The following is a 144,179-nucleotide window of genomic DNA, read 5'->3' on the forward strand; positions in this document are numbered from 1 at the left end:
TGACATCACTAATTAACATTCATGCTCCTATTGGCTAGCGCTCCAACACATTGTTAGTGATAGGGTTAACGTCTGGTCACTCCGGACGCGAAGCGAATATTTGCATCCCTCTAGCGTCACTCAAACTAGACGCGCTGACGAGGAGGCGTGGCTTATCTCCATTTAATTGTAATACATGATAGCAAAAAAATACAGCAAAATTATAAGTTTAGTAAAAACCATGAATTAATGTTTTGACGAGTGTGTTTACAAGAGGGCTAGCAAAACACTTAAAAAAAACAATTAGCAATAGTGGTTTTGTCAATTTCTGCCTCTCCATCCCTCCCCTTGTCCACATTCCCACTTACCCCAACCCGCTCATTGTTATTCTCTACCTGTCCACCAGATGTCCCCAGATATTTCAATCTGCTGTGGTCACCTGGCTCCCTCATCCATATGCTCACCTGTTTCCACTCTCCCTTCTCAGCACTGCAGTAGATAACAGGCGCATTTCCACTCTTACCCTGTCAGTTGTTTTAAATAAAAATATGCTTTGTACATTTTTCTATCCTCAGAAATCTGTTTTTTGTTACCTGAATACTTTTTTAAAAGCCTGTTTTGAACCTGCCGGCTCTTCTGGACCTTGGATTTCTTGCCTGCCCCTTTGGAATTGTTAACCAGTTTTGACCCTTGCCTCCCTCCTGGTTCCTGTACCTGCCTGCTTGTAAGCCTATATAAATAGAGCTTCAGTTTTGGCTATAAACCTCTGAACTTTACAAGTCTGACTGCCTTGTCTGCATATGGGTCCAATCCACTGTTTCCTGAGTTGTGTGAAGTGTATGAAATGGACTGACTATGCAGAAGGATAATATGTACAGTATATAATTTAAGGTGGCAGTGATGTTTATAGTGTACTGTAATAATCAGATGTGATCCTGAGTTATTGATTCATAGAAAAGTTATTGCAGTTTTATGCTTTTTAAGTACAGAGCTGGTCGCAATTTGTTGCAAAGTAAAAGCAGCCCCTCATTTTGGCAGCATTGTATCTCCCGATCCCCGGTACCTTCGTGCATGCCTCCACATGCAGCCTTTGTTGCCACTGTGCAGAAGAGATGCCAAATGCACTTTCAACAGCCATCCTTGCCCAGGGAATGCAATAGCTGTAGATCCTACAGCTTGCCTCATCAGCTGTAAGCACATGGGTCTGTTTTCACCCAGCTGCATTGTTGGGTGTCAATAGGCATGCTGAGACATCCATCAATGATTCCCTGGACAAATACATGATTGGACCAGAATCCCACATAATTTGACCTGCTATAGGTACCCAGATATTTAACCTGAAGCAGTCATTTGTATCAATAACAACTAAGAGCACAATAGAGAAATACCCTTATAGTTGTATAAATCTGGAGTTTGGTCGTTCCTGTATGACCATGACATCGAGCAGTTGTTGGAGCAATTGCCTCCCAGTACTCTGTTTGGGAGCTTATATTTACTCTGTAACAACAGCATCCCATCTCTTCGTTGAAACATCTGCCTTGATGCCAACCAGTGTAGACAGACCCACTTTGTATCTGTGGTGGGGTACAAATCCTTAGTGGCAAAAAGTGTGTAGAGAGAGGTCAGCATGTGAGACAGGCACAATGTTTAGTTATTTTTTCCTGTATGCTAGACTTGGGTTGGGTTCCCACTGAACAAAATAGTTTTAACATTGCTATTGCTTTGTATGTCGGAGCGGGAGATTCATGTGATTGGTTGTTGGTCGCGTTGCTCGCAAAAAATCGCCAAGCTTCAGACACGCCCAGCATCAAGATTTTTAAAGTTATTTTTCATGCCTGTGTGTGGACGGGCCGTAAGGTCATCATCATTGGTGGTCATAGTGAGTTATACTGTCCTTTGTCTTGTAGGTCTTATGGTATGTTGTCAGTAGAGGCCCTGCAGTGGTCTGGGGTTGATTTTGGCTGTTCCCTTTCCCGCCTCTCAGTGCGGTGCTGATCCTTGTAGTCCATAGTAAGAATAGTTGGCGGAATTTCTCTGGGTTTTCATGTGCTTACTAGTGTAGGTGGTCCTCGATTTTGCTCCATAAATCAGGAAGGGGAGGTCAATATAAAAGGTAAGGGAAAATGTCCGCTTTTTCAATGATGCCAGATCTTTAGGGCTAGCTGTAAAGCTTTTATACCTAGGTGTGCACTAGCTTTAACAATATAAATGGACTGCAATGCCTAATGCATCTCCTCCAAAAATAACTCTTTAAAGAGATAGCTCTCTCCACCCACAGTATCCCTCCCTGAACATTTTATAAGATCTATTTTCTAACACCTTTATGCTTTCAGGCTAAGCACGGGTTCCCTTTTGACTGGCAACCCATGGAAAATAGGGAGGGCAGGAGCGTGAGAGCAGGTACTGTTTCCTTCAAGCATAATATCCATCTTTCCTCCTAGCATTCCTCGGTACCTCAGGGATCAAAGCTTCCCATCCAACAAAAATGAAGTCAGCGCACACTAAGTTAAAGGTAGAAAAGAAAGTGTAATCATAGATATATGCTTCTCTCCAGCTGAACCTGGGAAGGGGGGCATTGCAACAGAGCGATCTGGAATAACAGACAGAACTGTCCAACAACAATTATTTCGGTCTCCTTTCCCTCACTCCAGAACTTTGCTAGCATACCCAGCACAGATATAGGGACTGAGTTGTAGTACAGGCCTCTGGACTTAGTGGAGCGACTTCCATCAGACATAAAATAATATGCTGCTCTTTATTTACTGTTTCCATCAAGACACAGCTCCTGTCTTCTCTATAGTATTAACCATGTATTCTGCTGACCATGGTACCTCACTGATCTCACAAAAGCAAACGTTTGTGAGATAAGGGAAGTAAAATACCGTAAAGGCTTTAAAGACCCCTCGAAGCACTGCTTCTTCTTTAACAGTTTGAAAGTCTACAAAGAATTAGAACGTCCTTCTTAAGTAGATGACCAAAATGTGGTGTAGTGCTGCCGGAGTGCACCGGAACGCCGCTCCGACATCTCAAAAATTGCAGTACGGCTCATGAGCCGTACACAAATCTGTGTGTGTGTGTGTGTGTGTGTGTGTGTGTGTGTGTGTGTGTGTGTGTGTGTGTGTGTGTGTGTGTGTGTGTGTGTGTGTGTGTGTGTGTGTGTGTGTGTGTGTGTGTGTGTGTGTGTGTGTGTGTGTGTGTGTGTGTGTGTGTGTGTGTGTGTGTGTGTGTGTGTGTGTGTGTGTGTGTGTGTGTGTCCTAGCATTACTATACTTGTGGTACATCTGTTTACACAGTCACGTATGGGGAAAAAAATGGAGGAATCATTCATTTTAGGGTGAAGACAGTACATTACATGTCATTTGTTAGACGCTTTTATCCAAAGCGACTACATTCAGTACTGTGTCTTGCCTACGACATGCTGAGTGCAGTGGGACTCAAACCTGATTCAAAGTCCAGCACTCTATCCACTGAGCCACAGCCGAAGACTTGGTTAGGGTAAGGGTTAGTAATGTCCCCTGAAGTGATGTATACATTGTGTGTGTGTGTTTGGCATGAGCACATTTTGAGAGAGAGAGAGAGAGAGAGAGAGAGAGAGAGAGAGAGAGAGAGAGAGAGAGAGAGAGAGAGAGAGAGAGAGAGAGAGAGAGAGAGAGAGAGAGAGAGAGAGAGAGAGAGAGAGATTTTTTTGTTGTAAAAAACACTTTTATTTACATTTTCAACAAACAAATAAATTACTTATTTACATTGAGAGAAAATTCCCCTTTTTTGTTTTGTTTTGCTTACACAAAGACAGAGTTAAAAGCGAGCTCCTCCCCCACCACAGAGCACACAGCTGTCGTGAAACACCACCGGGTTAAAAACTCTTCCATGCTTCTCATCAGACAGTGAAATCTAAAATCTACACTCACTCGTGCCTTTACCAAAGATAAAAACATGTGAGTGAGTTGCTGACCGGCTGTACTGTTTATTTTATTTTGTTCTGCTTTTGTAGATCAACATTTTTGACTGCCCCACAATAAAATTCAACAGTTCCCACTTCCCTGCATTCCGTTTCTTGTAGCCAGCACCAAAAATAAAAGCAGTCTCTGTAAAAACCTCCCCACAGTCTAAAAACACAGTTTTTAAAACATTAAAAAGAGGTTTCAGTCTGTGACAGTCCAGGTAGCAGTGAGTGATTGTCTCTCTGTGAGTGCAGAACGGACGCTCGGAGGACACGGTGGGGTTTATCTTCGCCACAAAGGCGTTAACGCCCAGGGCCCCGTGGAGGATCCTCCACTGCAGGTCTCCTGACCTCTTGTTCAGTGGAGGTTTGTAGAAGAGCCTCCACACTGGTTCACAGCCCCCCGGGACGTTAAGCCTCTGTTTCCACACCGTGTCTCTCCTCTCGCTTAGTTTCTGTTTGTTCAGGGCCAGAGTGCAGAGTCTATAAAAACCTTTCCCATTTTGCATTTGGAAGTCTGCATGATTCCTGGGTTCTGGTCCATCCTGGTCTGCTAAAATCCCAATGTCCGGAAAAGGGTCCCCTTCGTCAGGGGTTTCCTTCCTGTTGGAATACTCCCGCAGCATCTCCATCTCATCATCAGATAGCCTTTGAATCCACTCGTTCAGGATGGTTCTGGTGTGGCGGGCCGACTTCAGGCCGAGCAGAGAGGCCACGGCCCCGGTGTTGTGGAGTCCAGGACCTGCAGCATCCACGATGTTCCTCAGCTTCACGACCCCAACGGACTGAAGCCTCTCAATGAGTGCAGGTCCGCTGCCGTCTTGGACGTCCAGCTGGGCCCCCCACACCAGAGGCTCTTCCAGGAGCCAGAACAGAGATGCTGCGGGACCCACTCTGGCCCATTTAAAAAGTGTCCATACTTTAAAAAGTCCTTTGTAAAACGGAGGCAAAACACACACACGAGTAAAATCACAGTTTGTTAAAAACAATGACGCATCCAAACCCAGGCCTGCTACCCCCCTTAAAATGGAGCTGGCTACCGGCCTCCAGACGACATCATCGCTTCCTGTCAGGTATCTTTGTAAAAACTGTAGTTTAAAAGCAGCTGCTCGACTCTCCAGGTGCACCAACCCTTGCCCCCCTTCTTCCTTTGGCAGGTACAGCGTGCACTGAGGAACCCAATGCAACTTATCCCAAAATAAATTTAAAATACTGCCTTGCATCTTTTTTAAAAGACCAGCAGGGGGGTCAACACACTTGAGCTTATGCCAGAGGCTGGATGCTATCAGGTTGTTGATGACCAGCACCCTGCCTCTGTAGGACATGTGGGGAAGCAGCCAGCGCCACTTGTTTAGTTTCCCCTCCACCTTTTCTAAAACTCCTTCCCAGTTTTTTCCCAGTGTGACCTCATCTCCAAGATGGACTCCCAAATACTTTAGACCACCCCTCTTCCATGTCAACCCACCTGGGAGTTGAGGGAGGCCACTAGTCCACTCCCCCACTGCTAGGGCCTCACTCTTAGCCCAGTTGACCTTTGCAGAGGAGATCTTTTGGAAAGTATCCACTACCTGCCCTAGCTTTAAAAAATCCTGTTGATTCTTTATAAAAACAATGATGTCGTCTGCATAGGCCGATAAAATAAAACGTGTATTAAAACCAGGTAAAACAGGCCCTCATTAAAAGAGCGGATATTGTGTAGCATGGGTTCTATTGCCAGTGTGTACAGCATACCTGACATCGAGCAGCCTTGTCTTATCCCCCTGGTCACATTAAAGGGTCTGGACAAACCGCCATTTATCTTAAGCACACTCTCAATGTTCACATACATCACCTTTATCTTGGCGATGAAGCCAGGGCTGAGGCCGAACCTCTCCAGCACTTTCCACAGGTAACGGTGCTCAACCCGGTCGAAAGCCTTTTCCTGGTCCAATGAAACCAGACCAGTGTCAAAACCCAATGAACCAGAGACTTCCAAAATATTTCGAATTAGTGACACATTGTCAACAATTGACCTGCCGGGCACACAGTAGGTCTGGGACCGGTCTACCACCTGGTCCATCACCTTCCTCAGCCTGGAGGACAGGGCCCTGGACAGCAGCTTGTAGTCGGTGCACAGCAGAGAGACGGGCCTCCAGTTCTTTATTTCCTGTAAGTCGCCTTTTTTTGGAAGGAGGGTTAAAACAGCTCTTCTGCAGCTCAGAGGGAGGAAAGAGTCATTAAAACTTTCATTAAAAAGGTCCATTAAATCCTCTTTTAAAAAGTCCCAAAATGTCTTGTAGAACTCTGGGGGGAGGCCATCTATTCCAGGGGCCTTCCCCCCCTGCATGCTCTTGAGTGCTGCACACAGTTCCTCCTCAGTCAGGGGCCCGTCCAGCTCTTTGTTCGTCTCCTCAGAGACCGTTGTTAGGCCCCTGCAGAACAGATTAAAACCTCCATCGTCTTCTGTGTACTCACTGGTGAAGAGGTCGCAGTAGAAGTCCACCGCTCTCTGCCGGATCTGGCTGTTCCCTGTCAGCTGCTGTCCTCCTGCTGACCTCAGAGCATGGATCAGCCTGCCCTGCCCGTTCTTCTTCTCCAGACTGAAGAAGTATTTGGTGGGTGAATCCATCATGGAAGCGCTCTGGAATCGGGACCGGACCAGCGCCCTCTGTGCTCTAAAACCCAGCAGGTCTGCCAAAATGGCTTTTTTAGATTTGAGGTCTTCAATACAACCTGGATTTCCTGTGGACTCTGCAAAGCTCTGCAGTTCCACTATTTCCATCTCCAGATCTCTCATAGACTTGGTGATGTCACGAGAAACATTGAGAGTGTACTGAAGACAAAGCTGCTTGATGTCGGCTTTCCCACAATCCCACCACTGCTTCAATGAGTTGAAATCCCCCCCCTTTCTCTAAAACCTTTCCAAAAATAAATAAAAACCTCTCTAAAATGTGTATCTAAAAGCAGAGCAGTGTTAAAATGCCAATATGCAGATTTGCTTTTTATGTTGGCAATAAAAACATCACACAATACAAGGGAGTGGTCAGAGAAACCAACAGGCAATATAGCACACTTTTTAAAAACATTCAAATGGTGCTTAAAACAATAAAACCTGTCCAGCCTAGCCAATGATAAAAGGTTCTCCCTGGTGTGGACCCATGTGTACTGTCTGTGATGTGTGTGATGCTCTCTCTATATGTCTGATAGACTATGTGTTGCTATTAACTGTGTCATGGCTCTTTTGGATGCAGCATGAGGTTCCCTATGGTTCCTATCTAGCTCATCATCCTGTGTGCAGTTAAAATCTCCCCCTAAAAATAAAAACTCTTCTGGTTCACACTCACTTAAAACAGCGTTGAGTTGGTTTAAAAACTGAACTCTGGCAGGACCTGAATTAGGAGCATACACGTTGATAAAAACCAGATGAAAAAGCTCATAGTTGGCTCTCACCACCAGCAGTCTGCCCTTTACTCTTTCTTCCACTGTCTGGGACTTGGGAATAAAGCCTTTAGCAAACAGGACTGCCACTCCTGCACTGGTGCTGTTAAGATCACTTAAGACCACCTCCCCATCCCACTCCCTCCTCCAGTCCGTCCCGTTTAAAGTGTCGCTGTGCGTTTCTTGTAGCATTGCTACATTTACTTTTTTTCATTTTAAAAGCTCGTAAATACAAGCCCTCTTCCCCACATCCCTAGCTCCATTGACATTTAAAGTGCACACTTTAAAATCACTCATTAAAAAGGATGTGAGGAGAGACACACCGCTTAAAAACAACAAGTATGTTAAAACCATCATCCTAACTGCCGTACATATCCTTTTCTTCTTCATTTAAAATCTCTCGCTGTAACTTCCCTTTCAGGACCTTCAAGCGATAACACTCCTGCTCAGTGAAGAGATGCATCTGAGCTTTCACAGACTGTAAAAACAAACTCTTGTCAGTAAAAAACTCTTCTAATTTTACTCCTCTTTTGTTTTTTGTTTCTTTAAGAAAAGTTTTGATTTGCTGCACTTTAAAAAGCGGACTTTTAAGTTGTGAGAAAGTGAGAGGCTGGCTGGCCTCAGCAGAGTCCACTTCTTCCTCATCTTCTTCATCCCCCTCATTCTCCTCCTCATCTTCCTCCATCAATTCTTCCTCACTTTCTTCCTCCTCTGCGTCCTTCACCTCCTCCACCATTTCTTCCTCTCTCTCCCTCTGCACTCACTGCCACTTTCTTGGCTTGAGAGCCATTCTCTTTCTCTTTGTTTTTCCTTTTATTTTTACAACCTTGAACTTCACTGTTCTCCTCGCTTGCAGCGGATGCAGAGAATTCTGTCGTCTCCACTGTTTCTTTCGGGACGACCTTTTTCCCCACATCAACCACAAGGTCACTTTTTTCATTCCTTTTCCCATTAGTCTTTTTTTCCCCAGAGTTTTCCCTATCCTGCTTAGGGAGCTCTGAACCCTCATCCTTCGTTGGGGGCTTTGAGGGACTCTCAGCTTGCTTTGATGGACTCTCATCTTGCTTTGAGGGACTCTCAGCTTGCTTTGAGGGACCCTCACCCTGCTTCGGGGGCCCCTCAGTGGGGTTTCCCTCTGCTGCTGTTTCAGCAGGAGTCTCTTTAGTATTTTTTTCCTGTTTTTTATTTTTCCCCCCTTCCTCCTGTTTTTTCTTTTTTTTGTCTTCCTCATGTTTTTTTTTCTTTTTCCGATCTCCATATTAATGTCATGGATGACATGAGGAGGGGTGTCTGTCCTTGGCAGCAGGGTGGAGACCACAATGCGGGTGTCGGGGAATTCCTTACTGGCCTGCTCCGCCATTTTCCTCACTGCCTCAGCAGTGTCCCTACGGAGGGTGTGCAGGTAATTTGTTCCCGTGTGGATCACCAGGTACTGAGGGCTCCTGAGGGTCTCCTTTTTCAACAGCTTCATGGCCTGGCCTGTGGTGCTGCAGTGTTTAGACAGCACCTTTTTATCAGGAAAAAGCTTTCTTGGGTCCAGGAACTTCCCGTTTGAGTCAGCCAGCAGGACCACTTGTGGGTCTTGTTCTTCCTGCTGAGTAGAGGGAGGCTGGGATGGGCAGAGCTGGCCTGTGGGCAGCTGGCTGTGTGGGTGTATCAGGAGGGGCCAGGGTGTTGTTGGGCTGGGTGCTGAGCAGAGAGGGTGGGCCAGGGACACTGGCAGGAAGAGTCTGTGTCTCTTTACTCGTCATTGTGAGGACTGATGAGAGTTTCTCTGTCAGGTGCTGGACCTGCCTGGTGAAGCTCTTCTCTCTACACTCAGCATCCTCCCTCACCTTGGCTAACTGAACACGGAGCACACTGTTCTCCTGTTTGAGTGCCTCTACACTTCCTCTGAGGTCAGATGCCAAAGCCTCGTTGTTGCTCTTGAGCTGCTGGAGGTCCTCTTTAAGCTGCTGCAGAGTGTTGTCTGGGGGACCAGACTGCCTGGCCTGGGTCCGCTCTTTGAATTCTGCAAAGTCCAGCTCCAGCAGGGCCATACTCTCCTTCAGCCGATTGTTGGAGCTGGCTGGTGTGGGAGGGGAAGAGATGGACAAGGTGTTGGGGTTCTCTATTGGGCTCTCATCACCTTCGCTGTCAGAGGGCACATCAGAGGGGACATAAGAGGGGACATCAGAGGCGACATCAGAGGGGACATTGATCCTCTTTGTGTCCACCTCAGCTTTCAACAGGGGAAATGCCTCTTGGAATGACTCCAGGTTGGCTTCATTCCCTTGGACCATGATCTTTCCTTTGGTGTAGTATGTGATGGTGAGCAGAGGGTCATCTTTGTCAAGGTGTTCATCTTTACAGATTTTTAATCTGCCTCCTGAGCCGATGCCCTCTCTGGATACGCATGCATAATTCCTGCACAGAGTATCTTTCCAGATGTAGATGGAATTAGTGAAGAATATGAGGTTGTTCTTCTTCTTTCCTTCTTTTTGTTGGGCATAGTCAGTGAAGAGGACCTCTGGGTTTCCACACAGTGTCTTCGCCTTGTATTTGTCCTTCGCATTTACACTCTTGCATTTAGCAGGATATTCAATCTCTCTTCCCTCTGCTCTGAGAGCTGAGAAGTTCTTTTTTTTTGCCTGCTGGACAGTTTCCATGGCGACCACTTGTTTTGTTCCAAAGAGAGGCTAGGCTAATTAATTAGCTTACAAATACTTTTCTTTTCCTTTCTTTTTATCTTCATGAAATAATTCACAGTTTATAATGTTCCGCTACCTTCTTTGGTGCAGCTCCTTCCAACAGTGGCAGGTAACAGCTGGCAGCCCACAGCTGGCAGCCCACAGCTAGCAGCCCACAGCTAGACGGTTGACAGTTGTCAATTGGTAGTTGAAAGCTAGTTAGTAGTTTCAACTCAAAAATACATCAAAAAATTGCGTTTCTTCCTCTGTTTTCTGTCGATCAATGTCGTTAACTCTTCTTTGGAGTTAATTCTCCAGATTTTCCTATAAAATGTCTCACTTTTTAGGTCCATTTTCGATTTTTTGTTCAGGAGCTCATTTCTGATGCAGCTTACTCAAATCAAAACAATTCTCTCTCTCTCTCTCTCTCTCTCTCTCTCAAAATTTGCTCATGCCAAACACACACACAATGTATACATCACTTCAGGGGACATTACATTGATTTACATGCATTTCCTGGAGACTTATCCTAACCTTAACCATAACCAACACATGCCTAACCCTTACCCTAACCAAGTCTTCGGCTGTGGCTCAGTGGATAGAGTGCTGGACTTTGAATCAGGTTTGAGTCCCACTGCACTCAGCATGTCGTAGGCAAGACACAGTACTGAATTTAGTCGCTTTGGATAAAAGCGTCTAACAAATGACATGTAATGTACTGTCTTCACCCTAAAATGAATGATTCCTAAATGTTTTTCCCCATACGTGACTGTGTAAACAGATGTACCACAAGTATAGTAATGCTAGGACACACACACACACACACACACACACAAACACACACACACACACACACACACACACACACACACACACACACACACACACACACACACACACACACACACACACACACACACACACACACACACACACACACACACACACACACACACACACACACACACACACACTATTTTGAGTGGGGGTGCTGGACTCCAGTGAACACTATTACGGGCACTATAGAGCACGCAAAAAAGCGCCAGCACCAGGGGCGCTACAGTGGAATGTTCTACTGCAACACTCCCCACACGCAGTACACCCGCGACTGTTACAATGAAGACTCGATAATCAGCTCACGGCATATAGGCAGGGGTAAAGTGCTATTTTTATGAGTGGGGTGCGGACCTCACCTCCTCTAGGGGGGGTGAAGTTAAAAGCATCAATCTGGTGCACTTTGAGAGCAACATTAAGAGATCTATGGATACATCGCTCAACATCCATATGAAACACAACTGTAATCAGATGTTCTTTTTTTATGGATATTTTACACAAATCACTCCCCTTTCAAACTGTATTCTTGTTTTACTGCCATAGTATTTCATAACTGTTTTTACTTTATTCTCTTGTTTTTTTTATAACGACAATGATCATATGAAGGTGTGCCGCGGAAATAATCTTTTGAATAATTTGTGACCAAACCGTTTGAGACCCACTGAAATTACTTAGACTAAAGTTAACTATAAACACTCAGAGTCCTTTAGCTCACCTGAGTCTCTCAGTCTGAGAGGAGAGGACTCTCCTCCAGCTTGTTGTGGAACAAACAGCTCCTTATATCCGTTAGTGCAGCTAGCTAACCAGATGCTAACAACACGGTTTTCTCTCTCTCTCTCTCTCTCTCTCTCTTCTCTCTCTCTCTCTCTCTCTCTCTCTCTCTCTCTCTCTTCTCTGAGTGAGTGAGTGTGTGAGGAACGGTTGGAGGACCGTGGTGTGAGTGAGTTACTAACTTTTTCACACGTTTTTTTACTAACATATTTCTTGTTTTATGTTGTAGTTTGTGTGTATTGTGTATATGATTTAAACGTTTGATTGTTGGTGTTTTCTCGTGGTTTGGGTGTGTGTGGTGTGTGTCTGTGTGTGACGCAGTTGCGGCATGGACTATGCCCGGCTGAGCCGCAAACATGGTTTAAAATGTCTCCGATGACACCGTGCTCGGTGGAGGAGTGCAGCTGACTGTGGGGGCATTAGTGGGGCACAGCAGCATCAGATCTGCGGCTCGGATGAACGGCGGGGTGGTGATATTTGTGGACACGGAGGGGAAAGCGAACAAGGTGGTGGAGACCGGGATCGTTGTCAACTAAACTTTCATATCGTGTCTCCACTAACCACCCTGCTACAAGGGTAATGATCTCGAATATCCCGCCGTTCATACGGGATGACTTCCTGGTGAGAGAGCTGTCTAAGTACGGCAAGATAGTGTCTTCCATCAGGAAGCTGTCCTCGGGCTGCAGATCTCCACTGCTACAACATGTTGTGTCTCACAGGAGAAGTGTCCTCATGATTTTGAGTAAAGAGAGAACATTTTGAAAGTTTGTACAAAGACATACCAACAAATCGAATGAATCAGATCAATGTATTACAAAAGAGAACTCCAAACATTAGAAGAAACTATTAAAGACAACCAAAACCCCCTTTGATTTCCCAATGACTTGAGAAGAATGGACCACACAGACACAATCTCTCCGGCCAAGGAAAGCTTGTGGCCCAGACAACATTAAAAACGAAATGCTCAGATGCAGCACCCCAGAGATGCAGGGTACAGTGTTAAAGCTGTTCAATAATCATATTGCAGTCAGGATGTTTTCCTGACATCTGGTGCAAAGGGCTCATTTCCCCCATTCATAAGAGTGGAGACAAATCAGACCCTAATAACTATCCGGTGGCATCTGTGTCAGCAGCTGTCTGGGAAATTATTCTGTAGTATTCTAAATAAAAGAATACAATATTTCCTTAATCAACAATCCATCTTGAGTAAAAATCAAATTGGCTTCCTTCCAAAACACCGCACCACCGACCATACCCTTCACACTTAGTTACAAACATGTACACCAAACAAAACATGTAAGATATTCACTTGTTTCATTGATTTCAAAAAAGCTTTCGACTCTATTTGGCACGAAGGGCTCTAATTATAGACTTCTACATTGTGGTATAGGGGGCAAAATGTACAATCTGGTTAAATCAATGTATTTAGGGAATAAGTGTGCTGTTAAAATTGGAGACAAACAAACTGAATTCTTCACCCAGAGAAGAGGTGTTCGTCAGGGTTGCAATTTAAGTCCCACTTTATTAATATATAAATGAACTTGCTGTTCAGTTGGATCACTGTGCTGCTCCTGGCCTCTCCCTCCTAGATAGAGAGGTGAAGTGTCTGCTCTATGCTGATTGACCTTGTTCTGCTGTCTCCTACTGAACAAGGACTACAACAACAGCTGGACATAGTAGACCAGTACTGTACGAACTGGGCCCTGGCAGTCAATATGAAAAAAAACTAATGTCATGTTTTCCAAAAACGCCCCAGATGTCAGGAGAACAAATACTAGTTTACCATAAATAATCATATCATCGAACATAGTATGAGTTACACCTACCTCGGTTTAAACCATAACAGCATCAGGAAGTTTCAACATGGCAGTGAATGCACTCAAGAAAAAGCCAGAAGAGCTCTAAATGCAATTAAGAGAACATTTTATAATGTCCAAATTCCAATTAAAATCTGGCTCAAAATCTTTGATAGTGTGATCCAAGCCCATTGCGTTGTACGGTAGTGAAGTATGGGGTCCACTCAGTCACCAGAGCTATTCCCGCTGGGACAAAACTTCCAACAGAGTCTTTACATGCAGAATTCTGCACATACATTTTACGTGTCAGAGAAAAACACCAACAAATGCATGTAGAGCAGAATTAGGCAGATACCCACTGATCATTAACACTCAAAAGAGAGCACTGACATTCTTTAACCACCTTAGGTCCAGCCCCCGAGACACCCTCCACTCCAAAAGCCCTCCAAAGCCAAGAGCTAACCCCAGAGAAGAGTCCCCTATGTCAGCTGGGTGCTGAGGCTAGCTGCCCCCGTCTCAGAGCCACTCCGACCAGTCTCTCAACAACACTGCTCTCCAAACACCAATCACAGTCAAACGCATTATAACACAATGTAAAGACAACTATTACAACATTGGGAAGAAGAAACTAAAAGCCAAAGTAGATAGAACGTTAAACTGCGTCTAAACAGAGAGTATGAGCTGGCAGAGTATCTCTCTACTGTCAGAGATAGAAAGCAGAGACAGATCCTAACCAAGTACAGGCTCAGTGACCACAAACTGCAATCGAAACAGGAAGATCTCAAAAGATCCTGGCAACCAAAAGAGAACAGAACATGTGGTCACTGTACGACAGGTGAGACTGAGACAGAGATGCACTTCCTCCTGAAGTGCCAAACATTCACGAAGTGAGGAGCATTTACTGGAACAAGTTGAACTCTGTAATCCCAGGTTTCAAGGAGGTTGATGACCTCTCAAGACTGAGAGTACTCCTAGGAGAAGGAGACAAGGCACACCTTGCTGCCCAATATGTATACACATGCCACAACCTGAGGGACAGGGACAGTGAATGAGACACACACACACACACACACACACACACACACACACACACACACACACACACACACACACACACACACACACACACACACACACACACACGTGTTGAAATGTAATTGTATCACTGTATATATATATCATCAATAATATGTAAACATTTGAAATGTATGTTAATTATTTTGTATTGTGATGCTTTGGCAACATTGTTTAATTTAACTTTCATGCCAATAAAGCCCCTTTTAAATTGAATTGAGAGAGAGAGAGAGAGAGAGAGAGAGAGAGAGAGAGAGAGAGAGAGAGAGAGAGAGAGAGAATGTAAAGAGAACTATTTACAACATTGGGAAGATAAAACTGAAAGCCAAAGTAGATTAGAATGTTACCTGGCTCTAAACAGAGAGTATGAGCTGGCAGAGTATCTCTCTACTGTCAGAGATAGAAAGCAGAGACAGATCCTAACCAAGTACAGGCTCAGTGACCAAAAACTGGCAATCGAAACAAGAAGACTCAAAGATCCTGGCAACCAAAAGAGAACAGAATATGTGGTCACTGTACGACCACTGTTCCTCCTGAAGTGCCAAACATTCAACGAAGTAAGGAGCATTTACTGGAACAAGTTGAACTCTGTAATCCCAGGTTTCAAGGAGGTTGTTTTTATTATTATTATTTTTTATTGTGATGCTTTGGCAACATTGTTTAATTTTACTTTCATGCCAATAAAGCCCCATTGAATTGAGAGAGAGAGAGAGAGAGATTTTTTGATTTTTCAAACCACTTTTATTCACAAAGCAAATAACCAAACAGACACATTGACACACATTGTCAGTTCAGACAACGACTGAAAATAAGATCCTCATTCTCCACAGAACACAAAGCATTTTTAAAGCACCAGATGGCCTCAAATACTCCCACATTTTTTGTTAAGCAAAAGTAACCGTAGTCCGCTTTCAGTCTTGCTTTAACCATCCGCTTGAAAATCGAAACTGCATCGGTATCCAACGATTCCTTAACTCTATTCCTCCTGCTGAGGTAACTGGCCATTTAGCCTGCCCCAACAAAAATTCAAAAGCTGACTTTTGCACTTTTGCTTCTGACTGTACCTACAACCCAAAATGAACATTGTCTTAGAAAAAAACACATTAAACAAAATCAACATCTGAGTGAGTAACTGAAAAAGACAAAAGGGTCGACCACATTCCGTAAAACAGTGAAAAATGGTTTCCCTCTGTTCACAGAAAGGACAGGCGTCAGACACTGTAGGGTTGATAACTGAAACAAACGCATTTACAGCTACCGCAGCGTGGAGAATCCTCCACTGGAGGTCCCCACCCTCTTAGTCAGCGGAGGTTTGTAGAGCGCTCTCCACTCAGGCCTCTGAGCCTCAGTCAGGCCCAGATGGGCTCTCCACCGGGTGTCCACTCGCTCCTGGAGTCTGCTCTGATTCAGCACCTTTGTCACCAAATAATAAAATGTTTTGTTGGACATGGTGCTAAACTTAAAATCAGTAACATTGTCCAACTTTAACAAAAAACCCACACAACTGAGGTCAGGAAAACATTGCATCTCTGGAAAAGAGTCATTGTCATTTGGAGACTTCAGTCCGTTACAGTGAGCAGCGATCAGCGCCAGCTCTGATTGGCTGAGCTGCTGTTTCCAGCTCTGCAGTAGGAGGCTGACCACCCGGACTGACCTGAGGCTCAGACGTGAGGCCAGGCCCAGCGTTGTCCAGACGGAGGCCACACACATCCACCACCTGGCCCAGCGTGAGGATCCTCTCCTCACAGAGTCTCTGTTGTAGAGAAGGTCCTACTCCACACACAAACCGAGATCCACGGACCACCGGCTCTCTGAGGAGCCAGAACAGTGAGCCACAGCACTCCGGTCTCTCTTTTTTGAGTAGTCCCCACACCTTGAAGAGACCTCCATAGAAACCCGAAAGATTGTTCAGGCGTAATCCTTTTAGGTCCATTAGGAACAGCGACTCAGCCAGACCCAGCCCACCACAGCGTTCCAATAAGGCCCGAGCTACGGGTCTCCAGACCAGGTCAGCAGGTCCAGTCAGGAACCTTTGGATGAACCGGAGCCTGAAAGCAGCCCCTCTGCTTGCCAGGTGAACCAGGCCATGTCCCCTCTCCTCCTTTGGCAGGAACAGGACGCTCTGAGGGACCCAGTGCATGCGGTCCCAGAAGAAGTCCACCATGAGAGCCTGCACCCTGGACAGCAGGTTTACGGGTGGGTCGGTGCATGCCAGCCGGTGAGCCAGCATGGAGGAAACAAGGTTGTTTAAAATAAGGATACGCCCTTTAAAAGAAAGTTTGGGCAGGATCCACTTCCACTTCTTCAACCGGCCTTCCACTTTCTCTATAAGCCCGTCCCAGTTCTTCAAACAAAACGTGTCATCACCAAGATAAATACCCAGGTACTTTACCCCTGCCCTTTTCCAACCAAGGCCCCCAGGTAACAACAAGCTGTCAATACTGCCCTCTCCTACTGCTAAGGCCTCACTTTTCCCCAGTTGACTCGAGCAGATGAGATTTTGCAAAAATTGCTCACAGTTTCAGTTAAAACATTGATGTCATCTTGTTTTTTAACAAAGACCATTATGTCATCCGCATACGCAGACAATTTAAAAGCATCCCTACAGCCAGGAAAAGAGAAACCCTGTAACTTTGACCTTAACCGGTGTAAAAAGGGCTCTATGGCCAGGGAGTAGAGCATCCCGGACAAAGAGCAGCCCTGTCGGACTCCTCTCTGAGCTTCAAAAGGAGCACACAAACTACCGTTTATCTTTCAGTACACTCTCAATGTCCCTGTACAAGACCTGGATCTTGGCTATGAGACCAGAGCTGACCCAAAAGCTTCCAGCGTCTGCCACAAGTACTGGTGTTACTTGGTGTTACTGGTGGTACTGGTGTTCAACTCGGTCAAAAGCCTTTTCTTGGTCTAGAGAAATCAGACCAAGCTCACAGCCCAATGAACCAGAGAGGTCCAAAACATCTCGAATTAGAGTCACGTTGTCAGTTATCAACCTGCCGGGTACACAGTATGTCTGGTCTACGTGAATGACATGCTCCATCACTTTTCTCAGCCTCGTTGCCTAACACTTTGGAAAGCAGCTTGTAGTCGGTACAGAGTAGAGACACAGGACGCCAATTCTTAATCTCCTGCAGGTCTCCTTTCTTAGGGAGGAGAGTGAGCACAGCTCTCCTGCAACTCAGAGGCAACTTCCCGTTACTTAGACTGTCTCTGAGCACACTCAGCAGGTCGTCACCTATAACCGGCCAGAGAGCCTGATAGAAGTCTGCAGGCAGGCCGTCTATGCCAGGAGCCTTCCCACTCCGCATGCTCTGCAGGGCCTCCTGCAGCTCCTGGGCAGAGAGCTCCGCCTCCAGCTCAGCATGGTCCTCCTCAGGGACGTTTGGAAGGCCCTCATAGAACGACTGCGCCACCTCTGGCTCGGCCTGGAACTCTGTTTTGTAGAGCTCTTTGTAGAACTCCACAGCACACTGAGGAATGTCGGCGGACTCCTGAAGCAGCTGCCCAGCATTGGATCGCAGGGAGTGCATCAGCCTCCTCTGACCATTCTTACGCTCTAGACCAGTGATTCTTAACCATAGGGCCGCGGCCCACACTTGGGCCGCCAGCGCCCCCCAGAGGGCCACAAAAAACTTTCAGTTTTGCACCTGTGGGCCGCAAGGGCCGCGAGACTGCGTGCAGCTTTCGACCACGTGGTGGCGTTTTTTTTTTTGTCAATGTATCTTTATTACCACTCAGTTGTTAACAAGCGCCAATACACATAGATGAAGCGGCAAAAATGGAGAAGTTTTTAAAAAGAAAAAATGAAGACGAATGTCCTGCCAACCCCCCCACCCAAAAGACAAAGTTTTTACGGAAATACAATCTCGACTTCATTAAATACGGTTTCGTAAATGGAGGAACAGAGGCAGTGCCAAAAGCCCAGTGTGTGGAGTGTGGGCTAATGCTGTCCAACGAAGCCCTCAAGCCCTCAAAACTACAGCGGCATCTAGAGACCAAGCACCCGAATCTCGTGGGAAAGCCGGTGGAATATTTTAAGAGGAAGGAAAGTGGGCTTTAGATGCAGAAAAGGTCTGTCGTGTCACTGACAAGCAACTCTAAATGTGCATTGAAAGCGAGCTACCTCGTAGCCAGACGTGTGGCACAGAGTAAGAAAGCATTCACCATAGCGGAGGAGTTGGTTCTGCCTGCCGCTGTTGATATGTGCCGTGAGATGGTCGGAGAGGCCGCTGCAAAAAAGCTGCTGACCATCCCACTCTCAAACGACACTGTGAGTCACCGTATCGCGGACATGGCATCAGACATACAGCATCAACTTATAGAAAGAATAAAAAGCAGCCCTTTTTTTTCTTTGCAATTAGACGAGTCCACGGATGTCACGAATGCTGCACTGCTGCTTGTTTTTGTTAGACAGATCCTTGATCGTGCACCAGAAGCTAAATGGACACACTGTTTTCTCCACCGTGAAAGCCTTGCAGCAAAAAAGATGTCACCAGACCTCCACCAGGTGATGGATGTAAGTGTGAAAACCATAAACTTTATTAAAAACAATGCTGTGAACTCCAGATGTTTTGCTAAGCTTTGTGAGGACATACAGGACTGTCTCAGAAAATTAGAATATTGTGATAAAGTTCTTTATTTTCTGTAATGCAATTAAAAAAACAAAAATGTCATACATTCTGGATTCATTACAAATCAACTGAAATATTGCAAGCCTTTTATTATTTTAATATTGCTGATTATGGCATACAGCTTAAGAAAACTCAAATATCCTATCTCTAAATATTAGAATATCATGAAAAAGTATACTAGTAGGGTGTTCAAACGAATCACTTGAATCGTCTAATTAACTCGAAACACCTGCAAGGGTTTCCTGAGCCTTGAAAAACACTCAGCTTGGTTCAGTAAACTAAATCACAAGTATGGGGAAGACTGCTGATCTGACTGCTGTCCAGAGGACCGTCATTGACACCCTCCATCAGGAGGGTAAGACACAAAAAGAAATTTCTCAAAGAGCAAGCTGTTCACAGAGTGCAGTTTCAAAGCACATCCACAAAAAGTCTGTTGGAAGGGGGAAATGTGGCAGGAAACGCTGCACAACCAAGAGAGATGACCGCAGCCTTAACAGCATTGTGAAGAAGAGTCGCTTCCAGAATTTGGGGGAGCTTCAAAGACAGTGGACTGAAGCTGGAGTCCAGGTATCAAAAGTCACTGTTCACAGACGTGTCCGGGAAATGGGCTACAATAGCCGTATTCCCATGGTCAAGCCACTTCTGAACTCAAGACAACGGAAGAGGCGTCTGACTTGGGCTAAGGAAAAGAAGCACTGGACAGTTGCACAGTGGTCCAAAGTCCTCTTTTCAGACGAAAGCAAGTTTTGTATTTCATTTGGAAGTCAAGGCGCCAGAGTCTGGAGAAAGGCTGGAGAGGAGCAAAATCCAAGTTGCTTGAAATCCAGTGTGAAGTTCCCACAGTCAGCGATGGTTTGGGGAGCCATGTCAGCTGCTGGTGTTGGTCCACTGTGTTTCATCAAGCCCAGAGTAAATGCAGCTGTGTACCAAGAGATTTTAGAGCACTACATGCTTCCGTCTGCTGAAAAGCTCTATGGAGATGAGGAATTCATTTTCCAGCATGATCTGGCACCTGCCCACAGTGCCAAAACCACCAGTAACTGGTGTACTGACCATGGCATTACTGTCCTCGATTGGCCTGCAAATTCCCCTGACCTGAACCCCATAGAGAATATGTGGGGTATTGTGAAGAAGAAGCTGAAAGACACCAGACCCAACAATGCTAATGAGCTAAAGGCCGCTATTGAAGCATCCTGGGCATCCATAACACCTCAGCAATGCCACAGGCTGATTGCCTCCATGCCACGCCGCATTGATGCAGTAATCCGTGCAAAAGGATTCCCAACCAAGTACTGAGTGCATTAATGGACATTTTCAAATGTTTGATTGTGTTTTGCTGTTATAAATCTTTTTTTTTTACTTGGTCTGAGGAACTATTCTAATTTTTTGAGATAGGATTTTTGAGTTTTCTTAAGCTGTATGCCATAATCAGCAATATTAAAATAATAAAAGGCTTGCAATATTTCAGTTGATTTGTAATGAATCCAGAATGTATGACATTTTTGTTTTTTTAATTGCATTACAGAAAATAAAGAACTTTATCACAATATTCTAATTTTCTGAGACAGTCCTGTAGAAGCAGATCATGTCCAACTGCTATATCACAGTGAAGTGAGATGGCTTTCCAGAGGACTGGTCCTCAATCGTTTGTTTGAACTGAGGAATGAGGTCTTCTCTTTTCTCAGTGAGAAAAAATCTAATCTTGTAGATTACTATGCTGACACAATGTTCACAGCAAAACTTGCCTACCTCTGTGACATTTTTTCACTACTGAACCAACTGAACACCTCACTTCAAGGAAGAAACAGCAACATATTTTGTGTTGCAGACAAAGTTGAAGCTTTCAAGAGGAAACTTGCTTTGTGGACCAAGAGGGCCCAGGAAAATAGGATGGACATGTTTCCACTTTTGTCTGACATTTTGGAAAACTCCCCTCAGGTGAAGATCAGCGACTCAGTCTCCCAGCACCTCTCACAACTGGCAGAGAAATTTGGTGACTACTTTCCTGAGGATCCCAGAGAGGGAAACATGTGGATTTTGGACCCATTTTCAGTGGATCCCACTGCAAATGATGTTGCTTTGCCCTCACACCTGGAATCCCAGCTTCTGGACGTTTCCACTGACGACACTTTAAAGCTGCAGTGGGGCAAACTGGACCTGGGCTCATTCTGGGTTGCTGTCTCAAAGGAGTACCCATGTCTTGCACTGAGGGCTGTGAAACTCCTTCTCCCATTCACAACTACGTACCTGTGTGAATCAGGATTCTCCATTGTGGCCACAACTAAGACCAAAGCCCGAAACAGACTCAGAGCAACACTGGAGTCTACTCTGAGAGTGAGCCTTTCTCCCATTCCACCCAGACTGGATCTGATTATGTCTCAGAAGCAGGCCCAAGTGTCTCATTAAGAGGTCAAGATAAAAAGGGAGTTGTATTATTGTTGTTATTGTTGTTCATTGTTGTTATTATTTGTGTCATTGTTCATTTGTCACAGATATAAAGATTATTCTGGTTCTGCCATGCAAAAATGGAGACTGCTGAAGCAATTTTCAAATAGCTTTGCAGATTATAAGGCTATAGTTTCATTTGCACTTTATTTCAATTTCATTTAGTTTATTTATTTAATTTAAAAATAGATTTATATTATTTGAATGCATTTATTTTATCACCCCCTTTTATTGATTGATTGATTATTTATATATATATATATATTTTTTTTTATTAATTTAAAGTAAAATCCTAATATTGGTCTTTTTTATTATTATTTAAAAGCCTGACTTGATCCTTGACATTTTTTCTTGTCACAGCTTGATTTGGTCCAGGAATTATCAGCCTGTTCGGTGTCTTGATACAGTATGTGTAGGTTTACATACACATGTTTAATAAAAGTATTTGTGATGATCCCATTTTATCATGTCATTTTATTTGATAAGGTTTTTGCTTGTTAAACAGTTAGTGGATTTGGTTTATTATTGAATACAAATCAAACCGAGAATGAGGTCAATTAAACCTATACAGTGTTAATATTTAATGGGCCCCGGGCCACTTTGTACTATAAAAATTGGGCCTCAAGGTCAAAAAGGTTAAGAACCCCTGCTCTAGACCAAAGAAAAAGTGAGAGGGAGCATCCATTTTCACGATGTTCTGAAACCGGGATCTGACCAGAGAACCCCGGGGCAGAAAACCCCAGCAGGTCAGACAGAGCTGAGTTTTTACTTTTGAAAACTTCAACATGTTCTCGCTCTCCTGTGGAGTCTGCCAATCCCTGCAGCTCCACCACTTCTCTCTCCAGAGCTCTCAGAGATCTAGCCATGTCCTTTGTGACATTGAAAGTGTACTGCAGGCAAAGCTGCTTGATCTTCACTTTACCTACATCCCACCACTGCTGAAGAGAATTGTACTCACTCTTAGATAAACGGTAGTTTTCCCAAAAGAATTTAAAAACATTTTTAAAATGGTTGTCGGCCAACAGAGAAGCATTAAAGTGCCAATACGCACTATTACACTTAACATGATTAATAAAAACTGAGACTTGTACGAGGGAATGGTCAGAGATTCCCACTGGACTGATGGAGCAGCTTCTGCTTACATTAATGTGATGATTAAAAACATAGACACGATCCAGCCTAGCTAGAGACAACAGGTTATCCCTAGAGTGCACCCACGTGTACTGCCGCTGGCCCGGGTGGAAGTGCCTCCAAACATCACACAGCTCAAAGCTTTCTGTTAATCTTATTAAGGCACTCTTTGAGGCAGCATGCGGTTCCTGGTGGTTCCTATCCAGCACAGGGTTCTCTGTACAGTTGAAGTCACCCCCCAAGAACAGATACTCCTCACTATCACAGGTGCTAAGAGTGTGTTTCAGTTTCTCAAAAACAAAAGCCTCTCTGCGCCCACACTGGGAGCATAAATATTTATAAAACATATTTTAACTTTTTCAAATTCAGCATTTATTTTGAGCAAGTGTCCTGGGATGACCTCATCGACCATGCTGGAGAAGGGTGTAAAGCCCCTCGCAAAGAGAATGGCAACCCCTCCACTATTGCTGCGCTTATGGCTGAAGAAGCCCCCCCCCCCATTCCCTCCTCCAGTCACTCTCGTTCTCAGCAGTACTGTGAGTTTCCTGGAGAAACGTCACATTTAAACTCTTGTTTCCTAATAAGGTAAATAAAAGTGCTCTCTTAGCATCCCCTCGAGCACCGTTAATGTTTAAAGAGCCCATCTTTATGTCACTCATTATGAAATTATAGTTGCATCCTAACAGAATCAAAAACCTGGCTGAAGAAAAAAAGAAAAAAATAAATAAAACCAAGATGTACTTTTTCATCTTTCTTTGCAGTTTCCTCTCTAATCCTCTGAAGTATCTTCTTTAACCGAGCCTTCTCTGGGCCGCTGAAGAAAGGTTCCCCTAAGGCTTCTTTGTGCCGCATGAGAACCCTGGCAGAATTGTGAAAGATCTGAAAATCAGTAAAAAAATAATCTAATTTCACCCCCTCCACCCCTTAGTTTCCGCCAGAAAGGAACTGATCCTCTGGAAAGAGTACTCCTCTCCCTTTGCTACCTCAACGATGTCAAAGAATGACTCACTGTCACTGTCCTCTGAGTCCTCTGAGACTCCCTCTGGCTGAGAGGAGGAACACAGCGACTCCCTCTTTGACACCTTCCCTTTTTGAGCCACACTTCCTTTGCTCACTTGTTCGTTTTTCCTTTTAACAGGTAACCTTAGCAAATCCTCATCCATTACCACATAGCCTACTCTAGAACAGACTCAGCCACTCTGGCTGCAATGTGCTCACTATCTGCTTTCTGTGTGACCTGAGTGTCTGTGTGTGTGATACTGTGTGTTCCCGGCTGCCTGTGTGCTTTCTACGCGTGAAACCGTTGGCTCCGCCACGGACCGACTGACCTGCGGTTCCACCACCGGCGCTTCCGCCGCGGGCCCGGCCGCGGACAAAGCAACCGGCAGCGACTCCGCAGCGGGCATGGACCCCAGCACCGGCGGCCCGGCCGTGGACAAAAGGACTTGCAGCGGCTCCGCCGCGGGCGCGGACCCCAGCACCGGCGGCGCGGACCCCAGCACCGGCGGCCCGGCCGTGGACAAAAGGACCTGCAGCGGCTCCGCCGCGGACACCACGGGTGCGTCATCCCCCCTTTCCGGGCACGCGCGGATCAGGTGTCCCGCCGCTCCACAACCACAACATCTCAAAATGTCAGACGTAACAGGGACAGTATACACAAAATCATCAATTTTAAACTTGAGAGCCAGATTAAGTTCCCCTTCATCCTTCTTCAGGACCATAAGCACCTGTCTCCTAAAAGACACAACGTGCTTGAGGTGCGGGGATTTACAGCCCAGGGGGATCAACTTAATGGGAGACGCAAGCTGCCCGTGTCGAGCCAGCTCTCTCTCCAACAACTCGTTTTTCAGAAACGGGGGTACATTAGAGATGATTACTTTTTTAGCTGGAGTGACAAGGGGTAGCACGGGTAACAGCGTCCCTTTAATCACTAGCCCGCTCTCCACCAGCTGGTTAGCTTTCTCTATGCAGTCTAAAAAAATAACCACTGCACTGTTCATGCGGGAGGCCGATTTAACTCTGCCACATCCCACCACAGCCCCCACAGCTGGTTAGCTTTCTCTATGCAGTCTAAAAAAATAACCACTGCACTGTTCATGCGGGAGGCCGATTTAACTCTGCCACATCCCACCACAGCCCCCACAGCCAGACCACACTCCTCCACCGACACACCGACAGGAGGAGAGAGCTTGATGGCGTTTTTTGCGAGTCAGCTTCTCTAAACCAGCGCAGCTGCCACGGAACGCCATGCCGGGCGGCGTGACTGCAGCTGCAGCCGCTAGACAAACAACTAGACAAACAACTAGACAAACAATTCACCAGTGCAACCAAACAACACCACCAAAAAACACCAAAGTCGGTGAAATTATGCACAAAGACATAAACTATCACCCAGAGAAAAGTGAATAGTTAACAATGGTTTGAAAAGTTGTAAACTTTAAACGATCGCTCTCCGCTATACTCACAATCAGAGAGAGAGAGAGAGAGAGAGAGAGAGAGAGAGAGAGAGAGAGAGAGAGAGAGAGAGAGAGAGAGAGAGAGAGAGAGAGAGAGAGAGAGAGAGAGAGAGAGAGAGAGAGAGAGAGAGAGAAATTTTGCCCTCAAAGTGATTGATGCATTTAACATCAAAATGTTTAAAAAAAAAATTTCTTCCTGGGGGAGTTTCCCTTCCGACAGAGGCGCGGGAAGGTATTTTGAGTGGAGGTGCTGGACTCCAGTGAACACTATTACGGGCACTATAGAGCACGCAAAAAAGCGCCAGCACCAGGGGCGCTACAGTGGAATGTTCTACTGCAACACTCCCCACACGCAGTACACCCGCGACTGTTACAATGAAGTCTCGATAATCAGCTCACGGCATATAGGCAGGGGTAAAGTGCTATTTTTATGAGTGGGGGGCGGACCTCACCTCCTCTAGGGGGGGTGAAGTTAAAAGCATCAATCTGGTGCACTTTGAGAGCAACATTAAGAGATCTATGGATACATCGCTCAACATCCATATGAAACACAACTGTAATCAGATGTTCTTTTTTTATGGATATTTTACACAAATCACTCCCCTTTCAAACTGTATTCTTGTTTTACTGCCATAGTATTTCATAACTGTTTTTACTTTATTCTCTTGTTTTTTTTATAACGACAATGATCATATGAAGGTGTGCCGCGGAAATAATCTTTTGAATAATTTGTGACCAAACCGTTTGAGACCCACTGAAATTACTTAGACTAAAGTTAACTATAAACACTCAGAGTCCTTTAGCTCACCTGAGTCTCTCAGTCTGAGAGGAGAGGACTCTCCTCCAGCTTGTTGTGGAACAAACAGCTCCTTATATCCGTTAGTGCAGCTAGCTAACCAGATGCTAACAACACGGTCCCTGAGCTCTCTCTCTCTCTCAATTCAATTCAAATTCAATTCAAAGGGGCTTTCTTGGCATGAAAGTTAAATTAAACAATGTTGCTAAAGCATCACAATACAACATAATTAACAACATTAGCATACATTTCAAATGTTTACATATTATTGATGATATATATATATACAGTGATACAATTACATTTCAACACGTGTGTGTGTGTGTGTGTGTGTGTGTGTGTGTGTGTGTGTGTGTGTGTGTGTGTGTGTGTCTCATTCACTGTCCCTCAGGTTGTGGCATGTGTATACATATTGGGCAGCAAGGTGTGCCTTGTCTCCTTCTCCTAGGAGTACTCTCAGTCTTGAGAGGTCATCAACCTCCTTGAAACCTGGGATTACAGAGTTCAACTTGTTCCAGTAAATGCTCCTCACTTCGTTGAATGTTTGGCACTTCAGGAGGAAGTGCATCTCTGTCTCAGTCTCACCTCGCGTACAGTGACCACATATTCTGTTCTCTTTTGGTTGCCGGGATCTTTTGAGTCTTCCTGTTTCGATTGCCAGTTTGTGGTCACTGAGCCTGTACTTGGTTAGGATCTGTCTCTGCTTTCTATCTCTGATAGTAGAGAGATATTGAGCCAGCTCATACTCTCTGTTTAGAGCCAGTTAACATTCTAATCTACTTTGGCTTTTAGTTTCTTCTTCCCAATGTTGTAAATAGTTGTCTTTACATTGTTATAATGCGTTTGACTGTGATTGGTGTTTGGAGAGCAGTGTTGTTGAGAGACTGGTCAGAGTGGCTCTGAGAGGGGGCAGCTAGCCTCAGCACCAGCTGACATAGGGGACTCTTCTCTGGGGTTAGCTCTTGGCTTTGGAGGGCTTTGGAGTGGAGGGTGTCTCGGGGGCTGGACCTAAGGTGGTTAAAGAATGTCAGTGCTCTCTTTTGAGTATTTATGATCAGTGGGTATCTGCCTAATTCTGCTCTACATGCATTTGTTGGTGTTTTTCTCTGAACACGTAAAATGTATCTGCAGAATTCTGCATGTAAAGACTCTGTTGGATGTTTGTCCCAGCGGGAATAGCTCTGGTGACTGAGTGGACCCCATACTTCACTACCGTACAGCACAATGGGCTGGATCACACTATCAAAGATTTTGAGCCAGATTTTAATTGGAATTTGGACATTATAAAATGTTCTCTTAATTGCATTTAAAGCTCTTCTTGCTTTTTCTTTGAGTGCATTCACTGCCATGTTGAAACTTCCTGATGCTGTTATGGTTAAACCGAGGTAGGTTTAACTCATACTATGTTCGATGATATGATTATTTATGGTAAAATGGTATTTGTTCTCCTGACATCTGGGGCGTTTTTGGAAAACCATGACATTAGTTTTTTTCATATTGACTGCCAGGGCCCAGTTCGTACAGTACTGTTCTACTATGTCCAGCTGTTGTTGTAGTCCTTGTTCAGTAGGAGACAGCAGAACAAGGTCATCAGCATAAAGCAGACACTTCACCTCTCTATCTAGGAGGGAGAGGCCAGGAGCAGCACAGTGATTCAACTGAACAGCAAGTTCATTTATATATATATTAAATAAAGTCGGACTTAAATTGCAACCCTGACGAACACCTCTTCTCTGGGTGAAGAATTCAGTTTGTTTGTCTTCAATTTTAACTAAATACATTGATTTAACCAGATCCTAGATTTTGCCCCCTATACCACAATTTAGAAGTCTATAATAGATCCCTTCGTGCCAAATAGAGTCGAAAGCTTTTTTGAATTCAATGAAACAAGTGAATATCTTACCATGTTGTATTTGGTGTACATGTTTGTTAACTAAAGTGTGAAGGGTATATACATGGTCGGTGGTGCGGTGTTTTGGAAGGAAGCCAATTTGATTTTTACTCAAGATGGATTGTTGGTTAAGGAAATCTTGTATTCTTTTATTTAGAATACTACAGAATAATTTCCCCAGACAGCTGCTGACACAGATGCCACGGTAGTTATTAGGGTCTGATTTGTCTCCACTCTTATGAATGGGGGAAATGAGCCCTTTGCACCAGATGTCAGGAAAACATCCTGACTGCAATATGATATTGAACAGCTTTAACACTGTACCCTGCATCTCTGGGGTGCTGCATCTGAGCATTTCGTTTTTAATGTTGTCTGGGCCACAAGCTTTCCTTGGCGGGAGAGATTGTGTCTGTGTGGTCAATTCTTCCCAAGTCATTGGGAAATCAAGGGGGTTTTGGTTGTCTTTAATAGTTTATTCTAATGTTTGGAGTTTCTCTTTTGTAATACATTGAATTTAATTCATTAGATTTATTGGTATGTCTTTGTACAAACTTTCAAAATGTTCTCTCCAGATGTCACCGTTTTGGATGGGTAATGCTTGTGGTTGGTTTGTGTTGAAGTTGTTCCACAGATCCCAGAATTGATTTTGATCAATGGCTTTCTCAATATCCTCAAGTTTCATGTGGGTATAATTTTGTTTTTTGTTCCTTATTGTACATTTATATTTGTTTAAAAGGTCATTGTATCTAATGCGTAAGGCTGGGTTATTTGGTTGCCGATGTTTTTCATTTGCTATTTTTCTCAGGTCTTTTCTGATGGTCTTGTTTTTTTGGTCAAACCATTTGTCAGCATTTTGCCTTTTTAACAGGCTTCCGCTTTTGTTTTACAAGGTCAGCTTTAATAGCTTTCTTGTGAAATATCATATTGATATAATCAATGGCCATGTTTACACCATCTTTGGGAGGAACATATTTATTTTGGTCAAATAGTGACAGGTCATTCATCAGATCATGTGAGTTCAAGGCCATGGTGAATTTGTCTCCACTGTCTGGGGCCCATCTGTAAGTAGTATTTAATGTATACAGCTTACTGGGTTCCCTTGTTGTGTCACTCATTTGACCTGAGAGTTTAAAGAACACATTGATTTGGTTGTGGTCTGAAAAGGGGGATTGCTGTCTGACAGTGAATGTACTGATAGTGGAGGGGTCCATGTCAGTGATTGCATAGTCTACTACACTAGACCCTAGAGCTGAGGAGTATGTGAATCTGCCTAAAGAGTCCCCTCTTAACCTCCCATTCACTATGTACAGGCCTAAGGCCCGACAGAGATGCACTATCTCTTTGCCATTCTGATTGATTTCAGAGTCAAGGCTGTTCCGATGGCTGACGGTTGATGTGGTAAACAGGGGGGGCTCACCAAATACATGGTGGCTGCCCTGTGGGTCTATGACATCAGGTTCAATTCCTGTTCGTCCGTTCAGATCTCCAGTTAGAAGCACATTTCCCTGGGCCTGAAAAAATGATATTTCTGAATGGAAAGTTTCAAAAAGGTCTTCTTCAAAATAAGGAGAATCTACTGGGGGTATATAAATAGCACACACATATACAGATGGAGCACTGAATTTCAGACTCCAGCTTACAGCTTCCTGCCTACGACCTGCCAAAGACCAATATAGAGGAATTTTAAGCCCTCCCACTATTTTCCAAGAGGGCGTTGCCAGATTTTCAATTTCAGGTTTTAACCAGGAGATGGCGCTTCATTCACAAATACAGAAAGACAAGTTTCATGGACTTTCAGTTGTGTTTTGAAGAGCATTTGAACACATCAATATTTTAGATCAACTAAAGTATATCTAATCTTGTAATTCAATAATATATAGTCTTTATATATGAAATAATCATAATTATAATGTAAATGTTTACATTACACTTCTTTATTTGTTATGCTCATACTTTTACCTTTACAATCGTTTGCTTTAATATGCAGTATATTTTTTGTATATTTTTGTGTTTGCTTCCTCCTGCTCCCTTTCGGACACATACTGTATGATTTATTATTATTATTAATATGAAGATATTATTAAGATAAGATAAGATGTTACTTTATTGATTGAACATTTTAGTTTAGAATGTGCTGTCCCACGGTAATTCAGAAGGCTCACAGGTCACATTCCGACCATTATTTAAAACAATAGGTGCTTTCACACCGTCTACAGTTTGATTTGTATAGAGGGAGCTCTGTCAGTTTTCGAATTACCCATTTGCTTTCGGGGAGCCCTATTTTTCAGAGCACATCCTGCTACTAAATATGTCACACGCACGCTCTGTTGACTGGCGCAGCAGCGCGGATGCAATCAATTGCTAAAAACACTCTTCTACTAATACAGACGGTGTCACTATGCCGGCGGATGTGGCCGTTGTTGAAGCCTCTTCAGGCTCCGCATCGGCAGGACTATCCCTCGGTGTGGAGCTGTCAAGCTCGACCCTAACGCCGCTTACAGCCGGCCAACTAAAAGTTGTTTTCCGTTCACATTGTCATTTTTAGACTCCTTCGCTTCTTTGCTTGTGAATCCAAAAGCTGTGACGCTTGGCTGTTTTCGTTTTTCCATATTTTTTATTACAAAGCCAGAGTTAAAAAAATATCAATATGAACATTTCAAATACCACGCTGGCATCACCGCCATAACCATAGCAACGTAAGTAAGAATGCAGCGCCGCCACGTACAGATGGCAACACCCACACATATTCACAAATATAAAACACATATTCAGAAACTGTAATGAACAATAACTATTATTTATTTCAAGAACTGTTATTTACAGAAACTCAACATTTCGAATCTGTGACACAAATATGCACGATTGTTTTGGGCTCCCCCTATTTATCTCAAAGTCAGCCATCAAGGGAGCTGCCTCCCTCTTCGGAGGAGCCAAGCTCCTCCTAGCTCCCCCCCATTTCGAACAGTGTCTGTGGCTGAATGGCCAGCGATTAGGTGCAGCGCATTTATCATAGGTGATCAGAGCTAACTGCCTGCCGTCAGATTTCATTTAAAAAACAGATCTGATTTTAAGACTATTTCTGCCCTCATAAAGAATGATAAGAATATAATAATGCGTATTGAACTGGTTTCATTTATTAGTGAATTTATTTAAGGTAATTAGGTACAGTAGAAGACCTTTTTTTATCAGTAACAAATTTAGCAGTTGAACATAAAAGTCAACTAACTGAGGGTCACTTGCAATGACAGTGTTGTGTCTAATTGTAAGCTTGTCACTCAGAGTAACCTACAATTAATTTAGCTGCTGGAGAAGAAAGATCAAGGGGGGAGGGGGGGAGAGAGCTGTGGTTGATGGGCCATTAGTTGTGTAAATACACAGCTGAGAACTGCCGTTTCATTCAGACTGTTTAAAAAACGGTTACAACGGACTATTTTTCTTAGCGGATGCATGTCAATTTAAATCAATACATACAACTATTTTTTAGATCAATACATACAACTATTTTTTAAATCAATAAAAATATTTTCTAAATCCATAAAAGCATTTAAATTAATATTGGGAGTCATGTCGTTACTTTGTTGAGAATGTGGCCGTGTAATAAGCGGGATAATTTGCAGCGACTTGTTCCTTATGGGGAAAATAACACCCGTCATGTGTGTGTAAAGGTGTGTGTGGTTAAAACACTTTCATGAAGTGAAGGAATTTCCTTCAATAAAACAGCTGTGGGCAGCAGTGAGTGTCACGGACATGAATTCATAGATCAAGGCAGACTGGTGCACACACTCTCCTGTCCTGCCAGGCGACACGCCCGTTCTAAGCCGTGTCCCTCACTCACATCCCAAGCATCCCGAAAAAGTGTATTATGTTGTTACATCTCAGATGTTATGTTTCAGTTGTGCTCTGTCTATGTTCAGTAATGCAAACTTGTCACCTTTCGGCGAAATTCGCCGTTTTGAATCCAAAATAAGTTGTTTGTGTGATTCATGTAGATCTGCAATAAAAATATATTTGGGGTATGGGGGGGTCTGGGACCCGGAGTAATTTGCGGCCGTGAGCTGTTATGTGCCATCATGACACGCATGGTGTTCTTTTTTTATATATTATAATGAAGTACGAGCTGTGTGCTCGAGTCTTCCTGCCTGTCGGCTCTGCTCATGGATGTATAATAAGGCTCTGCTGCTCCGAGATGATGGTCTAGCTTCAGCAGCTACATTACCTACGGGTGCGTTCGTTAATATTAACTGTGCGTCCGGAGTCACTGTGGCACAGACTGGACCGCTGGTGAACAGCTGTTAGAACGGGCCGTTCAGGTGTTCAGAGCAGAGCTCCCTGTCGGAGCGGCAGAGCGGGATGTGAACTGAAAAGTTTTTCTGTGGCAATATTATTTAAGGAATCGTTGAGCTAGCTAGCTAGCATACATTGTCACTATCTGCTAACGTTAGCTTTAGCCTTCTATTTCTAATAGTTTTTTTCATAGGCTATAAACAGAGGTGGTATAAGTATATATATATTGTACTTGAGTAAAAGTAGAAGTACTCAGATATTGTACTTGAGTAAAAGTAGAAGTACTCAGGTCTTGTACTTGAGTAAAAGTAGAAGTACTCAGATCCTGTACTTGAGTAAAAGTAGAAGCACACATATCTTGTACTAGAGTAAAAGTAGAAGTAGCCTACTCAAATCTTGTACTTGAGTAAAAGTAGAAGCACTCAGGTCTTGTACTTGAGTAAAAGTAGAAGCACACAGATCTTGTACTTGAGTAAAAGTAGAAGTACTCAGGTCTTGTACTTGAGTAAAAGTAGAAGTACTCAGATCTTGTACTTGAGTAAAAGTAATAGTCCCAGAGTGTAGGAATACTCTGTTACAGTAAAAGTCCTGCATTCAAAATGTTCCTCAAGTAAAAGTAGAAAAGTATTATCATCAAAATATAGTGAAAGTAGCGACAGTAAAAGTAGTGATTGTGCAGATTGGTCCATTTCAGAATAATAGATATGATATGTTTTATAATGATTGATCATGAAAGTGTTCTCAAAGCTGGTAAAGGTGCAGCTAGTTTGAATGACTTTGTATACTGCAGGGTAGCTTGTGGATTTACTCCAGGTGGAACTAAAGTCGGAATTAACACTTGATTATATTTCACATCATTCATCCGCATCTGTAAAGTAACTAAAGGTGTTAAATACATGTAGTGGAGGAAAAGTACAGCATGTAGCCTACCTCTGAACTGTAGTGGAGTAGAAGAACAAAGTAGCAAAACATTGAAATACTTAAATAAAGTACAAGTATCTCAAAATTGTGCCCAAGTATAGTACTTGTTGAGTTTATGAACTTAGTTACTTTACACCATGTGGCTATAAAGATAGAAAGACTTAAGCCTTGCACAGAGGCATGAAAATACATTTTCAAAATGCTCAACAGTGCTGCCAAAATTTTAAACTGAGTGCTACACAATTTAAAATATTTTTTTTTATATATTTCTATTAGATGTGACTCTTTGGCGTTTCTGTTATTATTAACACTGCTGCTTTAGTTGTTCTGATTGCTAAAATCCTCTGTTATTCCGTGGGGTGGGGGAGCCGGGGGCTCGGATCCTTGTCACCTTTTTCATACCTGATGAGTTTGCATCCCTGTATGTTAAAAAGCCTCAGTCACCTTAATTCATGTAATAAAAACATCTCAGGTCAGTAACACTCAAAGCTAAATGTGCAATACCATGTTCAGCTATGTTACTATTTATAATGTTGTTGTTGTTACATCAGAAGATTTACATATTGGAATGATTTCTTAACTTACAGTAGGCTATTTTTTACAATGTGTGTTGAAAGGATTTATTAAATTACTATGAATATTGTCATTGTTGAAGGCTTTTAGAGAAGGGTGAACTATAAGCCTGAATTACATAACATTTTATACCTAAAAACATAAAAGCCACAATAAATGAATCACAATTATTATATATTGTTATTTTTACCTCCCGTATTGCTTTCAACCCACCAGCTTTTATGGTGTTGTTACTTCACTAACTGTAAGCTTGTCACATACAGTCTATGGTCACTCAGAGTAACATCCAGTTAATTTAGCTGCTGGAGAAGAAAGATCAGGGGGGAGGGGGGGAGAGAGCTGTGGTTGATGGGCCATTAGTTGTGTAAATACACAGCTGAGAGTTGCCGTTTCATTCAGACTGTTTAAAAAACGGTAACAACGGACTTTTTTTCTTAGCGGATGCATGTCAATTTAAATCAATACATACAACTATTTTTTAAATCAATAAAAACATTTTCTAAATCCATAAAAGCATTTCAATTAATATTGGGAGTCATGTCGTTACTTTGTTGAGAATGTGGCCGTGTAATAAGCGGGATAATTTGCAGCGACTTGTTCCTTATGGGGAATATAGTACCCGTCATGCAGATCAGGATCCCTCTGCCACGCTTTGGGATCCTGATCTGCCGACGAGGCTCCATTAAAATATAAATATTTTTAGTGAATTACTGAGTTTAGGCACGTTAATAACGTTTTAATGAAGTTGAATACAGTATATTCATATGTGTCAGTGATTTCATGTCAATTCGGCGAACATAAACATAAATGATCGTGGTGAAGATGATGATTAAATTCGGATTAAAAATCGAGAGCCGGGCTGCATTTCCTCCTGTTCGTTTTTTTCGACTAAACAACATTATTTTGTTAAATAACAACATGGTGATGTTTTGTAAATGATTACATGTCTCTTATTTAGCACAGAGTATGATATCCGTGACATATGGATCTTAACAAAGTTCCGCTGTACATCCAGCGTACTGTATCTGACTTTATTTCACATGAGCTCCAGTGTGGAACCCCACTGCACCCCCTGGTGGATCAATGATCCATTGCAGCTGGCTTCATTATAATTACATTTATCTATCACGGGGGCGGTCTCAAGTCAAACTGGAGGTTTTCCCTTGAGCGAGGGCAGATCACGTACCAATCACGGCCCTCGTGTTTCAAACTGTCTGAAATGAATCGCTACATCTGTAGATTCCTGTCAGTTATGCCCAGGGTTTGATCTAACCTTAGCCAAATGTGTAATTTACCTTGTTTTACTACTGAGATCTGACGGCAAAGATCTCCTTTTATACCAGACCAAGATCCCCCCCCGATGTTCTACCCTTGCGTAGGTTTTTTGATTTTATAGAGGGCACCATGACTTCATTATAACCTGGAGGATAGTGAGTGAGCAGATCATTTTTACACCATGTTTCTGTTAATATAAGTAGATCAACATCTTTGATAGATTCTAGGAACTCTGTATTCTCACTCTTAACCTCAAAGGTTGAGGAGTGGAGTCCCTGAATATTCCAACAGCTTATATGAAAAGAACGCATCTTTTTTTCAAAAACAAACAATCAAAATGAACCTGTATAGTGAGACAAATATATATTAAAAAAAAACAACAAAAAAACAACAACTATTTTCACTAATATTACTATAATAATAACTAATAATCGAGTGGCCTGTGTTCGTCGTCCATACCATACGCCTGCCCATACCATAACCCCACCACCACCATGGGCCACTCGATTCACAACATTACCCTAACCCTCACACCAGATACTGACTGGTTTTCGGACCCCCCCAGACCCCCCCAATAAAGCAAAGATGCACGTTTCCGAGTGGCCTTTTATTGTGGCCAGCCTAAGGCACACCTGTGCAATAATCATGCTGTCTAATCAGCATCTTGATATGCGACACCTGTGAGGTGGGATGGATTATCTCGGCAAAGGAGAAGTGCTCACTATCACAGATCTTTTCAGATTTGTGAACAATATTTGAGAGAAATGGTTATTTTGTGTGTATAGAAAATGTTTTAGATCTTTGAGTTCATCTCATGAAAAATGGGAGCAAAAACAAAAGTGTTGCGTTTATATTTTTGTTCAGTGTATATATCGATGTTAATCCATGCGTGTGGATGTGGAATTAACGGACGTGACGTTGTGCGATTGAGTTGCCAGGCAACAGCTTCGGTTCATGTTCATTTACAAACTCTTCAACTACAACCGTAGTTATATTTAAAAAGACATTAGAAGGCCTCACGAAATACTTTAATGCAAATTCAAATGTAAATGTGAAGGAATGTGTGTATGACAAAATACATCGGTGATAAACGAAACCGGAAACTGACGTAGGCAACATCCTCAGCTCGATGATTTGGATGGTTTAGCCGCAATGCATGCTGGGATTTGGTGTTTATGTGATGTGAAATCTGAAAACGTTTTTTTTTAAATAAAATAATACTTTATTCCGAGTGTGCTTGCTTTTCTCTTTGAAAGTCATCACATAACGGCATTGTAATACACGGCTCGGCTGCATTAAATATGACATATCTGCCGTGGATCATAAATATATAAGCAATTAAAAAACATCTTACATTTCTTTTCACACAATACGTCTCCTTGCAGTATCAACACTAATTCGGCTGACTTTTATATTTGATCCAATTGGTAGATAGGCTATATTTACACCATAACGGTGCAGAGCTGATAGGAAGGGACACCTGGTGGTTAAAGCACATTATTGAATTGTATTATTTTATTATTCAATATTAATAGGAGGATGTGCAAAACAGACAAACTAATAAGGCTTAATTTAAACATTAAAGAGTACTTTAGGTTAAGGTCTTCTTTTGAATAAGAAAAAAGCTTTGGGGGTATAGAAGAAGAATATGGAGGGATTAAAACCTCTTTAATGGTCACACATGCAGAGCAGACAGCACACACAGTGACATTTGTATCTACAAATAAATATTAAGCCTGACAAAGTACTTAACGTCTAATATATTGCTTTCCTGCAATGTTAACTATGTTTAAGCACTTATTTGTTTATTATTTGTTTATTATTAAACTGATATTATACACATGTATTATACCCTTATAAGATGTATGTAGATAGTATAATAAATGTGCAGAATGATAGTTTAATGGTGGAGGTATACACACATATTGATAGATGTCTTGTAATGCACTGTTGAGGAACCTGTGACCCAAGTTTTTCATTCATTGCTACACCTAGGTGTGCATAATATGATATGTCAATAAACCTTAGCTTAGAAAATCTTGAAATCTTGAAAGGGGTGTGCAAACTAGTAATTATATACAGTCTTTAACTAACTATTAGTAGAGAATAACGAGCAATGAATATACTTTATAGGGATCCTATTAATATCTAATAATACAATTCAATAACGTTCTTCAACCACCAGGTGTCCCTTTCTATCAGCTCTGCACCGTTATGGTGTAAATACAGCCTGTCTACCAATTAGATCAAATATAAAAGTCAGCCGAATTAGTGTTGATACTGCGAGGAAACGTATTGTGTGAAAATAAATGTAAGATGTTGTTTAATTGCTTATATATTTATGATCCACGTCACGTTTTCAGTTTTGGCGGCAGTTCTCCTGTTTGTCTAGAAGTCTTCTCAGCAGGGCTCTATAAATAGAGAATTACTGTCAGGTTTGGGGAAAATAGGACCCAAGTGCAGTTAAAAAATACAAAAAAGGTTTGTTAACAAAAAGCGAGCTTTATTATAAAAAGCCGAAGCTATGAAAAAACAAGAAACTAATTAACAGAAACAAAACCGGGGAGCACAACAGACAGGAACAAACTTACATACGGGAACAGGCAGGAGACACGGACAAGCATGGGTGACAGGGACATGAAATTACGACGAACAGACATGGAGCACAGGGGAAGACAAGACTAAATACACAGAAGGGTAATCAAGGAACAAGAAACAGCTGGGTAAAGGAGGGAGAAACACAAGGGCAACAGGTGAACACAATCAGACAATTAGACACACCAGAGAAACTAACGACAGGGAGGAAATTACAGCAAAATAAACCCAAACATACAAAACTAAAACCGTGACATAACATACAAATCGTGACAGAACCCCCCCCTCAAGGGACGGATTCTAGACGTCCCAAAAAACCCTAAAAAGTCCAAAACCTCTAGAAGGGTGGGTGGAGGGGGTCCGGAGGAGGGCCTCGGACGGACATCCCGGGGCAAAGCATAATCCATGGAGGGGATCTCGGGCGGAGGGCCAGGGGGCAAGGCAGAGTTCGAGGAGGGGGTCTCGGGCAGACGGCCCGGGGGCAAGGCGGAGTCCATGGAGGGGGTCTTGGGCGGACGGCCCGGGGGCAAGGCAGAGTTCGAGGAGTCAGGGGGCCGGGCTCGAGGGCAAAGACCACGGCTGGGGAACTCAGGAGGCCGGGCTTGAGGGCGAAGGCAGCGGCTGGAAGAGTCAGGAGACCGGGCTCGAGAGCGAAGACCGCTGCACTCAGGAGGCCGGGCTCGAGGGCGAAGGCCGCGGCATTCAGGGGGCCGGGCACAAGTACGGCAGGAGCTGGTGGAACCCCTGGCGGGACAGTCGTAGACGGGACCCTGGACGGAACATGGGCTGGTGTCAGTGGGACCCACGACGGAGCAAGGGCTGGTGTCGATTGGACCCCAAACAGGACAGGACATGGTGTTGGCAGGGAACCCGGCGGAGCAGGTGTCGGCTGGACCCCCAACGAAACAGGTGTTGGCGAGACCCCCGGCAGGACAGGTGTCGGCGGGACCCCCAACAGGTCAGGGCACGGAGTTGGCAGGACTCCCAACGGAACCCCCAACGGAACAGGACATGGGGTTGGCAGGACCTCCGACGAAAAAGGTGTGGGCTGCACCTCCAACGGCACAGGGCATAGGGTTGGCAGGACCCCCGGCAGAACAGTAGTCGGCGGGGCCTCCAACGGCACAGGACATAGGGTTGGCAGGACCCCTGGCAGAAGAGTAGTTGGCGGGGCCTCCAACGGCACAAGATATACAGTTGGCAGGACCCCTGGCCGAAGAGCAGTCGGCGGGACCCCCAACGGGACAGGACATAGGGTTGGCAGGACCCCCGGCAGAAGAGTAGTCGGCGGGACCCCCAACGGGACAGGACATGGAGTTGGCAGGACCCCCAACTCCCGCCAACGGCACCTGAGTAGGGACTTGAGTAGGGACTGGAGAAGGGACTTGAGTAGGGATTGGAGAGGGGACTTGAGATGGAACTCAAGAGGTGACCTGAGAGGGAACTCGAGAGGAGACTCGAGAGGTGACTGGAGAGGTGACTTGAGAGGGGACTCGAGAGGGGACCTGAGAAGGAACTTGAGAGGGGACCTGAGAATGAACTCGAGAGGGGACTCGAGAGGAGACTCGAGAGGGAACTCGAGAGGAGACCCGAGAGGGGACCTGAAAAGGAACTTGAGAGGGGACCTGAGAAGGAACTCGAGAGGGGACTCGAGAGGAGACTCGAGAGGGAACTCGAGAGGAGACCCGAGAGGAGACTCGAGAGGGGACTCGAGAGGGAACTCGAGAGGAGACCCGAGAGGAGACTCGAGAGGGGACTCGAGAGGGGACTCGAGAGGTAACTCGAGAAGAGACTCGAGAAGGGACTCGAGATGAGACTCGAGAAGGGACTCGAGAGGTGACTCGAGAGGGGACTCGAGAAGGGACTCGAGAGGAGACTCGAAAAGGGACTTGAGAGGAGACTTGAGAGGGAACTGGAGAAGTGACTTGAGACGGTCGGTACGCCGACAGGACACGGGGAGCTGGCGTCGGCCGGTAAGCCGACAAGACTCGGGGAGCTGGCGTCGGCTGGAGAGCCAACAGGAGACGAGGTGCTGGAGTCGGCCGGTACGCCGACAGGACACAGGGAGCTGGCGTCGGCCGAAGAGTCAACAGGTGACGAGGAGCCGGAGTCGGGACCATGGCTGCTGGGCCCGTTAGTTGAGCCGGAACCATGGCTGGAACTGGGGCTGGAACCATGGCTGTATGGGCCGGTTCTTGAGCCGGAGCCATGGCTGTGGGAACCGGAACTGAAGCCTGGATCATGGCTGTGTGGGCCGGTTTTGGAGCCGGAAACATGGCTGTAAGGTCCGGTTCTGGAGCAGGGACCATAGCTGCTGGGGCCGGCACTGGAGCCGGAACCATGGCTGCTGGGCAAGGAACCGGAACTGAAGCCTGGATCATGGCTGTGTGGGCCGGTTTTGGAGCCGGAAACATGGCTGTAAGGTCAGGTTCTGGAGCAGGGACCATGGCTGCTGGGGCCGGCACTGGAGCCGGAACCATGGCTGCTGGGCAAGGAACCGGAACACGGATCCATGGCTGTGTGGGATGGTACTGGAGCACGGTACCATGACTGTGTGGGCCGCCACTGGAGCACGGAACCATGGCTGCTGGGGCCACGGCTGGAATCCTGGCCTTGCGTCTCCTCTGTAAAACCCAATGTTGCTCTTTAGTTATCATGACTCATTTTTACTTGTCAATACAACACAGATTTGTGCAAAAAGTCATTTTAACTTAAAATAATTAATTGATAACGTCTCAACCACATGGAAGTTGACTCAATTAAGACCCTTTGTTATGTTAACAAGATAAATCAAGTTGAGTCTAGTTGAGTTGACAAATGCACAAAAGTTATAGACTTGTGCGTTATCACGCTGTACGCTGTGTAGCACGTTTTGCGTCCTTCCCTGCTAAGCGCGCGCATTGTTCGGTGGATGGAACAACGCCAGAGACTGAATATACATCGTATTTTAACAAGGTGAGTGTAAATGTTATATTGATAGCTTACAAGTAATATTTAAGACATGTTTTACGTTTTTTAATTGGTTACATTATCGTCCGTGTTGCCCGTTTATTGAAAACGGAACAGCAAAACTTTTGGTGAAATTCACAGTGGGAATAGCTAACAGCTTAGCAGCCCGAGTTAGCTAGCTGCTAGCAAACAGCGCAGCCATTCCCTCCGGTTTGACTTGTTGATTAGTTTGTTTCCCAGACTTTTTAATTTAAATTACCCCCTGCCCAGTTTGGTGTGCGTATTGAGAATGTCTTTTTTATTTCATTAAAAAATTGTGTTCTTCAAACTTTTAATTGCTATAGTTAAAATGAGTTGCACGTGCACTAAATAGGCTATGAGTAAACCATGGTGGAGAATTTTTCGGACAACAGTTAATAGGATGCGTTTAATTTTTACTTATTATACACATATATATATACACATATATTTGTGTGTGTAGTTTTTTTCACATGCTGTTGCAATTGGTTGCAACAACTAGTAACGTTAGAAAAACTACAACACCACACCGGATCTAACTAGACTGGAAACAAGACAATAGGCACGCCGTTTGGCAGCCGGCCAATAGTAGTAGGCTAACGTTACGGTTCGAGTGAGTGGCGAGCGCGATACGACGAAATGGATGATAAAAAGATTCAGAGAAATGGCCCGCCTTGCACGCAAGTACTTAGCAGCACCGGCAACATCACTACCTTCTGAGAGGTTGTTTTCAGTGTCTGGGCATGTTGTGCAAAAGAAGCGAGCTTCACTGTTGTCTGAAAATGTCAACAGGCTCGTCTGTTTGAGTAGCTGGCTGAAAGCAAAGAAAAGGTAAGCCTACAACTTCTTTGCTTTCAGCTTTCAGTTTTATTGGTTACCTAACTGTTACTGTTCATTGTTTCTGAAATACGTTTTCTGACTGCTATGTTCACAGCAAACTTTAGAAAAAGGAAATATTAAGCCATGGTTTAACTTTATAATTGTATTTTGTACTGCCCTGTTTGCATGTTGCTTCTAATAAAAGAAACATGTGCATAAAGCAAGCCAATCCACTTTTCCATGTTCATAAGAGCATTAAAATGAAAAAAAATAATGGGACAAAAATAAATCAAGGGACATTTAGAATAGATAAAATTGTGTGATTAATTGCGATTAATTGTGAGTTAACTATGACATTCATGCGATTAATCGCGATTAAATATTTTAATCGTTTGACAGCACTAATATATATAGCTTTGAGGAAAATATAACATGCTTATTAAACTACCATGTAATATCTCTGTCCTAATTCTTTCTTACTTTTCTTTTTCCAGGTGTACATGATCAAGATCCAAACGTGAATACGGTGGATTTGTAAGTTTTGTACCTATTACTCAGGAAATTGCAAAAGAATAATTAAACATTATAGAGCCATTCATGGAAGAAATTGCCCTTTGCCCTGTATCTACAGTGACTGTCCGCTAGTTTTCCAATCACAGGAATCCCTTAATAAGCATTTAAGAGAACATGGACTTTCACATCATGGACCTGTTGGAGGGTTAAACCTTAAAATTAACTGTCAATTGTGTGACTTCAATTATCCAGTGACTATAAAACAGTACTTTGGTCATCTTGGGAAACATCTTAGAAACAAAGAGACAGTTACTAGCCCTTTTAATCACTGTTCTCACGAAACAAGAAATTACACTACCTTTACTTCGCATAAAAGTCGTTTTCACAACAATGCCACACTACAAGACTTGAAATCTGAGCTTATTACTCAAACACATTTAGGCGTGGAACTTGTGGCTGATCAAGTGGTTTCAGATGTCAGTGATGCAGAATGTTCTGTGGATGAGATTGTAAATGAGCAGGAGGATACCTCTGATAAAGTTCAAGCAAGACTTGCGTCTTTACTTCTGCGATTGGAAACTGTTTTACATGTCTCAAAGACTGCAGTTCAGCAGCAAATAGTTACAGAATTTAGGGATATTGGTGTTTTATTGAGTGAGGTAAACAAAAATACTCTTGATAAAGCATTAAGGCAGAATGGATGTACCATTGATGAAAACACTATAAATTTAGTAAAGGATACCTTGTGCCAGGCAAATCATTTTAGCTGTCTTTCAGAGGGTGGGTCTTTGTCAACTGACAAAAGGAGGTCATCTTTTTTCAAAGAAAACTTCAGTTTAATCAACCCAGTTGAATATTTTTTTGATTTTTCATCAAAAAGAACATTTGTTTATGTGCCAATCTTGCGTGTTCTTCAAGCGTTATTGAATAGGGGTGATGTAATTGACAGAGTTTTGGAAGAAAACCGAAAATCACCATCTGGCCAGTATAAGTCTTTTTTTGATGCATCGTACTGTAAAGAAAATCCACTTGTTAATGGTGAAGATCTAAGTATTTCTTTGGGCTTGTATATTGATGACTTTGAGATCTGTAACCCTTTAGGCACCTCAAGAAAGAAAGATAAGCTGTGTGCAATCTATTGGATAATTGGCAGATCATCATTGTCTACTATATATCTGGCTGCCCTATGCAAAAGTCAAGATATTAAAACATTTGGTTATGGTCCAATTGTTCAACCACTGCTGAGAGACCTACAGTTGCTTGAAAAGGAAGGAATTTACATCGACAGGTTAGGAACCAGTGTCAGAGGCACAGTGCTATACATTTCATCAGATAATTTGGGGGCACATTCATTTGCTGGCTTTCAGGAGTCCTTTAATGTGGACAAGTTTTGCAGATTTTGCCTTGCAAGTCGAAAAGATATTCAAACTTGTTCTGTAAGAAGTGGGTCATTTGTATTGAGAACGATAGAGTCACATAACCTGAACCTGTCTGAGCTTAAAGAAAACACAAATTTGAAAAGTGTAAATGGTGTAAAACGTGAATGTGTTCTAAATGAACTACAATACTTTCATTGTATAACAGGGTTTCCACCTGACTTTTTGCACGACCTATTTGAAGGCATTGTACCCTTTGAGCTGTGTTTGTGTTTGAAAAAATTCATTGACAGGAAATATTTCACATTAGATAATTTAAATACTGCCATACAGTACTTCCCTTATAAGTACTCTGACAAAACCAATTGTCCTCAAAAAATTTCTGTAAATTTTCATTTGTCTGGAACCATAGGAGGAAATGGCCACGAGAATTGTACTCTGTTAAGGTTGTTGCCATTAATTATTGGTGATGATGTCCCTGAAAATGATGATGCATGGTCTCTGATTCTGGAACTGAAAGACATTGTTGAAATCTTGGCATCGTCCGCTTTTACAGATGAAAGCATCTGTTACCTAGAAGCAAAGATCTTTGAACATAGGAAACTTTTAACAGATGTATTTCCTGATGTGAAACTCAAACCCAAACATCATTTTCTAGAGCATTATCCCCATCTGATTCGTTGCTTTGGACCTGTGGTTGACTTCTGGACATTTCGCTTCGAAGCAAAACACAGTTTTTTCAAGAAAGCTGTTCGTGATATTAATAACTTCAAGAACATTGTGTTGTCTCTGGCCAACAGACACCAGCTTATGTTGGCATACCATTTTGACATGCCTTGCCTGTTCAAGCCAGCAGTAGAAGTAGAGAGGACAACACACAATTCCCTTGAAAATGTGCCCCTCCCAGTCAAACTAGCTATTCAGCACAAATTCAGTCATCTGACCACTATATCACTTGCCACAACAGCCTTAATACATGGAACAAAATATGTAAAGGGGATGTTTGTATCATTTGGAAGCACAAGTGGACTCCCTGATTTCTGCCAAGTCCTGTACATTGTGATAGTGGACAACAAGGCATTCGTTGTTCTTCAACCTTTCTCTGGTTGTTACCTGGACCACTATAGATGTTATGAAGTTTGCAGTGCTGAGGATTCCCAACTGGTTGTGGTCGACCCTGCAGAGCTGAACCACTACGTCCCCCTGACAGCCTACGTGGTGCAAGGCAGACTCCTGATTTCTCCCAAGGCATTCCTGCTACACTGAGGTAATCCTTTTGCTTATTTTCAGGATAATTTAAGTAATAATAATTGTCTTATAGGCCTTAGTTTCATTAACAACTCTACCTTATGTTCTATACTTTTATATAGTTCATTATTTTACTACCATTGTTTTTAAATAATAAAAAATAACCTTCTTTACATCTTAACAGGGTTTAAACAAAATCTTAAATTGATAGTCTATGGCAAGGCCACAACGCCTTGCATTGCACTCTCCTACAGCAAAACCCCATACTTAGTTGACTGAAGCCCCGTCCTTTTCCCATCTACACTAAATCTCTTCACCGAAAATAGCAGATCTACAAGCTCACAACATGTCAGACATAGTGAGCTTGTAGATCTGTAATTTACACAGAATGTTCCCAATATTGGGATATAGGCCTCATGTGGTTAAATTACTTACTAGGTCGGGGTTCTACTATGACATGTGATCATTACTTTGCCTTGTTTATAAGAAAATGTATATTTGTTTTGTTCTTTTTAGATTCACCATGTTGCTGCGTGTCATCCTAACCGAAGAGGACATTCGGAGGGTCACCATTGAGAACATGCCCGACACGGTTGATGACCTGCACTTGATCCTCAAAAACAAGCTTGGATTGGAAGGAGTTTTGAGGGTACAATTTCAAGATCCAATGTTCAATAACGAGCTTTGCAACTTGAGTAACATGTCAGATCTCCCTAAAGATAAAGTGACTTTAAAAGTGTACAGTCATCCTCTTGAAGAACTCCAAGTTCATACAGAAGAACTTTATTATCATACAGACTCAACGTTGGACACTGCAAGCTTAACCACAACCCCTGAGTCGAGCCCCAGTCGAGTCCAGTCCACCTGCAGTCGTCACCTGCCTCAGTCATTTCAGATCCCTACTTTTGCGTTTGATACAGAGCTAAGGTTAAGGGAAGGAAATGAAGCCTTCCAGAAGGATGGAACCCTTCTTGATATCTCCAAATGCATGAAATCAGACATTTTGGAAAAAATAGCAGAAGCGGCTTATGCCTATTGCCCATACCCACAACATGAGGAATATGCTTTGGTGGCGCAAGCGCTCATCAAAAAACATCCATGTCTGAGGGAACCAGGGTCTGTCGCTGGATGGCACTGTTGGACGTTTAGTTTAAAGTTTAAAATGGGTAACTTCAGACAAAAGCTCCGAGAGGCTGGATGCCCAGAGCTCAAGATCAACTCACTCAACTCACGGTCATCCAGCACATCTGGGAAAAGAACTCTTAAGAGGGCTAGAAAATCAGAAGTCAACTTCTTGCCAGACATCCCGGAAGGAAAAACAAAACACTCCCTTGACGAAGAAAGGACAGCAATGCTCACAGAAATGAAGAAGAGGAAGGTTGATTGGAAGCAAATTCAAGCGATGATGACCAGCACCTTCTCTTTGCGGAGAAAGGAAATCTTAGAGGATGAGCCACCTGTGGCTGACATCAAAGATAAATGGCCAGCACTGTTCTCTGAACGTCAGGTAAAGTACTTCTCTATTTCAAATGTGATTGAGGAAGATCAGATTGGAGGCTGATTAAGAATAGAAAGATATGTTGTACACAATGGCTAATGTCTGCTGTCATGAAGATTATACAGTTATATACATACAGTATATCAGTGATATTGAATTTACAGCCAATCCCTCGGCTTGTTCTTTGCTTCTTTTATGCCTACTAGATTGAAGCAGAGTTTGCTCGCCTCACCACTGTTGACCTGAAAGGCTGCCTCTTCGCTGGTCTTGACAAGTATCTGCAGAGGTTCATTGATATCTACAAAGCCAAGCCTGGTGTGGTGGAGCTGAAGAAGCTGTTGACAACACTGGATAGTGATGTAAGTATGCTTACGTGATATTTTACACAGTTTTTCTGTTAAAAAAAGTTCTTATAGTAAATGTTACTATAGCGTTGGTTCAGTAACAGGCTTCTCCCAGTCCCTGTCTCTCCAGCTCTTTATAAACAGCAAATGTACTTTCACACGGGTCAATGGTGTCATCCAATTAGGAGAAAGAACCGCTTTATCAGCTTCAATTTGATAGTTTTCCAATTTTGTCTGCAGCTCTCACTCACACTCACACACACTTATCATTTATTTACTGTTAAATACTCTATTCTGATGTTATCTGACTGAAGCTGTTCCATTGGTTATGTATTGTCTATTATTTTTAGTGTTCCAACCAATGGAAAAGGACCGTTGTGTTGATGGGGATCCCCCACTACCTCAAAGAGGTTTCGTCCAACTTTTACAAGAAAGTTCAGGTATATTTTATTTTATATTTATATTTTCCGTCAGTGCAGATCAGGCCCCCATTCTTACCCTTACTTGTACGTATCCTGTATTTTAGGACCTAAACAGTGGGTTGGGACCAATCATGAGTAAAAGGCCATTTCTTTGTTTCCAATTTTCCTCAAAATATTTACTTCATTTTTGAGCGCTAACCGCTCCAACATGTGGCTTTGTGTGTATGTCCGTACCAGCATGGCCTCGATGGCAGTGTCCAAGCTTAGGAGTATAAATGAACTCATCGAAAGCACCGCTCATTTCACACTGGGTGGGATTTTTTTTTTTTTTTTTTTAATAAAGCCCTTAAAAAATTTGGTTTTTAAGTACTCAACAGCTCATACTCTTTTTTTTTTTTTTTTTTGTGAAGTGTTGTGAGATTGTAGGTCAGCTATTTTCATTAGTTTGGGTCCCCGGGAGTGTGTCTTAAGATAAAAAGTTTAGGAACCACTGGTGTGTTTCATGCTTAATGCTGTTGTGGCCACAACAACAGAATCAATAAAGGTTTATTTTATCACGTTTTCCACTTTGTTTAGGCCACAGATGCTGAGGAGGACATGACAAGAGGAATGATGCTGGGCATCCTCATAGTGGCAGACGGGGATGATACTGTCAGTTTCGCAGTGGTCATCGAGGAAGAAATCATCTTTCCATCAGTCAGTGATTTTCCAACAGCTGTGTCACTGCTGATGGGTCTGCTCTACGCACTCAACATCGACTATCCCAAAGGCATAAGGTACACATTTGAAGTCATTCAGAAGGTGCTCATGGACATTGGTGGAGGCCATTGCACTGCTTTGGTTCATGGCTTGAGAAACAAACTCTTGAGGAAGACCATGTAAGCTTAAAGCAGAGTTTAAGCATTGACCCTGAACTTGATGGACATTGGAGGAGTCATGGACTGAGAAATGGACTCCCATTTAAGTTTGATTGTTGGAGAACTGCACACAGCAATATTGTGTATTGTTACATGGCTTGAGATACAGACTCTTGAGGAAGCCCGTGTAAGCTTAAGGCAGAGTGTAAATATTGATACTCAAGTAGAAAATGCAAGTTCAACTGAACAAACAAAATGTGAACTTGGTATGAGAAATGGACTCTATATTTTGTTATTTTGGTTAGACATCCTGTAGATTGTGTACTGCATTTGACAATTTAATGACTTGTGCAGGTTTACATGCCACTTTGGAAGGGCACACACTGTGGATTTGTTGGGATATTTACACTGTGGATTTTGGGTATAGCGACACAGTGTATTTGGAACACAGTAACACACAGTGTATTTGGGACACATAACACACGGTGTGGATTTATTTGGGGGACACAGTAACACACACGGTGTGTATTTATTTGGGGGGGACAGTAACACACACGGTGTGTATTTATTTGGGGGACAGTAACACACACAGTGTGGATTTGTTGCACTGAGGTTTTATCCACACTGTGTGAAACTTCAGTGTTTACTTAATCTTATTTGCGATGCATTATTTAGAATTGCACATGTTTTGATGCATTTTTGTTATTCTTTAGTTAATTGCTCTATTTGTAACTGGCTGCACATTGTTGAATGCCAACACGTTTGTTTAAGATGTCATCAAAATGACAACTTAAATGTCGACTTAAATTTCTATAACTTGCAATGCAAAATATATTTGAGTATTGATGATTGCCTAAATAGGATGCATTAAATAATAGATAACACATCAAGTATTATGGTAGTATGATTAACTGTCCACAGTGAGATGGTAAGAAAGAACAAGGCAAGGCTATTAAAAAAAGCTTTCTGGTACAAATGTTCCATTTTGATGACATCATGTGTTGGTACTGTCTTAAAGGAGTAGTTCACCCAAAAAAGGGACTTATTTTCTATCAGTTACACACCCCATGAAGCCTTGAATTCATGGAGATTTATTTTTACTTTTGTTGGATTGGATCGTTGGATGGTTGGATTGTTGGATGATTGTCTTCTGATGCATTATTCTTGTTCCCAAAATTGTTTTTATTGAGACTCATCTGTTTTTATTAAAGATGCTTGAGTTGGATCTCAGTGTTTTTGGTTCATAAAGTTGTATCTTCAATAAAACAAGAAACATATTGGGCAGTATTTGTTGTTAAATTGTATTAGATGTCTGGGGTGAAAACTGCATTACATTTAAGCAGATAAACTCATTAGCATTGCAGTTAAATCAACCAAAAACTAAAGTAGTATTGACTTAAGGTTAAGGTATATCAACTAAAGGTATCAAGTTATATCAACTGAAGTTATCAAGTTATATCAACTAAAGGTATCAAGTTATATCAACTGAAGTTATCAAGTTATATCAACTAAAGCTATCAATTAGTGAAGTTATATCAACTTAAGTTATCAAGTTATATCAACTAAAGGTATCAAGTGCTGAAGTTAGATTAACTAAAGTTATCAAGTTATATCAACTAAAGCTATCAAGTTAGACAAACTAAAGTTGGAGTTGAGTCCAATAGCAATATTTATTTGAGTTAACTCAATTGTCTTTGTTGTCTTGACGTAAAATTATTTCGCAGCATGGATACGCAAATATTTAAGTTGAAACAACAAGTTGGAGACCTTTTGGAGGCTCCTTGGACCTCCTAAGGCAGGGATGGGGAACCTTTTTCCTCTAAAGGGCCATTTACATTTTTCCAACATTTTCCGAGGGCCATACAAATGATTGACCTCTGCTTAAAAATACTAAAATCGCAGCCCATTCATTTGGCCTTTCTTTCATGCTGTGCAAAGAAAAAGCAACCTCTCAATCCAGATATTTTACCATGACTCGTGCATGCATTCACGTGCACGGTTGTGGCATCACCACCAAAACAGAAAGATTTGGACACAAGATGCAAATGTATTTAGTTTCCTATCCATGTGGACATGATTTAAGTGTGTATGGGGGGGGGGGGAACCTAACCTCCTCTAGGGGGGTCTGGGAGGATGCTCCCCCGGGAAGATTATCTTTTAAATGTTGAAGTTAAAAGCATCAATCTGGTGCACTTTGAGAGCAAAATTAGGAGCTCTATGGATACATCTGTCAACACCCAGATAAAACAGAACTGGAAGCAGATTTATTTGTCTTTATGGATATTTTACAAATCACTCCCCTTTCAAACTGTATTCTTGTTTATTAATAACAAGTTTTTTACTGTCATATAGTATTTTATACCTGTTTACCTTATTCTCTTATTTTTTTATAAAAACTAGAATGATCATATAAAGATGTGCCTTTACCTCACTGGTTGGAGAAAAAGCTTCTTATATTCGTTAGCATAGCTAGCTAACGAGATGCTAATAACAACAAAGTTATTGACTGTATGATCAGTATGACAGAAGAACAGATCGCCACTGGGCTGTCAACTAAAGACACAGCCATGCAGAAACTGCGGCATGTGTACGGCTCCTTATGGGTACTGACATTTTTGGAAGTGCCGGAGCGGCGTTATGGTGCTCTCCGTCAGAAATACACCCCTGTCAGACGAGACATATACCACCTGATGACACGTTAGGCTCGTGTTGTGTTCAAGGACCCTGACCTTGGCCAGGAAAAACAGCTACTCGCTTGTTTAATTTTTTTGCAGTCTAGATTTCTTTAATTTTTTTCGTTTTTGCGTGTGTTTATAAATTACCTCGAGGGCCGTACCAAATGGTCTCGCGGGCCGTATACGAGAGGGGCTTGAGGCTGGCACTCAGGGTTGCTAGTAAAAAATCTTGCTTCTCAGGCAACAAGCTCCTAAGCCAGGGCCTGCTGTCAACCTCCCTGCGTGCCTCGTTAAGGGCAGCCTCTTTGGCCTCTCTGGATGAAGCCCTCCTCCAGTCATTGAAAATACACTCCAGATTGTATTGAAGCTCATAAAGCTCTTGGCTAAATGAAAAAACTGCTGGTTCCATACTGGTCTGTTCGTACTGTCAGGTTTGAGGAAAATAGGACCCAAGTGCAGTTAAAAAATACAAAAAAGGTTTTTTAACTAAAAGGGAGCTTTATTATAAAAAGCCGAAGGCATGAAAAAACAAGAAACTAATTAACAGAAACAAAACCGGGGAGCACGACAGACAGGAACAAACTTACATACGGGAACAGGCAGGAGACACGGACAAGCATGGGTGACAGGGACATGAAATGACGACGAACAGACATGGAGCACAGGGGAAGACAAAACTAAATACACAGAAGGGTAAACAAGGAACAAGAAACAGCTGGGTAAAGGAGGGAGAAACACAAGGAAAACAGGTGAACACAATCAGACAATTAGACACACCAGAGAAACTAACGACAGGGAGGACATTACAGCAAAAATAAACCAAAACATACAAAACTAAAACCGTGACCGTAACATAAAAATTGTGACAATTACGGCAGATATGTAATACTTAATGCAGCCGAACGGTGTATTACAATGCCGTTTTGTGATGACTTTCAAAGAGAAAAGCAAGCACACTTGGAATAAAGTATTATTTTATTTTTAAAAAACGTTTTCAGATTTCACATCACATAAACACCAAATCAACTCAATCACACAACGTCACGTCCGTTAATTCCACATCCACACCTATGATCCACACGCATGGATTAACATCGATTTAATACATTAATGTAGCCTTTGTTTCTGCTAAAAGAGGTGTCGACCAGCTGGGGAAACAAGAAAATTGGCGTAATCAAGTGTGACTATTAAAAAATAAATCATTACGTTGGGGTAGCATTTGCTTGGCATTTCTGGTTATTTCTCCACTGATTAACATGGTTTAACAATACTGTGTAACTGTCACGTTTGAAGGGACGAAATCGTGACAGCATGGTAAATCGTCACATGTTCACGTCTTGCCGTGATACCGGGTTGAAAATAGCACTACAACCCTACCGTTAAACCTACACTGCCCATCGCAAAAAACAATACCCCCCCGACCACAGTTGTAAGCATGTTTCCTATCAAATAGGACTGAGAATCAAAATGTATGAGAGGATGGGAGGAGCCGATTACAAACGTATTTCAGTAGAACCTGAAGACTTCTGCGAAGGAAAAAATAAAATGTGTTTTATAACATAATTCCCAACTGGAGATTACAACAATTCAAAACCAACACACCTTTAGTAGCTTGAACATTTCTGCAAAGAGGAATGGGGTAAGATCTCTTACTCAAGGTTACCTTAGACCTCAGTACCCTTGTTTGTGATGACTTCTCTCACACTTAAATGTATCTTGATTAGGGAATACTTGTGCAGCCTTGTCTTGAAACTTTTTTTTTTCCTTCCGACAATACACTGCGCCAGGAAGTGTACTCTGTAATTTAAAAGCCCTGCTCTTGGATGCAGAAACAAAGCATGGAGGAAGGCTTTGCTTTTCTTCTTTCTACTATGATATTTTAAGCCCCAGAAGGATACATGAGCCAACATGGTGGGAATCAAACACAATGTTAAATACTTCACTTGCAGTGCATGAGGTTTGCTAAAAATATTATTCTTTGTTGGAATTATGACTTCGGCCCTGCTGGGAATACCATTTTTCTGTGGATAAAGGATGGAGTAAGGTCTTTAACAAAAATAAATCTAACATACTGAGAAAGAGCACTACAAGTATAAACTGGACCCTTTGCAGGAATTGTTCTTTTTTCATGGTGTACGTGTTAGTACTATAAGTTGCACACGATTTTGGGTGTTGGTTTTTGGCATGAGAACAACTACAGATGATGGAGGATTTGAATTAAATCTGGAAAAACTCAGACTTTTGTTCATTGTTGTCTGTACAGATATGACAGTAAACTTCATGGTACAAATGCTGCATTGGCTACTGAGGTAATGGGCCATTTTCCACTGTTTTGTTGACTTTATTAACATGGAAATGCGTCATTTATGTGTAGGGATGGGTATCGAGAACCGGTACTAAGTCAGTATTGGTACCTGATTGGACGGTATTGGTATACCGTTAAGCTGCTGGACAAACGGTGACTAGGATAAACTGAAAAGAGTACAAGGAAGCTTTCTCAAAAGTTAACAGCATTTAATCAAACAAAATGACGCGAATAATACAATGAACTGTGCAAGATGGCATGGTTCCCCCCCTCAGCTCAGCTGACACCCGTTCGCGTGGGGTGCTGGGTGGAAGCAAGCCCCCAGGAAGTGCGCCCGACTCTGATGAGAATATTTGTTGTGGCCAAACGGCGGTACTACACTTCCTTTAGGTTGCTGGGCCCGGAAACACTTTTTCCCATTGACTAACATTGGGAAAGAGTGGTCGGTAAATCATTGGATAATTTTTTTTAAACTAAATAAACTACCCAGTAGGAACGTTTGTATAGCCCTTATTAAAAACATTTGGTCCTCAAGTTGTAAAATGTGCTAATAACGTTATTCTGAGAGTTATTTTCCTCGGCGTTATGATCACGCATCTAGCCCACGGGACCGCGCTGCCCGGCACGTTCATGCTAGTGTGTTTGTTGTCATAATGACGAAAACATAATAGGCAGATTTCACAGTAATTATAATAAAACCGTAGCTCAAGCATTTATGCAACTTGATTTGAAGTGTGTGTGTGTGTGTGTGTGTGTGTGTGTGTGTGTGTGTGTGTGTGTGTGTGTGTGTGTTAGGGGTTTCACCAACTAATCGACTAGTCGACTAGTCGACTACCTTTACCACTAGTCGGCGCTGTAGGCCCTAGTCGACTAGTCGTGGAAAAAAATGGAGGTAAACTAGGTGCTGCAAAATGCTACAAAACACGTCCGACATTCTTATGTATGGCAGTACTTTAACGAAGATGTAACCAACACAACAGTGAAGTGTCAGTTGTGTACAGCTCTACTGAAGTACAATACAAATGCATCTGCTATGCGCAACCATCTGAAGATGAAGCACCCGCTGCCGACAGCTAGCACTAGCAGTAATGCTAGCACCAGTGAGCAACGGACCGGCGTCAGCACTGAACAGAGGCAAACGAACAGCAAGAAAACACGGGTCAACAGTGATGCGGATGATGAGCTACGGAATTACTGCCAGCGGACACCGCATATCCCCACAATGGATAATCCACTGGAGTGGTGGGCAGAAAACGTGCACCGCTTCCCCCGCTTTGGAGGAGCTACCTGGCTATTCCAGCCACAAGCACCCCGAGTGAGAGGGTTTTTTCCCTGGCAGGCAACACTGTCACCCGAAAGCGGTCAAGCCTCCTTCCCTCACATGTCGATGCATTGGTGTTCAAACCAAAAATATGGAAAGGTGGACGTTATCGTGGAGGACAGCGAAGTGTTGCGCAATGCGCTGTTGCGCACTGGATTTACGTGGCATTTATGTAAACAAGAGTTTTTTGCTGTCGATTTTGGTGAGTCCAGTGTTTGTTATTTACTCAGCCATGTAACACAAATTAAAATGCAGTGTTTAATGTTACTGTATGAGTTCCAATAGAAAATACAGTTGTAAACCTCTCTTTTTGTGTCTCTGTTATGACGTAACGACTAGTCGACTAGCATTTTGAAAAACTAGTCGACAAGTAAATATTGGTAGTTGTGAAACCCCTAGTGTGTGTGTGTGTGTGTGTGTGTGTGTGTGTGTGTGTGTGTGTGTGTGTGTGTGTGTGTGTGTGTGTGTGTGTGTAGGGTGACCCGCACTGCGGGACTGCACACACAACATTTTTATTATTTGTCCCGCGTCCCACAAATTGAGACTACGTCCCGCATTTGAGTGATAGTCGCGCAGAAAGGCCGGATCGGTTCTCTGACAGCCGACACCGCCCTTATTAATATATTGTCTAAACGGCATCATGTAAGTTGCGCTGACAGGCGACACAGAGGTCCCCCCCAATGTTTATGCAAATGATTTCATCTCACTCCTGGACTGCCTCAATATCACACAACATGTCAACCTCCCAACACATAACAAAGGTCACATACTGGACTTACTCTGCTGCACTGGCATCACTCCCATTAACCTTGCTGTCATTGAATTCCCAATTTCTGACCATAAAGCTGTAATTTTTTATATCCATGCCCCCCTTTCCAAAGCCAAAGAACAACGGTCCATCACCTTCAGAAACATTAAACACATTAGCCCCACAGATCTCACCACTCCTACCCCAATCCTCCAACATCCACCCACCCTGCTGACCTGGTGAATCACTATAATAACTGTCTCTCCTCTTCCCTCACTGCCCTGGCTCCCCAGAAAACTCGCAAAGTTTCATTCACCTACTCCGCCCCCTGGTTCACCTCTGAGCTACGTCAGCTCAAAACAACTGGCCGCCGACTGGAGCGGCTATGCAAGAGCACCGGACTCTCAGTTCACACGCAAATGTACTCGGATCACCTTCACCTCTACAAGAACGCGCTTTCCAATGCCAAGTCCTCATATTACTCCAACCTCATCAGTACTAGTAACAACAGAGTTCTTTTCTCCACAGTCAGTCACCTACTTCAGCCTCCTCAAACCCTCTCTCCAGATATCTCCATTGACCAATGTACTGACTTTCTGCAATTTTTTCACTCCAAAATTAACACCAGTCACCTAGAGCTGGCCTCAGCATGCACCTCCTCAAGTGATCCACCCTGGATGGCTTCCACTGGTCCATCACTCACCAGCTCCCTCTTCATCTTCACCCCAGCATCGGAATACACCTGTCACGATCTGTCTGTGTTGTGTTTTGTCTTGTCTAGATCTGTCTTTGGTTTTCTGTCTGCGTGGTGTCTTGTCTAGATCTGTCTTTGGTTTTCTGTCTGTGTTGTGTTTTGTCTTGTCTAGATCTGTCTTTGGTTTTCTGTCTGTGTTGTGTTTTGTCTTGTCTAGATCTGTCTTTGGTTTTCTGTCTGCGTTATGTCTTGTCTAGATCTGTCTTTGGTTTTCTGTCTGCGTTGTGTTTGGTCTTGTTTAGATCTGTCTGTGGTTCCCTGTCGTTAGTTTCCCTGGTGTGTCTAATTTACCCGATTGTGTTCACCTGGTGTCACTGTGTTTTCTCCTCCCTCCTCACCTGTGTCTTTTTTGTATGATTAGTCTTGTGTGTATTTAAGTTCTGGTTTTTCTGTCTGTCTATGTCGGTTCGTCTTGTGTAATGAATTGTTCCTTCAGATCCAACGGTTGATGAGTGGTAGAGAAGGGAGAAGTGGTGAACAGAGTACGATTAAAAGCGTTTGAGGTTTTTTTTTCACGGCGGAAGCAGCGGCAGGGGAAAGAAGTGTCGGAGTCCTGGAGTGGTGGAAGACATCTCGAATGCATCATAGATGGAGGAGGGAGAGCAGGTGGAGGACCCTGTGGGCGCCATGGTCTTCGGGAGCCCTAATGATGAGCAGAGGGGCCGCGGCATGAGGAGAAACAGGAGTGAAGAGGAGGAGAAGAAGACCTCAGCGGAGAACGCCGGGCGGATTGCTAGACGCAAAGCGGACAAGGAGAGGGAGATGGAGAAAAGGAAAGCGAGTTCAACAGAGGGGGAGCTCGGGAAATAAATCAGCTTAAGGTAATTATGAAAAGGACGCTTATCATAATAACATCCCTGTTGATGGCAACTATCTCCTCCTTTAATGGGAATGGCCTCAATAGTAGGATTAAAAGAGAATGGCCGCTAATTCTATGTGAGGCCAGTATAATATGTCTGCAGGAAACACATTGGGATGGGGAGTGTGTGGGTGAAGTGTTTGCAAATAATGGAATTGTACAGGAAGTCTTCAAACGGATATTAAGCAAAAACATTCACATGGCATACAAATACCTGGAGAAAGACACTTTTCTGGAGAGCTTGGTGGAAGGGTGCGCTCTAGCGGATGCTATTGACGATGACAGCCTGGTGTTTGAGTATGATGGGGTTGGCTAGCATGTGCGGTGGGAATATGGTGTGGAGTGGCTTGATAAACAAAAAGTGTGACTTATGCAAAAATGATTACCAGTTTAGGTGGGTTTTTTTTGTTTCTCATATTGAGGTTTTGTATCATTATTTACTGTGATTGGACCATCAAAATGAAGTCCAATTGGTTTTTGGTATTCTATCCCAGGCAATTGCATTTTGCTTGTTTCTCTTATTTGTCATGACTTGCATGATTATTGTTTAAAATGTATGGCCACAGTTACGGTATGTAAATACAAGGTATCGCAATACAATGTAAATGATGAGTTTTCTAATAAAAAAAAAAAGAAAAAGTAATGACTTGGTCTGCGGTGAGTGTTCTGTTCAGTCTTTGTTAATAGTTTAGACTTGAAATAACGGAGTTATTTTTGTCACTTTAATCTGCATTTGCTTCCTACACACACCGTAACATTACGAATGGACCAGAGATATGGGCCCAGCAGATCCGTTTGAGCAGGAACTATTGGATTATACCTTTTCTTTGTCTGACTGCGCTCATCGATGGATGGGAACGGTCAGGGTTCAGCAGCGAGATGCTGCTCTGGCAGATGCATTTCACCTTACGATGAAGAATCAAGATTTGGTTAATTTTTTACCTGTCTGGCTTTTGGATTACCTCACGGTTTGTTTTCCCGATTCTGATAGACCCAGGTCTCCCAATTCCCTTTTTGATACCACACGCATCGGTGTGGTCCGTCTGGCGTCAGTCCCTGCTTCTTCCCCAGTTTTTGCTACAGTCCAGGAGCCATTCGCTGGTACTCGTCTGGCTTTTGGAGGTCCACGGAGCCACCAAACGGCTCCTAAAGGAAAGAGTCGCAAGGCCAGGTTAGCAGCACGAGCCCAAAGGGCCATGGTTCCAGAACCCGAGTCCCCGACCTTGGCTCCGGCTCCAGAGCCGGCCCATTCAGCCATGTTTCCGGCTCCAGAACCGGACCTTACTGCCATGGTTCCGGCTCCCGAACCGGACCTTACAGCCATGTTTCCGGCTCCAGAACCGGTCCACACACCCATGTTTCCGGCTCCAGAACTGGACCTTACAGCCATGTTTCCGGCTTCAGAACCGGACCTTACAGCCATGTTTCCGGCTCCAGTACCGGCTCCAGCAGTCATGGTCCCTGCTCCAGAACCGGCCCACAAAGCCATGTTTCCGGCTCGAGAACTGGTCCACACATCCATGTTTCCGGCTCCAGAACAGGACCTTACCGCCATGTTCCCTGCTCCAGAACCGGCCCACAAAGCCATGTTTCCGGTTTCAGAACCGGACTTTACAGCCATGATCCAGGCTTCAGTTCCGGTCCCCTCAGCCATGGTTCAGGTCCCAGTTCTGACCCCAGCAGCGATGGTTCCATCCCCAGTTCTGGCCCCAGCAGCTATGGTTCCGGCCCCAGCAGCCATGGTTCCGGCTTCAATTCCGACTCCAGTACCGGCCCCAGCAGCCATGATTCCGGCTCCAGTTCCGACTCCAGTGCCGGCCCCAGCAGCTATGATTCTGGCTCACGTTCCGGCTCTTCGGCCCACTCCCTCGTGTTCTGTCGGTGATCCGGCCCACTCCAGCTCCTCGTGTTCTGTCGGTGTACCGGCCCAATTCAGCTCCTCGTGTCCTATCGGTGTTCCGACCCACTCCAGCTCCCCGTGTCCTGTTGGAGGTCCCGCCGTCACCTGTTCCGCCGGGGGTCCTGCCGACACCAGATCCTGTTCCGTTGAGTTCGCCCGCGGTGGCCTTCGCCCCTCCATAACCCCCACCTTGGACTCTGTCTTGCCCCCGGGCCGTCCGCCCGAGTCCCCCTTCTCGGCTTCTGCCTTGCCCCCGGGCCGTCCGCCCGAGATCCCTTCCTGGTCCTCTGCTGTGCCCTTGGGCGGTCAGCTCATTCCCGTCCTCCTGACCCCCTCCACCCACCCTGGTGGCCTAGTCCTGCTTCCTACACACACCGTAACAACACCATCTCAGAGCTCATCCGTAAAGCTAAAACCACCACCTGTCAGCTTGATCCTCTTCCCACCACCCTGGTCAACGCTTCCCTACCAGCCATATCACCCATGATCACTGACATAATGAACTCCTCCCTCACCTCTGGAATTGTACCCACCTCCCTCAAACTGGCTGCAACCACTCCCATCCTCAAAAAACCCGGTACTGACCCAGCCGATCCAAACCACTACAGGCCCATCTCCAACCTACCCTTAATTTCCAATACCCTTGAGAGGGTGGTTGCCGCATCACACCCATTCTCACTCAGCTACACTGGCTTCCTGTACGCTACCGTATTGACTACAAAACATTCTACTCATATACAAAGCTCTCCATAGCCGTTAGCTGCTAACTGCCGCGGCCGCCTCGTTAATATCAAATCCATCATAACAAATCCAGTAGCTGTCATGAACGCGCGGTGCTGTTACGTGTACGCAAATTGACGTGCTTAATGTGAACGAGCCTTTTTGGGGGCGTGGTTAAAATTGCGCGTTCTCTATGAGCGCACATACGGGTACTTCTCAGGCATGACGGGTAATCTGTGACGTTTCGCTCTCTCAAAAGTTGGCCCATTTTATCATCATGCGCCAATGCGCAACTCTCATAGGAATGAATGAGGCCCCGCCTCCCACGCTGTATCCAGTTCTTATTATACATCCATGATCCATGGGTGGAAGAGAGAGATCGATTCTTGGCTTGCTCATCCTGTTGTCATCTGTGGTCTTCTCCTATTGGCCGGCGTCGACCGGGGCGTGTCCAATGCAAATCCTGCAGCTTTTCTTTTTGATTTTATAATATTCTAATGTCTGTGGTTATTTAAACATTCCCTTATGACAGTATTGCAGCGTCAATAAGTGAGAGTTAAAGACAGTGTTTTTAGTGTGCAACACTGTCATTTAACTTTGAATTCACTGTTTCAAAACGTAGTCTTCAGCCACATGCTAATGCTAACCTTAAATTGAAGCTAACAATATTTACTCGCAGGAAGTTGTTGAGTGAACTTCCAGTTTTTCCAGAATAAAACAGTTTTAAATCAAAACAGTGTATTTAATTTAAATTACGCCGTATAAACATTGATTTTATTTCTTACAAATCCCTCCTTACACATCTTTTAAAGGTGTTTAAATAATACTAAAATCAATATGGTCTTCATCTGAACATTGCATACAGTAGTACATAACTCATATAAAAGTAGAAAATACAAAGAGTAGGAAAAATACATATTTATCATCAATACGAAGTTTTTCATTGTGCATAGCTTCTAGATGAATCCTTTAATGTCGCTTCGTAAAATAGCAGCAATTAGCTTGGTATGGAAAACGTCTAATTCCCTCCTTTCACATTATAAATCATCTTCATACTGTATCCAGTGTAAAGGCACTTGTTTATCCCAAAATATAAGAAGGATTGAACTATCTGAAAATAGCTAAATATTACTCTTTATTTAAATAATCTCATCCTCTTCAGCCTTTGCATACACCCCCTTTTTTTTCTATCGGTCTTTTTTTATCTAACTGTTTGTGTAATCTTTTACTATGTCTCTGGTGAAATGTATGAATCTCTGCTGGTTATAGTAGATATAGTTATCCCCATCCACATTCTTGTTGATTGTGGGACAGAGGAATAATAATTCAAAACCTGCTGATATCTAGTTTCTATCTGTAAACTCATCAGGAGGCAACCTAATGCTGTCTTTGGCTAAAAGTACGGTTCATTTAAGATTGAGTTACAGCCCTTTAATTGTTCATTAGATTTTCTACTAACATTTCATACTTTCACATGTCAAACACATGCTCTTTCATTTACACTTTTCTCTTTAAATCTCACATTATTTTCAAGTTTATATAAACTGGTGTTTAAGAAGAAAAAACACATTCTGTTAGCTAACTGTAAATGTTCTTTTTTCCAAATTAGCTTTCATAAAGTTAACATTTGGAAATGCTCTATTCAGCTACATTTATCAACATTACTTTTACTTTTCCTACTTAACTAATCTTCACTTTCTGTTTAAACCACAAGTATGTATTTTCTTTTCTCTGTAAATTATAAATGGTGTGCTTATTATTTCTAATATGAATGCTTTCCAAATTAACTGTAGACCTTTTACTTTTTCCAGTGCAGCTTCAGAATCTTAATACTTGGTCTGTGCCAATCTTACAAACTAAATAAAACTCCAACATCTTCAAGTGAACTAAATCATATATTTCAATAGCTCTGAATTTTGTCAAGGGGTGAACTCAGAGGCATGAACTCAAATGCACAACTCAGACTCAGGTGGTATTCAAAAATAAAGACTTTACCTGATTTAGCACCGTAACAAAACAGGGAAACACAAAATCACTCTTTCGAGGAAAAACTAATGGCAATCATCAGGAGTATGAAAATGGAATACGACCATGGAGCAGGCTTGAATGTAGTCATGAATGATAACGAACTGGCACTGGACAGGTGGGGGCTAAAACAATATATACACAAGGGGAGGGACACAGGTGGAAACAATCAGGACGGGGTAAACAATCAAGAACACAGGAGACACATAGGGAAACGAAACGAGAAACGAAAGGGAGAATACTTTTCGCAATAAGACAGGGCAAAGAACAAAGGGAAATAACTAACATAACTAATATAAATAATACACTTTCATAATAAGTTTCCGAGACATGACAGTACCCCCACTTCTAGGGACGGCTCCTGACGGCCCAGGCTCCTCCGAGTTGAGGCGATCAAAATCCTCAATGAGGCTCTTGTCTACAATGAAGCGGGAAGGAATCCACTACCGGTCTTCAGGGCCGTAACCTTCCCAGTCGACCAGGAGCTGCCGCCCTCTAACCCTCTTTCGTGTAGCAAAGAGAGTTTTGACTGTGTAGACCGGACCACCAATCGATCATTCGGGGGGGCGGGGGGGGTTTGGCGGTGGGAACCATGGCGCTCTCCTTCAGAGGTTTTAGTTTCCCCACATGGAAGGTGGGATGCACGTCTTCGGTCTGCTGCTTGTTTCATAAGTGCCGAGTTTCTGCAGAGGAATTTCCTAGCCGCAGCCCACACGCGATGGCAACGCCTGAGCAGAGCGTGGGCAGACGGGACCATGACCGCTCTCTCCATGGCCGGGAACAGTGGCGGCTTGTAACCATAAACACAATGAAATGGGGAAAGGCCCGTGGCAAATGTAGGAAGGATGTTGTGCGCAGGCAGGTCTCCAGCTCCTGGTTCTGGCCGTTAGACTCCGGGTGGTATCCAGATGAGAGACTGACCGTAGCACTGATGAGGCTGCAGAACTCCTGCCAGAAACGTGACACAAACTGGGGCCCCCAATCGGAGACAATATCCTTCGGGAAACCATGCAGGCAAAACACATTATGCATCATTCCTTGGCTGAGGGCAATTTGGGCAGAGCAATAAAATGTGTAATTTTGGAAAAGCGGTCCACCACTGTGAGAACTGTGGTGTTACCTCTAGAGATGGGAAGGCCCATGACGAAGTCCGTGGAAATCTCCGACCAGGGTCTGTTGGGAATAGGAAGTGGTTGTAATAATCCCATCCGCGCCCTGGAAGAGGTCTTGTTGCGAGCGCAGACAAGGCACGCCTCCACATACTCCTTCACCTCCTTCTCCATGGATGTCCACCAGAAACATTGCTTTATGATGAACATGGTTCTTTTGACTCCGGGATGACAGGTGGGCAGCGAAGTGTGAGCCCAGTGGATCACCTGTGGTCTCTCGGCTTCCCGAACGAATAGCCGGTTAGGCGGGCAACCCCTGGGTGCAGGAGCCCCACCGTTAGCTCGTATCACCTCCTTCTCTACTTGCCAAGTCAGCACTCCAACCACACGGTTCAATGGAATGATGGGTTCCGGCTCCTTGACTGCAGGCACATGGTCAAACAGATGGGACACAGCGCCAGGCTTGACATTCTGAGACCCCGGCCTGTAAGAAAGAACAAAGTTAAAACGGTTAAAAAACAAGGTCCACCTAGCTTGGCGGGAGTTCAGTCTTGTGGTTTTCTTGATATACTCAAGGTTCTTGTGATTGGTCCAGACCACAAAAGGATGCTCGGCTCCCTCCATCCAATGTCTCCACTCTTCCAACGCCAGCTTCACGGCCAGCAACTCATGGTTTCCCACATCGTAATTCCTTTCCGCCGGGGAGAGCTTCCTTGACAGGAAAGCGCAGGGGTGAAGCTTGTTGTCCTTCTGTTGGCGCTGGGAGAGGACCGCTCCCACCCCCTCGTAGGAGGCATCCACCACAAACTGGCGAGTGGGATCCGGCAGGGTAAGTATGGGGGCAGAGGTGAACATCTTCTTAAGCCGAGAAAAAGCCGCCTCAGCCTGAGGAGACCACACAAAAGGCACCTGAGGGGGCGTGAGAACATGCAGAGGGGCTGCAATAGCACTGAAACTCCTCACAAAATGCCTGTAAAAATTAGCAAAGCCTAAAAACTGCTGCACTTTCTTACGAGAGTCAGGGGTAGGCCAACTGGTTACTGTGCTAACCTTCGCTGGGTCCATCTTAACCTGACCTGGGGAGATGATGAAGCCCAAAAAAGTGACTGTCTCGGCATGAAACTCGCACTTTTCGGCTTTGACAAACAACACATTTTGGAGCAGTTTTTGTAGAACCTGGCGGACATGTGGTTTGTGGGTGTCAAGGTCATGGGAGTAGATCAGGATGTTGTCCAGATAGACAAAAACAAAGCGGTTTAGAAACTCCCTCAACACATCGTTAATCAGAGTCTGATAAACTGCAGGAGCGTTGACAGTCCAAACGCCATGACAAGGTATTCATAATGGCCTGAAGGTGTGTTAAACCCCGTCTTCCATTTGTCGCCCTCCCTGATCCTGACCAAATGATAGGCGTTATGCAGGTCTAACTTGGTGAAAACCTTGGCATCCTGAAGCTGCTCGAAAGCGGACAAGATGAGAGGGAGGGGGTACCAGTTTTTAACAGTAATGTCATTGAGAGGTGAGTAGTGAATACAGGGCCTAAGAGACCCATCCTTTTTGCCAACAAAAAAAAACCCTGCACCTGCTGGGGATGAGGAAGGGCGAATAAGCCCTGTTTTGAGGGAGGCATCAATATAGCCCTTCATGGCCTCTTTCTCAGGTCTTGAAAAAACGGGACGGTGAGGAGGAAGAGCCAGAGACTTGGATTTATAAAAACTTCACTTAGATCGTGGTAGCAGGAAGGAACTGAAAGAACTTCAGGAAGATCTATTTTTGGGTCTGTTTCTTGCCTAAAACTCCCAGTGTTGCATCTCCTGTCAATCTCCGCTACCTGCTTTAAACAGTGATCAACGCAATTCTCTCCCCACCCCTCCACCCTCCCAGAGTGCCAATTTATGTGAGGGTTTTGAAGTTTCAGCCAGGGAAACCCCAAAATGAGGGGATGTTGAGCCGAGTTAAAAAGATGAAAGGACATTGTCTCGTGATGGTTATCATTACACCTTATTTCTAAAGGCTCAGTTTGGTGAGTCACTTTGAATAACAGCCGCCAATCGAGAGGACTGGCTTCAAGAGGCTAGTTGAAGAGGTTTAGTTTTTATGTTCATTCTGTTTACTAAACCCCAATCCATTAGACTTTCGTCTGCCCCTGACTCAACAAGAGCACCATGTGTAAAAATGTTGTCTCTGATCTTTACCTGGATGCGGGTCAAGGTGCGAGGAGGAAAGTCAGGCAGAGATTCGGCTCACCAACGTCCTCCTCTTTATTTGTGAGCCTCCTCTTTTACCGGGCAAGCCGCTTGTGGATGACCGCGCTGACCGCAGTAGAAACACAGGCCCTCCTTGAGTCGACGCTGACGTTCTGCCACAGAAAGCTTGGCGCGGACCAACTGCATTGGCTCCTCCACAGAGCCAGGAGGCGCTGTTGTCTGAGGCGCGGGTGGTGAATGGTGACGGGGCCTTCAAGAAGAAGTGGTAAACAACGGCGAGCGCCTCCTCTGGAGAGGCGGACCAACCGCAGCATTGAATTTATCCCTTCTCCTCTCCGCCAAACGATTGTCTGTTCTTATTGCCATGGATATGACGGAGTCCAAGTCAGCGGGCAGATCGAGTGGTGCCAGCTGGTCTTGTAAGGGATCCGAGAGACCGCTGACGAATGCGTCGAACAGTGCGGCGGAGTTTCAGCCACCGTCGGCTGCAATAGTCCTGAACTCAATAGCATAGTCAGCCACACTACGCTGATTCTGCAGCAGCTTGATCAGAGCCCGAGCTGCTTCTCTGCCCGGAGTTGTTTGATCGAAAGTCTTTCTCATGGTGTCTATGAAGTCGGCCAGAGACCCGCAGATGTGGGAGCCTCGGAACCACTCTGCCGTAGCACACGCCGCTGCTCGGCCGGTAGGATGGGAGATCATGATGGCCACTTTGGAGTAATCAGTGGGAAATGCAGACGGTTGGTGTCGATAGTGTAACTCACACTCGAGTCGTGGGAGGAGAAGCAGCCTGCAGGTGAGTGAGCACACGCTGGATCTCAGCTGCCAGCAGATTCACCTGGGTCGTCACCGATGATTGTAGTTCTGCCTGGCTGGTGGTTAGGTGCTGCATTCCGTGCTGTATGGCGGCCATCTGCTCTTCTGGTTGCCCAAGACGTTGGCCCTGAGAGCGGATGCCTTTCTTTAGCTGGTCTGAGTCGGCTGAGTTCATTTTAATGGCCAGTTCGTACTGTCAAGGGGTGAACTCAGAGGCATGAATTCAAATGCACAACTCATACTCAGACTCAGGTGGTATTCAAAAATAAAGACTTTCCTGGATTTAGCACAGAAACAAAACAGGGAAACACAAAATCACTCTTTCGAGAAAAAACTAATAGCAATCATCAGGAGCATGAAAATGGAATACGACCATGGAGCAGGCTTGAATGTAGTCATGAATGATAACGAACTGGCACTGGACAGGTGGGGACTAAAACAATATATACACACGGTGAGGGACACAGCTGGAAACAATCAGGGCGGGGTAAACAATCACGAACACAGGAGACACATAGGGGTGGGGAGCATGGAGTCCTGAAACGAGAGGGAGAATTACTTTTCACAATAAGACAGAGGTCACAGAACAAAGGGACAAAACTAATATAAAGTTTGCATTTGCTGCATTCCTGAAGCTCCATTTAGTCGCCGACAAAAAATACACTTTGACAGGGTTTTCCTTATAGCCACACTAGCACAAGGAATCCAGTATCCATGTCGCAGGCTAAATAGCATGTGGTTACGACCACCATGTCCCACGTCTTGGTGTATTTGCCGTAGAATGATGCCAGTAATGTGAAGATCTTTTGCCAATATAGCAGGATGTTTCGAATTTTCAGACATTGCTGCTCTACTGAGACGTCCACCCACTCTCAGAACACCATCTTCAAGTACTGGGTTGAGCTTGTAGATGTGACTAGTCCTTTTCACACCTTCTCCCTTTTGCAAGCCTCTGATTTCATCAGGAAACCTTTTTTCTTTGGCAAAAGCAGATCATTTCTTTCTCAGCTTTTCGGAGGTCCTCAATAGAAAGAAAACCAGAGACCACCTGAGCCTTGATACTCTGCATTTCCTTTTTCATCTCTCTGGGTGTTTCTCAATCTTGAGTACGCTTGCTTGGTAGCACATGTCTTCCGAGCGTCTTGCTTCAGAAGCGAGGCAAGAATACTTCCTGGCATTCGGAAAACAAAGAGTGGAACAGGCTAGCAAGTGTGCAGGTCTGCGTCATATGAGAGGCCCCGCCTTACATTTTCCGCCACAGATTTGGGGAAATTGGTCCGTGCGCAAAGCATTATGGGGATTTTAAGACCGCGGAGTCTAATCATGTGCAGCCTCGAAATTTCTCCAAACGAAGTACGCCGGGCTCGGTAGAATTCCAAGTATGCTGGACATTGGAACAGTACTTTGGCGGCACTCGATGAAGTAGTATGCTTTAAATAGTGGCTCTGGAGCAGCTTTACTCGAGATTGAGAAACACCCTCTGTCTTGTTGTTCCTTATTCAAGCCAGACTGAGCAAGAGTCAGACTCAATTGCTTCCTCTTCCGACTAAGGCACAGCAGCAGGTTTTTTAACCTAAGGATCCAACCAACCGTCTCCTTGGATCCGAGAAGAGAAGTGATTGATCAATCTCATTACTGATGTACTTCAGTACGGAAGTACAATGAGTCCAAAAGATGGAGTCTTCAAGTTGTATGTGCAGCTCCTTCCTCCACATCTTGTCCATACGACTTGCAACCACGGCAGCCGTCAACTCCATTCGAGGGATGGTTATTGGTTTCAATGGGGCCACTCTACAGATGTAGCACTTCATTTCAGACTCCAGTTTACAGCTTCCTGCCTACGACCTGCCAAAGACCAGTATAGAGGAATGTTAAGCCCTCCCACTATTTTCCAAGAGGGCGTTGCCAGATTTTCAATTTCAGGTTTTAAACAGGAGATGGCGCTTCATTCACAAATACAGAAAGACAAGTTTCATGGACTTTCAGTTGTGTTTTGAAGAGCATTTGAACACGTCAATATTTTAGATCAACTAAAGTATATCTAATCTTGTAATTCAATAATATATAGTCTTTATATATTAAATAATCATAATTATAATGTAAATGTTTACATTACACTTCTTTATTTGTTATGCTCATACTTTTACCTTTACAATCGTTTGCCTTAATATGCAGTATATTTTTTGTATATTTTTGTGTTTGCTTCCTCCTGCTCCCTTTCGGACACATACTGTATGATTTATTATTATTATTAATATGAAGATATTATTAAGATAAGATAAGATGTTACTTTATTGATTGAACATTTTAGTTTAGAATGTGCTGTCCCACGGTAATTCAGAAGGCTCACAGGTCACATTCCGACCATTATTTAAAACAATAGGTGCTTTCACACCGTCTACAGTTTGATTTGTATAGAGGGAGCTCTGTCAGTTTTCGAATTACCCATTTGCTTTCGGGGAGCCCTATTTTTCAGAGCACATCCTGCTACTAAATATGTCACACGCACGCTCTTTTGACTGGCGCAGCAGCGCGGATGCGATCAATTGCTATAAAAACACTCTTCTACTAATACAGACGGTGTCACTATGCCGGCGGACTTGGCCGTTGTTGAAGCCTCTTCAGGCTCCGCATCGGCAGGCCTCTCCCTCGGTGTGGAGCTGTCAAGCTCGACCCTAACGCCGCTTACAGCCGGCCAACTAAAAGTTGTTTTCCGTTCACGTTGTCATTTTTAGACTCCTTCGCTTCTTTGCTTGTGAATCCAAAAGCTGTGACGCTTGGCTGTTTTCATTTTTTACATATTTTTTATGACAAAGCCAGAGTTAAAAAAATATCAATATCAACATTTCAAATACCGCGCCGGCATCACCGCCATAACCATTGCAACGTAAGTAAGAATGCAGTGCCGCCACGTACAGATGGCAACACCCACACATATTCACAAATATAAAACAAATATTCAGAAACTGTAATGAACAATAACTATTATTTATTTCAAGAACTGTTATTTACAGAAACTCAACATTTCTATCAACAAAGTCAGCCTTCAGGGGAGCTCCCTCTCTCTTCGGGGGAGCCAAGCTCCCCCTAGCTCCCCCCCATTTCGAACAGTGTCTGTGGCTGAATGGCCAGCGATTAGGTGCGGCGCATTTATCATAGGTGATCAGAGCTAACTGCCTGCCGTCAGATTTCATTTAAAAAACAGATCTGATTTTAAGACTATTTCTGCGCTCATAAAGAATGATAAGAATAAGAATAATGCGTATTGAACTGGTTTCATTAATTAGTGAGTTTATTTAACACTAGAACCGCCAATCGGGTCAATTTGTGTGATTTGTGTTGTGTGTGTGCAATGTAACTTTTTTTCAATAAAATATTAAAGTCTCCCAGTCCGTGACTTTTCCTGAAAGTGTGTTATGTAGCACCCTATGTTGTTAAAAATTGCATTCTAATAGCGGGATTTGACGGGTTTAGGTAGGCCTATACAAAAACCTCTGGCGGTTCTAGTGTTAAGGTAATTAGGTACAGTAGAAGCCCTTTTTTATCAGTAACGAATTTAGCAGTTGAACATAAAAGTCAACTAACTGAGGGTCACTTGCAATGACAGTGTTGTGTCTAACTGTAAGCTTGTCACTCAGAGTAACCTACAGTTAATTTAGCTGCTGGAGAAGAAAGATCAAGGGGGGAGGGGGGGAGAGAGCTGTGGTTGATGGGCCATTAGTTGTGTAAATACACAGCTGAGAGCTGCCGTTTCATTCAGACTGTTTAAAAAACGGTAACAACGGACTATTTTTCTTAGCGGATGCATGTCAATTTAAATCAATACAAACAACTATTTTTTAAATCAATACAACTATTTTTTAAATCAATAAAAACATTTTCTAAATCCATAAAAGCATTTAAATTAATATTTGGAGTCATGTCGTTACTTTGTTGAGAATGTGGCCGTATAATAAGCGGGATAATTTGCAGCGACTTGTTCCTTATGGGGAAAATAACACCCATCATGTGTGTGTATAGGTGTGTGTGGTTAAAACACTTTCATGAAGTGAAGGAATTTCCTTCTATAAAACAGCTGTGGGCAGCAGTGAGTGTCACGGACATGAATTCATAGATCAAGGCAGACTGGTGCACACACTCTCCTGTCCTGCCAGGCGACACGCCCGTTTTAAGCCGTGTCCCTCACTCCTCACATCCCAAGCATCCCCAAAAAGTGTATTATGTTGTTACATCTCAGATGTTATGTTTCAGTTGTGCTCTGTCTATGTTCAGTGATGCAAACTTGTCACCTTTCGGCGAAATTCGCCGTTTTCAATCCAAAATAAGTCGTTTGTGTGATTCGTGTAGATCTGCAATAAAAATATTTTTGGGGTATGAGGGGGTCTGGGACCCGGAGAAATCTGCGGCAGTGAGCTGTTATGTGCCATCATGACACGCATGGTGTTCTTTTTTATATATATTATAATGAAGTGCGAGCTGTGTGCGCGAGTCTTCCTGCCTGTCGGCTCTGCTCTCATGGATGTATAATAAAGCTCTGCTGCTCCGAGATGATGGTCTAGCTTCAGCAGCTACATTACCTACGGGTGCGTTCGTTAATATTAACTGTGCGTCCGGAGTCACTGTGGCACAGACTGGACCGCTGGTGAACACCTGTTAGAACGGGCCGTTCAGGTGTTCAGAGCAGAGCTCCCTGTCGGAGCGGCAGAGCGTGATGTGAACTGAAAAGTTTTTCTGTGGCAATATTATTTAAGGAATCGTTGAGCTAGCTAGCTAGCATACATTGTCACTATCTGCTAACGTTAGCTTTAACCTTTTATTTCTAATAGTTTTTTTCATAGGCTATAAACAGAGGTGGTATAAGTATATATATATTGTAGGCCTACTTGAGTAAAAGTAGAAGTACTCAGATCTTGTACTTAAGTAAAAGTAGAAGCACACAGATCTTGTACTAGAGTAAAAGTAGAAGTAGCCTACTCAAATCTTGTACTTGAGTAAAAGTAGAAGCACTCAGGTCTTGTACTTGAGTAAAATTAGAAGTACTCAGATCTTGTACTTGAGTAAAAGTAATAGTCCCAGAGTGTCGGAATACTCTGTTACAGTAAAAGTCCTGCATTCAAAATGTTCCTCAAGTAAAAGTAGAAAAGTATTATCATCAAAATATAGTGAAAGTAGCGACAGTAAAAGTAGTCATTGTGCAGATTGGTCCATTTCAGAATAATAGATATGATATGTTTTATACAGATTGGTCATGAAAGTGTTCTCAAAGCTGGTAAAGGTGCAGCTAGTTTGAATGACTTTGTATACTGCAGGGTAGCTTGTGGATTTACTCCAGGTGGAACTAAAGTCGGAATTAACACTTGATTATATTTCACATCATTCATCCACATCTGTAAAGTAACTAAAGGTATTACATACATGGAGTGGAGGAAAAGTACAGCATGTACCTCTGAACTGTAGTGGAGTAGAAGAACAAAGTAGCAAAACATTGAAATACTTAAATAAAGTACAAGTATCTCAAAATTGTGCCTAAGTATAGTACTTGTTGAGTTTATGAACTTAGTTACTTTACACCATGTGGCTATAAAGATAAAAAGACTTAAGCCTTGCACAGAGGCATGAAAATACATTTTCAAAATGCTCAACAGTGCTGCCAAAATTATAAACTGAGTGCTACACAATTTAAAATAAATGCTTTTATATATTTCTATTAGATGTGACTCTTTGGCATTTCTGTTATTATTAACACTGCTGCTTTAGTTGTTCTGACTGCTAAAATCCTCTGTTATTCCGTGGGGTGGGGGAGCCGGGGCCTCGGATCCTTGTCACCTTTTTCATACCTGATGAGTTTGCATCCCTGTATGTTAAAAAGCCTCATTCACCTTAATTCATGTAATAAAAACATCTCAGGTCAGTAACACTCAAAGCTAAATGTGCAATACCATGTTCAGCTATGTTACTATTTATAATGTTATTGTTGTTACATCAGAAGATGTACATATTGAAATGATTTCTTAACTTACAGTAGGCTATTTTTTACAATGTGTGTTGGAAGGATTTATTAAATTACTATGAATATTGTCATTGTTGAAGGCTTTTAGAGAAGGGTGAACTATAAGCCTGAATTACATAACATTTTATACCTAAAAACATAAAAGCCACAATAAATAAATCACAATTATTCTAGTTATTTTTACCTCCCGTATTGCTTTCAACCCACCAGCTTTTATGGTGTTGTTACGTCACTAACTGTAAGCTTGTCACATACAGTCTATGGTCACTCAGAGTAACCTACAGTTAATTTAGCTGCTGGAGAAGAAAGATCAGGGGGGAGGGGGGGAGAGAGCTGTGGTTGATGGGCCATTAGTTGTGTAAATACACAGCTGAGAGCTGCCGTTTCATTCAGACTGTTTAAAAAACGGTAACAACGGACTATTTTTCTTAGCGGATGCATGTCAATTTAAATCAATACATACAACTATTTTTTAAATCAATAAAAACATTTTCTAAATCCATAAAAGCATTGCAATTAATATTGGGAGTCATGTTGTTACTTTGTTGAGAATGTGGCCATGTAATAAGCGGGATAATTTGCAGCGACTTGTTCCTTATGGGGAAAATAGCACCCTTCATCCAGATGACGATCCCTCCGCTTTGGTATCCTGATCGACCGACGAAGCTCCATGAAAATATACATATTTTTGGTGAATTACTGAGTTTAGGCACGTTAATAACGTTTTAATTAAGTTTAATACAGTATATTCACATGTGTCAGTGATTTCATGTCAATTCGGCGAAAATATACATAAATGATCGTTGTGAAGATGATTATTAAATTAGGATTAAAAATCGAGAGCCGGGCTGCATTTCCTCCCGTTCGTTCTTTTCGAATAACAAAATTATTTTGTTAAATAACAACATGGTGATGTTTTGTAAATGATTACATGTCTCTTATTTAGCACAGTAGTATGATATCCGTGACATATGGATCTTAACAAAGTTCCGCTGTACATCCAGCGTACTGTATCTGACTTTATTTCACATGAGCTCCAGTGTGGAACCCCACTGCACCCCCTGGTGGATCAATGATCCATTGCAGCTGGCTTCATTATAATTACATTTATCTATCACGGGGGCGGTCTCAAGTCAAGCTGGAGGTTTTCCCTTGAGCGAGGGCAGATCACGTACCAATCACGACCCTCGCGTTTCAAACTGTCTGAAATGAATCGCTACATCTGTAGCTTTTCCCATAATGAAGACACAGTGCACTTGTCCTTTGATGTTATGTAATAAAAGGTAAGTCACTGTTCCATAGCCGTCTTCACTTGCATCTGCCAAGTGGTGTAGCTGAGCAGAGGTCACTTTCCCAAAATCCACCGGTTTTAGGCATCTGTCAACTTTAAACTCTTCGAGATTGCAGAGCTTCTTCAGCCAACTTTTTCATTCTCGTGCAGCTGAGGCTGGTATAATATCATCCAAACCAAGTTTCCCTTCTGCACAAGTCTTGATCAATCATCTTGGCTAATAGGACCACAGGTGCCAAGATTCCTAACGGGTCAAAGATTGAGCTGACCATGGAAAGGTTCCCTCTTCTGGTTATGGGTTTGTCCTTGATCATGATCTTGAACTTAAAGATGTCTGACTCAACACACCACTGTACGCCCAATGCTCTTTCCACAGGGAGTTTGTCATTATCTAAGTCCAGATCCTTAACTTCTTTCGCTCTCTCCATCGAAGGTATAGCAGCAAGCACGATACGTCTATTGCTAATCCACTTTGTGAGATGAAAGCCCCCTTGAACACAAAGGGCACAAAGGTCATGATAGAGTGTCACTGCCTCCTCCTCTGAAACCACTGATGTTAGACAATCATCAACATGGAAATTGTGCAGGACAGTGTTGATCACTTTGGGGCTGAACTGCTCCCGATGATCCTCTGCACACTTTCTAAGGGCAAAACTAGCACAACTCGGCGACGATGTAGCTCCAAACAGATGTGCAACCATTCTGTGCTCCTTTAGGTTCTGATGATGATCTCCATTTGGCCACTAGAGAAACCTCAACGGATCTGAATCCTCAGCTGGTACTCGAACCTGATGAAACATGGCTTCAATGTCTGCCATGAGTACAACAGGTTCCTTTCTGAATCTTGTCATGACTCCAACCAGTGTGCTGGTTTTCTTTATCAAACCTTCTCTTGAGGCTCAATGTACGTTGTTCTGCTACTCTCCGGTTGTTTGGCATACTAACAGCCCTTTTCCTTAAAGGTAAGCCAATACAGTGATGGCCACCCATCAACTTAGCAGACTTTGTGACGTACTCCATAAAGTGACAGTCCTCGCTTGACGGTCCCATCTGCTCATCCTGACTGCATTCAGGGAAATCAGCCTTTAGCTTCCACAGATCTTAAAGGTTTGCAACAGATATCCTATTGACAAGTGTTATATGTTTTTTAGGTTTACAGTTTGGGTCCTTATCAAGTATTTAAAGAAGGTTGACGCAGTTATATCACTCATTTTAGATGATACATGACATGTACTAGTATTATGATTGCAACTTATAACTGTAACGGCTTGGCTAATGTCTCTAAAAGAAATGAAGTTTTTACTTGGTTGAAAGATAAAAACAATATTGAAGTTATTTGTGTGCAGGAAACGCATTCTAATTTTGAAAACGAGTTAAAATGGAAATCAGAATGGGGTGGATATATTTATTTCAGTCTTGGCAATACTAATAGTAGGGGTGTAATGATGTTTTTTTTATTTTATTTATTTATTCTACCAAAATCACACAAAAACTTATAATTCATACACACACATGAACAAAATTAGTAGAAGCGGGAGGGCGGAAGCATAGCTTATGGGGAGTAGCCCTCCCGTGCATCATCATTAGCATCAATATAACAATGGCATATATTTAGTCAAAAACGTATAGAAATTAAGCAGTACAAATAAATAAATAAAACTAATGAAAACTGGAGAAAAAAATTCAAATCAAATTAAAGTTAGGGCAAGAAAAAAGTAAATGCATATATAAATAATACTATGCATTTACTTTTTTCTTGCCCTAACTTTTATTTTATTTGTTGGTTTAAAAAAGAAATTCAACACTTAGTTCATTCTGTACAAACTGATGAGGATGGAAGGTGGATTATGTTAGAGGTGACAGTGGATGACTTGCACGTAAATGTAATTTATATCTATGGGCCAAATCATGATAATCCAAACTTTTTTGAGGAGATCCATAAAGTTATCTCCTCTCTAAAAAATAACCAAAATATTATAGTTGGAGATTTTCAATACGGTGTTGGGAAGAGGAATGTAATATTCTGATATTAAAAATATTTGTACTACCATATACAAAACAACAATTGATTCCTATTCAAGAATCTTCCAACTGAAGATTTTTTACAAGATTAATTTTTTTAAATATTGGACCATCACCATTTTGTCGATTCTGTGAGGAGGAAGAGGAAGACCAGATGCATTTATTCTTTTATTGTCCTTATGTTGCAAGACTGTGGACTGAGATTCAAAATTGTTTTAAGACACTTTATATTGATTTTGCATTTACTCCCTTTGGTCTTTTGTTTGGGCTTTTGGATGAGGACAGTACACAGTTGATGAATACAATTATTCTTCTGGCAAAAATACTTATTTTTAAAACTCAATCAAGGAATAATCGGAATTTCAGGTGTGTGAAAAGTAGATTAAAAACACAATTTATTTTGGAAAGGATGATTGCCACAAAGAATCCAAGGATGGCTCAACACACCATGAAATGGGAAACAATCAGCTCTAGCGATGAGTGGGATAAAAAGGAACAAATATGCTTGCCATGTTATGGTGTGTGCTTTTGATGGTATTGGACTGTGTAGCAAGTGTATTAGCTGTAATTCAATGAGTGATATTCAGAAGAACTAGGAACGACTATGGAGCTCAATGTATGTGAAAAATACAAACTGAAACCAGGTATGCGTTACAAAATAGTTGTATTCAAGATATCAACAAGTTCATTCAAATTCACATGATTATTTTCAGGTGCCCAGTAAAGGCAAAAGACAACAAAAGAAAAGCTTCCGGGGTAAATTTAATTAATTTCCGTTTAATTCTACTTCACCATGTGGCAGGGAGGATAGGTTTAGAATCTTAGCTCGCCATCAAGGTCCATGAAAGGGCATCAGGTGCGGCGACCTACGGTGGCCGGCAGGTGCAAACGCTAAACAACGGCCAAAAACACACACATAAGCAGGAAACACCTGCAAATAATGAAATGAAAAACCAACAAACCCTGAAAACAAATACAACAGAAAAACGCTGCATTTACAGAAATGATGCAAACTAAACCTACAACACACAAACCCCGAAAACAACAGAAAAACGCTGCAAATACAAAAACGAAATGCAAAGTCAAAAGCACATACAACCGAAAAACACATTACAAAAAAAAAGACATTCCAAAAAAAAAACATTCCGGAAGTGTTCCAGGCTTCTAGGGTAGGGCGACCATATTTTGATTTCCAAAAAAGAGGACATGCTGCCCCCAGCCTCGAGATACTTAATGATACTCAACGTTTACTCAAAGATGCCTTATTGTTTTAAAGTATGCCTCCTCTGTATGGATATACAATTATTATGTATATTATTTTACTGTATATAACACAATAATATCTCTCTATAACCAAAGACACACCAAACCAAGGTTACTCAACAATCAACATGCTTTATTGTACCAAAAATCATCTCTGACAAATCTCAAATGCACAAGAATAACTTAAACATCAATCTGTAACAAAATAATAGCTCTCTTTTCAAGTCTTACTGGACAAAAATAAATAACAAAATATATGAAATAGTAGAAAATAGAAAATCCAGCTTTAACAAATAATCTCTTTGTATCTTGTCAATGTAAACAATAAAACAGTAACCTCACAAAGATACTAATGTAATTATTTGAAAAGTGCACTATGCAGTTTTGGATTTCACATTTGCATAATTTCCATTAGTGAACATAACCTAACATAACATTTGATTACCTAAATCAAACCAAACACATTTTGAGGCACCATGAACCAAATATAAGCCTACTTTAAATGTTTGTAAACACAATTCCAGGCCCTGTCATTGTAAACAACCACAGTGAAACGACAACTTTTCACATATTTCTAGCTTCAAACAGTTTTCTAGGGTCCCAATTTAAAATTAAAAGTTTAAAGTTTCTCTCCCACAGCTACATAGCTTTCTCTCTCTGCATAGCTGCATACTTCAATCTTCTTTATCCTGCTTTTCTTCTTCATCCTCCTTGTCTGCCCATCGATATTTAGCTGTGGAGCTGATCTTTCCCAGCAGTTTTCGGTTGCTCAACAAATAAGCATGAAAGTCTTTGCAAGACATGTCTTTCAAATTGTATTGCACAAATAGAATCCCCTTCAGTGACTCAACAGACAGCTGGTTCCTCTCCTTGGTCCACTGGCTCTGCGTCAGTGAGAAAACCCTCTCAACATTTGCATTGTGAGAGGAAAGTGCAAAGACAAACTGTGCAATCTTCAGTAGTTCTGAGTAACATGCAATGCTTTTGGCCTTCTCAAAATATTTGGTCCACTTCTGGTGCACCTGCAGGCCACTGAACTCCTCATCACGGTTGCACCTTTCTGTGAATCTCTTCAGATTGGTGACCTGGTCAAAACACTTGACATAATCAATTACCACCCCCTTCTCTCCTAGGAACTTGATGCAGGCCTCCACATCATTCGACTCTGGTGGCTCACTCAGATCCATCCACGTGAATGTGGAGAACTCTTCCATGGGAGTCATCCACTTCTCCAGATACTCCAGACATGTACTGTACAGGCCTTGTACATCAGCACAGAACTGGTCATATTCCTTACCAAGTCCATCACTACGCTTTTGTGCCAGTAGTCCCTTAACTTTAAGGGACATTAAGTTGTTGCTCTTGCGTTCAAGAAGAATGGTGTGGATGCTGTTCATTGTTTTCTTTACCTCCATAGTGGAGTTCTTCTCCTTTTCCATGTCTTGAATGTGGGTGTGGAACGCAGACATGAGTGAGTGCATGTGCCAGAGGTAGATCTCACTGAATTCGTTTACAAAAAACTTCTTGATCACTGTGGGTGGTTTTTGCTGAGACAGAAAGAATGTCTTTAAGGCTGGAAACATCTGTATCATCCTCTCAATGCCTGGGAACAATGACAGCCACCTTGTCTTGCTGTGAGAAAGCATCCTTCTGTATTCAATGTCAACAAAATCACAGTACTCCTTCAGGCTCTCAGTGCGCACAGTTTAAATGTGGAAGAACTGGTCGATTTTGAACATGATATTCTCAAGGTCAATATCTATTTTGTCTGCCCCATGATGAACACAATTATTCAATATGTGTGCTGGGCAACCCACACCGATCAGAGTGTTCTTCTGCAGCAACCTCTTCAAATTTGCAAACACATTCTTTCCCCCTTCATCACGTCGGATTCCTCCAAAGTTTGTGTTGCAATTGTCGCCAGTAAATGCAATGCATTTTTCAGACAAATTGTTTTTTGCCAATGTTTCAATGAGATATTGTGCAATGGTTTCTGCTGTCTCATTTGGTGTGTCTTTAAACTCGATTAATTTTGTTTGCATGCCACCCCTCTTTCAGTCAAAGTACTGGATTATGATTGGGAATATTTTCACTGCTCCGTGGTTACTCCCGTCTGTAGAAACACCACAGTACTGGATTTCTTTGTGTGCTTCATGTGCGACATCAATCGAGTGGGGCGCTATAACATCATTGACAATGGCTTCGGTTTTAGTGCGCGCACTACTGAATTTTTTCAATCCATAGATCTGTAGCTGTTGTGATGTTTCACAGTGTGAAATGCAAACGCACCCTCCGCTGCATTTACAGCATCCTCTGTTTTGCCTGGTCTAACAAAGAAGTCTGTCAACTTTGCCGACAAACTCTCACCTTGCACAGCTTTCCTATGTTTGTCTGTGTCCATGTGCGCTTTAAGATCGTCTGCACCTTTATTGGACACACACACGTATGTGCAAGCTTTGCACACGGTGCACTCCGCCTCCCATTTGTTCCGCCTGGGCCGGTACATTTGGAATTTCTTCTGCAATTCATCTGTAAAAGTACATTTGCGCTTTGGCATTGTGAATGTGAGCGGCGGTCCGCTCTGTCCCCTTCCTCTGTTTGTGTGTCAGCGTAGTTGTAGAGCCGCCCACAAAGCTTCAGACTCAGGGATTACGTCACACACGCAACAGAGTACCGTAATATTCTGCAATTCGCCAGTCAATTTAAGTACATGCAAACGGTCCGCGAAACCCGGACATTTTCATGAATTTATAAACCCCCCCCGGACGACCCGGACAGGGCGTGAAAAGAGGACATGACCGGGCAAAAGAGGACGTTTGGTCACCCTATTCTAGGGGGCGCGCCACGTGGAACAGATTGATGTATGACCAGACATAGAGAGAACGAACAAGAGGAAAGAAAGTTCATTTAAGTGGAGAAAGATATAAGAAGGTAAGTTTTGTTTTTATACATAGAGCGTCATATTTATATAGCTAGCGTTAGCGTGCCTAACTACTACACCAGCTGAGGAGAGCTTCACGTGAAGAGAAGATAAAGTGAGGGAAGAACATTATTAAAAGAGATTACAAAAATCAAGTGCAGGCAAATAAACCGGGCCATAGTGAGTACCGGGGAAAAAGGATATTTGAATTCTTAGCAGTTTGTTGATATGTATCTATTTGTGTATAGATGTTGCAACTATACAGAGCTTTAGCAATTGCCTGTAACTATGGTCATGCTCATAAAGCTATTGAATTGAGAGAGAGAGACAGAGAGAGAGAGAAGTGACAAAATGTGAAGATGGACAAAGTAATGACTATATTTGAGAAGACATTCAAGGAGAGAGAGAGACAAAACACAGATTCAACGGTAAAATGATGTATCTTTCTATTTATTTAGCTAACCAGTATTTAGACTGTGTTTTTGATTGACTTGATTAAATGGATTTACTAAATCAATGTATGTCTTTTCAGGCTGCCATGTTTTGTCCTTTCTGTGGCCAACATCTGGGGACAGTTCAAGTGTTCTGTGGCTCCTGTGGCAAAAATGTACAGTTTTTGGCAGAAGTTGAACACAACAGTAAGTTCACTTTTTTGTATTGTATCTGTTTCAAATGCAAGAAATAAGGATTCAACACACTACTCTGTTTAGAATACTAATTGGCAGATGCATACACTAGTTATCAGCATGAAGGACACATTTTTTCATTGTCTGTTTATGTGAAATATGTAGAAGCCATCATTAAATTGTAGACCAATGCATGATTAAATACACAAAACAGCTTATATTATACATTAATAATTGTGTATTAGTTCTCTCTTTATAGAGACAATTATACATTTAGAATCAGATTTTGAGACAGTGAGCCATGATATGATGTTTTCTTCTTTTTCTCCTTGTGTTTTCTTTTTTACAATCAGCATCTGACAGCCCCACAGAAGAGGACCTAATTCGTAAATACTTTCATGATGGCTTCAGCTACGATGAAATGTTGGATTTTCTGGAAACTACCCACAATGTAAAAATGAGTCTGCGTACTTTAAAGAGTAAATTAAAAAGTCTTTCATTATCAAGGAAAAATAACTACTCCCCTCTGGCTAATGTTCATGCTGCCATTCAAGAGGAGCTAAATGGACCTGGCCAGCATTACGGTTACCGCTCGATGTGTCAGACATTGCGGCAAAAGCACTCCCTTACTGTAAAAACGGATGAGGTCATGAACTTGATGAGAGAGCTTGATCCCTCTGGAGTTCAACTTCGCAGTAATAGAAGATTTGTAAGAAGAACATACAGCTCTGAAGGACCCAACCACGTCTGGCATGTTGATGGCTATGATAAGCTAAAGCCCTATGGTTTGGCCATCAGCGGATGTATTGATGGCTACTCCAGAAAAGTTTTGTGGTTGAAGTGTGGAGCATTAAACAATGACCCTGGGGTCATTGCTCAAAATTACATACGTTGTGTCACAGAGCATGGAGTCATACCTATGAGGCTGCGGCACTGAAAACGGCACAATGGCAGCCATCCAGTGTGCTTTAAGATCAAGACACACTGACCATTTTGCTGAGGCTGCCAGTCACATTATGGCTCTTCAACAGCAAATCAAAGAATTGAAAGCTGGTGGTCGTACTTCAGAAAACAGAGGTGTAGTGCTTCTTTCTTCTTTTTTTTACATCCTTGACAGTGAACATAGTATATCTATACAAAGTAATGTAATTATATTTTCAGTGTATTAGTTCCGATCTCCTACAATAATTGTTTTACAACTAAACTCTGCACCACAGGCACAGCCAAAACATGGTATGCCTAGTGTGGTTGCTGATTTCCTTTTAATTTAATTGATCGGAATCATCAGTTAAAACAAAGATTACCCCTTTATCTCTGTTCCTTAATACAGTTCTTATAAATATGACTATTTGATACCACAGGTTTAGTATTATGTATTATTTGTTATATTTATTTTGAATCCCTTTACATGGAAATCATCAATGTATAAAAACAAAGCTCTCATTTCAATCTGTTTCTTCATGTCTCAATTTTGGATGGATCTCATGAATGACCTGAGAGAAAAACATCACTTCAGTGGCAGTCATGCGCACATGCCTAGTGTGGTTTGTCTTCATTGGTGTACTACAGAGGGACCTTGACGAATGCAGGGAAAAGTGGAACACGCATATTATCAGACCTGTAAACCAGTCTCGTTGTCCATCCAAGAAACCAGATGTCATGTACAACCTGCCACACAGGTTTGTTTCTATCAATTAAACATATTTCTCAATTTTGTTCAGATTTATTTTTAGTAACTGCCTAAAATTCTAAGAAAAAATCAGTGGCCCCAAAGTACATTTTTCACTATAAATTAAGATTGTGTCATAATCTGTTCACCTCAGTCAGTCAGTTATTACTCAAATAATGTCTACTATTAAGTGACAGTAACTTTTTTAATTTTCAAAGAAGTTCAACAACAAAACAACATTTCAAGAACAATTTTGTACATGTGAATAATAAACTGTTGAACATATTGCACATCCAGGTACGGTGGAACTGACTGTGGGTTCCCAGTCCCACAAGACGACTTGGGCCAGTTTGTTCTGGACTCGACCAACAGTCTATGTGGAGACGACAACTTCCAGGAACACTTTGAGAACCTTCAAAAAACAAGTGGTCTAATGCAACCCTTGACCTGGGAGTCTTGTGTTGCGAACTATATAACTATGAAGAACATGGCTAATTTGTAAATTGTAAGCCCAGCTTTCAATAAAGTCCAAAACCAGGCGAATTTTGGATTCCAAAGTCCATGTTGCTTTCTATTGTGTTTGAGCAGGTTCTGCCGATTGGAAAGCGAGATGTCTGGTGAAAAACCAATTGAGGTCTCGGCTGGATTCCAGACGGTGGCAGGGTGTTTAATCCTGTTGAGAACATCAGGATGTCACTGAGGAGGAGTCCTGTTTGTTTTTCTGAGAAGAAAAAGTAGTATTACGTTTTTCTTTTTTTTTTTAAATATCAAGATTGATAGAACTGCCATTAATAGCGAATTATTTTAAGATGTGAACAATGTTGGAACTCAAATAAACCTTGTTTTTCAAGGAGATAGTCTCTCCAAAATCCCAGTACCCTGGTTTCCTCATGCTGTGCTGAACCTCAAAGACTTCCTCCAATGTGGCAGAAGTCAGCTCTACCACACTTGAGCACATAAAAGCTCTGAAAACACTTCCATGCTGCTTCAAAGCATGAATCACATCCAAGGCTTCCGTCTTTGAATCTAGGAAACATTAGACACAAAGACCCATCAATCTACTATCACCTATCGCCAGGTTAGTAACAATATCTGAAAAAAGTATTAGAACCAATTTTAGATCTACTTCATTTCTTAATGACCTCTGGGTTTTACATGCAGTAAAGTAAATCAATCAATAATCTTTACATATTTCTGTTTCATATTTTACTTTTTGACCAAGACCAATAACATATATTAAATAAAGTCAGAATAACTTCTGTGAAAGTAACTAAACTGATAATAAAATTATCTCCAAATGCAGGATTGTCCAGTGAATCGATAGATGCAACTCTACCCTTGTAAACCCTCAATCGCCTTGGTATCACCATTGGTCATAGAACGCTTGATTTAGGCTTTCCTTATCTTTAAATGTTTGTTCCGAGCTTCAATACACATTAAACTGCTTTTAATAATTTTAATGATGTTTTAAATGCAATTTTTGTATTTTCTGAAAGTGTAAAGCACTTGGAATTGCTTTGTGTCTGAATGGTGCTAATTTAAATTATAACCTTGCTTTAACATCTAAATGGTGATGTGTTTGACTCGATAACAATTCAAATATATTGAACTTAGGTTAAATAGTGCAGAAACATTACCTTTGTATGACAAAATGGTTGCGGTAAATGATGTACCACTGCATGAAATCCTTTATGATTGCGTTTTTGCCATCCACACCATCAGGGTACTGCAAGCAACCTGCAGTCTGCAACAACTGGAATTTCTGTCGATTAATGCATGTAGTTCCTCCAATGTAGCTTCGCTGGATATCTAGAGTAGAAAACAATCATAATCCATAAACATAAATCAATATACTGTCAAACTCGCATATGAAGGAAGACAGTTAATTTATCAAATAAAAAATATATATTCTCAATAATTGTAACATCTTCTTTCCCTCCTATGGTGTTCGGTTTAAATATGACTGATTTACTACTCTCATTAAATAGTATCATAAATGTAAGTGTCCTTTGGTTTCTTGAAAGGTAAATAAATCCAAGTTATTATTATTATTATTATTATTATTATTATTATTAAACATTGTGTTTTACACTTAATTACCCCAATCATTTTTGACCAGCTGCAGAGGGGAGCAAGAATTATGAATGATACCTAATGTAAGGAGTTGCATTAATCAAAGTGGCAAGATATTAAAGCGTATATAACTATATCCATGTCATGAAAGGAGGAATACATTTTTAATATTGTTCTAAGATGACATAAACTTGTTCTTACTAGTGTTCATTTGTTTTCATTAATGATATTTGTAATGACAGTTAGGCATGATAAATAAATACTGCATCATTTCTAATGATTTTTTTTAATTTCTAATGGTTTGCCATAACTTAGCTAGCTAAGGTTGTTTGTTATGGTTCCAAAAGAGGCTATAAAAGCCCAATAACAAACTATCGAAGGCCGGACAATATAAAAACCAAATTCTTCACAGGTTATAAGGCAGACAACTTCATGTTGTATGTTGGGCTGTGTCATCAGTAATGTCTTCAATGATGGCTTCAATGTTGGTGTTTTTCATTCCAGTGAGGTGCTGGTAGAGCGTCTCTGACAGGAAGCGGGGGCCTGGACAACCATGAACTATAGAAGTTGCACTCATCCTCCCAGCATGAAACTATTCATCATCTTTTGCAGCTGTTGATATTTTTTGTCAAATTATTATCACGTTAACCGACAGTTGCCACGTTATCATAAAGATATACAGTATAAGGTAATTTAATTGTCACCTAAATCCAGCTGCAAAAGCCATAAGCATCTTCTATATTTACAGTACAGTATTGAACATAAGACCGATTTGCGAACATCATTACCTGCATTGTCGAACGTGAGGAATTTCCTGTCCTGTGGACCATCAAATATTTTTCTCATTCTCAGGCATTCCATTAGGAGGGTCAGGAACTCCCGCTTGGGACCACCAGTGTCCCTTTCCATCCTCAGTTTGTCCCTCATCGTCAGTAAACTTAACCTGCATCTGATGAGAGGGGTCGAATGAGGCCCGTTTGAAGCCGCGGATTGCTCCATCCCATACATTGCATCGGTTAATATTAAACCTGCTGCAAGAGGTTTTTTAATTTTTGCAGAGAGTTCTGCAACAACGTCTGGCGCAGTCAGGTATTCTGTGCTGGGAAAGACTGTAGTGATGTATTGTAATATTAAATGATGAAGCTAGTAATAAGATTTACAGTATAGAATAAAAAAATTAAGTGGTAATAGTAGCAATTAATACCTTTCCTCTGCAGTTTGCTCCGTTTCCTCTTCTGGCTCAGACTGGCTGTCAATAATGATTGGAGCATACACATTTGTGTAGTTGCTGCAGTGAGAAGACAGTTGAATAATTACTTTCAAATACATAATATATGCATGACAGTCATATTTACAAAAGGATGTCGATCCTCTTCCTGTTTTTTTAATACATTGGGTTCTAAACTGACAGCAGCACTTTGTCATACTCCTGCACAATCCTTGTAAACATTTGAAATGGATGCAAGAAAACAATATCTGATCTTTGAAAAATATTTGTGGGTGTTTTTTGTATCGTCTTCACTAAGACGAAAGATGTTGTCGGTGTCATTTGGAAATGTATGAAAGTATAATTGTTCTGCTTCCTGGCAATGTTACCCACTGTGATTGGAGGCTATACAAATAAACAAATGAAAAATAAAAATACACACCACACAACTGTGTCACGATGCAACTGTCAACATCGTTTACCTATAGAAGGTGTTCTGACCCGGGGCAGACTGGACCTCTTCCTGGATGGGGTTGGTTCTCCATCCTATTTTTACCCAATAAATAATAATGATGCAGTTGATCTAATGACAATGTCATTAGCACACAAAGTTATTTATTGATTTCATGTTCACAAATTCAAACCTACATGGTATAATTACATTTTTAATTAGTCTTACCCGATCAGATGCTGGGGTGCCTGAGAGATCTGATAAAGGTAAACAAAAAATATATTCAAACTACTGTACTGTTAAAACATTCTGCTTCTTTTGGCACAAAATAACATGTTGACAATGTTTTATTTTACCCTGGCAAACTATTGTCCATTCTGGGAGTGCTCTATTCATTTGGAAAGTCCCACACCTGCATACAACACACAAATGACTGACTGAAATAAAATTAACTTAATTAAGAATAAATGCCACGATAGATCCAAACTGACCACGGTGTCAGCAAGACTGTCTCCAGATGGCAACTTTACAACAACCACACTGTCCTCGTCACTTGAAGAGGTTGTTCCAGTGTAATCTAAGAAAATAAAAGTGTCATGATTAATACTATAAAAATAATTGTTCCCCTACGTCTGTACCTATCATCAAATGTTGGTTTGAATCCTGAATTATCGGATTGACATCAATCAGAAAGGATGCAATTGAAACACAAAATGTTTGTGAAATGTACATTATATTGTTGACCGTCCTTTTCACTCTCACATTAGGATTTACATTGGGGCACAACAAACCAACATTGTTGTGAGAAAAAAGGTTAATTTAGAATTACAATCCTTAAGAGGGAATTTATATTTAGTTTGAACAGAAGGAAAGTTTGGAAGCTTTTGTTGATACTTAAATTCCATTTTCTTCTGCCACTATTCATAAAAGACCATTTGACCTCATAAGTTCAACCACGAAGAGAAAGGAATGATGGGTGGAATGAATTGTGTTAAGAAATATAGACAGAACAACTGTTATGTTTACATTTGAACTATTATACAGTTTAGTGCTTTAAACAAGGGGGAATATATGTCAGAAGCACTTACAACCGTTTTCAACGGCTTCAAGAGTACAGATTTACAACGTAATTTGTTGGTATGGCTTTCCAATGGCCTCTTTGTACATCTGTACTGTGAAAGGGGTGTCTTTTCCGGGGATATTTGTTATCACCCTCGCATCAGGGTACAACAAGACATGGGCACCATCTTCCAAGTCCTGGTTAAAGGCTTTCTGCTTTTTTATGGCAGCAGCCAACAGTTCTTCAAATGCCCATTGAGGTTCAACATTAAGGGGAAGTAACCTCCCTCTCACGGGTTTAAGGCAGCTATCAATCCTCCTCATTACTCCAACAGAAATCTACAAAAAGACAATAAAATGCAAATGAATTAAAAAAAATTGGACCTTATATGAGAGTGTGGTGAACAGATTTGAATTACAGGTGTATTCATAATAGAAAACGTTGCATACCTTCAATAATTTCTGTTTCTTTTCATTTTTGGAGTTATGCCGTCCCTTTGTAAAAAAGGTCTTTCTCTCCCTCTTTTTTATTTCCCTATATTTTTGAAAGGACTCTTCAGCTGAGCTTCCTGCTACAAAAAAACACAGGAATAAAACATTCAATACTCTTCATTATGTTCAATAGGAGTCTCATCCTCAATCCCTTCTGAGGACACATTCAACAGTAGGCAAGCCACATAGTTTAGAGATGTATTTGTATAATAACAGAATTCAAACTTTTAAACCAAGTTTTCTATAAATACTTATCGTTTGGTAATAAAACGAACAACCTATGTACCTGCACTGGTTCTAGGCTGAGCACTTAGATGTGCACTAGTGGTGGGCATCCCCTCAGGGACTTTGTTAGCCACATCTTTTAGAAATGTGATGTCTCTGCCACAGACACCACAAAAGCCATGCAAAGATGTCACGCTGGAACCACAGAATGGACAGTACATCTGTGGAGAAATAAAATGTAGGACAGCTATAGGTTAAGTCAAAAAGAGTGGATATTTTTTCGGCTACCTAAATATTATAATAGTATTAAAGAACGGTCTTTCAATTAACTCATCAGAAGCCAACCTCCTGTCTATCCCCACACAAACCAAGCACCGAGCCTGGGGGGACAGAGCTTTCTCCATCGCTGCCCCGTCCCTCTGGAACTCACTCCCATTAAACAACAGAGACTGCACCGAGCCTCCCACCTACAAAACACACCTCTTCAGACTGGCTTTTAATGTGGGAATAATGTTGTGTTGCTGATTTAATATTTTAATTCAACTTTTTACATTTTATTTTATTTCCTTTTTATCACCGCATCGCATTTGCGGCTCAGTTGAGGCCCCCTCCACGAGGTGAGGGCGTGAGACCCCGCCCAGTCTGTGTGATCTGCGTGTAGGGAGGGGCGGCCCGGTTCTATATTATATCTATATTATGTCAAGAGTTACATTTAGGTGCACAATGCTAGCTACGTAAATAAGACGCTCTATGTATAAAAAACAAAACAAAACTTACCTTCTTATATCTTTCTCCACTTAAATGAACTTTCTTTCCTCTTGTTCGTTCTCTCTATGTCTGGTCATACATCAATCTGTTCCACGTAGCGCGCTCCCTAGAGGCCTGGAACACTTCTGGAATGTTTTTTTTGTAATGTATTTTTTTCTGTTGCGTTTGTTTTCGGGGTTTGTGTGTTGTAGGTTTACAGGGCTCGACATTAAGGGCTTCCCGATGGCCCGGGGCCATCTAGTATTTAGCTCGGTCAATGAAGCCTCACCTGCTGGTTGCCCGATCGGGCAATCTATTATGCCAGCAGCTCGCGGATCCAGTAATGAGTAACCCGACCGTAAAACTAAACATATCTATAACTAGTTTAGGTAGTTTGAGGGGTAATTAAAATAGCGACGTGTGATATTCTAACCTGAAGTGTGTGTTTTGTCCACTCACCGCTGCATGTGATCATGCAGTGCTGCTTTTTGACTCGTCAGCAGCAGCTGATCTCTCTCTCCCGTCAGATTAGACTTCACTCGCGTTTATGTCCATATTGATCAGATCTAGCTAGTTCTAGCTAATGATAAGACTACCTGCTTATTAAAAGACACCTAAACAATAAGTGTCGCTATGCAACTGGGTGAGGCCACAAAGTATAGCGCAGCATTATGCATTTGTTTACATGCCCACCGCAACCCCGAGGCATTACCAACAGATCAACGCACAATCAACCCATACAGGACATCTCTTTCTCCACATTAAGTGTTAGACATTAGAACTGACTATTCTTGTCTGTCACATACTCTTCTTCTCTGTCCCATAAGTGGCGCAACTGAAGCGGTATTGTGCTAAAGGGAAATTATTGTGACCGAAGAGATTTAGATTTGCCGGCCAACGGGAACTCTGACGTCGCCATTTTGTATGCTTCGCGGATGCGCTCGGCTCCTCTCGACTACTGCTCGGGTCTGCTCGGTCAGCTTCCGGATGAGGAGGCATTCGTTCGACCAACTTACAGTAGATAACATTACAAACATTTTTAACAGGGGCCATAATAGTGTATATAATGTTTTTTTTGGCAGTTATAACTGAATGTAATGTTTTCAACTTTTGTACATCTGATGAAGGCATTTGCCTTCATCAGATGGAAAGTGTCTTGACCAACAACTTAAGTATTTCTTATAGCTATGCAGGGCATGCAAGCGAGCAAACACAAACAAGAACAAACAAACAAGTGAAATGAGGAATAAAATTGAAATTGTACAATATAATATTGTGCTGGTTCATCTTATAATTCAGTCTAGAGAATGCACCAGACAGCATCTAAGACCTGCACAAATCTAAATGTTCTAGGGGGAGGCCCCCCAAACCCTTCGTGGCATTTCGTCTGCACGCATTTTTCAGGGCAATCTCTATTGGGCTCAGGGCCATCTGTAAATTAGCTTAGATGGCCCACAGGGCCATATCCCAAAATCCTTAATGTCATGCACTGGTTTAGCTTGCATCATTTCTGTAAATGCAGCGTTTTTCTGTTGTATTTGTTTTCAGGGTTTGTTGCTTTTTCATTTCATTATTTGCAGGTGTTTCCTGTTTATGTGTGTGTTTTTGGCCGTTGTTTAGCGTTTGCACCTGCCGGCCACCGGCAAGCACCTGGCAAACAAATATATCCAAAGAAAAAACCTGACCTGTAAAAGGTCACAAAGAATAATTAGTATCTTCCCCTTTAATCATTTAAATAAAAATAAATCTCTTAAATAAAATAAATACATTTCTGGTTGTATAAATCTCTTAAATCAAATAAATACATTTCTCGTTGTACAACATTTCTATATCCATTTCTATACAAAACATTAATCAGCAAAACAATACTTCAGGGCTGATAGCCAAAAGCCCACAAGGTTACACTTAAAGTAATTGGGACCAGTGAAGACCCATGCATAAGATATTTCTACTTGCAATACTATTAGCATGCTAACCACTAAGTGCTAAGCTAACGGGAGCTATATCAATGTAGATTTCTTATTGAAAATGCTAACCGCTAGCCGCTAAGCTAGCGGGCACATTCCGGGCATTTTTCAATAACATTAAACATTTTACATACATTCTACCAATACAAGACTCACCGCTGATTGCAGCAATTGCTAACAAAACGTTAATCTGTTTAGGAATCGTGGCGGAATCCCTGTGTGTAGCATGTAGCATCAACGTAGCACTAGCGTCACAAACGACCAGCAAAGGAAACGGAAGTGACCTGGCTGCCATTTATACTGAGCTACGGGAACCTGCTAGGATTGAAGGTTTTTAACCTGGGTTACACTTTCCCCCTCTGTAGACTTGCCACCCGTTCCTTGAAATACGTATTTGTTACGTAATTGGGAATTAAATGTTGCGTTCCGTATTGAACCAATACGGAACGCAGTTTGTCCCGTATTTTCACAATCTGTCCCATGCACGTCTGTCACACACACACGTGAACACTGAACTAACAATAATGAACAAAATAAAGGACAGGAAATATTAAAAACAGAAAAATATGTTGGCGGGAGGTGCGCAAGACCTTCCGCGGACTCTCCTCTCTGCTCTGCCTCTGTGCCAAATCCTGTCTGTCTGCCTGTCAGCCCGGCCCGGCCCCTTTGCGCTGCCTGTCGTCGTTACGCTCGCTACGTTACGTCATCACGCCGCTCTGTCGCGGCGTGATTTTTAAAAACAAATGCAAGATGTCTTCAGATACGCCACCTCGTCCTCAAAAGAGGAAACACCGACAACAGAAATACAGACGAGAATGGGAAGAGGCAAACCAGTGGCTTGATAGGGTCCCTGAAGATGACTACAAGGCAAATTGCAAAGCATGTCGCAGAACATTTTCAGTGTCGCACGGTGGGCTGTCTGATGTCAAACAGCACGCAGCCGGGGATCTCCACTCAAGAAATATCAGAACACAAAGGAGCCAAGCACCAGTGTCACAGTTCTTCATAGCTGAAACATCTCCTGAGATTGATTCGGTATGATATGGGACCAGGGGTGGGTAGAGACTCTACCCACCCCTGGTCCCATATCATACCGATATGATTTTAAAGTCTATTAAATAAACGTGTATTTAATATTATCAATATAGAATGAAATGTAACCATAAAGAACATCTCTGATTCAGAATCAGAACTCTTATGTTGTTATGCTAATGCTGCTCATTTGAAATTATTCCTAATAGATTAACAGCAAATAAATACTGTGAATAAATAGGCCTACTGTGAATAAATACGATTGATTGATTGATTGATAAATAAAATAAATAGTGACAACAATATGAAAGTAATAATCTGACATCATCCCATTCCCCCCTCTAGATTACTGCAGCTGAGGTGACACAGGTATACCACACAGTAAAACATAACCTCAGCTACAACAGTGCTGACTGTGGACACAAGCTCAATCAAAAGACTCTATCTGATTCCAAAATGGTGAAGAAGATGACTTTGGGGAGAACAAAGCAAGAGGCACTGGTGAAAGACGTCCTGGCCCCGAAGGCAGTGGTTGATGTTCTCAAGATCTTAACATCACCACCCCTCCCATTCTCCATACAGACCGATGCTTCCAATAAAGGGAACAGGAAGATGTTTCCCCTTGCTGTCCAGTACTTCACTCCAGAGTCTGGTGTCACCAACAAAATGCTGGACTTCATAGAGAATCCAGATGAGTCAGCTGCTGGGATTGTAGCTCTCCTGGAACAATCCCTTGAGAAATTTGGCTTGTCAATGGATCAAGTGACTGCATTCAGTGCTGACAACACAAATGTCAATTATGGTATTCACAACTCTGTTTTCACCAACCTGAAGAGAAAACAAAACGATCTGCTGCGAGGAAACTGCCATGTCCACATAGTGCACAACACAGTGAAGCACGCCCTTGACAAGCTTACTGTAGATGTGGAGAATGTTGTGCTGAAGGTCTATGGCCACTTCTCCATTTCAGCAAAAAGAAGAGAGTCACTCAAAGAATTTTGGGAGTTTTGTGACGTTGAATTCCAAGAGATCCTACGACATGTGACAACCAGGTGGCTCTCCCTCAATCCAGCCATCCATCGGCTGATGCAGACCTGGACTGCACTGAAGTCGTACTTCATCAGTCTAGGAGACGAGTGTCCCAAGCAAGTGCAAGCTTTGTTAAAGCTCAACAGAGACTCAACTGTGGAAGATGAAGACATTGTGGAGATTTACCTTCTTTTCTGCAACAATATACTCTCCCTCTTTGAGGAAGTAGTAAAGAGACTGGAGAGCAATAGAACCACCTGTGTTGAGTTGTATTCCATCATGGATGAATTCAGGCAAAAGCTCATACAGAGACGAGACGACCAGTTCTATGGGTACCTAACAATGCAAAAGCTGCAGCGCCTCCTCCCTCATGACGCACACATGGCAAGGGCCGAATTCACTGCATTCCTCAATACAGCCATTTCATATGTTGAGAAATGGTTCGACTTCTCCGAAGAGAACTGGCTCTTCTCACTGCAGCCTCTCTTACTCCAACATGGCAACCTGACCTTTAATCAAATTGAGAAGGTGGCTACCAAACTCAACCTCATCAATAAATTGAAGATGAATGAGCTTTACGATGAGTGCACCACAGCCAATACAATCCTGAGGAGGCTCAGAGAAGAATATTCTGATGCATGGAAGTCCAAGGGTGTGACTGCGAGGTGGATGGCTGTGTTTAAAGAAGTGGATGTGCCCAACATGCATCATGAGACACATCCTGAGCATCCCAGCATCCACTGGATACGTGGAAAGGATCTTCTCCAGAATGACCAACAAGTGGAGTGACTGCAGGAGCCGGTGCTCAGTGGAGCTCATCAGGAGTGAGCTCCTCATTACTCTGAACTTTGAGCAGACCTGTCCAGAGTTCCACACCACAGCTCTGAAAAACAAGGAGCTGCTCAGGGCTGCAAGAAGTAACAAGAAGTACTCCTGGAAGAAGAAGTGAGGAAGAGAGGGGACTGTTTAAACCTGTTCTAACAAAAAAAAGGACATAAAGGAGTTGAGGGAAGCTATGCACTTTATTTTTTATCTGTTTATTAGTTTTATGTTATGCACTTTCTTTAGGCGTATCTTGACTCCACTGGTGGCTCCCAGTTATGAAGCAGAGGGTATGCGGCCAGGTTCAGACTTGGCTCAGGGAGTGATGTTATCAATCTTTTCATTTGTCATTTTGTTCAATCAGATAATCATAACAGGTTCACAAAAGTGTTTCATTTTAAGATGATTCGTAAAAGAGTCCTCAGGCAGGCTTTGTTACAGCGGTTACAGCACTTTATATGCATATAATACAGACTAGCATATGCTCAAGTTCAGCCTAGGTCAGTCTAATCACCCGTAACAAGTTTACAAGTGTGTTTCATTTCATTGTTTTCTGCCTTAAGTTTAATTGTTCCCAAATGTTACACTTAAAGCACATTCTATTGTAGCTTATTTAATTTAGGTGCTGTTCTGTTTCAGTTAACGTGCCCTATGCAGGCAGGCTTTGTTTAATTTACTATGGCTATGCTCAGGTTCAAATGTTACACTTAAAGCACATTCTATTGTAGCTTATTTAATTTAGGTGCTGTTCTTAGGTTCAGGCTAGTTCAGCCTATGCACAGTATGTATTTAAACATACAAGTTTACAAGTTCATTGCTAATAAAGCACTTTAAACTAAGTATGACTACAGTAAATGCTTTCTTGACTACCCCTTCCTTACTGACCACCAAGTGACCCCAGGGCCCAGAGGCTATTATGGTATGTGAAATCATGTCAATTATTTAAATCAAAGCATTTTGGTTCATATAAAAAATAGATATATTTCTATGCATTTCAGGAGTTTCGGACACCCGCGCGGCGTGAGGGGTGTTCCTTATTTCTATTTCTGAAAGGTGGCAACCCTACCCCTCTGATCTCATGTAAGTCTCGGACATGGACCTGGTTGTGTGCTAATTGGTTGCTGCAATGTGTGCAAGGGAACTCAGTGTCTGTTAAGGCATATGTGAAGGCAGTACCCAACAGTCTTGGGCAAGTTACTTCCAAAATGTAATATATTACATATTACTTATTACTCTCTTTTGAAAGTAATACGTTACATTACAATATTACTGTCTCTGAAATGTAATGAGTTACACTACTTTAGTTACTTTTTAGTTACTTTCACCAAAATAACCGCAAAAGAATAGCTAGGTATTTTAAATGCTAAAATGTAGTTTATTGCAGCTCATTATGCATCCAGTGAAGGGCAATGTGGTATAGCATAACAACTGTGTAGGCCCTTAAGGCTACTAACAACTTGTATTACAGGGCTTAGTTGAATACTCGATTCTGATTGTAAATTCTTAACATGTGACACGTTGTTAATACAGCAGTACAGACCGCTGTCAAGGACTATAATGAAGGTTAACATATTGTAAATCAAGGCAAATATTATTTAAACCATGCTCATGGTTTGAAATGGCAAACATTGAAAGGCAAAAGTATTATTAAAACCATGTAGCCTACTACATCATCACCTTGGTCCCATCATATACGCTGGGAAGAGAATATTTACTGGGCTTGAAAACTGGTATCACATCATCATGTGAGGTTGACTTTGTGACCTGGAGAACATTTCAGCTGCAACATCAGCTCGTTGACAATAAGCTTGGGATATGAGATATTTTTGTAGCTATTCGTGGTGAAGGCATCTGTGCTATTGTATGCATTATTTTTGACCCAACATTTCTACAGGCATGTCAGAATATGGTACTATTTTCACATGAATATTCTAGCCATTGTCTATTTTTATACCACAAGCTGCAAAATGACCGCCTTACCCCACTGTACAGGCGGGTAGTTGTTAAGATATACCTGGCACCTGCGGGCCGCAGAGGGGCGGCGTAGTTTCGGGCGACGAAGACTGCTGCTCTGGGGCCGGCGAGTCAGGCGGGAGTAAGCTAGTGTCCACAACGGAGGGTAACGTGATGTCCGCATCTGACCTGTTGCTACTGTCTGCAGTAGATGCAGTGTTGCTGGCGTTTAGTGATGGTTGCTTTAACCATTTTTGTATAAATGATTATCCACAGATCAGATGTGTGTCACTGCTGTGGAAGCACTTTGGAAATGATGCACGCGCAGCGGAGCAGGTCACGCGCACCTGACACAATTTGTTGTTAGTATTTTTCGCTACGTTCTCTTTTTTTAATGGTTTCATAACGTTCAACTTCCCCGAAGATCTCGACGCGAAGCCGGAAGGGTAAACACCAGGTTTACTAATCTACCCGCACAATTTGTCCGGTGTTGGAATGTCTCGCTATGTTAGTACATTCTTAAAAAACAAAACACCATTTAATTTCGGGTTAAAATGTGTTGTAACTGCGTTACTGAGCATTGTAACGGGTAATATATTACCCACATTTCATTAGTAATGCGTTACATTACTTCGTTACAGCAAAAAGTAATATATTACTGTAACTCCGTTACTTTTGTAACGCGTTACACCCAACACTGGTGGCCAACCCATGAAAAAGTGTATGGAAGGTGTCTGATACTGGTTGTCCAAGTTTTGCGTTGCAAAGTCGTTCTGGTGGTTTCCTGTTCCTAGTTCATCCACATTGTCTGAAGTGGAGATTGGCAAGTCATCGTCTTCATAGGAACGGGCCCTTTCCTCTTCAGCATTGTCTGCTTGCTCCTCTTCAGCAATTTCTGCTGGTTCCTTTCCAGTTGTTTTCAGTTCAGAGAGGTTCTGAGCAGCATCCTCTGCTGCTGCACCAACAGGGGCTGTGCTATTGGTGGTTGGTAGTATTGTGCTGGAAGGAGAACTAATGGGATCTGCTGGTATGTCAAGTATGGTGGTGAATCTTGAAAGCTCAGAGATGGGCAATTCACTGTACCAGTACATTGGGGTTTCTTCTTCATCAATGTTGACGTGATTTTTTAGATGTTCTGTGTTGGAACGAGTTATGAGCTTGCTGATTCGTGTCGGAATTGGGATTTCTGGGGCAGATAGGTACCCACAAGGAAGAAGAAGATCTCTATGTAAGGTACGTTGGGGACTATCTTTTTTCTCAGGTTTGACTGTGTAGACAGGCAATGGTCCAGCTCTTTTGATAACAACATACACTTCAGATTCCCATTTGTCTGATAGCTTATGTTTTCCTCTCAGACGTCATTCTTTGTGCAGTTGTAGGCATGTACAAGGGGTTTCACAAAGTCTTTCCAATGCATTTTGTCCGACTCTTTCAAGGTTCCAAGCATACTCAAGAGTGTGCGATTGAAACGTTCAACCGGGTTTCCTCTTGGGTGGTGTGGTGTAGTCCTTATTTTATGAATTCCTGTGATTTGGCATAGTTCCTTCATTGTCCTGGACTCAAAGTCCGGTCCCTGATTGCTGTGTAGTTTGTCTGGAATTCCGTAGTGAATGAAAAAGTTTTCCTATACACATTTGGCCACTGTCCTAGCCTTCTGGTTGGGTGTGGGAATAGCAATGGCATACTTGGTAAAGTGATCTGTGATGACAACAATGTCCTTAGTACCACTTCTGTCCGGTTCTAACGACAGATAATCCATGCAGACAAGTTCAAGAGGTCTTGAGGTTCTAATGTTTACAAGAGGTGCAGCTTTTTCAGGCAAAGCCTTTCTTTTTACACACCTCTCACACATTGTTATCTTGTTGTTGACATCAGTGGACATTCTTGGCCAATAAAATCTGGCACGAACCAAGTCTAGAGTTCTTTCTATTCCCATGTAATCCGTGTTGTCGTGTTGACTGGTCAGGCCTTGGTGACGGAATTCAGGTTGCAATACAATCTGATGAGAGCTTTGAGTTCCTATTTGCCTCCTCCTAACAAGAATGTTGTTCCGGAGCTCCAAACGATTCAGTTCTCGGAGGAGAAGGGGCAACTCAGGGAGTTCATCCCTCAAAGTAGGTGGTACTGTTTCTCCATGTTCCAATTGAGAGATGATATGCCTGATGGTTTGGTCTGCTCTTTGTGTTTCTGCTAGCTCAGTCTCAGTAAGCTGAGGAGTGATTGAGGACTCAAACTGACTGTCATTTACAAAACTGTCCGGTAGTACATCAGTTGAAGTGGACATGGACTGCACAAGTGCAATAGTATGGTTGCTGTCGTTTGAACTGTAAATGAGCTGTCTATCACAAATGGCTTGTATAGTGGATTGTTCAATGGGGATCAAAGCAGGATCAAACAGATGCTGTTGGGCGAATTTCCAAATTCTTTCCCTCTCCTTCATTGATTTCTGATCATCAATGAGATCACCACGTGGTCTGCGGGAAAGTCCATCGGCATCTGCCCTTTGTTTCCCAGCACGACATAGGATTTTAAAAGAAAAGGTGGATAATGCTGCAAGCCATCTGTAACTGGTTGCATCCAGTTTGGCTGATGTTAGAATATAAGTGAGAGGGTTGCTGTCGGTCACCACTGTGAAATGATTGCCATACAGATAGTCATTGAGTTTTTCTGTTACGGACCACTTGAGGGCAAGGAGTTCGAGTTTGTGAGCTGGATAATTGGATTCACTACGGGAAAGTCCTCTGCTGGCATAGGCAATTACTCTCTTAACTCCTTCTTGCTCTTGATATAACACAGCTCCAAGGCCAGTGGAGCTGGCGTCAGTATGAAGGATGTAAGGCTTTTGAGGATCAGCAAAAGCAAGGATAGGGCCAGTATTGAGTTTATGGATGACTGTTTCAAAGGCATGTTGACATACAGACGTCCAACGGTCATGAAAAGGCTCTTTCGGATTCAGGTATTTTTCTGCACGTAACGTTAGTTTTAATTTCTTCTGTGATGGTGGATACCCAGACGTGAGATCGTTGAGGGGTTTGACGATTGCAGAGTAGTCTTTTACAAATCTTCTATAGTACCCAGCAAAGCCAAGAAGGGATCGAAGTTCTCTTAAGTTTTTGGGTCCTGGCCAGGTTGTGAGTGTTGCGACTTTTTCTGGGTCAGTTTCTACGCCATTACTGGAAACAACATGTCCCAAGTAGCGGACGGATGCCGAAAAAACATACACTTTTCAAGGGACAGTTTCAGACCAAACTCTTTTAGCCGATTCAACACTTTCATCAGGCTGGCTTCATGCTCCTCTAATGTTGGGGAAAACACAATGATGTCATCGATGAAGACGAGGACCTCTTTCAAATTCATGTCTCCCATACATTTCGCGCTGGAAAGTGCTCGGTGCATTCGTAACTCCTTGGGGCATGCGATTAAACTCCCGAAATCCTAAGGGACACACAAAGGCAGTTTTCGATGTATCTGCTTCGTCCATTTCGATTTGATAATATCCACTTTTCAGATCGAGTACTGAGAACCACTTAGAACCAGAGAGTGCTGTGAATGTGTCTTCAAGCTTTGGCAGAGCATAAGCATCTTTTATTGTTTGTAGATTTAGTTTTCTGTAATCAATACAGAGTCGAACACTGCCGTTCTTTTTCCTAACCACCACAATGGGTGATGAGAAGAAAGATTCAGATTCCCGGATTACTCCTGATTCAAGGAGTTCCTGAAGATGTTTCCGTACAGCGTCGATGTCTTGAGGATGGATTGGTCTTGCTCTGTGCTTGAATGAGGTTTCTTCTGAAAGTTTGATGTGATGAGTAACTTTATCAGTTCTGCCAAAATCAAGATCATGTTTTGCAAAGACTTGTGGGATGCTATTGAGCTTTTCCGTAATGCGATTTTTCCATTCAAGTGATAGTGGGGAGTCACCAAAGTCGAAACTCTGAAGTTTTGAGAGTCCAACGTCTGATGAAGAGGCTTGAATTGGATCAGAAACGCTGTGCTCCTTTAAGATTGTCTGAATAGCACTTACTTCTGCAACCACAGATCTCGCAGGGATGACAATATCGTGATCGGATTCATTCGTAATGACTACTGGCAACTGGCATGGCTGATGTCTGGGAATGTCAACTAGACAGGATTTAACCATCAAGCCGCCAGGCAAAGAGAAAGAAGACGGATGCTCAACAAGGACAGATTTCTCCGACTGCAAAAACTGTGAAGCGACAACTCCTTCCAGGACAATAGTTCCTCCTTCTGGAATAGTTTGTGGGTTCTTTCCATGCATTCGGATAATGCCATGATAACCATTTATTGACTGCTTGTGCCTTAGTTCCAGGATTTTCAACACAGCTCGGTATCCATAAGGAAGACGAGGATTTTCTGGCACGTTGTGATCCAAGTATTTTTCGTAAAGGACATCCAATGTGTTAGTTCCAACAAGCACAAACGACAGAGAATCTTTAACATCAGGCACCACCAAGGCAAGAGTGTGTACTTCAACTGGTTCACCAACAAAGTCAACAGGAAAAGTAAGGTCAAGCCCAATGTAGCCCATGTATGGCACAGTTTGACCATTGGCTCCTTCAACTTCAAGAATATCCATTAAAGGTTTGATTTCTTGATCGGATAGATGCTTACAGTAGAAAGAATGGGGAACTGTAGTCACCTGTGAACCTGTGTTCAACAGACAATTAAATTGTGTTTATTTTATGCTCACTTGTGCTGTGCTCTTAGTGCCAACAAGTCCTTTTGGTAACTGGTATGGATATGGAGGAGACCAGTTTAATAATAATAATAATAATAATAGATTTAATTTGTTAGCGCTTTTACAGGTGCTCAAAGACGCTTTACAGATAATAGTGGAGAGAAAAGAAAAGAGAAGAAAGGAACAACAAATACATATATAGTTAAAGTTAAAGTCAAATAATACAAAAACAATCACACATGAAAAGCCAGATTGAAGAGGTGAGTTTTTGTGAGTTTTTTGAAGGTGGTGAGGTCGGTGCAGTCTCTGATGGGTTGTGGGAGTGAGTTCCAGAGGGAGGGGGCAGCGACGGAGAAGGCTCTGTCCACCCAGGTCCGGTGATTGGTGCGCGTGGGGATGGATAGGAGGTTGGCTTCTGATGAGCGGAGGCAGCGGGAAGGGGTGTGGTGGTGCAGCAGGTCTGTGAGGTAGGGGGGGGCCTGGTTGTTGAGGGCTTTGTAAGTAATGAGGAGGACTTTGAAGTGGATTCTTTGACGGACGGGGAGCCAGTGGAGGTTCTGGAGGATGGGAGTGATGTGGTCTCGGGAGCGGGTATGGGTGTGGAGGCGGGCAGCAGATTTCTGGATATGTTGGAGTTTATTGAGGAGGTTGGATGGTATGCCATAGGGCATAGAGGATGCTATTGCAGTAGTCGAGTCGTGATGTGATGAATGCATGAATCAGGGTTTCAGCAGCAGAGGAGGAGAGTGATGGGCGGAGACGGGCAATGTTTTTGAGGTGGAAAAAGGCGGTCCTGGTGATGTGATTTATGTGGTGGTTGAATTTGAGCTGACTGTCGAAAATGACTCCGAGGTTGCAGATGTGAGGGGGGGAGATAGAGTGTGGCTGTCAATGGTGAAGTTGAAATTCTGGGATACGGGATGGGGGGGCGATGATGATGATGTCTGATTTGGCACTGTTCAGTTGGAGATAGTTTGTTTGCATCTATGCTTTTATTTCTGAGAGACAGTTGGTGAGAGTGGAGTGTGTTGTGGGGGTGATGGTTTTTGTTGAGATATAAAGTTGGATGTCATCGGCGTAGCAGTGAAATTGAAGGTTGTGGCGACTAATTATTTTGCCAAGGGGGAGCATGTAAAGGATGAAGAGGAGGGGGCCAAGCACCGAACTCTCGGGGACGCCTTGGGACAGAGGAGCAGTGGAGGAGGTGCAGTTGTTGATGTTGATAAACTGATGTCTTTCGGTGAGGTAGGATTTCAGCCAGGAGAGTGCAGTTTACAGGACATTCATCCGCTGCAGCCCTCGTCTGTCCTTCCTCAAGGGCTGCATTTAGTTTGATGGATTGGAAGATGTGTTCTTTCAGTCCCACATCTGTTGCTTTTGTTGCAACTGCTTACGTTTTGCAATGACCAGATTTGGATTGGGTGTATTACTACATAATGTAGGAACTAGGGCTGCAACGATTAGTCGACATAATCGACGACGTCGATCATAAAAATTCGTCGACGCGGAATTTTAGTGTCGACGCGTCGTATAAAAACAATCAGAGAGCCGGTAACGTTAATTCAAAACTGCGCAAATGTTCATTTGTAACTGCAATGCACTACAGGAAGTGCTGGGGGCAGTATACTCTCCATTGTCTGCCATGACTGCATTCTGTACTAACAACAAAGAAGAAAGAATACGAACGATGGCGGAAAGGAGAGAGAATGAGGGTGATGAAGAGCTCAAAAAAGCGAGACCGAGAGTTTCGAAAGTGTGGGAGTATTTCACAGACGACAAGCCAAAGAAGTCAGTGAAATGCAGAATTTGTAAAGGGGAATTGGCATTCCACGGCAGCACTACAGTGATGCACGAGCATTTAAAACGCAAGCACCCTGGAACCGTGAGGACTGCTACTTTGGATCATGGGTAAGTTTGAGCAAGTTAGCCATAGTCATGTTTACGTTAGCTTACATGTTGGAAAACAGAACGTCTCATGGTTAATGCTTGCTAAGCAAACGCTATTTCAGTTATGTTGAGGCTGCGTGTCCACCAACGAGCTGCTAAACAGCGCCAAGCTTACAGCGTAGTAGAGCACACTAGAGCTTTATGGACGCTGTAATTAATTCCAAACTTAAAATAATAATTAACAAGGGTCTGCGAAATGACAAGAATAAATTATGTTCATGTTATGTTAAGGCAGAGGGACTGGACAACAGGGTGACATTCACAGGTGTGCAGACTTGAGGTAAAACATGCACTGGAGCCCGGAAAAGGAGCCGTGCCCACAGGAAGCAGAGATCGAGGGTGTGACAGAAATAATCGTTAGATTAGTCGACTAATCGAAAAAATAATCGACCGATTAGTCGACTACCAAAATAATCGTTAGTTGCAGCCCTAGTAGGAACGTGACCATCTTCTCCACACCTAAAGCAGTACCAAGGTTTAGGCTTGTTTGAGTGTTGTGTCATCGCAGTTCTCGCAGGTCTGGTGTTGAAACCACTTGGTTCAGGTCTTGATTGTGCTTGAGAAATCAAAGTTGTGAGCTGGCTCTGCAGTTTATTCATCTGCGTACTGAGATCCTCGATTGCCTTGAAGTCATGCTTTGAATGTGACTCACAAGCGCAAGTGCTTTGTGAACTCACTTTTACTCGTTGTCCGGACGAACTGATGTGTTATTTCATGCGGCTCTCCTTGGATAGTTGTTTGTCTTCTTCTGTGCGTAACAAGAGCAAAATCTCTGAAAAGGAAGGAGGATTGTTTTTTTTCTGTTCAAGTTGTAAGTTTGTTATGACTGTGTTATCCCAGCATCCACGGCAGAATTGTTTAATGAGATGCTTTTCTATTTCACTTGTCAAAATGCCTCCTCTTTTGACGACAGAATTCAAGGTAAGCTGCAATCCCTGAAGGTAAGCAGACGGCCTTTCACCAGGGTCTTGGAGTGTGTTCAAGAATTGAGCAAAGAGCTCCTCTCCATCTTGGACAGTGGCAAAGGCTGAGTCAAGATCCTGTAAGTAGATGGTGGGTAAGGCATCAGGACGCAGACCTTTGACCACATCAGCTGCAGGAGACAACAAGCTCTCAAGAACTCGTCTGGTGACGTGCAAGGCAGACAGACTAGGATCAGCCCTCAGTAGTTCAATTTGAGAGCGCCAAGTTTCATAATCTGCTTCATTACTGGGTTTAGGGAATTTCCCAGAGAAGGTACGAAGTCCAAGCGGAGAGAATGAATGTGAGCTTATGTCTTCATTTCTCACTATGTGTTCAACCACAACTCTTTGAATTTCAGGTGGATTTAATTCAGTTCCTGAAAGAGAGAAGGTTATTCTACTAGGTAGGTGAATAGGGTTTGTTGGAGGTGTTGGAAGTTGGATCTTAACGGATGGGTCCTCTTCAAAGTTCTCTTCCAGTTCCTCCCCAATTTGACTCATCATGTCCTTTAACACTTCTTCAAAGGGTTTTCCACTATGTTTTGCTAGTTGTCTTAGCTCATTGAGATAGTGTGACGTGTAGCTGCTGCCAATTTTGGCAGTGTATTCTAAAGCTAATGCTTTGACACAATAAGTGACGTCTGCCATCTCTCGTGAAGCAAGGAATCAACCTATTTTTTTGTTTATGAAATGTTGAAGTGACCTACTGACTGTTTTGTTTGTGTCTGAGATAGGAATGTCTCCTATTTTGTTATTGTTATGTACATGTTTTGTGTCTGTAGCCTGCACAATAAAAAAAAAAACGTAATCACGGTCGCATGGCTGCACATTAACCCTGCTAAGGTAAGGCTTACTAGTGTCATCATGATGCTTTTTATAGTTTATGAGTCACTTGTTACGAACCGCCGTTTTTAGTACTGATAGATACTTTCACCAGTGGGGTGTTTAGTGATGTATCTTATGTTATAGAACAAAACGTGAATATCTCTTCGCTTCTGTTGAACACAGACCTTATTTTAGGCGTCTAAAACACATGTAAAAATTACAGTTGACTTCAAGACGAGGTAACCGGTCATGGTCAAATTCGGACTCATATCTGGGTTTTAGGGTGGATTCCTGCACCTCTGAATGCCGTTAGTGTGTCTGTTTTATTAGCCAGTGAGTTTACGTTGCCCATCTATCTATTCTGCACCTGGGAATGTAAGAGTTATCTAAGAGCTTATTAAACGACAGATTGATTTATGGTCATTCCAACATGGCAGCCCGTTTACAATGCCTTCAGAACACCAGGGACAACGTTTTCTTACTCAACTTATCAGACACAAATGTTCTTGGTATGAACATAAAATCAATCTGGCACCATCATTTGGAAAACTGGTTATTACTTTCTCCAAAAGTTGTATAATCAAAAGAATCCGGGGCGGCGTTCCTTATTTTCATACATTTTTGTATTCTTTTGACACATTTTTATTTTCAAAGATGGAACATGAGTAGTAGAAAGTGCATCTATTCAGAGGTGACTAATTTATTGAGTCACAAGACTGGAGATCTTCTTTTCTGAAATGATTCCAGGAACGATAATGTGCATATTATGTGTTAGGAGTCAATTCAACACGACCAGGTGGAACATAATCCAGTCCAGCCAAAGTTTATAGCTTCTCCATGGCGACAGCACATGTGCTAATCACAGAAGCATGTAGGAGTGCCAGCCTGCGAAGGCTTGAGATATCTGCTAAAATCATCCTGAGAGAATCAATACCCTCAAGGTTTTAGTGAAAAGTGAGTCATTATCTCATCAGTGCAGAGGTTCAGTGTGTTTGCTTATGACCTGCAGTCATTTGTTTGCTCCTATGAAGCCTACCATTAGATCAGGGTGATTATTTTGGCCTTTATTTAACCACATCTGTCCTGCTAAATACTGTTACGTATCCAAACTACTTCTTCGACACATCAGTATTGCGGTCGAGTTTATGTAGGTCTGTGTTTTGGTATGTTAATATAATAATATCAAAATACATTAAATATTTAAGAGATAATGTGCAGCGAGGCGGTCATTAATGAAAAAAGCACACCACCAGGGTGAGCAGAATCACAATGTTACATACTAAGCCAACAACTTGACTCATTATATTGATTAAAAATTAGGTTATTTATTTAAAATGTGTTGTTTTGCTTCTGCTAAGAAATAGTACTCCGTTCCACTGCGTATCAACGGCAGGAACTACAGAAACAGCACCGTAACTTAAAGTCACGGCAGCACTGATGGAGGTTTTCTGTAACTGTCCAAGTCTGTTCACATTTAATTTTCCATTAACCAGTCTTTAAACACTGCAGAGCGCATACTGGCCGTTTCTCAATGTCGAGTACACCTGCTGCAGAGCCACTATTTCAAGTATACTACGTCATCGAGTGGCGCGGAATGCTGGGCATTTAACATGCATTTAAACAGTCCTTCGGCACCACTCGATGACGTAGTATACTTGAAATAGTGGCTCTGCAGCAGGTTTACTCGACATTGAGAAACGTCCACAGTGTTCCTGTTAGTGTTTACTTCCTGTCTGTCTTCTTCTGCTGTTCCCTTTAGTGTTTACTTGTTGTCTGTCTTCTTCTGCTGTTCCCTTTAGTGTTTACTTCCTGTCTGTCTTCTTCTGCTGTTCCTGTTAGTGTTTACTTCCTGCCTTCTCTTGTTCTTTTCTTAACTGGGGACAGTTTAACCATCGTAAAGTGTTCTACACAAATATAAAAATGAATATTCTAAAAGTATTCCACAGTTTTTTCTCATGGATGAAAATGAATATTTGTTTTCCAAAGCTCATGTTAAATTGACTGGATTTCTTCACGAGTATTGGTATGGCTAAACATAGTCCCTGGATCTCCCTTAGCAACAGTCTGTTCTCCTTAGCAGCGATCTGAAGGAACAATTACAAAAATTTTTTAGCAGACCTCTGGATTATCCAAATTGACAAATCAGAATCGATTATTCAACTAAGCTGTGTAATAAAAAGTCATAACGACATCAATTGGAGGAAAATGTTCATGTGATCATTAGTCCCATGCCCCCAGCCCACCTCTCCGGCGCCACAGCTCTGACTGGCAGACGTTAGAAATTAATTCATAAGAGTCCTCGGGAGGGGGGGAAATCATTTGTGTTGGTGGCAGCTGGTTTTTCTCCACGTGAAATTAAGCTCCGAAGTGTGTGTGATGTTTCATTGGCCCGTAGATGCTGCCCAGCAACAGACAAGGCGACTGAATGAATCACCGTGAGGACCATCTGGGGAGGTGAGCGTGTCATGCTGTGCCAAGCTGCAGAAAAATAACTCATAATGGCACTGCCCTCACAGGAGGACAGAAGGGAAAGCATCAGCAGCCGAGCCAACCAGCTTCACAATAACTTATTAATGTGCTGAGAACCTGGGACAGGAGAAACGTGCCCTTCACCTGCTGCATGCTGGGAGCAGTTGACGGGGCTGTCTGGCTCACTGACTGTTTTTCTGTCAAAGTTAAGTTTACTTTACGAGACTGGGTGCAGTTGCATGATAAAGCATTTAAAACTAGCTCCACCAGTTATTTATGGTGAGCTGGCAGTTATATATCAGGACACCTAAAACACATTTAAAGTCAACTGTTTAATTTGACTGTAACAAGAGCATAAATAAAGATATGTTTCTTTCTCTAATTAAGTTTGGAAAAATGTAAACAAGTACTAGTGACACCCAGCTACACTGTTGATCAAATATAATGCAAGATATATTTGGTGAAAAACCAATGATGATGTGTTGATTAGTAATTGCAATGTATTTTTTCTGTACAAACAACCTTTTTTAGGATGTAAAGGTAAGAATACAAAAACAACTATCAAATACATGTTTGTAAAAGCAATTTTTAAAGGAAATGTGCATAAACAGCTGTGTTATTTTTCTAAATTAAAATTAACTCAAAAAGGAGGGAATTAGTTGGGAACTATTTTCTGGCGCGGATCCACATATGGTGCCCTTGTGAGTATTTGGAGCAGCAGAACATTGTGTGTGTGATTCATTTAAAGTATTCATTCTAAGTGTTCTTGAAGGGGTAATGATTTGTTCAGTGCTAAAGGATGTAGATGCTGTTTCAGAGGGTTTTCTTTCAGGAATATTTCTGGAACAACAATGTTGTTATTTTGTAGAATTTCTTTGGCATGGAAACGGTCAAACTGAACATGAGAAGAAAGCTTGATCGAGCTTCAGCGCAATCAGTATAGCCAAGCATGAGTGTGTGTCTGTGTGATTCATCGAGACATGCCTGGCATACCGGCTGTGACGGGATATTTTGTCATCATGCAGTCTGGATCCTCATTCTGTTCCACCTCAGAGTGAAGGAGCCTCGCTGCGGTCCAGATTGATGTGACTCATAGCCCAGCAGGCAGCCTCCTCTCTGACCAGTGTGTCTGCTGATCGTCTCCCACTGACTAACAGCAGTTTTGGAGGATGGATGGTCACAGAGATTCAGCCCTGCTCTCATTCCTCACTGAGGCACCATGCACTGCTGCGGCCTCTACAATTCATGGGTACCACGTGACGTCACTGTATTCTAGCGCCACCATTTTGGTGTCCGGTCACAGCAAGTCATTACAACAACAGAGAACACGGAGGAAGCAACAGAGAAAGACACATCGTGAATAATAAAGTTTGTGGATATGCCTGGGATTTGTTGTGCTGTGGGCTGTGACAATAGTCGCCAGAGGAACCCCGGACTACAGTTTGTATCGATCCACAAAGACTTAGACCGTCGTAATAAATGGCTGGCTGCCATCAGAAGGGATCACTAGCAGCCGACATCTAACTCCAGATTGTGTAGTCAACACTTAGTTTCCGGTAAGTTCTTCACTTATTGTTATCTTTTAGCTTCTTTTGTCAGAAATAAGTTTTCTAAATACTTCAACATAGATAATTCAGTTGCCGAATAATAATTACCGTTAGCAGTGTAATGGTAACATAGCACTCAATATTCCCAGTTTTGAAAGGACTGCATTAGTTTTGCTCTGTGTTCCTTTACAATTGAAACCGACTGCATTTGAATAAAAGACACATTTCTGGCAGAAAACTGAGAAAGAAATTGCCGTTCTCAATATTATTGAATGCATGCCTTAAATTACTTGTGTATTTATATTACATGTATTATTGCTACTTTTACCTAAGTTGGATCATAATACTTATCATTATCTTATTAGGAGGCCTTATACACACATTAATATTCTACCATGTTTGCCTCTGTCTGCTGAGGAAGAAAAAATGACAACCCCATGAGTCCTGACTACATCCCCAGCCTGTTTGCGCACACGTCAGCTGGACAGCGGCAGTGAAGCATCTATGCCACCAGCAGATTTGAGCATACTCAGCAGATGAAAAGGAAACGGACTGAGACTTTGGTTTCTGATAGTGACCATGAGACTGTGGCACCTTCCAGCACCAGTGATGCCACTGGGCTTGACATCACCTTAGTTGAACAGGTAGAATGTGTGAAAGATGACCACAGTTACTCTCAAGCTGTCACGATTCTCATGTTATGTCACGTTTATAGTTTTGTAGGTTTGGGTGTTTTTGCTGTTTTCCATGTCATGTTTTCCTTTGGGTTATTGTCTGGTCCTTTTCCCTGTGTTTTTCCTCTTGTCAGTAGTTTCCCTGGTGTGTCTAATTGTCTGATTATGTTCACCTGGGCCCCTGTGTTTTCTCCTCCCTCCTCACCTGTGTCTTGTTGTGTGATTGGTCTTGTGTGTATTTAAGTTCTGGGTTTTCTGTCTGTCTTGGTCGGTTCGTACTGTCACGGTTTGTGAAACAAGCAGGACCCAAATGCAGATATAAACTGAAACTTCCTTTATTTCAAGGCTATGATATATATGTACAATGACAAAACAGAACACTCACCGCAGAACTAGTCATGGAACAAGACGAACCGACCAAGACAGACAGAAAACCCAGAACTTAAATACACACAAGACCAATCACACAACAAGACACAGGTGAGGAGGGAGGAGAAAACACAGGGGCCCAGGTGAACATAATCAGACAATTAGACACACCAGGGAAACTACTGACAAGAGGAAAAACACAGGGAAAAGGACCAGACAATAACCCAAAGGAAAACATGACATGGAAAACAGCAAAAACACCCAAACCTACAAAACTATAAACGTGACATAACATGAGAATCGTGACACAAGCCATTCTTAGCTCAGGTATTGTGGAACCATGCTCAAATTCAGCCTGCCAAGCTACAGTCAAGGCATTGACAAACGAGTTTGCACGATTAAGAGCTGAGGTTAATTGTCTTAAGGACAAAGTTAATGTGCTGTCTTTCAATGAAGAAGCCTTCAAAGGAAATGATGAGATGGTACAGGAACTAACAGGCCTACCAAGCTATGCTAAAATGATGGTTGTTTTTGGCTTCCTGTCTGTCCAAGACTGACTCCCTTTCATAGCTTTTTATTAACACTGATGAAAATGAGGCTTAACTTACCTTTATATTTTTTTGTTTATCTTTTTCATATGTCTAAGAGCAGTGTTGTCAGAATGTTCAACAATACTTTAGATGTCATGTATGTCAGACTGTCACCACTTATATTTTGGCCCTCAAAAGATCAAATTCAGGTTAGTCTGTCCATGTGTTTCAGGGATAATTTTAGCAACTGCACTTCCATCATTGACTGTTTTGAAATTTTTGTAGAGAAGCCAAAGAATTGAATGGCACGTGCACAAACATACTCCTATTACAGGCACCACAACACTGAAAAATATCTAATTTCTATAACACCAGAGGGTGTTACATCCTTTGTGTCAAAGGGCTGGGGGGGACGTACAAGCGACAAGTACATTACAGAAAACTGCTCATATCTTGAGAAATTATCACCAGGAGATGTTGTTCTTGCTGATAGAGGCTTCAATGTGAAAGACACTGTGGGATTGTATAATGCACAGTTGAAAATACCAGCATTCACCAAAGGAAAGCAGCAACTGCATCCACTGGAACTTGAATCCACAAGGGGACTCGCTGCCGTCAGGATCCATGTGGAAAGAGTCATTGGCCTGGTCAGGAACAAATACACCATCCTTCAGAGCACCATCCCGCTGTGTCTTTGCCAAGCAGCCACTCAAGGAAAACCTGCTTCCCTTGACAAAATGGTAACAGTTTGCTTTGCTCTTTGTAATGTCTGCCCATCTGTGGTACCCACAGAATAGATAGATACTATTTGTAAGTCGCTTTTGATAAAAGCGTCAGCTAAATGAAACAAAATGCTCATTGTGTATTCCCTTTTCTATGTATGTTTGATCTTCTCTCTATTATCTTTACAATTAATACATTCAAATGTCCAGTTTTTAACTAATAAACATCACTTTTTCCAAGTATTTGTTCCTTGAGGTTTTTTAAATACTCCTACTTATACTACAATGCATCTGCAAGTATTAGATACAGTTATTTATTGCACAATCTACAGTGTATGAGTAAGCTTAATGGGTAAACAAAAACCTGACCATGAAGACAAAAGAAAAAGACCAGTGTCTGACAAGAAGAGCTTATTTATTGTCAGCTTCTTAATGTCCCTCAGATGTTTTGTCAGAGGTTGCAGTTGGGGAGAAGCGTGGCACAGTAAACCATTTACCCAACAACTCTGGTAGTATCCCTGTTCTAATGAAGTTTACCACCTTTGAATGTGCAACATAAAAATATGCGCCATCAAACATGATGCGCTGTTTAAAAAGTTCTTGAGGTGTCCACACAACAAAATCACAGAACATTACCTCTGCGACACGCATTTGTGCCTGCACTTGATATATATAGCTGTGATTCAGCTTTAGGCTCATCACACCTCCCTCAGGGACAGTCAGGCAGAATCACGAGTCTTTGGTGCATTCAAGTAGACTGCGGTCTTTAGCGCTGAAAGGACACTTAATTTCTAAAATGCCAGGCTCATGGAAAGCACCGGTCACGACACCATCTGGGGATGCACCAATCCATGGCAGCTCTGGGTTGAGGATGAGCCCTGATGCTGCAACATTGATGTCTTCATGGTGATCTTGCATAGCCACCAGGTAAGACCTTTTGGCAGTATCCTCGTTTTGTAAACCCCATCTGAGGAAAAGAACATGTTATTTTGGAAAAAAACTCATCACTTTAAAAAGTCCCTAAAATACTGTTATTAGAATGTTAATATCTTGTTTTACCCTCATAATATCTAGTAACTCAATTATTGTATTTATTCATGATGAAGTAGTGGAAAGAATGTATGATTTAGTCTTGCTGCCTAAATGTATATATACCTGGTCGCTTCAGTGGAAAACTGAGAGGAGCGAGGATAGCAAACTCTTTTAATCAAAGACGAAGAGCTCTCTGTCTTGGCTGCCTCATGGAAGGATGACGCAGTAACTGTAGCTCTCAGCTCAAACCAGACCCTCGACCTACTCTGTTTCCTGGTCTTCTCCTCAACTAACAAACACTCAAAAAGAATTTAACTATCAAAAGAGCTGTAATTATCAGAAAGCAGTGAAGTTATTCTTAATGAATATAGTGATGTTTAGGATTTAGCATTGTGACACGCTTTTATTTTACCGTAAGCCATTTCTACTTCTTACCTGCTCTGGTGTGAGATTCAGCTCCTCAAAGACTTGGGCACCCTCCTCTAGCAGTGCAGGCAAATCCAGTACAAGTCTGCTGCTTTGATACAGACTGGTAAGGGGTGTTGGCAGATCCAGTTGTACAGTCTTTGGCGTATATCTGTGGGAATGGCCTTCAATGACCGACAGGATAGCACTTTTCTTGGGCTTTGTCTCTTGTTCTTCACTTTGGTGGAGTTGTTCACAGAATGACTTGAAATCATCAGCAGATGGTCACATGTGCTGAAACAGGTCTTCGGTTTGAACTTGTTCTTTAATGGCGAAGATGTTAGACACCTCATCGTACTTCACCATTTTAGTGCTAGGCTGTGTCCATGTGCATGGCTTCTCTGTGCATGGTTTTATCTCTTCTCAACAGCAGCCAAAACTGTAAACATAAGTGCTGCTGCGTGGGAACAAACCTCTCCTAACCCTGCCATGCATGTACATTGCGCCATCACCACTCTCCCGTCCTCCTGCACCACAATCCATGGAGATGTGTGTTTGCTGTTCAAAGCCTGGAATGATTGACCTGTTAAGTGAAAAATGCAGAACATTAATTTAGTCATATAAAAGCTAAACTCTCCTAAGCTTGTACAAATGTAAGATTCAAAGGTTTATTGTCAAATAAAATAGCTACAGCGCAGATTGGCATTTAATATCTGAAGTCCCAGGCAGCTCCAAAAGCAGGCTACAACATACAATATCCTTAAAACATAAAAAAACAAGTAAAGATAGAGCAACGCGAAATATAACAATAGTGCAAGTGACAGAGAATCGTGAAATAAACATGGACCTCTTGCTTATGTAGAAAAAAATAAGAATTAATTTGTCATTGAAAGAAGAGTATGTTGCTTTAAAACAATATAGCTAGCTGCCAGCTGGAGTTATGATGTTAGCTAGAAATACCATTTGCTAGCAACTGGCTAGCAAGCTAACATCATCACTTTAGACATAAATACAACTATATAAACACGGTTTATGATTGTTGTTAAATTACTTACCTTCGCTGTGATCACATGTAGGTGTGTCTTCTCCATATGCCATATCTTGGTGTCGTTCACCCACCCGGCAACGGCGTATTGATATGCATCTGTGCTCTTAAAAGCCTTCAGGCTCTCTCCGGTGAATGGAGATGGATTGTGAACAAGATAAATATATATGTCTGAAAAAGTTAGTTGGGGAAGACACTTAGCCGAATTCAATAAACAAAATACAGTTGGGGGTAACAAATAGGGATCGCATCCAATAATCGCCGTCTTTAACAAATATCTCTCTCTCTCTTTCCCGTTTAAATGCGCTGTGTTTGCTGCCATGACGAGTGTAAACAAACTATCAGTCGGTCACAAAGATGGCGGCAGGCATTCCGGAAATGACGTACTTGGTACCCATGAATACACTTTAACAGTCAGAATATATTTCAATAATTTAAAGAGAATCCTGCACTGTTGGAGCCATTAACAGCTTTTTGACTTATGATGGAAATATGTGAAGGATATACTTCAGTTTCAGCCTCATTTATAAAATGTTATTTATAGAACTGTTAAACTGTTAAGCCCCATAGCCCCCGCCTGCTATGGCTATGCTTTTTTTTTCTCGAAACTGTGTCTCAGGGCTTCTTAAAATGTAACAACCTATTAATGTGTCATACCCACTTAACGGGAAGAAACTCAGCTAACTGATGATATGAACCATTTTTACTGAAACGAAACACAAGGGTAATGCCAAGCCTCTGAATTAGCACTGAGCGAGAAAATAATAACGCACTTAGCACAGAACTCACGGTAGAAATATTCTATTACTTATCGGATCTGCACAAACAAGATATCAGATTAAAGCTGAGATTCCACAGATTCTAGAGGTATATCATCACTGTGTGACCAGAACTCAGGGCAGCAAAGGCAAACCCAGACAACACACAACGTATTACGGAGCCAAAACGGCAAATATGTCTTACCTTTGCTGTTTTCTGATCAAAAGTTGTGTTCAATGGCATTAAAACGATAAAAAACAATGCTGAAGGTTAATCCAATGTGTCTGTGTCACTATGAAATGATTACTTACTTACTTGTTACATTCCATATTTGTCAAAAACTGAGATTTCATAGTGTGTGAGAGCTACATCCCAGCATCCGGTTTTGGGCATGCATCACTCTATTCACCAATGGTAATGTTTAGATGGATTTTAGGAACTTCCCCTCGATTCCATTGGCTCTAACAGTTCAAAAGAGGTGTCAATCATCAAAATCGACCAAGGGGGACCAGGGATATGGCAAATCCACCCAAATGACCCCAGAAGTGTTTTTTTTTTTGTTAAACCTCTCTAAAAAGGTCAAATTTTACTTGTTTTGCATCCATCTTGATACAGGGTACTTATTATTAAGTACCTTATTATTATTATTATTATTATTTAAAGGGCCGGCCGTTGACGGCCGGCCCTTTAAAAAAAAATGGTTTAACATCATCATTTAAGTCGCACTAACGGCCGACAGAGGGCGCCAGCGGCCGCTAATGCAGTTGTGTGGTTCTTATCTGTCAAATAATCACACACGAAGAAGAAAAAAGACCGGCCACAGGAAGGCCCATTCCCAAACCGCCCCCTACACCCTACCCCTACACCCTACCCCTCCGTTTGCGCGTTGACGCGGAGGGTCCGCCATATTAAGGTCTGTTCCAAACCAACGAGTGTGTAGTGGTGTGGAGGGGGAGTGGGCTATCAAGCCCTCAAACAGCGAGTCTGCATCTGTTGTTACATACAGTTACGGCATTTCCTGTTTCTGCCGGAGAGAGATGAGGCCGTCCCAAAGCTTGACCGCTGTATTTACTCCCTCCATCTGACAGGAGGGAGCCTCGTTGAGTTGCGAGTGTGGTTACAGGCGGAGTTCACTCCGGCCCATTCCCAAACCGCCCCCTACACCCTACCCCTACACCCTAACCCTCCGTTTGCGCGTTCACGCGGAGGATCCGCCATATTGAGGGCTGTTCCAAAGCAACGAGTGTGGAGCGGTGTGGAGGGGGAGTGGGCTATCAAGCCCTCAAACAGCGAGTCTGCAGCGGCGCTGACTTGAGACCGGTCTCTACCTGACCGGAGTCACGCTGTGTGTGTCCGTCAGGAAACAAGCTGTTAACAAGTAGTTCCAGCAAACATCCACTGATAAACTACGATGTTAACAACCTCATGATAACCTCATGTTTTTAACTTAGGATCATACCTGTGTCTAGTCTAGAAAAAGGTAAATGTGTGCATTTTATTATAAAGTTGTGTATATTTACAGACCGTTGCAAAAACTAAGAAGCTTATAAACATCAGGTTTAAAACTAAAAGAGCTTTGAAACACAATAAAAGATGTTTGGAGTTTTATTTGAGTTATTAATTTAAACCTTTTGTCTAAGAGATGCTGATTTGAAACCGTTGTTATTTACAGTTACGGCATTTCCGTTTTCTGCCGGAGAGAGGGGAGTCCGTCCCAAAGCTTGCCGCTGTATTTACTCCCTCCATCCGACAGGAGGGAGCCTCGTTGAGCTGCGAGTGTGGCTACAGACGGAGTTCACTCCGTCACGGAGGGGTAGGGTCGAGGGAGTGGTTTGGGATTGGGCCTCCGTCACGGAGGGGTAGGGTCGAGGGAGTGGTTTGGGATTGGGACGAAGAGAAGGGATTAGACGCTGCGGCAGGCAGGGAGAATGAAAAAACATGGATAAAAATCAAAGAAAACGAAAAGAAAAAGGTGGGGCCGAGAAGGCAAGAGAAAAAAAGGTGAAGTCACTCGCAGGTGAAGCATATAAATGTCGCAAATTGACAGACCTTTTTGGCAGCAGCGCTGCTACAAGCTCTATCAGCAGCAGCTTAGAACAAGCAAGATGATGAAGAGAATGATGATAGATGATATAGATAGATGATGATAGATGATGATATGTGAGTTCAGATATACAGCCAGCCTCCTGCGTTCATGACGAGGGACAGAGTTGAGCTGGTGGAAGAACCAGCTCAACTGGCACATACAAGTGCAGGCAAGAGCAAGAGGTGGGTGAGAATTATCCCTTGAACTCAGTGGCGTTTTCTCCTGGAGGCCAAGGAAAGTCAGGCTTCCCCTGTTTTCTTGGATTGTAATTATAATTTTAATAAATAAATAAAAACACTTCGTTTAGTTTCGGTAATTATTCTGCCGGCCCATCTCTCCCCCATTCTCATTGAGTATTTTACAAAGAGTGAAACAGCGCCCCTCTAGATGTTATGACGAAACAGTAGATTGCACTCTCTGTTGCGAGAGAGAGAAATTGAGGGATTGACCAATCAGATGAGGCTCACGTCATGCCTCACAATCCAATCAAATCGCATCAACTTCAGTTCGTACTGTAACTGTCATCACTGCCCTTAAAAAGTATAGCAACTGAAGCAAGTGCAATTATGGAGGGTGGAGATTTGGAGTATTTCATCAAAAATAATTTTACTAAACTTCCGCTACACAGCAGCAACTAAAAATGAAATTTGATGACAGGCCAATGCCCACACTGGAGCTGTGTACAGAGAGGAAAAAAGGAGCGAATCGGACGTAAAACTTTAAATAATAAACAACGGATTTCTAACATTTGACATTTCATGTGGCCGGACTGGGTCAGTTTCCAGGGCTGAATTTTAGTCCCAGTCCGCCCCTTGTTTTCGCTATAGGCCTAAGTAATGTTTTTTTTTTGGACGGACACTATCATTTACATGTTTTTATTGTGTGCAATCTGAATTTTGTTTAAAATAAAAAAATGCTATATTGATTCCTAAAGTTATTAGACACAGTAGGCCTATTCTTCAGTATATGACATTATTTTACACCTCAATTTAAGTATTTTTGGCTTAAAATGTAACGCATTATTTTGTCACTTTATTTCTGACGATTGCCTGATCAGATGATATTTCGATTTTGGATGTATTTGCTTTTCTGGAAAGTCAAGCGGAGTTTATTGTTTTATAAATTATAATTTTTCCAGTGGAACCAAATTACATCTCTGTGCATGCTTTTTGGAAATGTATGTCGGACGCCGTCACCTAACCTGGGCTTCAGAAAGTTTAAACCCAGCATTAACCCCTTCATGCACCACTGCATTTATCGCCTATTTGCAGCTACACAAGTTGTTGAAAATTGAATTCTAGAAATCTATTATAAAAGATACTTAACTGCTCTTTAGTTCTTGCAGCCGCACCTGAAAATGACTTTAACTGATTAAGATCTCATCAATATCTTCACCATATTTCATTGCAAATCCATTTCATAGTTGTCAAGAAATGTCATTAAAGATTGGAAAATTGGAAAGTAAAAGGATCACCAAGGGCAAAAGGATACAATTTATTTCTGCACTCATTATTGACATTTTGCCCTTTTTTTAGGGTAAATCTTGAGATAATGTACCTGCTGGCAGTGCTAGCTGTAAACTCAAAGTCAGTAGGACTCATGTTGTGGGGGCCATCATCATCTTGATAGCAAAGTACAGTTTTTTTTTTTTTTTTTTTGGCAAAATACATTCATCAAACTTAATTTCCCCATATATTATATTTTTACATTTATACAGAATACTAAGGAGCCCCTAAAGGGACATGAAAAAAAAAAAAAAAACAGAGAGAGAAAAAAAAAAGTCAGGATAACGGGTTAGTATCTCGTGCGCACGAGATACTAACCCGTTATCCTGACTTTTTTGGGGGGAGAAAGTTACCGGTGCGCCAAGGAGGAAGTGAAGCGCACAGGACACAACCATTTCATTGCAGACTGTTATGTTTACGTGGAGAAATGACAGTGCATTATTTGAGATATATTTCGTACTCAGACTTCACTTTAAGGACATTTCGGCCAGGGGTGTGTGGTCACTCCAGGAGGCAGCGGGACGTGTAACTCAGAGAAGAGCAGCACCAGCGCTTTTGCCAATCCGGTGCTTAAACCAATAGCTCTACACCCCTGGCCGAAATGTCCATAAAATTAAGTCTGACTTCAAAATATAGTCTATCTCAAATAATGTATGCTCTGTCATTTCCCCACGTAAACATAACAGTCTGCAATGAAATGGTTGTCTAATGTGTGTTCCACTTCCTCCTTGGTGCATCGGTAACTTTCTCAAAAAAAATAAAGTCAGGAGAACGGATTTGTTTCTTGTAGCACCTATGCACATGATGGGTGGAAACAGTTTGTTTTTTCTAACATTAATTTCTCTTGAAGTAAATCAATCAATGAAAGGTTATTTAAACAGTCCAATATCACAATTTTACAAACTTCCAAAGAAACCCCACAGTGAATGGGGGAGAAATGGAAGAGACCTTGGATAGAGCAGCAAGGGAGGATCCCTCCCCCAGGACGGACAGCTGTGCAATAGATGTCGTTTTTAATTTTAAGTTAAACAGATAATAAATTAAAAAACATAGACAGTCCAAATGCTAAAATAAATCATGTGTCTGTATAAAAAAAGAAGATGAAGATGGATCCCGGTGGGTCTAACTGTCATTTGTCTCTTCATCTTAAGATAACTCAATATTGCTTTGCACTATTAAGGTGTAAATACAGGTTTGTTCACTTGCTCTGTCATGATTTTAGCTTTGTGTTAATAGTTTTTTGTTTTATTTTTAAATATTTTCCCTCTTTGTGTCTTGTTTTACTTTCTGTCTTTTAGTTGTGCCCCTGATTGTGTCAACAAGTCCTCCAACTCATACGACCAAATAGGTCGTTTGTTCAGCAGCTTATTACGACCTATAGTCACGTTTTAAAGTTTAGCAACTCTAGTGGTCGTGTAAAAAACAACAATTTGCGGCAATTGCAAACGCTCCGGAGGGTCGTATATTCACAAATAACCCTCTCTGGAAAATCCTAAATTGTACAATAGTTTGGCCATTCAAATGCTTTTTGATTGGATTTCTAGCTAGAAGTGTATATTGTACTTTTAGAATCCATGTCAAGTGGATGTGTAGGATCTATAGAGAGACACATTTCTTTTATCAGAGATTTTGATAGGCTAAAACATCGAACTACCCATAATCCTCAGCTATCGTTGAAGCTTGGTTGGATGTTTTAGCCGCAATGCACGTTGGGATATGGTGTTTATGCCATGTGAAAACCGAAAACATTTTTCAAAGAAAGGAAAATAATCCGAGTGTGCTTGCTTTTCTCTTTGGAAGTCATCACATAACGGCATTGTAATACACGGTTCGGCTGCATTAAATATTACAGATCTGTCATAGTTCTCTATTTATAGAGCCCTAATTAGAAGACCTTTGGACAAACTGGAAGAAATGCCGCCGAAACTGAATATGTGACGTGGATCATAAATATATGGTCGATGGTGATATATCAGCAATTAAACAACATCTTCAATTTCTCTTCACACAATACGTCTCCTTGCAGTATAGATAGTAATTTGGCTGACTTTTATATTTCATCCAATTGGTAGATAGGTTATATTTACACCATAATGGTGCATAGCTGATAGAAAAGGACTTGTAGTTTTTAAAGATATTACTGATTTTCTTTGAATTAAAGAATGTTTATACTGAGTTGAGAGAATAGTCAGGGGTTTTGGGTGATGGGAGACACATCTATGGAATCAGAACTTCAATAGCTTACCATGAAATGACGGATATACCTCAGATATTAATGTCTTAGAACTACAATATGTGAAATAATATAGCAATATCCTGTAAAATTATGTGAAAACATTAATAAAACTACACATCTTCAGATGTTATACATAGTGTCCTACACTAAGAATACAAAGTTATCATGGCATTGTATGCTCTGTGTTATTTGTAACATCTTCATAAAGTATAATTGATTGTGTTAACATTGTTAACTTGACAGTTTTTTAACCCGTGGTTAAAGCGAGTTATTGCATTTTTTATTGAATATGTTATATTTGATGAAAACATTTAAATATTAAGAGTAGCCTACATACAAAATAGGGGGAAAGTAGAAGGTCAATCATATAAATATAGAATAGAAAATATCAAGAAGATACTGTAGTGATCTCTACAATAGTTTAGAGCAGGATGTCCAAAGATATTAATAGGAGGATGTGCAAAACAGACAAAATAATAAGGCTGTATTTAAACATTAAAGAATGAGTTAAGGTCTTCTTTTGAATAAGAAACAAACTTTGGGGTATCTACAGATAAATATAGAGAGGCGAAGTCCCTCCCTTTCCGGGGGACCTCCATGGGACCTTATTTCGAAAAAAGTATGTATTGAAGTCAATGGAGAGAGAAAGATTATCTTTCGATCCCGTTTGAATTTTGCCACAAATTACACATATGATGTTTGTCAATTTAAAAGATAATTTTGCAAGTAAAAAAAATGTGAAGTAACACTTTTTTTTGTGTGAAACCGCTCAATGAACTACCTCTCCCGTCTCGCACCACACACCAAGACGGCCATCACGTTGACACATTTCACTTCTTTCTTTCAGAGTGAGGCAAAAAGTATTAAAACCCATTAAATTAGGTGAAAATCACTCCAAGTCTGGGCATGTTGAGAGCTATACATACACAAAAGCGCCATAAGAGCCAGCATGAGGGACCAGGATTCTGTGATTTGTAGTCTTTCTAGTAGCATATTTTTCATAGTCTTATATTTCAACAGTTTTACGACTAACAGTGACTTTTTTGACATGGAAAGGATTTTTTAAGATTGACAAACATATGTGTAATTCGTTGCACAATTCAAACGGGGTCGAAAGTACTCAGCGTCTGATATATTGCATAGTTTATTTTGGCACTTGACAATAACCGTCCCTGAATTTTACTCAGGTGTAACTAAAGTCTGATTTAAGCGTTGTATATCTGTGACCTGCTCCATCGAAATCAGTCGCATTGACCCGAAGATACATTTTGAGTTGTATACACTGTTGGAAAGAGGAGATTCCTAGATTTCTAATGATATCTGGATTGTTTTTGTACTCCAAATATTAGGCAAAATATGTTGCATTATGTAATGACTGTCAACGAGTCATAATTTTGAGAAAAAGGCCTCTGGGTACTACCTTATCATGCAAGCATTCACCTACTGAGACTTCTATAGACGTAGCCGGCCCCGGGCCGGGCCTACCTGAATGTGCGCACATCTCACCGTATAAAAGGAGGCCTCGCCTCCTGACCGTCATCCCTTTCTCTTCAGCGAGCGGAAGTGAACACTGAGCAAGACGTGAAAGAAAAAGAGATTGATTGAAACAAGCATGGAACCACTCCTAGAGCACCGAACCTGCCCGACATGCCCTGGCCTGATCGCGGGGGCTGACCCGCACCGCCTTTGCTTCCAGTGCCTGGGGCTGAACCACGCCGAGGAGGGCCTAGGCCAGTCGCCGGCATGCAATGCCTGCTGCATGATCCCACAGCTGAGCCACCGGCATCGTGGCGAGCATTTCTGGGTGAAGCTCAGCCCGCAGGTGGAGGATCAGGACCTCAAGGTGGTCGACATGGATGAGCTTGATGAGGTGCCATTCGAGTTCACCCTCCCGAGGGGCCGGGTGGTCGCATTCGCGGGGGGGGAGGACGACGAGGACGCCTCGTTGTCTGACACCTTCGGTTCCGGCAGCCAGGAGGGTCCAGCACACAGGTCTGTGCGTCTGGATATCCCGGCGCTGATGAGACTCCAGTTTTTGCAGCATTCCACCTCCATTCAAAGGCATGCGTAAATCTGTCATCCCAGGAGGAGATGGGTTTCCTCTCAGCAGAGATTCAGGCTCTGGTGCAAAAACAGGCGGTGTCTGTTGTGCACCCTCAGCACCGAGAAAAGGGTCTTTATTCCATGTACTTCCTGGTTCTCAAGAAGACAGGGGAATTCAGATCTATTCTAGATCTCCGCAGCCTGAATCACCACATTCCCTGCAGAAAATTCTGAATGTTAACTATAAAACAGTTAATGGGGCTAGTGCAACCGGGCGATTGGTTCACCACCGTTCAGCTACTCCCTATCCCCACGCACGTTCAGCAAATGTATGGCCACTGCGCTCCAACCACTGCGCGTCTACGGCATGAGAGTTACCCAGACGACCTCACAGTCATGGCCAGGTCCAGGGAACAGGCAATACTTTGCACAGCGCAATTGATCCTACACCTAACCAAGATGGGCTTTGCGATCAATTGGAAAAAGAGCACCCCCATACCTCACCAACAGGCGTTGTATTTGGGAGTGTTGCTCGATGCAGGCGCACTGCGCGTCACCCTGCCAGGGAGCAGACGTGCGTCCCTGCTTTGGGCGGATCGCAGGCTACGACAGGCTGCAACAGGGTGCAACAGTGACAGCTTTAACTGCCATGCAGACTCTTGGTCTCATGGCGGCTGCTCACGTTGTGGTCCCGCTCGGCTGGCGACGTCTGGTGACCATCCCCCCCTCAGTGGAGGGCAACCTCCGGTTCTGGGGGTCCCCGGATCACCTCCGGAGGGGGTCTCCACTGGGATGGGTGACCTCCTACATCACAGTGTTCACGGACGCGTCCAGAACAGGACGGGGAGGGACCCGCCTGAAGAGGGCTATGGGTGGGCGCTGGTCTCTAACAGAAACACGGCACAGCAACCTCCTAGAGCTACAGGCAGTAGTGTTGGTCCTCCAGCAGTTCATGCCCCTAATTCAGGGGAGACATGTACTGGTCAGGAGCGACAACAGCACTACAGTGGCATACATCAACAAGCAGGTCGGAGTTTGCTCCGCCGCCTTGTTGACTACAGCGGAGGAACTGTGGTTATGGGCTTCAGAGGTGGTGTTATCTCTGAGAGCCCTCCACGTCCCGGGACTGGAGAACAGGGGGGCCGACCTCATGTCGAGGTGCGGCCCCCTGCCAGGCAATCGAGGCATCAAGAACTCCTGTCAGTCATCCTAGTAGCACCGGATCGTGTCGGGGCACCGTGGTACTCAGAGATTACACAGATGAAGGTGGGCCAGCCCTGGGCGGTTCCCCAGTTCTGGGGGGCGATGTCTCAAGAGGCAGGTGCAATCGGGGCGTTACCCACTTGGGCCAACCTCTCCAGGCTTGGCTCCTGAGAGGGACAGGCTGAGACAGGGTGGATTGTCTGACACTGTTATTCAGTCTATCCAGGCAGCTAGAGCAGGATCCACCACGGCCTGTTACAGGCCAAAGTGGCTGGGATTCCAGCGATGGTGTGAGGAGCGGAGAATAGAGCCCCTATCTTGTGAGTTGGGCTCTATTTTATCCTACTTACAGTTACTGGTGGACAGAGGGCTTGCTCATTCTACAGTGAAAGTGTATGCAGCAGCCATCTCGTCCTGCCATGAGGGATTTGACGGCAGGTCAGCCTTTTCTCAGCCACTGATTTCGCAGTTTTTACAGGGGTCAGGAGCCTGCGCCCAGTAGTGCACGCCTCCGGGACCTACCGTTGGTGCTCAAGGCTCTGGTCACAGAACCATTTGAGCCTCTGGAGCTGTTCTCCCTGAAAGGACTGTTGTGGAAGACAGCATTGTTACTTGCCTTAACGTCGGCCAAGAGAGTGTCCGAGTTAACCGCTCTGTCGGTGCACCCGAGTTGCTTGTTGATTCGGGGTAACCGGAGCGGGGTGACACTCAGACCAGCCCCTCCTTTGCCCAAGAGCCTAAGGAGTGCGTTCAGGTCGAGGGCTATTCAGTTAGGATAGCTAGGGGGCTTTAGTCTTCCACCCCATGGTGGGGCCAGGGAAGCTAAATTGCACCTCCTCTGCCCGGTGCGTGCGCTAGCATGTTATGTGGAGCGCACAGCTGCCCTTAGACGCACTGAACAGCTGTTTGTGTGTTTCGGGGGCTGGGTGGCCGGGAAAGCTCTGTCCAAGAAATGCCTAGCAGGCTGGCTCTGCAAATGCATTGCACATGCCTACAGATAGGCGGGGAGAGCCTGCCGTGCAGACTCCACAGGGGCTGTGGCTGTGTCAACAGCCTTATTCAAGTGTGAATCTCTCCCAGATTAGCTGAACAGTTTTTTTGCACGATTTGAGAGCAGCGAGGCTGGGGGTCCAGAGAAGGATCAGGAGCCCTGCCCTTTTGTTTTAAACAGGGCAGATGTGTGTGGGTTAACCCACACAAGGCTCCTGGACCTGATGGCATCCCTAGCCGTGTTCTCAGGGTTTGTGCAGGTCAGCTGGCAGAGGTGTTCACAGACATCTTCAACAGGTCCCTGCTGCAGTCTGTCGTCCCCACATGTTTTAAACACCATCGTTCCTTTCTCCAAAAAGACAAAAATCACCAGCCTCAACGACTACCACCCAGTAGCACTCACCTCCATCATAATGAAGTGCTTTGAGCGGTTAGTCAAATCCTTCATCACCTCCTCCCTCCCTGACTCTCTGGACCCCTGCAGTTTGCCTACAGAGCAAACAGGTCCATAGCCCTCACCATCCACACTGCCCTCTCACACCTGGACCAGAGGAACACATACAGTATGTGAGAATGCTGTTCATTGACTACAGTTCAGCATTCAATACCATTGTGCCCTCCAAGCTGGTCATCAAGCTCAGAGACCTCGGGCTCAACAGCGCCCTCTGTGACTGGATCCTGAACTTCCTGACGGGCAGACCCCAGGCAGTGCGGGTTGGAAACCTCAAATCCTTCTCCATGATCCTCAACACGAGAGCCCCTCAAGGCTGCGTGCTCAGCCCTCTCCTCTACTCCCTGTTCACTCACGACCACGTGGCCACACACAGCTCCAACACCATCATGAAGTTTGCTGACGACACGACCACCATAGGCCAGATCACAGACGGCGACGAGACGGCGCACAGAGAGGAGGTCGAAAACCTGACATCTTGGTGCCAGGATAACAACCTCCATCTCAACAGCAGCAAAACAAAGGAGCTGATTGCGGATTACAGGAAGCAGCAGAGAGAGGGACACGCCCCCATCGCCATCAATGGGACTACGGTGGAGAGAGTCAGCAGCTTCAGGTTCATCGGGGTCCACATCACTGAGGACCTGACATGGACTCTTCACATCACCACCATCACCAAAAAAGCTTGACTCTTCTTCCTCCGCAGGCTGAGGAGGTTCAAAATGGATTCCAGGATACTCTGCAACTTCTACAGGTGCACCATAGAGAGTATCCTGACTGGCTGCATCACGGCCTGGTACGGCAGCTGCACCGCCCTCAATCGTAAGGCTTTACATAGGGCGTTGAAAACTACACAGGACATCACCAGGACGGAGCTGCTATCCATGGAGGACCTTTACTCCCAGCGGCTCAGGAAGAAATCCCTCAGGATTATAAAAGACCCCCATCACCCCAGCCACAAACTGTTCAGTCTGCTGCCGTCTGGCAGGCGTCACCGCAGCATCTGGACAAAAAACACCAGATTCAGAGATAGTTTCATCCCACAGGCAATAAGACTGTTAAACACCTGATCTGTTGAAACAACATCCATAACATTCATCTGCTACGTAGTAATTATGTATCTATTTATCTAATTTATCATTACAATAGCTCTCATATACTGTAGACTCTTATTTCACTATTTCACTTTTTTTAAACAATTTTTCTTTTTCTTTTTGTATTTACTTTTTAATATTTACTTGCACTATATTTTTCTGTTTATCTGTATTATTGTGTTGCATTGTTGGAGAAGCCTGTGACCTAAGATTTTCATCGACATAACTACGCTGTAGCTATGTTCGTATGACAAATAAAGAACCTTGAACCTTCCATTTAACTGCAAGGTGCGCCTAGTGGATTCTGAAAATTGAAGAAGCCATCAACTTTATGAACACACTGGTGTATGTTATGTTAAAGTAAATTCAGATTGAACATAGTAAACAAATGTAAATTATAGTCTCCTTCTGAAAAAAAAACCATTACTTATAGTGAAAACCACCCTTGAATGGTGGGATAGTAGCCAAAAAGCTTTAGGAAACCAAACTATAACATATGATAAGTACCCTGTATCAAGATTCATGCAAAACAACTGAAATTTGACCTTTTTATAGAGGTTTAGAAAAGAAAACATGTCTGGGTACATTTTAGTGTATTTGCCGTATCTCTGGAAGCCATTGGTCGATTTCGGTGATTGACACCTCTTTGTAACCGTTAGAGCCAATAGAATCGAGGGGGGTTCCTAAATCCACCTAAACATTACCATTGAGGAGTGAGAGTAATGCGCACGCAATTTGCCCAAAACCAAAAGCTCCGTTACAGTTTCTATAGGAAAAATATGTTTATTGCCATAAATGTTATGATGGATTATCAGTAATAATTTCAAAGTGACACAGGATTGGATTAACCTTCAGCAGAGTTTATATGCATTTGAATGCCCTTGAACACAACTTTAGATCAGAAAACAGCGGATTTAAGACGTATTTGCCATTTTAGCTCCGTAAAGTGAAGTTGTGTTTTGTCTTTCCTGGCCTTCGCTGGCGTGAGTTTTGGTCGCACAGTGATGATACTTATTATACCAATGGAATCTGTGGAATCTCAGCATTTATATTATATCTAGTTTGTGCAGATAGCATGAAGTACAAAATATCTCTACCGTGAATTATGTGCTAAGTGCGTTAGAATTGTCGTGCTCAGTGCTAATTCAGACGCTTGGTATTACCCTTGTGTTTTGTTTAGCTAAAAATAGTTAATATTTTCTGATAGCTGAGTTTCTTCCCGTTAAGTGGGTATGACACATTAAATAGGTGGTTAAATGTTAAGAAGCCCTGCCCCTGCACCGTTTCGTGCAATATTGTTGTGTTTTCCCCCGCCGGCGGGGGCAATCTGGTTTAAATGGGACCAGGTCTTTGTTAGTCAATGGTTTCTGTTTCTACAGAACAGAAAAACACCTTTAGTCGCACAAAGGCTTCTTCATTCATTATTTCATATTTACTTTTTGACCCCAGTTACTTTCACAAACTCTCCATAAGTGTCTTTTTTTTTTTAATCTGTAACTCTACTTATGCTTATGAATTTATGGCCACCTGTAATTCAGCCATATGTAGTACCAACACACTAATGTGCCCAACACATCTGAGAAAGTGAAAAAGTGTTCGCTGGTGGCTGGATTTAGCAAAGAGCCTCAACAGTTATGAATCATAAGTTCAGCTTTTTCTGTCCGGCCTGCCAACACATCACTGCCTGCCCCCACAGGGCCACATGCAGGGCGTCAGTCTGGGGCCAGAGGGAGGAGAACACTGCCCTGCAAACCACAAGAGCAAGAGCAAATAGGCCTTGATTTTCCATATGCAACTTTGTGGAGGATTCTGTTGCTGTTTGTAACAAACCCAACATTTTACTGTAGAAAAATAGAAACATGGCCCAACAGGGCAAACAAACAAGCTACAAGTTGAATATGTTACACTATTGAAACACTTGTTTCAAACATTTTTTAAACTGTATACTCAAATACTACATTACATTTGACTTTGAGTTTTCATCTTCAAATGTTATAATTTAATTTATTTTAATCATTGTCAGGTACATTAGACCTTAAAAACATACGAGCAGTATGTCACGTGTCCTACAACTTTAAATAAATCCACGATTGACTTATGTTACGACACGTGCTTGGTGCATTCAAGTCCCTGACCATGCCCCCTTTTGGAGCGTCATACCACACGAGCGTTCTTCTGGTGCTGATCTATAAACCCATCTGCAGAAAACAAGTGTGCACAAAAAAAACTGTGAAATGTTGGACAGAGGAAAGCATTGCCACCTTACAGGCATGTTTGGACTGCACGGATTGGGATGTGTTTTATAGCTCATGCTCTGATCTCAATGAACTGACGTCAACTGTCTCATCCTACATATCATTTTGTCGTGGGTCACGAAGGAACTAAAGAGTGTTATAAATAGAAAGAAACTTATCTTTTATACTGGAAACAGTCAGGACAAAAAATAAATTCACAGAGAATTAAGAAATGAGATAAGAAAAGCTAAAATAGCTTATAGGGATAAGGTGTAACTCAAATACAGCAGAGGAGATCTTCGGGAAGCCTGGAGGGGAATCAAATCAATGTCCTCCATCTCCCAGGGTAACAACAATGACATGGGTAGGAATCCTATTAACATTGAGGGAAAAAATTAAGCAGACCTCCCCAATGCTTTTAACTAGGGCCGGGACTTTAACGCGTTAATTAAGATGAATTAATTACACAACAATTAACGCGTTAAAAAGATTAACGCATTTTAATCGCACTTATTTTTGCACCGCGGAACGTTTCTCACTGGATGAGTTTCAGGGGTACCGATTATACTGGAGCACCAACTAACGTTCATGACTTCAAACAACAACAAACCACAAGTCAAACGTGAACGAAGAAGCTGATGAGACCGCTTTGGTTGGCCCCGTGGATGGGACATTTTGTTTTAAAAAACGGACGGATGGAAGCATCGATAAGAGCACGGTTGTTTGCAAATTATGCAAAAAGGAATTTGCATATCACCGCAGCACATCAAGCCTCAAGTATCACCTCAATGCAAGACATATAGCAGCTAGCGTGGAAGCTAGCGTGGACTTTAGCCCGACTCGGAGTACAAGGACCCATACCCAATTCGCGTTGATCAAACAGTGGCCTATGCAACAGAGAGATTTTATTTTTCATCAGGATATTGGAAGAATAGGAGGGATTGAGGTCAATCGCTGGCACTTTTTATTTTTTATTTTAAATGGTACACTTTATGTTGAACTATTTATTACGTTGTTGGTGCAACTGGCACTTTATGTTGAACTGTTTATTGTTTTGGCCAAGGTTATTGAGAGAGTTGGACTGAAATTGATTAGATTTTTTAAATCAACTGTTGGTAAATCAACAAAGTCTGTTATGGCCTCTGAAGCAACAGAGAGATTTTTTTTAATAGTCAGGGTTTCCAATGTTCTGAATGTACTTGAAAGTATTGTGTTTTACTTAAAAAACAAAGTGTTATAGTTAACAGAAGGTCTAACTACCTATAGGCTACCTGAATCTCTGAAATGTACTATATTCCTAAATATGTTATTGCTACACTTTATGGCAAAAATTGCACTTTTCTGTTGGTCTTTGTTAAGTACCACCTTGAAAAAAATAAACAATGTTTTGTTGCTTAAGCTTATGTATTCAGTCATTATTCAATGGTATACTAAAATCCATGTGAAAAAAATTGCTTCTCACTGTTCTCAGGTCAAATATTTATATGTGATTAAAAATGCGATTAATTGCGATTAATTAATTAAAAAGCCTGTAATTAATTAGATTAATTTTTTTAATCGAGTCCCGGCCCTACTTTTAACAGTCTGTATTCTCGATTGGAGAAAAAAGATTTCTCCATAAACACCTCAACCCGAAGAGAGTCTCTCTCCCCTATCTCAGAAATAGTCATTGAATCTCTTAAAACAAGTCAATATTAGGAAGGCCCCAGGTCCAGACCATATTTGTGGGCGTACACTCCAGTATTGTGCTAGCGAACTCTGTGGTGTTTTCCAGCATATCTTCCAATTGTCACTGAAGAATAGCCAAATTCCTGATATGTGGAAATCCTCAACTGTAATTCCCATCCCTAAGAAACCTCATCCTAAAGTCCTTATTGACTTCAGACCGGTGTCTTTAACATCATTGGTAATGAAAAATCTTGAGAAAATTGTTAAAGGCCTTGTCATGTCATTAGTAGGTGGTGAAATTGATCCACTACAATTTGTGTATCAGGCAGGGAGAGGCAAAGCTTTTTACACTGCACACCCTCCACAAACACCTTGAAAAGCCACAAGCCCATGCTAGGCTTTTGTTTGCTGACTTCTCTTCAGCATTTAACACAATGCAGCCGCATCTCCTGGTGGAGAGCCTATTATGTCATTTTAAGCTGCCCGATCAACTTGTTTTATGGATTTTAAACTTTCTAACTAATAGACAGAAGAAGGTGTCAATGGACGCCTCTCTGACTCTGTAGTCACTTCCACGAGCTCGCCTCAAGGATGCGTTCTTTCGCCCCTGCTTTTTATAATGTACACTGATAAATGCAGGAGCATGCAAGACAACAGCTACTTGGTTAAATTATCTGATGATACCGCCCTCTTGTCCCTCCTTAGCGGCTCAGAATCAGGCCACAAGTGTGCTCTTACTGATTCTATTTCCTGGTGTGATGACAGTTTTCTGGATTTAAATATCTCTAAAACCCAGGAATTGATAATTGATTTTAGACGTCACAAGGATGTTCCTAAGGAGTGCATCATACACAATGACAATGTAAAAATTGTCACATCATATAAATACTTGGGCACCATTTTCGATGACCACCTCAAATTTGATGTGAATACTGAATGTATTGTGAAGCGGGGTCAACAGAGAATATACCTTCTTCGCAAACTGAACTCTTTCTCTGTCAGGCCTTTCATTCTTTGTCGTTTTTACCAATCATTCATTGAGAGCCTTATTTGTTTTTCTTTTATCTGCTGGTTCAACACATTCTCACTCCCAACTCGGCCTATGTTAACGTTATGTCAGGGTCCCTGTCGTTACTTTCCAACGCAAGGAGGGGCCCTTTAGAGTCGAGTTTCAACTATCAGGGAGTCCCATTGACTTGCATAGAGCTCCCTGAATGTTGGTGATGAGTCCTCAAGCTCTGTGATGGGATGGTTTAGCCGCGATGCAAGCTGGGATATGGTGTTTATGTGATGTGAAATCCGAAAACATTTAAAAACAAAAAAATAATACTTTATTCCGAGTGTGCTTGCTTTTCTCTTTGGAAGTCATCACATAATGGCATTGTAATACACGGTTCGGCTGCATTATTAAACATCTACCATAGTTCTTTAGTTATAGAGCCCTGATGAGAAGACTTCTGGACAAACAGGAAGAACTGCCGCCGAAACTGAATATGTGACGTGGATCATAAATATATCACAACATCTTCAATTTCTCTTCACAATATACGTCTCCTTGCAGTATCAATACTAATTCGGCTGACTTTTATATTTGATCCAATTGGTAGATAGGCTGTATTTACACCATAACGGTGCACAGCTGATAGAAAGGGACACGTAGTGGTTAAAGCACATTGACATTTATTATTTTTATTATGAGACACAGACAGACAAACTAATAAGGCTTTATTTAAACATTAAAGATTACTTTATGTTAAGGTCTTATTTTGAATAAGAAAAAAGCTTTGGGGGTATAAATATTAATCCTGACAGTACTAATATATTGCTTTCCTGCAATGTTAACTACTGTATGTTTAAGCACTTATTTGAACTGATATTATACTCTTATAAGATGTATATAGACAGTATAAGAAATGTGCAGAAAACAGTTTAATGGTGGAGGTATACACACACATATTGATAGATGTCTTGTAATGCACTGTTGAGGAACCTGCGACCTAAGTTTTTCATCTCAGACCTTGTCAGGTATTGAACATTCAATAAATATAAAACACAGAATTATTAAATATAAAACACAGAATTTGTGTGATTATACTAAATGATTTACAAATGAACTGTTACGGTGTGTGAAGCAGGCAGGACCCAAATGCAGATATAAACTGAGAAACTCCTTTATTTCAAGGCTATGCGATACAAACAAAGACAAAACAGAACACTCACCGAAGAACTAGTCATTGCACAAGACGAACCGACAAAGACAGAAAAACCAGAACTTAAATACACACAAGACACAGCTGAGGAGGGAGGAAAAAACACAGGGACACCAGGTGAACACAATCGGGTAAATTAGACACACCATGGAAACTAACGACAGGGAACCACAGACAGACTTAAACAAGACAAAACACAACGCAGACAGAAAACCAAAGACAGATCTAGACAAGACACAACGCAGACAGAAAACCTAAGACAGATCTGGACAAGACACAACGCAGCCAGAAACAGGCAAGACAGGAGGTGAAGACCTTTCAAAATAAAACATGAAACAAAAGACAGAAAAAGACAAGACAAAATACAATACAGACAGATCGTGACATTACCCCCCCCCCTAAAGGGACGGATCCCAGACGTCCCAAAACAGCCCAACAAACATAAAAAAACAACAACGTCCAGCAGGGTGGGTGGAGGGGGTCAGGAGGACGGGTTTGGGCTGACAACCCAGGAGCACGGCAGAGGAACAGGAAGGGATCTCGGGCGGACAGCCTTGGGGCAAGGCAGAAGCCGAGAAGGGGGACGGCCCGGGGGCAAGGCAGAGTCCAAGGATGGGGTCTCGGGCGGATGGCCCGGGGGCAAGACAGAGTTCAAGGTGGGGGACTCTGGCGGACAACCCGGGGGCAGGGCAGAGTCCATGGAGGGGCTAATGCCAACGCGGGCAAACTCAGGGGGCCAAGCATGAGGGCGAGGACTGCGGCCGGGAAAGTCAGGGGGCCGAGCATGAGGGCGAGGAACGCGGCCGGGAAAGTCAGGGGGCCGAGCACGAGAGCGAAGAAGACCAGGTTTTGGTAGGACCCCCGGTGAGACAGATGATGGCGGGGCCTCCAACGGAACAGGACAAGGGGTTGGCAGTACCCCCGGTAGGACAGGTGATGGCGGGGCCTCCAATGGCACGGGACATAGAGGCAGGACCCCCGGTAGAAGTGTAGTCGGCGGGACCTCCAACGGAACAGGACAAGGGATTGGCAGGACACCCGGCAGGAGAGTAGTCGGCGGGACCTCCAACGGGACTGGACATGGAGCTGGCAGGACCCCCAGCAGAACCTCCAACGGCACAGGACATAGGGTTGGCAGGACCCCCGGCAGTAGAGTAGTCAGCGGGACCCCCAACGGGACAGGACATGGAGTTGGCAGGACACCCGGCAGGAGAGTAGTCGGCGAGACCCCCAACGGGACAGGACATAGGGTTGGCAGGACCCCCGGCATGAGAGTAGTCGGCGGGACCCCCAACGGGACAGGACATAGGGTTGGCAGGACACCCGGCAGGAGAGTAGTCGGCGGGACACCCAACGGGACAGGATCTGGTGTCGGCAGGACCCCCGGCAGAACAGGTGACGTCGGGACCTCCAACACGACACGGGGAGCTGGAGTGGGTCAGAACACCGACAGGACACGAGGAGCTGGAGTGGGCCGGAACACCGACAGAACACAAGGAGCTGGTGTGGGCCGGAATACCGACAGAACACGAGGGACTGGAGTGGGCCGAAGAGCCGGAACATGAGCCAGAATCATAGCTGCTGGCGACGGCACTGGAGTCGGAACTGGAGCCGGAATCATGGCTGCTGGGGCCGGTACTGGAGTGGGAATTGAAGCCGGAACCATGGCTGCTGGGGCCGGAACCATAGCTGCTGGGGCCGGAACTGGGGCCGGAACCATAGCTGCTGGGGCCGGAACTGGGGCCGGAACCATAGCTGCTGGGGTCAGAACTGGGGCCGGAACCATGGCTGAGGGGACCGGAACTGAAGCCTGGATCATGGCTGCTGGAGCCGGTTCTGGAGACGGACCCATGACTGTGTGGGCTGGTTCTGGAGACGGAACCATGGCTGAGGGGACCGGAACTGAAGCCTGGATCATTGCTGTAAGGTCCGGTACTGGAGCCGGAAACATGGCTGTATGGGCCGGCTCTGGAGCCGAATCCATTGCTGCCGAGACCGGTTCTGGAGCAAGGACCATGGCTGCTGGGGGTTGAACTGGTTCTGTAACCATGGCTGCTGGGGGTTGAACTGGTTCTGTAACCTTGGCCGCTGGGGGCTGAACTGGTTCTGGAACCATGGCTCTTTGGGCCCGTGCTGCTAACCTGGCCTTGCAACTCCTTCTTTTAGGAGCCGTTTGGAGGCTCCGTGGACCTCCAAAAGCCAGACGAGTACCAGCGAATAGCTGCTGGACTGTAGCAAACACTGGGTGAGAAGCAGGGGCTGACGCCAGACGGCCCACACCGATGCGTGTGGTATCAAAAAGGGAATTGGGAGACCTGGGTCTATCCGGATCGGGAAAACAAACCGTCAGGTAATCCAAAAACCAGGCAGGTAAGAATTTAACTAAGGCTGGTTTCTTTATGGTTATCCGGCGCGCCTCTGCCTGAGCAACCTCTCGCTGCTGAACCCTGGACGCTCCCCTCCATAGATTAGAGCAGTGAGCCAACGAAAAGGAAAAATCCGATATTTCCTGCTCCAAAGGATCTGCTGGGCCCATATTGGGTCGGTTCGTAATGTTACGGTGTGTGAAGCAGGCAGGACCCAAATGCAGGTATAAACTGAAAAACTCCTTTATTTCAAGGCTATGCAATACAAACAAAGACAAAACAGAACACTCACCGAAGAACTAGTCATTGCACATGACGAACCGACAAAGACAGAAAAACCAGAACTTAAATACACACAAGACTAATCATACAAACAGGACACAGCTGAGGAGGGAGGAGAAAACACAGGGACACCAGGTGAACACAATCGGGTAAATTAGACACACCAGTGAAACTAACGACAGGGAACCACAGACAGATCTAAACAAGACAAAACACAACGCAGACAGAAAACCAAAGACGCATCTAGACAAAACACAACGCACACAGAAAACCAAAGACAGATCTAGACAAGACACAACGCAGACAGAAAACCAAAGACAAATCTAGACAAGACACAACGCAGACAGAAAACCAAAGACAGATCTGGACAAGACACAATGCAGCCAGAAACAGGCAAGACAGGAGGTGAAGACCTTTCAAAATAAAACATGAAACAAAAGACAGAAAAAGACAAGACAAAATACAATACAGACAGATCGTGACATAAACACCACTGCATATTTACAACTGTTACACATGCTGATGTAACGCAAATGTTTCCAACTTGGGATCAATAAAGTATATCTTATCTTAAGATGATCGATGGCTACTGTCATATTTGCAAAATGTGTCTCTGAACCTTGACAAGTGCATGTTTCAGGCTTATCAATTAACAACGGGAGGGGTCACAGACATAAGATCAGCTGTTAAATAAAGCTCTTCTGACCTTAGCTGTCATGTGGGTATATATTAATGCTGCCCATTATGGGCACAAGTAATTTTCACCCATTTATTAATTATATGTTTTAAATTTGAGTGTTTCCTATCCCCTAAACCTCCAGGGATGTGCACAGTTTAATACTGGCAACTTCTTATTTTGGGAAATACGAAAACGCCTTTTAAAACTACAATTCCCAGTAGAGACGTGCCATAGAACATGTTGCGAAACACACAATAGCCAGCATGTGTAGTTCTGGGGACGGGTGGGGGAGGGGGGGACGGGGTGGACCCGTTCAAATTCAGTTTTGGACAGTCTGCCGTGGTTCCATCCCATTTCAAAGTGCTGTTCGACGCTCAGTGTAACCCTCGGCGCAGACTCAAACCTCCAATCACAGAGCTTGAGGACTATCACGGGGTTGTCAAGCGAAGCAGAGAGAATACTTACTTCCGGGTGTAAAATTCTCTAAAGCAACTACTATGAGCTGCTCCGACCCTCTGTCCTGACGGATAAGTATGTGTTATTGTTGAGTAAATAACAGTGTGTGGTTTAGAAAATAATAATAATAATAATAATAACTTGAATTTATATAGCGCCTTTCATAACCTCAAGGTCGCTTTACAAAGAAACATACAAGGACAAGACATAAAACATAAAAAACATAAACATAAAACAGGACATGGAAGTATAAGTGCGGGGGGGGGGTTGAGTTATTTTTGGAAGGCGATGTTGAACAGATGAGCTTTAAGGGTTGATTTAATACAAAATTAGTAGGAAAAAACGATGAAACAACACAGATTTCAGTATTCTGAGCCCCTACTCTCCCCATAACTGACGGCAGCAAAAGTTCTACATTATCAATTAAAATAAAGAAGTAAAAACAATAAGTTTGGCTTGATATTGAGCAAGAAAAACGTTGATAAACGATGTGAGAATGGATCTTCGGCGAGCCTTTCGCCGCGATCCCAACTCGTCTATTACCAATGTTCAGGGAGCTCAAGTCAATGGGACTCCCTGATAGTAGAAACTCGACGCTAAATGGCCCCCTCTTGCGTTGGAAAGAGACGACAGGGACCCTGACATAACGTCAACATAGGCCGAGTTGGGAGTGAGAATGTGTTTGCTGGTTCCATAGCCTTACACTGAAAGACAGGAACAGCCTGAACAACATTGTTAAAACCTGCTCTAAGATCATCGGCGTGAAACAGAGAGACTTAAACTCCGTCTGTAACCAACAGATTCTGCGGAAAGCAGAGAGCATTCTGGCCTCTCCAGGTCATGTTCTCTCACATGAATTTCGTCTGTTGCCATCAGGGCGAAGATATGCTCTACCTGCTCAAAGGACTAATCGCTTTTCAAAATCATTCATCCCTTCTGCACTCAAACTTTTAAATTCTTGAAAGGCTTTCAACTTGATTATTTATTTATTATTGTGATGCTATGAACTATTTATAGTGTAAATTGTATGGGCATAGATATGTCTCATATGTATTTGTGTGAACATAAAAATTATTTGTGTGTAAATATGTGATTTGGAAATGTAAAACACCATCCACAAATGCATTTAAAAGATTTGCAAACTCACAAATAAATGTGCAAGTGTAAAACGGATCTGCAAATACGCTAAATATTTTCACAAATAAAAAAAAGATCTGTGAATATCTCTTTAACATTTACAACTTTCGATCAGGCATTTGTGAATCCATTTTGTATTTGTCGACCAAAAATGCGCTTGCGGATCTCAAATCTCTGCTCGCGGATCTCACATTTCTGCTTGTGGATCGTCTTTTTACACACACGGAATTTTTAGACATTTTCCGCCGGTCTCGGCTAAAATCTACTCGTGTCACTCGGTTATTTTCGGAAACCACGTTGATGACGACATTTCCGCATGATTTCAAAGTAAGAGCATGATGGTTTGTTTAGTACTCTGTTTTTTTTATTATAATGAACAGCGGAACGTTAGATGCATTCCTTATCACCATCATCATCATCATCATCATCATGTTATAGTGATACAGTTAGTTTGTGTTAGTTTATTGGTTCAACAAAGCATATATCGAGCACTTTCGTTGATGTTGAAGTACAGGATATACGCCACTCATACATGCCAACCTTTCCAAATCCAAAAGAGGTAGGTTTGCGCGCGGCAAATGTGCGCGCCCAAATTAGGTAATCAGAAGAAATGGAACCCAAGTAATTACATGTATAAACCATGTATTTAACATATATTGCATCATTTTATGCATTTTTCAGAAAAAGTGGTAGTTTTGTAAACAGTGACATCAACGTCTGTCTGTAAAATGCCCGAAAAGTAAAAGAATTGGAGATAAATATCCCAAAGTCTCCACATTTTATTATATTTTTAATGTGTTTCTGGCCCTCTTTCAGTTGAAACAGTAGCCTATAGATGAAGGATGTGTCAGGATGTAGAACTCTTGTGTGAACATTGGATAAAACCAGGTTCATATTCTTGTTTCATGTTGTTGACATATTAGAGTCAAAGGTTTGCACAGAGTGAAATATCTTTGTGTTGCGCCATAAATCAGAAAATACTGCATTAAAAAAGTCATGTCCTGCATTTTTCTACTGATAAAAGTGTGATATAAATAAGCTTTCAGATTCTGTAGTTCATTAAACAGAGACATTAATGACATGTTTGGTGTTGAAAATGTCAAAAAAAGTGACAGACTGGGAGATAAATATCCCCAAATCTCAAAATTGCATTATATGTTGTGTGTGTTTGTGGTCCTCTTTCAGTTGAGACACTGTAGGATGCTTCCAGAAAAGACCAAACACTGGATGTCTTTCAGTCGCCAACATGTGTTTTCGAGACACTGATATTAACGGGGAAATATATGATATCCATCCATCTATCTATCCATCTATCCATCTATCTATCTGTCTATCTACCTATCTATCCATCTATCTATCTACCTATCTATCTATCTATCTGTCCGTCTATCTACCTATCTATCTACCTATCTATCTCTCTATCTATCCATCTATCTGTCTATCTACCTATCTATCTACCTATCTATCTATCCATCTATCTATCTATCTATCTATACATCCATCCGTCTATCTATCCGTCTATCTATCTGTCCGCCTATCTACCTGTCTGTCTGTCTGTCCGTCTGTCTGTCCGTCTGTCTGTCTGTCTGTCTGTCTGTCCCTCTGTCTGTCCGTCTGTGATGTGTCATCCTTTGCAAATACATAGTCACAATGCTGGAAACAACAGCCCTGTTTCCAGCATTGTGAGTATGTATTTTCAAAGGATGATACAAGCAAAACCATCTAATCATAAAATTAAATAAAGTTGTTGCATAAATGAAGTGGAGTAAAAAGTAAGAATAATTCCCTCTTAATCCATAACATGGAAATACTAATAAGTAAAGTACCGGTAAGTTTACTTGACTACAGTCCAGTCCTGTATCCTACATAATAAAATATGACAATCATGAATGTCTTTCTTTTTATGAAATCAGTATCCCACATTTGTTTTAAACACTTGCAAATGATATATGCTAGAAACAAATATTATAGGATTAATATCATATTTACAATGTAAAGTCCTGTACTCTGCAGGTGCCGGTAAAGAGCAATACAATGACAAAACCTTTCCAAACAAAACAACTAGTACATAGGTAGGTAGGTAGGTAGGTTGGTAGGTAGGTAGGTAGGTAGGTAGGTAGGTAGGTAGGTAGGTAGGCAGCTAGGCAGGCAGGCAGGCAGGCAGGCAGACAGACAGACAGACAGACATCATATATAGATAGATACTTAATTCATCCCAAATTGTGAAATTTGTGGAAACAAGTATAAACACAATAACATTAAATACAAATGAAAGCAATAGACAGGAATATAGGCATATAGTAGAAAGGACACAATGAATATTATAACATTTAATGTAGCCTTAAGGCTGACCTAAATACGGTGCTTTTCTACCGATTACCTTACCACTGCACTGGTAAGGTAAAACTAGACCAATTAATAAGATGTGAAGTGCTTTGTAACTTTGACCCGCTTGACTGAATAGACAACAACCAATGAAGAAAGAGTTTTATCTGGGCTGCTTCGCTGCCAGCTGCTCCCCCGGGACCCGAAAGTGGCGTATAGCCTGTACTTCAACATCAACGAAAGTGCTCGATATATGCTGTGTTGAACCAATAAACTCACACAAACTAACTGTATCACTATATAACATGATGATGGTGATGGTGATAAAGAATGCATTTAACGTTCCGCTGTTCATTATAATAAAAAAACCGAGTATTAAACAAAGCTCTAACTTTGAAATCATGCGGAAATGTCGTCATCAGCAGGCCATCACGTAGTTTCCGAAAATAACCAAGTGACACGAGTAGATTTTAGCCGAGACCGGTGGAAAATATGTCTCAAAATTCCGTCTGTGTAAAAAGACGATCCACAAGCAGAAATGTGAGATCCGCGAGCAGAGATTTGAAATCCGCAAGCGCATTTTTGGTCGACAAATACAAAATGGATTCACAAATGCCTGATCGAAAGTTGTAAATGTTAAAGAGATATTCACAGATCTTTTTTTTATTTGTGAAAAAATATTTAGCGTATTTGCAGATCCGTTTTACACTTGCACATTTATTTGTGAGTTTGCAAATCTTTTAAATGCATTTGTGGATGGTGTTTTAAATTTCCAAATCACATATTTACACACAAATTATTTTTATGTTCACAGAAATAATTATGAGACATATTTAAGCACATCAAATTGGAATGATCCACATCTGTGCTCCTGGGTGTATCTGTGTGTTTTTGCCTGTGTACATGACATAAGCTGCTGCTTATAACCAATTGCCCCTTGCGGGATTAATAAAGTTGTTGACTGATTGATTTAGTTTATTTTATATTTCTAATAACAGTGTGAAGGATTTAGATGCATCTAGTGGTGAGAATGGAGATTGCAGCCAACTGAAATCCTTTCGCTCACCCCTCCCTTCCTAAGCCTATCGGAGGACCTACGGAGGATTCAGGAGACATAAAACAGTGGAGAACCCTCTCTCCAAACGTATAAATGTGATGTGATTAAGTCTTGATGTAATACAGAGCAATATTCCAGATGGAAAATGTGAAGTAGAAGTGTGTAAAACAATTGTAAATAATAATTGGACGATAATACAATTGAAAAATTAAGGTGTGAAAGGTCATTTAAATGTGTTGGATGCTTAGCTAAAAAAATATCTTATTAAATCAATGAGGTTTTTATGTGGCATTTGAATGTATTTTTGATTCAATACTTGATTCAGACTTTATAAAATGCCACAACCCTATCATACTGTAACATTCAATAATATTTTCATCATTAAACCACACAAAGACACTGAATCAATACTGTGGTATTGGTATAAGTGGTATTTGTATAATTTATGTAAGCCTTGTGAGTGTTACTACCCTGATTGCCTATAATTAGAACAAATAGACTTTGCATAGGATTGAAAATCACCAAGAGATAAGAATTAGCAAACCTCTTGTCCAAGTTCATTATCATTAGAAATTATTTGCAATAAGAAATAAATGAGTAATTTGAAAGGATTCTTCCTTTTAAGGGCTCATTAAAGACGGTCGTGAAAATAACGTTGATTGGCTGAAAAGTCCAAACGTCTTTTATTTAGCATACGTGTGACTAATGTGCCGACTGGGAAGTGTTTGAGCAGCTCTCAAACTGCCTCACCAGGACCCCCATCCATCTATCTCCCCTTGCCTTTTTGGGTGGGTTTTGGCCTCATAGCCTCTGTGCCAATTGTCCTTGTCCGGGTCACCACCAAGCTGGATGCCAATCTGTCACTGCTGCCCGAAACGCCCCTACCCGATGCCTCTTTTTGCCCCCCATCCATAAAAAAAACATTTGTCACAGACTCTTCCTGTGCCTGCTCTAGAAGACCCCGCTGCTCTCACTTAATTAAGTATCAGGAGCCTTTGCGGTGGTGCCATGGTGAGAAACGTTCAGGAATGAGGGGAGACAGAAAGGGAAAAAATGGTAGACCCTGTGCGATTTATAACCCCCATTTACATAATGGGATTAATAGGACCTCTGTATGTATTCAGCAGTGGTGGGGGAGTTGAAAGGGGGAGGGCGGGTCATGGCAGGGAGAATATAGATCAAGGCGGTGCAGACAAGTGCAAGAATACACCTGCTTGACTGGCTAGTGACAGGAGCGGCTGGATTCCCCCTCCCCCCCTGCTGTGATGTTTTGATAACATGGCCTTTGAAGGGGGCAGGGCAGAGTGTGGGGGTGTCAGCGTGCCCCCGTCGCGCTGAGACATCCCCCTTTACCCTAAAGAGTCCTGTGACAGTTGGACCAAACTGTACGTCTCGTTTATTTACCATGGAGAATCTGGAGGTATGCTTCTCCTCCGAGGCCGTGCTCAGAGAGCCCGCAGTCTGCCGCTCAGTTAACAATGCAGGGGGGGGAATGATCTCACACAAACTCTATATTTTCGCAGTTTTACACAATATTAATTATGTTACCAATTTATGAAGAAGACGCCAATTGAAAAGCTTTAAGTAGTGGCATTATTATTTTTTAAGGAGTCTCTAATGCTGTCTATGTTAAGAGGCGTCAATAAGGACAACTTGTGCATTGCAAGGTTGGTAAAACTCTCTCCGACTGATTATGAACACTTATTTATAGAAAAATGTCTGCAGACAATGTGAAGCTCAGACCATTTCACTGCAGACGTGGATGATGAAAATCCTTTATAACACCTTGGGTCTTTTTGACATTGACTTTCCTTCCACAATGTAAGTAAAATGTACTTACAAAGCGCTTTTCACACACATAGTCACAAATTGCTTGACAAAGCATTTAAACATCATACGAATGAAGAAGTGCTAAAAACACAATAGACAATAAAACATTTTTAAAATAAAATGGTATGGGGTCAAGTGCACCCCATTGCTGTTTGTTTAAACAAATACTGCTTACTGTAGTAATATATATATATATATATATATATATATATATATATATATATATATATATATATGTAGTAATGTATCTCATACAAATACAAACATTTACGTAAATACCTTTTTTGGTTATATAAAATAATCTGAAAAGATAGTTTGGGTTTATACACCCCCGAGAGAACCAATCACAGATATAGAACACAAGAAAAACCCATTGCACTGGTTTCCCAGGTATAATCTCTGAAACTTCAAACATGTTATGCGTCAATTAATGTACCAGACTTGTGAAATAATTAAGAAAAGTCATGAAACAAGTCTTTAAATACTAACCAACACCAGAGACTCTACACAAAACAGGGGGGGGGGGGTGCAGGGGTAAAGTGCTATTTTTTTCACAAGTGGGGGGTGGACCGAACAACCTTTAGGGCGGTCGTCGCCTCCTCTAGGGGGGTCCGGGGGCATGCTCGGCCGGGAAGATATTTTTTTAAATATTGAAGTTAAAAGCATCAATCTGGTGCACTTAGAAAGCAACATTAACCTTACCTTAATAATACCTTAAAGAGCAACTTCCAGGTTAAAGACACCTGTGAATAAATGTGTAGGAAAATGATGAAGACACTAGATTTTCAAAAAAATATACAGAAATATAAACTACAGTGACATCTGGCGTCGTTTTTGTAAGAAATATTCACTTCCGCATAAAAAAGCCTCGGCACGTGACCTCCCGAGTGTGACGTAACACGGGGGACACAAGGGCGAGAGCGGCCGGTGTAACGTATTAATAAACATGGATCCCAATGCTAGTTTCGACACAGAAGACACAGAAGAAGTTGAACATGAATATTCGAATGCATATAACGGACCACAACCTTATAATTATGAGCCTGCTAGGCGTCCAAGAGACCAGGAGCAGCCAAGGATTAGAAGAAATAACGGCCATCGGAGAGAAATTGAGCTGTGGTGTGAGGAGAACCAGTGGAGAACTGGGCAGCTATCTTGGTGAGGGACCGGCGTTAGCTACAGAATGTTAGCTTACGTCACATCACAATATTGTAAAGTTAGCTATCATATATCAGGCTATCACTAAAGTAGCATTGATAATATAGTAACGTTTCTGGCAGGACTGTTGATACTGATCCATAACAGAAACTAATGCGCAAGTATCAGCCGTATCTCGCGTTACCTAATGCAAATCCACACTACGTCTTACGGTGCTGTGTACCGGAGGGGAGGGAGAGAGCAGCGAAGGGGTGGAGAGAGATGTAATACGGTTTCCTGATAAACGTTTTGTTTTGTAGGTGCTTGTGTGGGGAATGCCAGCCCATGACCTCAGCTGTGGAGAGCATGTGCTGCAGGGAGGTGGATCCCTTCTGGGCCCTGGTGGAGAACCTCACCCCCAGACCAGACATAACATGCCTGACACTGCACCCAGGCTTTGAAGCATGCTGTCTGAATCCCTTTGTGCTACAGATAGCCTACATGAACTTCAGGCAGGAGCATTGTCCGCTTCAGGCCAGCAGACATGAGTATGTTTAGATTACAATTAAAAAGATAAATACTATTAAAGATAATACAGTTGCTATTGACCCCGAGTGTTTAGCAGGTTTCAAAACCCAGAACCTGTAGATTATAGACTATATAACACTTGTTGATGATGTTAACAAGGCTATCAAGTTTACCTGTAGATATCGTGTCCCTATCCCCAGGCAATACCGCTACACAACTTACAGGCAGGTCATCCGCTGGGCCTATGGAGTTCTAGGCAGGCACATTAGGAAGCCCTTACCCTCATGTGTTGTGTACAGCGGCAAGCTTTGGGACCTGTCCCAACATATCCTATGAAGAGAGAAAGAAAATATTGTTATTATATATTAATATTGATTTTTGCACCATCAAAATCTCTTACCAGGTTTTATCTAACAAATAAACAAATGTCAATTTAGAATAATCTTACCCTGAAAACTGTGAACCACAGAATCTGCTGGTTTCACACTAATTTCCTGTGTTAAACCGGGAATGCCGTGCCAGATAAAGGCCAACTGCCTCATCCTTGGCGATCTCCTGGCAGGAAGTGGAAAGGGGGGCAGGGGAAGTGGAGGACAAGACTGCACTGCTCTCTCGTAGAGTCTCTGGTGACCTGGAGTAGCCCTCTCTCAGAGACTCCATCAGGGCTGCAGCGTATGCTGAAGGAAGGAAACAAGTGATCACATTCAGTGATATTATAGATGCATCACACAATAAATAATATTTAGGGACCGAGTAAAACAGCTAACCGTATGATGGCTTCTCCTTGATAGGGCGAACTACCCAGCCACCTTTGCAAAACCTTGGGTAGCGAACTGCATAACGCACCTCACCATCACTGGTTCGAGCAACCTCTCTGCTGCTATTGTGGTTAAAGTGCAGGGCTGCCATGAGAAGCCTGTAGAAAAAGCAGATTATGCAGTTCACAAGTTGTTTGTACATATGTGAATAAACTGTTTAACTGATAGCATTAGTCGGTTAAACTTCGTATTGTTCGTTAACGGTTAAATGGTTAATTATTAACATCCCTAAGCCGTACACATTATTTCACCATCACATCATATTTACCTGCTGTACATCCCAAGGAAGGAGAACCCAGTGTGCTTTGGTGCAAAGTGGAGGATGAGAGAGTGAAATGCCTCCAGGGAATAGGTCTGATGCTGTGGAGACAACTTCCGGACATCCTTCACCAATGCTGTTCTCAAAGTCACCCTCTCCAGTTTAATGGCTGCAGTTGTTCCTGTACAAACACATATTTTGTTCTGATGTTACTAGAATTGTCTACATATGCATGTATTACCTACACTGATAAAGCACAATTGTGTGATACTATCAGCTGTTATTTATATAACGCCTTGTTAATGTGTTAGCACACTTTGGGTTATATATTGATGGAGTGCTCTGGAACCAAAATAAACTAAACACCAACAAGCACTTGGACGACTAAGATGTTTCAGCAACACAGTGTACAGAGTACGTTACCTGGTTCCAGCCACCCCTTGTCCCTTGCTTCTCCCTCCAGAGGTGGATGTGCACAGCAGGGAAACGCAGGAGAGCCGTGTTCATGGATGTCCTGAACATGATTCACCATACTTTGCCACTTGGCTTACATCACATCTGGATCTCCATCAGAAGTGGAAGCTGCAGTCCAGTACAGGTGATTGATGATGGCTGGCCTCCACAGCTTCAGGTCCTCACACTCCCTCTCCTTTGCAGCAGCATCCAAAGCTTTCCCTAGACCTGTTACACAACAGAAACAAAATGTTAAAAAATAAAATGTAATTATAAACAAATTTCAGCCTAATCAAACCTACCAACATCAAGATACATACTTTTACCAATATGCCAGATATCAAAGAAATGAGTCGTTCCTCCTGGACTCAACTCCTCCCGCACCCACTTGGCCACCTAAAGAGTGAAACACAACACCTTAATTACTTACTAACTAGTAAGAAAATGAATTTTTTTGCTGTAAATATGGTGCGCCAAGAATCTTTGTGTGTACATATGTCTGTTCGTTCTTGTGTGTCTTTACCTGGCGATTTCGGTCCGTAATAAGGGCTGACACTTGCATGTGTTGCTCCTTAAGGAAGTCAATGCTGCGTTTCAGACCCTCTAGTTCACACCAGGTGCTGCTTGGGACCTCTGAGCTCTGTAAAACAACATTATGCAGTCATATCACTAACCGTGTCACATCAGACGAAAGCACATCTGATTTGTGTGACTGATAACGTTAACTTACCTGGACAAGTTGAAGATCCAAAACCTTGTTTATTCTGTCCTCGATCAAGGAGTAGGTGCCATATTTGGCACAATGGCCAGGAGAGTCTGACCTATGAGTGTCAAAAACAGTTTAATTCAGACGTTAAAGCCCAAAAAACAATGCAATGCAGTTATTGTAAGTTGCTTTGGATAAAGCTAAATTAATGTAATTTAAATATTGTTTTAACCTCTTTTTGATATCAATAATACAAGCTGAAGTGTTCTACCTGCAGTCACCAGAGAGGATTAGCCCACCCCCCATCTCCTTCAGGTCTCGGATGATCCCAGCCTGCTCAGTTTTCCAGGCCTGCACGATAGTAGGGATTGTGTACAGGCGTTGATGGCGGAAGAAGGTGCCGAAAATGATGCACTGAAGCCCTAACAGTTTCAACATCCGTATTGTCTGGGTAGCCATGCAACCTGAAAAGTGGATTGCCCCACTCAGTAACAGGTTGCAGGCTGGCATGTTTCTGTACAGCATTGGCTGGTTCTGCCAAACACGCTCATACCCACATGCGGCACATACCTAAGAGATGTGAAAAGCAGAACATTGCCAGTACAACTCTTAGTCAGTCAAA

At 42.6% G+C, this 144,179-nt stretch overlaps 3 protein-coding genes and 1 long non-coding RNA gene across 12 annotated transcripts; 1 reads left to right on the plus strand and 3 right to left on the minus strand.

The window, feature by feature from the left end:
* Window positions 1–39,864: 39,864 nt before the first annotated feature.
* Window positions 39,865–89,238, minus strand: LOC307035137 (uncharacterized protein). 8 transcript variants are annotated; one of them, XM_079674165.1, is made up of 11 exons: window positions 86,331–86,596; window positions 86,003–86,124; window positions 85,582–85,891; window positions 84,985–85,070; window positions 84,850–84,905; window positions 84,722–84,750; window positions 84,525–84,588; window positions 84,040–84,123; window positions 83,624–83,944; window positions 82,400–82,571; window positions 81,601–81,788 (listed from the first exon to the last, which is right to left on the minus strand). In XM_079674165.1, exons 5-11 carry the CDS (start codon window positions 84,887–84,889, stop codon window positions 81,668–81,670), a joined length of 831 nt encoding a protein of 276 aa, XP_079530291.1. In that variant the 5' UTR covers window positions 84,890–84,905; window positions 84,985–85,070; window positions 85,582–85,891; window positions 86,003–86,124; window positions 86,331–86,596; the 3' UTR covers window positions 81,601–81,667. The 8 variants fall into 8 exon arrangements, 6 of the variants coding, with proteins under 6 accessions (XP_079530293.1, XP_079530289.1, XP_079530291.1 ...); XR_013807029.1 differs by lacking the exons at window positions 85,582–85,891; window positions 86,003–86,124; window positions 86,331–86,596 and adding exons at window positions 80,881–81,483; window positions 89,140–89,238 and having other exon boundaries at window positions 83,624–83,784; XR_013807030.1 differs by lacking the exons at window positions 85,582–85,891; window positions 86,003–86,124; window positions 86,331–86,596 and adding exons at window positions 80,881–81,483; window positions 89,140–89,238 and having other exon boundaries at window positions 84,485–84,588.
* Window positions 42,928–48,747, plus strand: LOC307035136 (sterile alpha motif domain-containing protein 3-like). Of its 2 annotated transcripts, none has more exons than XM_079674160.1 (5): window positions 42,928–44,420; window positions 44,918–45,908; window positions 46,106–46,258; window positions 46,594–46,683; window positions 47,242–48,747. In XM_079674160.1, exons 2-5 carry the CDS (start codon window positions 44,925–44,927, stop codon window positions 47,545–47,547), a joined length of 1,533 nt encoding a protein of 510 aa, XP_079530286.1. In that variant the 5' UTR covers window positions 42,928–44,420; window positions 44,918–44,924; the 3' UTR covers window positions 47,548–48,747. The 2 variants fall into 2 exon arrangements, with proteins under 2 accessions (XP_079530286.1, XP_079530287.1); XM_079674161.1 differs by having other exon boundaries at window positions 44,918–45,050.
* A 19,896-nt stretch (window positions 89,239–109,134) lies between the features above and the next one.
* Window positions 109,135–111,415, minus strand: LOC307035139. The gene is made up of 3 exons (XR_013807031.1): window positions 111,056–111,415; window positions 110,031–110,583; window positions 109,135–109,530 (listed from the first exon to the last, which is right to left on the minus strand). It is a non-coding gene; the product is annotated as an uncharacterized lncRNA (long non-coding RNA).
* Window positions 111,416–141,512: 30,097 nt separating this feature from the next.
* On the minus strand, window positions 141,513–142,638 carry LOC307035138 (uncharacterized protein). The gene is made up of 4 exons (XM_079674168.1): window positions 142,408–142,638; window positions 142,089–142,237; window positions 141,770–141,998; window positions 141,513–141,651 (listed from the first exon to the last, which is right to left on the minus strand). Exons 1-3 carry the CDS (start codon window positions 142,416–142,418, stop codon window positions 141,808–141,810), a joined length of 351 nt encoding a protein of 116 aa, XP_079530294.1. The 5' UTR covers window positions 142,419–142,638; the 3' UTR covers window positions 141,513–141,651; window positions 141,770–141,807.
* Between the last annotated feature and the right edge of the window lie 1,541 nt (window positions 142,639–144,179).

Source organism: Notothenia rossii, assembly GCF_949606895.1.
Source record: "Notothenia rossii genome assembly, chromosome: 4".
NCBI lineage: Eukaryota > Metazoa > Chordata > Actinopteri > Perciformes > Nototheniidae > Notothenia > Notothenia rossii.

Excerpts from the sequence above, each read along its gene's own strand:
- LOC307035137 (XM_079674163.1), bottom strand. The coding sequence starts at position 89,218 with ATGCTACATGCTACACACAGGGATTCCGCCACGATTCCTAAACAGATT. Across the intron at positions 84,751-89,139 it reads AGCAATTGCTGCAATCAGCG|ATCTCTCAGGCACCCCAGCA; the intron begins GTGAGTCTTGTA and ends TACCTTTATCAG. Across the intron at positions 84,589-84,721 it reads GCACCCCAGCATCTGATCGG|GATGGAGAACCAACCCCATC; the intron begins GTAAGACTAATT and ends GGGTAAAAATAG.
- LOC307035136 (XM_079674160.1), top strand. The coding sequence starts at position 44,925 with ATGTTGCTGCGTGTCATCCTAACCGAAGAGGACATTCGGAGGGTCACC. Across the intron at positions 46,259-46,593 it reads TGACAACACTGGATAGTGAT|TGTTCCAACCAATGGAAAAG; the intron begins GTAAGTATGCTT and ends TATTATTTTTAG. Across the intron at positions 46,684-47,241 it reads ACTTTTACAAGAAAGTTCAG|GCCACAGATGCTGAGGAGGA; the intron begins GTATATTTTATT and ends CACTTTGTTTAG.
- LOC307035138 (XM_079674168.1), bottom strand. Across the intron at positions 141,999-142,088 it reads CAAGGAGAAGCCATCATACG|CATACGCTGCAGCCCTGATG; the intron begins GTTAGCTGTTTT and ends TCCTTCCTTCAG.